The sequence below is a fragment of the Phyllobates terribilis genome, unplaced genomic scaffold (genome assembly GCF_046119375.1).
Source record: "Phyllobates terribilis strain yellow unplaced genomic scaffold, ASM4611937v1 Scaffold_1__5_contigs__length_1240528914, whole genome shotgun sequence".
Lineage (NCBI taxonomy): Eukaryota > Metazoa > Chordata > Amphibia > Anura > Dendrobatidae > Phyllobates > Phyllobates terribilis.
The window spans coordinates 584,206,536-584,350,714 of record NW_027362761.1 but is presented as its reverse complement, the minus strand read 5'-3'; the positions used below and the strand labels follow the sequence as shown (position 1 = coordinate 584,350,714).

At 48.3% G+C, this 144,179-nt stretch overlaps 2 protein-coding genes across 5 annotated transcripts; both read left to right on the top strand.

Annotated features, from left to right (window-relative positions):
* The first annotated feature begins 68,618 nt into the window (after nt 1-68,618).
* Nucleotides 68,619-109,220, top strand: RANBP3L (RAN binding protein 3 like). Of its 3 annotated transcripts, XM_073681693.1 has the most exons (15): nt 68,621-69,102; nt 88,878-88,936; nt 89,656-89,692; nt 90,545-90,622; nt 91,244-91,318; nt 92,444-92,509; nt 93,859-93,977; nt 94,650-94,741; nt 97,028-97,112; nt 97,655-97,748; nt 98,109-98,233; nt 99,090-99,210; nt 104,003-104,145; nt 104,912-105,098; nt 107,204-109,220. In XM_073681693.1, the coding sequence occupies exons 1-15, from the start codon at nt 68,883-68,885 to the stop codon at nt 107,245-107,247; spliced, it is 1,545 nt and encodes a 514-aa protein (XP_073537794.1). In that variant the 5' UTR covers nt 68,621-68,882; the 3' UTR covers nt 107,248-109,220. The 3 variants fall into 3 exon arrangements, with proteins under 3 accessions (XP_073537802.1, XP_073537794.1, XP_073537798.1); XM_073681701.1 differs by lacking the exons at nt 104,912-105,098; nt 107,204-109,220 and adding an exon at nt 100,077-100,189 and having other exon boundaries at nt 68,619-69,102; nt 104,003-104,134; XM_073681697.1 differs by lacking the exons at nt 68,621-69,102; nt 88,878-88,936 and adding an exon at nt 88,954-89,044.
* A 4,937-nt stretch (nt 109,221-114,157) lies between these two features.
* NADK2 (NAD kinase 2, mitochondrial) lies at nt 114,158-128,435 on the top strand. Of its 2 annotated transcripts, none has more exons than XM_073681686.1 (12): nt 114,158-114,540; nt 116,806-116,894; nt 117,025-117,113; nt 121,247-121,328; nt 121,548-121,631; nt 122,738-122,874; nt 123,152-123,233; nt 124,895-124,990; nt 125,364-125,419; nt 125,927-125,980; nt 126,435-126,558; nt 127,929-128,435. In XM_073681686.1, exons 1-12 carry the CDS (start codon nt 114,316-114,318, stop codon nt 128,065-128,067), a joined length of 1,257 nt encoding a protein of 418 aa, XP_073537787.1. In that variant the 5' UTR covers nt 114,158-114,315; the 3' UTR covers nt 128,068-128,435. The 2 variants fall into 2 exon arrangements, with proteins under 2 accessions (XP_073537787.1, XP_073537785.1); XM_073681684.1 differs by having other exon boundaries at nt 124,847-124,990.
* Nucleotides 128,436-144,179: the final 15,744 nt, after the last annotated feature.

Sequence of the window (144,179 nt, the reverse complement as noted above, 5' to 3'; positions counted from 1 at the left end):
AAATCATTGCTTATTTCACACAAAACTCCAAAAATGGGCCAGACAAAAGTATTGGCACCCTCAGCCTAATACTTGGTTGCACAACCTTTAGCCAAAATAACTGCGAACAACCGCTTCCGGTAACCATCAATGAGTTTCTTACAATGCTCTGCTGGAATTGTAGACCATTCTTCTTTGGCAAACTGCTCCAGGTCCCTGATATTTGAAGGGTGCCTTCTCCAAACTGCCATTTTGAGATCTCTCCACAGGTGTTCTATGGGATTCAGGTCTGGACTCATTGCTGGCCACCTTAGAAGTCTCCAGTGCTTTCTCTCAAACCATTTTATAGTGCTTTTGGAAGTGTGTTTTGGGTCATTGTCCTGCTGGAAGACCCATGACCTCTGAGGGAGACCCAGCTTTCTCACACTGGGCCCTACATTATGCTGCAAAATTTGTTGGTAGTCTTCAGACTTCATAATGCCATGCACACGGTCAAGCAGTCCAGTGCCAGAGGCAGCAAAGCAACCCCAAAGCATCCGGGAACCTCCGCCATGTTTGACTGTAGGGACCGTGTTATTTTCTTTGAATGCCTCTTTTTTTTTCCTGTACACTCTATGTTGGTGCTTTTTCCCAAAAAGCTCTACTTTTGTCTCATCTGACCAGAGAACATTCTTCCAAAACGTGTTAGGCTTTCTCAGGTAAGTTTTGGCAAACTCCAGCCTGGCATTTTCATGTCTCGGGGTAAGAAGTGGGGTCTTCCTGGGTATCCTACCATACAGTCCCTTTTCATTCAGACGTTGACGGATAGTACGGGTTGACACGGTTGTACCCTCGGACTGCAGGGCAGCTTGAACTTGTTTGGATGTTAGTCGAGGTTCTTTATCCACCATCCGCACAATCTTGCGTTGAAATCTCTCGTCAATTTTTCTTTTCCGTCCACATCTAGGGAGGTTAGCCACAGTGCCATGGGCTTTACACTTCTTGATGACACTGCGCACGGAAGACACAGGAACATTCAGGTCTTTGGAGATGGACTTGTAGCCTTGAGATTGCTCATGCTTCCTCACAATTTGGTTTCTCAAGTCCTCAGACAGTTCTTTGGTCTTCTTTCTTTTCTCCATTCTCAATGTGGTACACACAAGGACACAGGACAGAGGTTGAGTCAACTTTAATCCATGTTAACTGGCTGCAAGTGTGATTTAGTTATTGCCAACACCTGTTAGGTGGCACAGGTAAGTTACAGGTGCTGTTAATTACACGAATTAGAGAAGCATCACATGATTTTTAAAACAGTGCCAATACTTTTGGTCCACCCCCTTTTTTAGGTTTGGTGTGGAATTATATCCAACTTGGCTTTAGGACAATTCTTTTTGTGCTTTTTTCATTGAAGACAAATTAAATGAAGAGAATAATAACAAAGAATTTGTGATTGCAATCATTTTCAGGAAGAAACTGAGTATTATCTGACAGAATTGCAGGGGTGCCAATACTTTTGGCCACCACTGTAGTCCTCTATACAGAATAATGCGCCCCACATAGTCCTCCATACAGTATAATGGGCCCACATAGTCCTCCATACAGTATAATGGGGCCCACATAGTGCTCTAGACAGAATAGTGGGCCCCACATAGTCCTCATACAGTATAATGGGCCCACATAATCCTCCACACAGTATAATGGGCCCACATAGTCCTCCATACAGTATAATGGGCCCCACATAGTCCTCCATACAGTATAATGGGCCCTACATAGTCCTCCATTCAGAATAATGGCCCCACATAGTCCTTCATACAGAATAATGGCCCCACATAGTCTTCTATACAGAATAATGGCCCCACATAGTCCTCCATACAGTATAATGGACCCACATAGTCCTTCATACAGAATAATGGCCCCACATAGTCTTCTATACAGAATAATGGCCCCACATAGTCCTCCATACAGGATAATGGCCCCAAATAGTCCTTCATAGAGAATAATGGCCCCACATAGTCCTCCATACAGTTTAATGGCCCCACATAGTCCTTCATACAGAATAATGGCCCCACATAGTCATCCATACAGAATAATGGACCCCACATAGTCCTCTATACAGTATAATGGCCTCACATAGTCCTCCATACAGTATAATGGGCTCCACATAGTCCTCCATACAGTATAATGGCCCCACATAGTCCTCCATACAGTTTAATGGCCTCACATAGTCCTCCATACAGAATAATAGGCCCCACATACTCCTCCATACAGAATAAAGGGCCCCACATAGTCCTCTATACAGTATAATGGGCCCCACATGGTCCTCCATACAGAATAATGGGCCTCACATAGTCCTCCATACAGAATAATGGACCCCACATAGTCCTCTATACAGTATAATGGCCTCACATACTCCTCCATACAGTATAATGGGCCCCACATAGTCCTCTATACAGAATAATGGGCTCCACATAGTCCTCCATACAGTATAATGGCCTCACATAGTCCTCCATACAGAATAATGGGCCCCACATAGTCCTCCATACAGAATAATGGGCCCCACATAGTCCTCCATACAGTATAATTGCCTCACATAGTCCTCCATACAGTATAATGGCCCCACATAGTCCTCCATACAGTATAATTGCCTCACATAGTCCTCCATACAGTATAATGGCCCCACAATATTCTCATTGATTTAAAAAAAATACTCCCCATTCCTCGTTCCCCTACTGCTCCGGTCTCCGCAGCGATTGTTCTGAAGTTCTGCACTGCTTGGCGCGATATAGTGACGTCATCGCGTCATCTGTGCTGAGACGTCAGAGCTCAGACGCAGAGGGAGAATGATGGAGCGGACGGCTTCCTTTTCCATCAGTGCTGTCAACTTTATCGGCATCCAGGATGCAGATACAGATGAAAGTGCGATGCCGAATGGGGTGGGTGGCTCGGTGCAAGCATCGGGCCCCATAGTGGCTGCATGGCCTGTCGCCACTGAATAGCAGCCACAATCTGTTTCTCTCTTTGACACCTTACTGCTGAGCCACAAGACACTCATTGTGCCGCCGTATCGTACCCACCATGCACAGTTCCAGCAAATAATGCAGGGGAGCGAGACCCCCACAATCCTTATGGGGATGTGCAATATTCTGAACATCCTCACTGCTGTAGTTAGGACACAACATGAAAATGCCTGGAGCATGTAACTTGTCGGGGTGTTGGTCGGTGACACATACTTTGGAATTTTATGAATTCCTTTTATGCCTTGATCTAAAACTGAAAAAAGGAACGGCTGTGCAGATAGACAGCAACACAGGATATTTCTTGCAAATTGGGGGCCGCACTATTCTGACCCCCTAATGATTCAGAGCGGAGAGCGCGTACAAGTTGTGGCCAAGCAAGATGTCGTGTGAAAAGTTGCAGTTTTCTGTAGAGTTTATTAATATCGCAATTATTAATATCAATATCTTGAAGACATTTTTCCTCTTTTCTGTCATCCACAGCTAACCAATTCACATCTTACTTTTTCCTTATTCCTTATTATTAACTTTACTTTTCTGTTTACATGGGACTGCTACTAAAACCAATGGATATCCATAAAGCTTCCTGGACATTCTCTTATTTTCCAGCAGGGGAACTGGCAGTTACAAGTCCATGGATGGTGCCACACCAACTTTACCTTCTTATGATTAGGAGATAGCAGATACAGGATAGAATTGTAGCAAACCTTCAGTAGTGAGATATGTACAGGTGAGGAGATCCCCTTTAAATTTACAAAACTTTGAAAACCTCTTTTTTACACTCACGGAAAAAAGTGAACCCCTAGTGCTCAAAAATATCTAAGATAATAAACTGCGCAGATAGTCACCCTCCCCTGGTCCGGTGTTTACTCTTACTTGCTGCTTTGTCTCTGTGTTTTGACTGCAACGGTGCTATTACATCGACAGCACACATCATTGCTGCAGTCAATCACTGAGCTCATAGGCTCAAACTATCTACTTTGTCTCAAGCACTAAGCTCAGTGATTAGCTGCAGCGGTGATGTGTGCTGCTAATGTGACGCCACCGATGCTGCAGAAACACCGAGATTCAAACAGCAGGAGCGAGCCGATATAGGACTCGGGGAGGGCGAGGACCTGCTCTGATTGTTAGTTCAGGAATTCTAGAGAGTTTCGGGTCTTCTTTATGAAAACTGGAAAAACCCTTTTAATTACTAAATGACAGCAAAAGGAGCAAGTGAGCAGAGGTTGCTAGAATATTCCCAATCAACTTTTGTACTGTGACATCACTGTGTGTATTATCCCTGTACTGTGACATCACTGTGTATTATCCCTGTACTCTGACATCACTGTGTGTATTATCCCTGTACTGTGACATCACTATGTGTATTATCTCTGTACTGTGACATCACTGTGTGTATTATCTCTGTACTGTGTCATCACTGTGTTTATTATCTCTGTACTGTGACATCACTGTGTGTATTATCCCTGTACTGTGACATCACTGTGTGTATTATCTCTGTACTGTGACATCACTGTGTGTATTTTTCCTGTACTGTGACATCACTGTGTATTATCACTGTACTGTGACATCACTGAGTGTATTATCTCTGTACTGTGACATCACTGTGTATTATCCCTGTACTGTGACATCACTGTGTATTATCCCTGTACTGTGACATCCCTGTGTGTATTATCCCTGTACTGTGACATCCCTGTGTGTATTATCTCTGTACTGTGACGTCACTGTGTGTATTATCCCTGTACTGTGACATCACTGTGTTTATTATCCCTGTACTGTGACATCACTGTGTGTATTATCTCTGTACTGTGACGTCACTGTGTGTATTATCCCTGTACTGTGACATCACTGTGTGTATTATCCCTGTACTGTGACATCACTGTGTGTATTATCTCTGTACTCTGACATCACTGTGTGTATTATCCCTGTACTCTGACATCACTGTGTGTATTATCCCTGTACTCTGACATCACTGTGTGTATTATCCCTGTAATGTGACATCACTGTGTGTATTATCCCTGTTCTGTGACATCACTGTGTGTATTATCCCTGTACTGTGACATCACTGTTTATTATCTCTGTACTGTGACATCACTGTGTGTATTATCTCTGTACTGTGACATCACTGTGTATTATCCCTGTACTGTGACATCACTGTGTATTATCCCTGTACTGTGACATCACTGTGTGTATTATCCCTGTACTGTGACATCCCTGTGTGTATTATCCTTGTACTCTGACATCACTGTGTGTATTATCCCTTTACTGTGACATCACTGTGTGTATTATCCCTGTACTGTGACATCACTGTGTGTATTATCCCTGTTCTGTGACATCACTGTGTGTATTATCTCTGTACTGTGACATCACTGTGTGTATTATCTCTGTACTGTGACATCACTGTGTGTATTATCTCTGTACTGTGACATCACTGTGTATTATCCCTGTACTGTGACATCACTGTGTGTATTATCTCTGTACTGTGACGTCACTGTGTGTATTATCCCTGTACTGTGACATCACTGTGTGTATTATCCCTGTACTGTGACATCACTGTGTGTATTATCTCTGTACTCTGACATCACTGTGTGTATTATCCCTGTACTCTGACATCACTGTGTGTATTATCCCTGTACTCTGACATCACTGTGTGTATTATCCCTGTAATGTGACATCACTGTGTGTATTATCCCTGTTCTGTGACATCACTGTGTGTATTATCCCTGTACTGTGACATCACTGTTTATTATCTCTGTACTGTGACATCACTGTGTGTATTATCTCTGTACTGTGACATCACTGTGTATTATCCCTGTACTGTGACATCACTGTGTATTATCCCTGTACTGTGACATCACTGTGTGTATTATCCCTGTACTGTGACATCCCTGTGTGTATTATCCTTGTACTCTGACATCACTGTGTGTATTATCCCTTTACTGTGACATCACTGTGTGTATTATCCCTGTACTGTGACATCACTGTGTGTATTATCCCTGTTCTGTGACATCACTGTGTGTATTATCTCTGTACTGTGACATCACTGTGTGTATTATCTCTGTACTGTGACATCACTGTGTGTATTATCTCTGTACTGTGACATCACTGTGTATTATCCCTGTACTGTGACATCACTGTGTGTATTATCTCTGTACTGTGACGTCACTGTGTGTATTATCCCTGTACTGTGACATCACTGTGTGTATTATCCCTGTACTGTGACATCACTGTGTGTATTATCTCTGTACTCTGACATCACTGTGTGTATTATCCCTGTACTCTGACATCACTGTGTGTATTATCCCTGTACTCTGACATCACTGTGTGTATTATCCCTGTAATGTGACATCACTGTGTGTATTATCCCTGTTCTGTGACATCACTGTGTGTATTATCCCTGTACTGTGACATCACTGTTTATTATCTCTGTACTGTGACATCACTGTGTGTATTATCTCTGTACTGTGACATCACTGTGTATTATCCCTGTACTGTGACATCACTGTGTATTATCCCTGTACTGTGACATCACTGTGTGTATTATCCCTGTACTGTGACATCCCTGTGTGTATTATCCTTGTACTCTGACATCACTGTGTGTATTATCCCTTTACTGTGACATCACTGTGTGTATTATCCCTGTACTGTGACATCACTGTGTGTATTATCCCTGTTCTGTGACATCACTGTGTGTATTATCTCTGTACTGTGACATCACTGTGTGTATTATCTCTGTACTGTGACATCACTGTGTGTATTATCTCTGTACTGTGACATCACTGTGTATTATCCCTGTACTGTGACATCACTGTGTGTATTATCCCTGTACTCTGACAGCAGCGAGCTCACATGTCTGTGAATGGAGACGTGAGGACGTCTTATAACATTGAGATCACATTCTTCACCAATATAACATGAAATACACAGAGATTCCAGAAAGTCTTCTGTCGACAGGACTGTGAGGCGTCCAGGACACAGGAATTGGGCTACACTGCACCAGTTAGGACTGGTTTCAGTTTTACCTTTCAAGATGGCAACCTGTCAATCAAATCGAGAGCAAGTCAGCGAGAAAGCTGCGGGCTAAAATAACTGGGATTGTAGTGGAATCATTTACACATCAAACAACTTGTGCAAAGGAAAACAACCGAACCACCCGCCCTCGAGTGACCTGGCGAGAGCGTATTCTCCGCTTAACATCACTAACACCATCAGGACCAGAACCTCTTACTCTTTAGTAATATATATATATATATATATATATATATATATGTACAGACCAAAAGTTTGGACACACCTTCTAATTTAAAGATCTTTCTGTATTTTCATGACTATGAAAATTGTACATTCACACTGAAGGCATCAAAACTATGAATTAACACATGTGGAATTATATACTTAACACAAAAGTGTGAAACAACTGAAAATATGTCTTATATTCTAGGTTCTTCAAAGTAGCCACCTTTTGCTTTGATGACTGCTTTGCACACTCTTGGCATTCTCTTGATGAGCTTCAAGAGGTAGTCACCGGAAATGGTCTTCACTTCACAGGTGTGCCCTGTCAGGTTTAATAAGTGGGATTTCTTGCCTTATAAATGAGGTTGGGACCATCAGTTGTCTTGTGCAGAAGTCTGGTGGATACACAGCTGATAGTCCTACTGAATAGACTGCTAGAATTTGTATTATGGCAAGAAAAAATCAGCTAAGTAAAGAAAAACGAGTGGCCATCATTACTTTAAGAAATGAAGGTCAGTCAGTCCGAAAAATTGGGAAAACTTTAAAAGTGTCCCCAAGTGCAGTTGCAAAAACCATCAAGCGCTACAAAGAAACTGGCTCACATGAGGACCGCCCCAGGAAAGGAAGACCAAGAGTCACCTCTGCTTCTGAGGATAAGTTTATCCGAGTCACCAGCCTCAGAAATCGCAGGTTAACAGCAGCTCAGATTAGAGACCAGGTCAATGCCACACAGAGTTCTAGCAGCAGACACATCTCTTACAACTGTTAAGAGGAGACTTTGTGCAGCAGGCCTTCATGGTAAAATAGCTGCTAGGAAACCACTGCTAAGGACAGGCAACAAGCAGAAGAGACTTGTTTGGGCTAAAGAAAACGAGCAATGAACATTAGACCAGTGGAAATCTGTGCTTTGGTCTGATGAGTCCAAATTTGAGATCTTTGGTTCCAACCACCGTGTCTTTGTGCGATGCAGAAAAGGTGAACGGATGGACTCTACATGCCTGGTTCCCATCGTGAAGCATGGAGGAGGAGGTGTGATGGTGTGGGGGTGCTTTGCTAGTGACATTGTTGGGGATTTATTCAAAATTGAAGGCATACTGAACCAGCATGGCTACCACAGCATCTTGCAGCGGCATGCTATTCCATCCGGTTTGCTTTTAGTTGGACCATCATTTATTTTTCAACAGGACAATGACCCCAAACACACCTCCAGGCTATGTAAGGGCTATTTGACCAAGAGGGATAGTGATGGGGTGCTACGCCAGATGACCTGGCCTCCACAGTCACCAGATCTGAACCCAATCAAGATGGTTTGGGGTGAGCTGGACCGCAGAGTGAAGGCAAAAGGGCCAACAAGTGCTAAGCATCTCTGGGAACTCCTTCAAGATTGTTGGAAGACCATTTCCGGTGACTACCTCTTGAAGCTCATCAAGAGAATGCCAAGAGTCTGCAAAGCAGTCATCAAAGCAAAAGGTGGCTACTGTGAAGAAGCTAGAATATAAGACATATTTTCAGTTGTTTCACACTTTTTTGTTAAGTATATAATTCCACATGTGGTAATTCATAGTTTTGATGCCTTCAGTGTGAATGTACAATTTTCATAGTCATGAAAATACAGAAAAATCTTTAAATGAGAAGGTGTGTCCAAACTTTTGGTCTGTACTGTGTATATATATATATATATATATATATATATATATATTTTAGAATTTTTGCATCTGTTTTATAGATTTTTGTTTAGATATTTTTTACTTATTCAGAGTTACTTATATTTTTGTGTTTTTAAGAATCTTTTTTTTTCTTTCTTAGCTCTTAAAGGGATTATCTTGATTCATCTCTCTTTGTAATATGTTAGAATGTACAGATATAGTAGAATATTATCCTTAGAGTTAATTCTAAAAATATTGCTCCTTCAATAATAATAATCTTTTTCTTCATATAGCACCATCATATCCCGCAGCGCTTTACAATTCAGACAATTTACAGACATTATCGTTAGACCTTGGACTGTATGGGTAGGGTTCACGCCTTGGAGCACCCCACTTTAGTTTCCTTTCACTCTACTACTGTCTATTAAACCCATTTCCATCATCACCTTTCTACGTTTCTACCTCCCAACAGTCTGCATGGGAGCTGTAAACCCAAAACGGTAGTACTGTTTTTTTTATTACTTAGGACCATTTCCAAAATTCCTTCATTGTTTCTTTCAGATGCATTAAGAAATATGCAATAAAAGAGTTTCCAAACTAAATTTTGAGCAAAACTGATGCAGGGAACTCCAACATGGCCCCATTCACATGTTGCAGTTACCTAATTTGCAAGCAATTAATCCTGAGAATATGCCATCATTTTGCAAAAAAACAACCTTTTCATTTTTGGTTTGCATAAAAATAATATTCCTGGAAAACCCAGTTACCATGCGTAAAAATGGAGAAGCTGTCGCCCCCTGTGCCAGGCTTTTTCTATTCTGCATGAACGGTATGTACTTTCCATAGGTTCTATTTATTTGTACAAGGCTTGGACGCTGCTGTTGACTGCCTTGATCCGTAGTTTTTGGCACAAACCTTGTCTACTATCCAGCAAAAACTGGTCTGTTTTCGTAAGAACATACATAATATATAACTAGGTTAACTCTTGAGGACCTGGACTGTGTAGCCCTAAAGCTTGTGTCACCCATCCTGCACTTCATTTTGGTACATTAGTAAGAATAAGAATGAAAAAAAAAATAAGACTGCAGGATCTGACTACGCAGGGTTTGCTTTGTAGTCTGTTACCATGTTGACACATACAGTAGGTTGCATAAGCGCATACTTCATAAACACAGCTTTCAATGGTTTACAGCAGTCGTCTTCAACTTATGATTTCAACATAGACAGTCAGGGCATGTTGGGAGTTATGGTTTCCCAGCAGCTTTAAAGAATAACTATCGTTTTATTTATTTTTTTTCCCCATAAATTGAATAGAACATATGAAAAGAAGAAACTTTGTAATATATCTCATCAGAGAGATCTGCTTCTCCTGGACTGATCATTCAGTCTCAAAATTCTCAGTTCACTGGTAAAATGTGTCTTCAGTGAGTACAGACATTCTCATTACTGAGATAGATGACAGTTGGCACTCATAAGGTTCTATGAAGAAATGTAACTGTTGTTTCTGTGTCTGCCTCTAGCTCCTCCCCTCTGTCTATATCTGCCTCTAGCGCCTCCCTAGAATGTCTTTATGCCTCTAGCTCCTCCCTAGTGCCTCTAACTCCTCCCCTTTGTCTATATCGGCCTCTACCTCCTCCCTAGAATGTCTGTCTGCCTCTCGCTCCTTCCTAGAATGTCTGTATGCCTCTAGCTCCTCCCTAGAATGTCTGTATGCCTCTAGCTCCTCCCTCTTCCATAGAATTTTAAAAGCACCAACAGTCCACTCCTATCTCAGTAATGGGGAAATCTGTCTTCACTGAATAGAGATTTTACCCCTGAATTGAGAGTGAAATGATGTGATAATGATTTATGATTAGTGTTGAGCGAGCATGCTCGACACTGCTCGGTACTCGCCCGAGCATCTCACTACTCGGGATGTTCGGCGAGCACCGAGCATTTCCGGGTTACTCGGGCCGGAGCTCGGGTCTCCGCCCTGCATGTTTGGCGCTCTTTACAGAGCCAATGAACATGCAGGGATTGCCAGCCAGTCACTGTAATGCCACAGCCATGTTGGTTGTGGTGTTACAACTCTCCTGTTAGGTTTTTTTAGTTTGCTGGTCACATGACCAGTTTTGCCTATTTAATCCGGCTCCGCCCTCCTGGCATTGCTGGACTTCATTTGTATTTACTACTGTTGAGCTAGCTTGGTGCTCTGTTGCCGTTCTCTGTTAGTTTTGCTAGGTCTTCTGACCTCTTTACTTTTTGTTGTGTGTTTGTCTTTGACTGCTACGATTTCTGCTATGAGGTGTCCAACTTTTCCCAGTCCCTAGTTCTTGTAGGGATTCCTCCCTCACATCTATAGGTCTTCGTACAGACTAGCCGAGGACTTTAGCGGGTCTGATCGCAGGATCAGGTTCCCCGTTACATCGTAGGGATCTAGTTTAGTTCTATTGTAGGGACAGATCTCCTCTCTTTCCTTAGTCTCTGTAGCAGATCATAACAGTAAGTCCAGCCTTAAAAAAAAAAAAAAAATTCTCTAAGGAAAGACCTCCAGTTTTCCATCATGGTCTTGGTGCAAGATTTGGCTCAACGCTTGCAGGGACTCTCTCTGGAGGTGGCCAGGCTCCAACAACACGTGAGTAGCTGTTCTGGAGCGCATTTTGTGGAACCAAAGGTACGTCTGCCTGATCTATTTTTTGGCAAACAACAAGATTTTTTTTCTTTTAAAAATGCTTGTCTATTATATTTTCGTTTGAGACCCGGATCCTCTGGTGATGAATCACAGCGCATAGGGTTCATAATGTCACTTTTGCGCAAAGATCCTCAGGGATGGGCCTTCTCTCTCCAACCTAGTGATCCGTGCTTTAGATCAGTGGATAGTTTTTTTTCTGCTTTGGGTTTATTGTACGATGATCCTGATCGTGTCTTATCTGCTGAGTCTGAATTAAGACGTTTGAGGCAGGGATCAGGTAATGTGGAAAAATATTGTTCTCACTTCCGTCAGTGGTCTGCCCAGGTGGGGTGGAACGATTCAGCTTTGAAAAGCTTGTTTCTTGCAGGGCTAGGTGAAAGGGTTAAGGATTTACTGATTGCTTATCCCACACCTGGAAACTTGCAGGAGGCAATGCAATTAGCTATACGGGTGGACAGGAGACTGCGTGCAAGGGTTAATGAGAGCAAATCCTCTGCTATGTCAGCGTCGAGTCCTGAGAGGTTCAGTGCTGACAATGGTGAGCCGATGGAAATTGGGGCGATGACACCCCGCTCTCAGGAAAAAGACCGCCGACTTTCTGAAGGCTTGTGTTTCTATTGCGGAAATTCTGGTCATTTTATTAAGAGCTGTGTGTTTCGTATGAAGAAAGAAAAAAAAATGGTCAGTCATGCCCGTATTGCCTGTTTAAATTCTAAGGGAGTATTCCTATCTGCCACTACTGCTGCTCAGGATGAATTAATTGAATTTCGGGTATTTGTGGATTGTGGATCTACTCTGAATGTGATTGATGGGGGATTCTTGGAAAAACTTAGATTAGAACCTAAACCTTTGTCATCCCCTATTGCTGTGGTTTCTGTCGATGGCTCTCCCTTGAAGAGTGTTACTCACAAGGTCTGTGAATTTCCCCTCACTATTAATGGTATTCATCAAGAGAATTTGGATTTGGTGGTATTGGATAATTTGCCTTCTCCAGTAATATTGGGGTTACCCTGGTTAAAATTGCACAATCCTGTACTGGATTGGTCTACCAATGAAATTAAGTCCTGGAGCCCTAAGTGTTATGACAAGTGTTGTAACGGGCGCATTGCTGCTGTGGATAGAGGGGAATTGCCTGTACCTATTCAGGATTTTTGGAGAGTTTTTTCTGAGGAGGAGTCGCAGGTTTTGAGACTATGATTGTACCATTGAATTTGTCCCTGGCGCGACTCTTCCTAAGAGTCGTTTATTTAATCTTACTATTCCTGAAAGAAAGGCTTTGGAAGAATACATACAGACAAGCTTGGCCGCCGGTCACATTAGGCCTTCCAAGTCTCCTGTGGCTGTTGGATTTTTTTTTGTAAAAAAAAAAGATGGCGGTTTACATCCTTGTCTGGACTTTCGTGAGATTAATAAAATTACTGTACGCAATCCTTACCCACTGCCATTGATTCCTGATTTATTTAACCAGTTAGTGGGGGCCAAGTGGTTCTCTAAAATTGATCTTCGGGGAGCATACAATCTGTTGCGCATGAAGGAGGGTGATGAATGGAAGACTGCCTTTAACACTCCTGTGGGTCAGTTTGAGAATCTGGTTATGCCTTTTGGTCTCACCAATGCTCCAGCATTTTTTCAGAATCTTATTAACGACATCCTTAGACCTTTAATCGGCAAAAATGTGGTTGTGTATTTGGATGACATTCTGATTTATTCGCCTGATCTGGAGTCTCATTGGCGGAGCGTACGTGAGGTATTACAGTTATTAATGGACAATTCGCTTTTTGCTAAGCTGGAGAAATGTGAGTTCGCTGTACAGAGAATTAGTTTTTTGGGCTACATTATCTCCAGTGAAGGTTTTGAGATGGACCCGGTTAAAGTTCAAGCTGTGCAGGAATGGCCTAGGCCTATTGGTTTGAAATCGATACAGAGGTTTTTGGGTTTCGCCAATTATTACAGAAAATTCATAAAAAATTTTTCTATTATTGTCAAACCGCTGACCGATCTCACCAGGAAAGGTGCTGATGCGGTTCAGTGGTCTTCTGAGGCCATTGAAGCTTTTGTGTTTCTAAAGGAGAGGTTCACCTCTGCTCCCATCCTTATGCAGCCTGATGTGACTAAGCCGTTTTTGGTTGAGGTTGATGCTTTTTCGGTGGGGGTCGGTGCGGTGTTGTCTCAGGAAAACAAGGATGGAGTACATCCCTGTGCCTTTTTTTCAAAAAAATTTTCCGAGACTGAACTTAATTACGATGTTGGTAATCGGGAATTGCTGGCGATTAAACTCGCATTTGAACACTGGCGTCACCTCTTGGAAGGTGCTGAATTTCCCATTCAGGTTTTCACTGATCATAAAAATCTGATCTATCTTGATGCTGCCAAGCGCTTGAATGCCCGTCAGGCTAGGTGGGCACTTTTTTTCTCGCGGTTTAATTTTTCCGTTACTTACATCCCGGGTACCAAGAATGTTAAAGCGGATGCTTTGTCTCGCAGCTTTTCTCCCATGGTCGGTGTTGAGGAGGAAGAGGAGACCATTTAACAAGAAGGTGTTGTGATTGCTGCTTTGGACTCCGTTTTGGAGGATGAGATTCTTAAAGCACAGGAGAATGCCCCATCTAACACTCCCCATGGGAGGTTGTTTGTGCCTAGGACCTTTAGGAGAGATTTGTTTGTTGAGTGTCATGAGTCTCGGTTGGTAGTTCATCCAGGAATTTCTGAGACCAAGAGACTTGTGGGTCGCAGTTTTTGGTGGCCTGGATGGCAGAAGGAAGTCATTAAGTGGGTGCGCCAATGTACTGTGTGTGCTAGATCCAAGTCTTCGCATGCTCCTGCTGCGGGGTTGCTTTGCCCTCTGGAGGTTCCTAGTGCACCTTGGACACATCTGGCTATGGACTTTATTACTGACCTTCCTCCCTCTGAAGGTTTCACGGTCATCTGGGTGGTCGTGGACCGTTTTAGCAAGATGTGTCACTTGGTTCCCTTTATCAAACTGCCTTGCGCTAAGACACTCGCTGAGGCCTTTGTCAAGGAGATTGTCAGACTACATGGTGTTCCTACTGACATTGTTTCTGATAGGGGACCTCAGTTCGTGGCTCGTTTTTGGCGTGCCTTTTGTGACAGGTTGGGAGTCCATTTGTCGTTTTCATCCGGATATCATCCTGAGTCTAATGGCCAGACAGAAAGGAAGAACCAGGATGTTGAGCAGTTCTTGCGTTGTTTTGTGGCAGACAATCAAGAGGGGTGGTCTGAGTTTCTGCCACTTGCTGAATTTGCTCTTAACAACCATACATCCTCTTCTGCTGGGTGTTCGCCTTTTTTTTGTTGTTCTGGGAGACATCCGTCTTTTGGGTCATTCTCCAAATTGGTTTTGGCTGTGCCTGAGGAGGAGAGTTTTTCCGGTGATTTGGAGAGAGTTTGGACGGATGTGCGTGGTAATCTTCAGGAGACTAACAAAAAATCTAAGAGGTACTTTGATAGGAAACGGCAAGAGGTTTTGTTTGCTGTTGGTGACATGGTTTGGTTGTCCTCTAAGAATCTGCGATTGAGGATTCCTTCTAAAAAATTGGGTCCCAAGTTCGTAGGGCCCTTTAAGGTGCTTCAGATAGTTAACCAATCTGCTGTTAGGCTGGAGGTTCCTACGTCCTGGAGGATTAATCCGGTGTTTCATGTTTCTCTGTTGAAAAAAGCTGATGTGTCGGATGGTGACGCCTCTGCCACTGTTCCTCCGGTGTTGGAGGACGGGGAATATGAAATTTCCCGCATCCTTAATTCTAGACGGTATAGAGGGAGTTTGCAGTATCTCGTCGCTTGGAAGGGTTTCGGACCGGAGGATAACTCATGGGTGAGGGCGGATGATGTTTCTGCTTCCAGACTTGTCCGAGCGTTTCACAGGAGGTTTCCTGGTAAGCCTGGGCCTAGGGGATCCGGAGGATCCTCTTAGAAGAGGGGGTACTGTTACAACTCTCCTGTTAGTTTTTTTTTAGTTTGCTGGTCACATGACCAGTTTTGCCTATTTAATCCAGCTCCGCCCTCCTGGCATTGCTGGATTTCATTTGTATTTACTACTGTTGAGCTAGCTTGGTGCTCTGTTGCCGTTCTCTGTTAGTTTTGCTAGGTCTTCTGACCTCTTTACTTTTTGTTGTGTGTTTGTCTTTGACTGCTACGATTTCTGCTAGGAGGTGTCCAACTTTTCCCAGTCCCTAGTTCTTGTAGGGATTCCTCCCTCACATCTATAGGTCTTCGTACAGACTAGCCGAGGACTTTAGCGGGTCTGATCGCAGGATCAGGTTCCCCGTTACATCGTAGGGATCTAGTTTAGTTCTATTGTAGGGTCAGATCTCCTGTCTTTCCTTAGTCTCTGTAGCAGATCATAACATGTGGGCATTACAGTGATTGACTGGCCGCACAGCGTCACCTCGAGAATTTAAAACCGGGCGCCGCCATCTTGTACACAGTCGCTCCGGATCAGCCAGTGTAGGGTCAGTGCTGCTGAGCTAGGGAGAGATTTATACTGCGAAATAGTTAGTGTAGGGTCTGTAAAGCCTGCCAAATCAAACAAACAGTCCTTCTCAGGACTAATATCCATCCCAGATATCAGGCAGGCAGGCAGGCTGTATAGGAGACGCAGTGGGGTTATACCAACAAACTCTACATTACAGTCCTGTGTGCTCCTGCTGGTCAAATTGCTAGACTTATCCCCCGGTCTCAGGGGCCAGGAAGAATTTTTTTTTTTTTCATGTAAATCCTGTATTTTTTTTTTCCTCAGTCAGACTGTCCAAATACGCGTCTTATTAACCTTTTGGTATTCCCCCCCCCCCCCCCCCCCCCGCAAAAAAAAAAAATTGAGTGTGTCTGTGACTGTTCAGACACCAATATATCTGTTTAAAAGAGTCTGGTGTAGGCCAGAGAAATAGAACTGTGGTTTTCCTCTTCCACGGTTCAAATCTCCTTTTTGTTACCCTTTTGCCATTGATAGTGCGAGTGTAAGCTATTTTACTTAATTTACAATGGGCAAGGCGCGTGGCAAGGGACGTGGAACTGGACGTTCTGCTGATGGTGCGTGCAGAGGACGGGGCCGTGGCCAAGGTGAAAATGTGCCACAACCAACAGCCACATCTTCTCGCTCCCACTTCTTGACCGAATTACTAGGGAAGCACACTACAACACCAGCATTGCGAACTGATCAGTGTGAACAGGTTATTAATTGGATAGCAGATAATACTTCCAGTTACCTGGGCACTACCACCTCCGGTCTGTCTTCCACACGGTCAAGTTTTAGTAGCCGTGAGTCTCGACCGCATACTCCTCCTCACCCTGATGCTCCTTCCTCCCACCATGCCGAGTGTCGTCAGACAGCAACTGATCCCACACTTGGACACTCTGAAGAGATGTTCGCTGGTCCATTTCCATATTTGGGCCCCTCGACTGCTCAGCTTGAAGTGGTGGAAGAGGAGATCCCATGTAGCGATGCCCAAATATTTGAACAGCCACAGCCACAGGAAGTCGACGCTGGCAATTTGTCACAAGAGGTGGACGATGACGAGACACAATTGCCACGAAGTGAGGAGGAGGATCGTGGTGCGCAAGTGGAAGAGGAGGAGGTGGTGGATGATCTAGTAACTGACCCAATGTGGCAGGAGGACACGCAGAGCGAGGCCAGCAGCACACAGGGTGAGGGAGGCAGAGTACCCCAACAGGCAGGAAGAAGCAGTGTGGTGGCCGCACACAGAAGGCAGGCAATAGTTCCCCGTAACACCAACACGAGGGACGTCGCCAGTACAACCGGTAGGTCTTCCAGAGTCTGGAATTTTTTTAAAGACTCTGCTGATAACCCCAAAAAGGCCATTTGTACCACCTGCCATGCCAGCATCAGCAGGGGTGACAAAACTACCAGCCTGACCACCACCAGCATGATCAGGCACATGGCAGCAAAGCCCCCGACTTTGTGGGGCGAACCCCATGGTCCACGACAAGTGTCAGCGGGTGTCACCACTGCTTCTTCCGCTGTTGTGCATATAATAGAACCCCCTGTTGTGCATGCAAGGCAATCCCCTGTCCATACTGCATGTAAAGATGCCCCCTCCTCTCAGTCTTCACTTGTCATAGCAGTTTCTCAAGAAACAGCATCAACATCCACGTCCACGTCCCACCGCAGCGTTCAATTGTCCATATCCCAGAGCTTTGAACGAAAGCGCAAATTCGCAGCCAACGCCCCACAGGCCACAGTCCTAAATTCGCACATTTCACAACTGCTTGCGTTGGAAATGCTGCCTTTTAGACTGGTGGAGACGGAATCCTTCCGCAACCTTATGGCGGTGGCCGTCCCTCGGTACTTGGTCCCCAGCCGACACTATTTTGCCCGGTGTGCCATCCCCGCACTACACAAGCACGTGTCCCAAAACATCTGCCGTGCCCTCAACAACGCAGTTACTGGGAGAGTCCACCTGACAACGGACACGTGGACAAGTGCTTGTGGCCAGGGACGGTACATCTCCCTGACGGCACACTGGGTAAACATAGTGGAAGCCGGGACCCAGTCGGACCTTGGGACGGAACACATCCTCCCCACACCGAGGATTGCGGGCCCTATGTCAGTCAGAGTTGCCCCCACAGTGTACAGCTCCTGCGCATCATCCTCCTCCTCCTCTTCATGTTCAGCCTCCATCTCAGATATCACATCAGTAACAAGCTGGAAGCACTGCAGTACTGCCTCAGCCAAGCGGCAACAGGCTGTGCTGAAACTCATAAGCTTAGGTGATAAACCTCACACTGCTTGTGAGTTGTGGACAGCTGTGAAAGAGCAGGCAGATCTGTGGCTGAGACCGCTGAACCTACATCCAGGCATGGTCGTGTGTGACAATGGCCATAACCTGGTGGCGGCTTTGAGGCGAGGCGAGATCACACACGTACCATGCCTGGCTCATGTGCTTAACCTCGTGGTTCAGCGGTTTCTTAAATCGTACCCCGAGTTGCCAGATCTGCTCGTCAAAGTACGCTGCCTGTCAGCTCATTTTCGCAAGTCGGCTGCAGCTTCCGCCGCCCTTGCTGTGTTGCAGCACCGTTTGCAGCTTCCGGCACACCGACTGGAACTCTACCCTCCACATGTTGCAAAGGATTTGTGAGCAGAAGAGAGCAGTTGTGGAGTACCAGCTGCAACAAGGCCATCGATATTCAGGTCAGACTCCACACCTAAGGAGTGGACCTGGATGTCTGACATATGTACCATCCTGACAAACTTTGAGGAGGCCACCAAGATGGTGAGTGGCGATGACGCCATCATTAGCGTCAGCATCCCACTTGTCTTTCTTTTGCAACGTTCTCTGCAGAGAATTAAAGAGGAGGCATTGCAGCCAGAGTATGATGAGATGGATCAAGAAACTGTAGCGGGCAATTACAGACAGCCCAGCCTCATCTCATCCCAACGTGCATTGGGGGACAATGAGGGAGAGGAGGAGGAGGAGGAAGAACAGGAGCTGGTATCATGCGCTGTAGACGGTAGTACCTGTACAACTGTCATACCGTCGGTTCAGCGTGGGTGGCCTGAGGACAGGGGGGGGGAGGAGGAGGAGGAGAACATGGTCAGTCGTCATCTTGGTGAGGACACGGAAGTCTTGTCCATTACCAGTCTAGCACGCATGGCTGACTTTATGTTATGCTGCCTTAACTGTGACCTTCGCGTTGTCAAAATGTTGGGTGACAGTCATTACTGGTAGGTGACACTTTTAGACCCCCGCTACAAGGATAACTTTCACTCTCTTATTCCTGAGGTGGAGAGGTCTACAAAAATGGGGCAGTACCAGAAGGTCCTTGCTGCAGAACTGTTAAAAAAATTCCCATCTGAACACGCTAGTGGCAGAGGTCACAGTTCGTTGCCCAACCAAGGCGTACAGGCGAGAGAGATGCAACTCCAATCCAGCAGAGGCAGGGGAACACTGTCAACGTTCTGGGACAGTTTTCTGAGACCCGCCCAGCTTATTGGCCCTGAGGCGCGGGGTACTCTCACAAGGAGTGGAAAGTTTCAAAAGATGGTGAGGGAGTACCTTGCTGACCGTACCAGCGTCCTACGTGATTCCTCTGTGCCTTTTAGTTATTGGGTATCCAAGCTGGACACTTGGAATGAACTCGCTCTGTACGCCTTGGAGGTCCTGGCCTGCCCTGCCGCTAGCGTGTTATCGGAGCGTGTTTTTAGTGCCGCTGGAGGAATTATAACAGATAAGCGCACGCGCCTCTCAACTGACAATGCTGACAAGCTGACCCTTATCAAAATGAACAAAGGCTGGATTGGTCCAGACTTCTCATCACCACCAAATGACAGCAGAGTAACATAAAGTCAAATCCACTGTGTTATTTCGGGAGGTGTATTCCCATGCACCGCTTCACACCCACATATGGATATACGCTTCCTCATTTCAGCTGTATTTTGCTCCTCTCCTTATCCTCAGCCTCCACCACCACTATACCACCAGGGTGACCTTGGTCTGTGTTGCCAGCATCGCAAGTTCCTCCGTCCTAATTTTTGGCAGCTTTTGCTTGGAAGGCATAGGCAAAGACTATGGGAGACCCACTCCCCAATAATGGGAATAATGTTTTTAAGATGCTGAACTGCATGGCTCTTCCAAGGGGCATTTAAACCGTCTTGTTAAGCTACTGCAACCTCCACGTCTCTTCCAAGGGGCATTAAAACCGTCTTGTTAAGCTACTGCAACCTCCACCACTTTTCCCAGGGGCATTGATATTGTCTTTTTATTCCACTGCGACCTCCACGTCTCTTCCAAGGGGCATTAAAACCATCTTGTCAAGCTACTGCGACCTCCACCACTCTTCCAAGGGGCATTGATATTGTCTTTTTATTCCACTGCGACCTACATGTCTCTTCCAAGGGGCATTAAAACCGTCTTGTTAAGCTACTGCGACCTCCACCACTTTTCCCAGGGGCATTAAAACCATCTTGTTAAGCTACTGTGACCTCCACCACTCTTCCAAGGGGCATTGATATTGTCTTTTTATTCCACTGCGACCTCCACCACATTTTCAAGGGGCATTGATATTGTCTTTTTATTCCACTGCGACCTCCACGTCTCTTCCAAGGGGCATTAAAACCGTCTTGTTAAGCTACTGCAAGCTCCACGTCTCTTCCAAGGGGCATTAAAACCGTCTTGTTAAGCTACTGCGACCTCCACCACTTTCCTCAGGGGCATTAAAACCGTCTTGTTAAGCTACTGCAACCTCTACCATTCTTCCAAGGGGCATTAAAACCGTCTTGTTAAGCTACTGCGACTTCCACGTCTCTTCCAAGGGGCATTAAAACCGTCTTGTTAAGCTACTGCGACCTCCACCACTTTCCTCAGGGGCATTAAAACCGTCTTGTTAAGCTACTGCGACCTCCACCATTCTTCCAAGGGGCATTAAAACCGTCTTGTTAAGCTACTGCGACCTCCACCATTCTTCCAAGGGGCATTAAAACCGTCTTGTTAAGCTACTGTGACCTCCACCATTTTTCCCAGGGGCATTAAAACCGTATTGTTAAGCTACTGCGACCTCCACCACATTTTCAAGGGGCATTGATATTGTCTTTTTGTTCCACTGCGACCTCCACATCTCTTCCAAGGGGCATTGCATTTCCTCCTAATTTTAGTCAGCTTTTGCTTTTCAATGCATAGGCGAACACTAAGGGAGACCCACTCCCCAATAATGGGTAGAAGGTTTTTAGTATGCTGTAATCCACGTCTGTTTCAAGCGGCATTGCAGTTCCTCATAATTTTTGGAAAGCCTTCCATTCACTGCTTAGGCCAACAGTGCACAGGAGACCCAGTTGCTATAAATGGAAAAAACGGTTTAGTTAAGGCCCTCTGACCTCCATGTCACTTCCAAGGGGCATTGGAGTGCCTCGAAATTTTTGGTAGGCATTGCACTTACTGTATGCCCTATAACTGTGTAGCCGAACCGCTCCTTTTGTTACAGAAACATATCCTACATGACATGTGTGGTTGACTGGCCTGATATTGATGTGAATGGTCCCTGTTCCTCCTGCTCTTTCTCCTTTGCCACCACCTCATCCATCATTCATCACCTGAAGCTTTGTTTTAACAGGAGTCATAGAACTGGGATAGTAGCAGGAAAACATCCAGCAATCCTCGGAGGAGGTAGGATATGCGCCAAAACGCTGACCACCTCAGGCCTAGCCGCTACTACATACATGCGCTTGCATTCCAAGAAAACAAAGCAGATGCTAACTTCTATCATCATCATCATTCTCCTCACCTTGGCATTCTCAACTCTCCTGATGGAGAAGCCAGGGCCCACCGGAGGAGTCTGGTTCTCTGGTGGGCTCATCCAATGCTGCCCTAAAGCAGGCCAGGCTAAGAAAAGTGTGGGGGGATGTTCCAAGGAGAAATAGGGGCGGCTGGGGACCGTTTATGGACACCCGGCCGCCCCCAGGCGGCTGGGGACCGTGTGTGGACACCCGGCCGCGGGGCGGCTGGGGACCAAGTATGGACACCCGGCCGCCCCCTGGCGGCTGGGGACCGAGCGTGGACACCCGGCCGCCGAGCGGCTGGGGACTGAGTATGGATTCCTCGCTGCCGAAGCAGCTATGAGGTAGTGGCCAGCTTCAGCCTCCTCCAAACTAAGAGGCCCCATTTCAAGTGCAAGCAAGCTAGCAGTATGGTATTGCAGCCTGGGTGTGGGTGGGTGGCAGGCTGCATACTTGCGCTTGCATTGCAAGGAATGGGGGAGGTACAATTGAACACTGCCCTGGGACAAGGACTTGCACAGGGATAGTTGCAAGTCTGCATCTTCTGATGCGGCAATGATCACTTCTAATGGGCACACTTTTAGGCAGTGACCTGAGTGTCAGAGATGCTTCCAGGGGTCTTCCCCATGCTGTTCCCATGTCTTTTCAGCACTGTATGTGTAGCACCCCGAGGGCTCGGCTGCTACAGGGGTATTGCACCTCGACCCAGAGGTGTGGTATTCCACTCCCGGGTAAGGATGGAGTGTGGAACTGAGCTCAGAAAGCTGCATGCACTACATACATCCCATTTCCGGGGGACAGATCAACGGTACTCCCACTAGGTAGATGTGCAGGTACGACAGCGTCTGTCCCTGGCTGGAGTGGGAGGGGGGAGGAACATCCCAGTAGTGTAGGGGCAGATAGGGGAGGGGCTCTGGGCATAGAAGTATAATGTAGCACCCCGAGGGCTCGGCTGCTACAGGGGTATTGCACCTCGACCCAGAGGTGTGGTATTCCACTCCCGGGTAAGGATGGAGTGTGGAACTGAGCTCAGAAAGCTGCATGCACTACATACATCCCATTTCCGGGGGACAGATCAACGGTACTCCCACTAGGTAGATGTGCAGGTACCACAGCGTCTGTCCCTGGCTGGAGTGGGAGGGGGGAGGAACATCCCAGTAGTGTAGGGGCAGATAGGGGAGGGGCTCTGGGCATAGAAGTAGGAGCCCATTGGGTGCTAGTCACCTGGGCTCACACATAGAGGGAGTATATAAGGTGGGCACCATCTTGAGACAGGGAGAGTCCAGGAGAGTTCAGAAAGGAGCTCAGCCAGAGAGGGCTGACAGGGAGCTGTGGCTCCGGCTGGGCCCAGCTCCAGGGCCAGGCCTGAAGCAGAGAGAAGGAGGAAGAAAGGCCCGGAGACATAAGACCAAGAGGGAACCCCGAGATCCCACGAGTGAGCTAAAACGGGTGAAGGGTTGGCAGAAGAGGGCACCGGATCCCAAACTGACGGAGGCAAAACATCCTTAGTCAGGAACCGGAGGTCGTGGTCAAGTTTTGCCACGACCCTCACCACATTCACCAGGAAGGTACACCACGAGTAGGGTCAGGAAAGCCATAAAAGGTTTTACCATTGAGAGGCCCGAGGGAACCGGACAAAGGTGGATCCCTGGTGGGGACGGCCAGAGAGAGAGATAGGAGAGGGGAGCTCAGGACCACGCTCTGGACTTGCCTGGGGGTTGGCCGAGTCCCACACCTGGTGGACGCAGCGCGACTCGGGTGGTCACTCAAGGCCGGAGTGACCGGAGCAACACCTGTGAGTAAAAACCCTGAAACTGCATCCCACGTCTCTGTGCCTCCTTACCGCACCATCACTACCACCGTCTTCTACACTATCTGCCCTGAGGCCATACCCCTCCCGTTGGGGGTTATACCATCTACGCTGCACAATTATAACACCGGCCTCAGCGGACTGTCTTGCAGCAGCGGCCCTAAAGCTGCATTCAACGGGTGGCGTAGTCGTCCAACATCTACTGCTACTACTCAGCCACTCAGTTTGACTCCCTGGGCACGGACCGGGTCACCGCCACGAGACTACTACCCCCATCTGATCCGGATCCGGGTAAGCTCCCCCGTGCGCGCGATGCCGCGCGAAGCAGCAGGCCCAGGGGCGCGTCAACTTTGGCGTAGTCGGCAGGATCACGTGCCCGTAACCACCGGGTACTGCGTGCCTGAAGAAAAGTCTATAAGTACCGTAAGAAGAAGTCTCCCGCCAGTTCCGGAGGGTCCCCGCCATCGGACGCCATCTCGGATCATTTCCCGCCGGTTGCCCGCCATCTGCAGCCTTTTCCCGCCATCCACGGAGTTTCCCGCCACTGGGAGACGATTCCCGCCATCAGAGAAGATTTCCCGCCCTGGCAGAGCGGACGCCATTATGGGCGTGCCAGAGGGTGGCAAGAGACCACCTCCCATCGTGGGCCAGGTCCAAGAATGGCGCCAAAAGCGAAGACCGCCCCCACCATCAGAGACTGTAATGATTGAGATGTCCGTCAGCGTGGGGGGTCTGCCCCTGGGACTGACAATCACCAAGCTGCCCCGGGACCACCCTCAGTGTGGGCGGATCAAGAACAAAAGAGAGAGGATGGGTGCAGCCTGGAGGAGTCTGGGGAGGTCGCACCCGGAGATGGAGGGAGAGTCAGGCAGCACCGACCCTGTGGTCAGGAGCCTGTTGCAAGCCACCACCCCACAAGACCTGGTGGAGATCCTGGCACAGCTCCCCCGAGACCGGGAGCGTGCACAGACTGCGCTAGAGGGCCTCGCACGGAGGATGGCCCAGGTGCAGCGAGAAACGCTGACTGAATGGAGTCGGGAGATGGCCCAGCAGGCTGGAACCCGCCAGCGGAGCACGCCACCCGAGACGAGGAGTCTGACTGCCTCTGAGGATGGTGCAGGAGGAATGAAGGCCGGAGACGACGCCGTGGAAGGAGCTGAAGAGACGGAGGCAGGTAAAGGGGACGTCACTACCCCAAGCTTAGAAACCGTGAGCCTGCCCCAGCTCCCCGTCGCAGAGCCCGAAATTCCCCCTACCGTGCCCGTCGCTGCACCGCCACCGCTCCAGACTAGGCCTCAAGCAGGAGCCGCGGCCACGCCCCCTGTGACGTCACACGCCGCAACCCTGAGCGCGGCCAAGCAGGAAACGCCACCGGCCTGGTCGCAAGGCCGAGTACCCCCGGGCGCCGCTGTCTCCAAAGTGCCCTCTACCTCTATCATGCCACCGGCCTGGTCGCAAGACCTGGTGGACCCGGGCGCCGCTGCCTCTAAAGCGCCCTTCACTTTCAGGATGCCTCCGGCCTGGACGCATTGCCAAGAGCCCCCGGGCGCCGCTGCCCCCACAGCGCCCTCTACCTCCACAGTGCCACCACTGGGCGAGGATCTGTTCGCCCAGCATACTTGCCCGGATGGGCAGCCCTTTGAGTGGCCACCGGAATACATCCATCCCCGATTCCGGAAGGAAAGGCCCCTGTGTGAGCCCCTAATCCCGGCTCCGGCGCCTGTCAAGATCGTCCCGCTCCCGTTGGAGGAAGCCCAATTCGAATGGGACCCCACCGGAGAAAACCTCATTGGGTTCACCCATGAGACCCGGGCGGCCGCAGCCCGGCGAGCAGAGTGCTGCCGGCAACAGCTGGAGGTCTTCGACCGGGAACGGTGAGAGAGGCGGGTCCGCGAGGAGCGGCTGCAAGTACAGAGTGCGGAACAGAAAAGCCGGACCAGACGAAACCCCCGTGCAGCCCATGGTCCCCGCGCCACCGGGACCGTAATCAAGTTTCAACTGCAGCACGGTTGGGGTTTTATCCGGGACCACAGAACCCCCGGCGACGTCTTTGTCACCCGCAGGGACGTCGAGAGCCATCTGCCGGAGGGACACAGAGGACGTGATCTTTACCTGGGTGATGAGGTCACCTTCACCCGGCATCAATGTGCCAAAGGTCCATATGCTCTCCATGTGCACAGATTGACTGAGAAAGAGCTGCGGTTCGAGGAAGGTCAAGAGGACCCGGACGGGTCTGAAGATTACCCTCAAGAAGGAGCAGGAGGATGCCGTTATTAAAGTACGGTACAGTGAAGCTGTAAATAGTTACCCGTAAGGGTACAAGAACTGTTACCAGTAAAGTATAGTCCCCGTAGGGACCAGCAAATTGTTACCCGTGTGTCCCTATCCCTTAACAGGCTGAGGACTGTGAGCAGCCATCCCTTATTCCCACTGACCGAGGACTGAGAGCGGTCGTTCTTTCCCTCTACCTGGCCGAGGACTGAGAGCGGCCATACCCTTGTAAATAGTTGCGCTTCCTAAGGCGCCCCCTACCGGTTTTATAGGAGGATTACTGTTTTCCTCCCAGTGACTGTAGCACTTTACCTGGTCACAAGTGCACCGTGGCCAGAAGAACAAGAACATTTTATATAAAAGAGTTTTATATGAAAAAGTTTATATTGCTAGAATCTGATAATGTTTATAATGTTTTATATGTTCGTGTATGTTTTGAAAAAGTTTGTATGTTTTGGTATGTTTTATTCTTTTACAGCCCGAGGACGTGCTGTGATTTACCAGGGGGGAATGTAGCACCCCAAGGGCTCGGCTGCTACAGGGGTATTGCACCTCGACCCAGAGGTGTGGTATTCCACTCCCGGGTAAGGATGGAGTGTGGAACTGAGCTCAGAAAGCTGCATGCACTACATACATCCCATTTCCGGGGGACAGATCAACGGTACTCCCACTAGGTAGATGTGCAGGTACGACAGCGTCTGTCCCTGGCTGGAGTGGGAGGGGGGAGGAACATCCCAGTAGTGTAGGGGCAGATAGGGGAGGGGCTCTGGGCATAGAAGTAGGAGCCCATTGGGTGCTAGTCACCTGGGCTCACACATAGAGGGAGTATATAAGGTGGGCACCATCTTGAGACAGGGAGAGTCCAGGAGAGTTCAGAAAGGAGCTCAGCCAGAGAGGGCTGACAGGGAGCTGTGGCTCCGGCTGGGCCCAGCTCCAGGGCCAGGCCTGAAGCAGAGAGAAGGAGGAAGAAAGGCCCGGAGACATAAGACCAAGAGGGAACCCCGAGATCCCACGAGTGAGCTAAAACGGGTGAAGGGTTGGCAGAAGAGGGCACCGGATCCCAAACTGACGGAGGCAAAACATCCTTAGTCAGGAACCGGAGGTCGTGGTCAAGTTTTGCCACGACCCTCACCACATTCACCAGGAAGGTACACCACGAGTAGGGTCAGGAAAGCCATAAAAGGTTTTACCATTGAGAGGCCCGAGGGAACCGGACAAAGGTGGATCCCTGGTGGGGACGGCCAGAGAGAGAGATAGGAGAGGGGAGCTCAGGACCACGCTCTGGACTTGCCTGGGGGTTGGCCGAGTCCCACACCTGGTGGACGCAGCGCGACTCGGGTGGTCACTCAAGTCCGGAGTGACCGGAGCAACACCTGTGAGTAAAAACCCTGAAACTGCATCCCACGTCTCTGTGCCTCCTTACCGCACCATCACTACCACCGTCTTCTACACTATCTGCCCTGAGGCCGTACCCCTCCCGTTGGGGGTTATACCATCTACGCTGCACAATTATAACACTGGCCTCAGCGGACTGTCTTGCAGCAGCGGCCCTAAAGCTGCATTCAACGGGTGGCGTAGTCGTCCAACATCTACTGCTACTACTCAGCCACTCAGTTTGACTCCCTGGGCACGGACCGGGTCACCGCCACAAGACTACTACCCCCATCTGATTCGGATCCGGGTAAGCTCCCCCGTGCGCGCGATGCCGCGCGAAGCAGCAGGCCCAGGGGCGCGTCATATGCATGTGTCAAACAGCACATGGCCAGATAAGGTGGCAAAATGTTAAAATGACATTTCCTGGTGAATGCATTTGTTACAGTTGAAAGCAATACAAAAGTGCAAAAATGCATAAAAAATGCTACTTGTGAACATAGCCCAAGGTGTGGAGGAGTATTTTTGTTTTTGGTTATTTATTTTACCTTATACACAAGTCTTTACCCTGGAAAGGATGTTCCTTAACATATTTCACAGGAAAACCGTTTCAGTTTCGTTTTTGAACGTTTTATTGTGAGCCCATAAAAGTGGCTTAATACCTCTGACCACGTTGTTGACAGCAGTGACCTGGGAGTCAGAAATGCTTCCTGGGGCGATGCCAATGCTGTCCCCATGTCTTTTGAGCACTGTCACTATCGTTTTGGGCACTTTTTAGGCTTTCTACAGACTGCCGGGGGTGCTGCCGCAAAAATGCTCGGGTCTCCCATAGACTAACGTTGGGCTCGTTGCTCGGGTCGAGCACCCGAGTATCACGATGAGCTTGGCCCGAGCTTCGAGCACCCGAGCATTTTAGTGCTCGCTCAACACTATTTATGATCTAAAATTTAAAACAATGGTTACCCTTTAATGCCACAAGATGGAGATAGATACATCTTTCCCTATAGACATGCATGTTGGATGATCAGTGGCTGTCCAAAATACCAAACGCCGCTTATCTCACAGGAAAACTAGTGATGAGGAAAGTTAAAATCCACTCTAAAATATGGCTTGTTGCTTCAATTGGAACCCCATGATATGAAGCCGCTGTAAGTAGACAACCCCTTTAAGTAGTTAGAATTTAATTATTCGAGGTCTAGTTATGTCCACACTTAAGCACCATTTTGCATTTTTTTGTTAAAGGTCCAAAATTCTGCACTGATTCAATTATACTTTATGTTCATAGTATCAAGAGCTCCATTCTTCTGATACAGTGTTGCAAATCTTCTGCAAAGCCTTAGATATAAAGCATTTAAAGGGGTTTTCCTATCTTTATAGATGGATATTTTCAGATAGTCCTCGTAAAAAAAAGCACTTTTGTAATTTACTGCTTATTAAAATTTTCAGCTGTTCTTGAGATATTAACACTTATCTTTTGTTTACAGCTCTTTGCCTAAGAGACCGACCACCGCTGCTGTCTAGCTTGTAAGCACTGCACAGAAGCTGGCCGGAATTAGGAGATAACATTGCCCTTCAGTGATCCTGGTCGGCTTCAAAACAGCGCTTACATGATCGATAAGAAAGAGCTTGTAAGCACTGTGTGTGTTCTGTTGTCTAGCACTGGTGGTCAGTCTCCTAGGTAATGATCTGTAAGCAAAAGAAAAGCTGAAAATTTCAATTAAAAGTAAACTACTTGTATTTACAAGCTCTATCTGACAATACCAATTTATAAAAATGAGAATGACCCTTAAAATCTGGGCTGCCCCTGCAATCACCACTAGAGGGAGCTCACTGTATGCAGACCGTAGATTAACAACAGTATATTGCTGCTCCTGAGCTCCCCCTAGTGGTGACTGCAGGCAGCCCAGATTTTAAGTCTTTATCTCTAGGTCTGAGATTTAAAATGGAAAAATTAATCTCCAACCGTCTTTGCACGTGATAAATTCTGGCTGCATGCAGCGATCCTCCTCGTGTGTACATGAGTGACAGTAACTTATTTTCAGTAATTGCTACCATCATAATTGAAACCCGGCACTACAACTTTTTGTGTCGTCAGACGAGCCAAGTGCTGGCGATCAACAGGTGAGTGGAAATGTACTGAGACTTCCTCGGAGCGAGGGATAATTCATAGCTGCAGGTGGAAGTCTGCAAAAAATGTCACCCAGCTGACGAGGCGAGCACGCCCCATAAGGGTAATAATCGGAGGAATCTGCTGGTATTAGGATGATCGGAACTGCTAAAGTGTAAAAACACATGGGGGGGGGGGGCGCAGAGGTCAACGGTGCCTGGACACCAGGGAAATTGATGCACACAGTTACACTCCATTAACCACTTCCTGCCACTGCATTTTTTTTCCATTTGTTTTTTTTCTTCCTCCCCTTCTTCCAAGAGTCGTAACTTATGCTTAATTTTTTGCAGGATGAGTTGTATAGAGAAAAATAATGCAATTACACCATCTCAGGTTTTTATGGCGTTCACTGTCCTTGTTAAACCGTTGGGGTCTGCTTAGCCAAATGCACATCCATCAGGTGCCAGGAGCGAAAGGAGCTTATCATTTAGATGCTGCTGTCAATCATTGATAGAAGGTGTTTTACCATTTAGATGCTGCTGTCAATCATTGATAGTAGGTGTTTTACCATTTAGATGCCGCTGTCAATTACTGACAGTAGGTGTTTTACCATTTAGATGCTGCTGTCAATCACTGACAGTAGGTGTTTTACCATTTACATGCTGCTGTCAATCATTGATAGTAGATGTTTTATCATTTAGATGCTGCTGTCAATCACTGACAGTAGGTGTTTTACCATTTAGATGCTGCTGTCAATCACTGACAGTAGGTGTTTTACCATTTAGATGCTGCTGTCAATCATTGATAGTAGGTGTTTTACCATTTAGATGCCGCTGTCAATTACTGACAGTAGGTGTTTTACAATTTAGATGCTGCTGTCAATCACTGACAGTAGGTGTTTTACCATTTGCATGCTGCTGTCAATCATTGATAGTAGATGTTTTATCATTTAGATGCTGCTGTCAATCACTGACGGTAGGTGTTTTACCATTTAGATGCTGCTATCAATCACTGATGGTAGGTGTTTTACCATTTAGATGCTGGTGTCAATTACTGACAGTAGGTGTTTTACCATTTAGATGCTGCTGTCAATCACTGACGGTAGGTGTTTTACCATTTAGATGCTGCTATCAATCACTGACGTTAGGTATTTTACCATTTAGATGCTGCTGTCAAACACTGATGGTAGGTGTTTTACCATTTAGATGCTGCTGTCAATCACTGACAGTAGGTGTTTTACCATTTAGATGCTGCTGTCAATCACTGGCAGTAGGTGCTTTACCATTTAGATGCTCCTGTCAATCACTGATAGTATGTATTTTACCATTTAGATGCTCCTGTCAATCACTGAAAGTAGATGTTTTACCATTTAGAAGCTGCTGTCAATCATTGTTAGTGGTATTTCCTTGATGTGCACGTGCACTTGCTCCCATCAGCCCTCCGTGAAGCAATTGTGGAGGAGCCAACAAGTTAACAGAGCAGTCGGGGGAACCACTGAAGGTCGCCATCTTGGTGCTTCTGCATCTGAACTTCATCATGAAGCTATATAATTGTTGTACTGCAGTATATAGAACAAACCATCAAATGATCACAGGTTTAAGTTCCCTACAGGGTCTAAAAAATGTAAAAAGAAAAAAAAAGTAAACATTTTTAAAAATGTAAAAACAAAACATGTTCATCCAACTGGATTCCAAAAAGAAAACATGACTCATTCCCCTTTTCCCAGTAAGCAAGAAATTAGGAAAGAAAAAATAAATAAAATAATAAATAAATAAAGTCTGATCTACCATAATGTAAAAATAATTAACCAGTACGGTAAACATGGTATAGAGAAAAAAAATGCCAGAATTTCTGTATATTTTCAGCCGAAAAAATGCAGTAAAAAATGATCAAAAATTCCAGCTCAACACCCAAAAAATAAACCCTCACAACAGGACTCCATGGAAGTATAAAAAGTTACGGGTCTTAGAATATGTTGACAAAAGTTGCATTTTTTTTTCTTTTCCAAAATTATGATTTTTTTACCCACTAAGATACAAATTTGGTTTCTCTGAATTTGTACTGACCCGCAGATCAATGTCACCAGGTCATTTTACCATATAATCGATGCTGCAAAAATAAAAAACAAAATAATGTCGAAATTGCTTCTTTTTGGGGATTTGGATTTTTTTTTCCCTGTCTTTCAAGTACATCAGTGGTTGACAAAATTTATTCAATCAAAAAACTACAACTCTGTCCTGAAAAAAAACAAAAAAAAAACAGCCCTGATCCGTCAATGTCGATGGAAAATTAAAAGTTATGGCTCTTAGAGGAGGTAGAGGAAAATGGGTACAATAGAATATCGCTCGGCCCTCAAGGGGTTAATATCACCTTTTCCTTGTACCCTGCAGGTCAGTACAAATACAGCGATAACACATTTATATTGTCTATTCTGTGTTTTATTGCTTTAACCCCTTAATGATGCAGCCATTTTTTCTTTTGTTCTTCTTTTTTCTTCTCCTAACTTCCAAGAGCCATAACTTTTCTATTTCTCCGTATGAGGCTTGTTTTTTTGTAGTTTTGAATGACACCAATCATTCTACTTTATCAAGTACTGGAAAGTGGGAATAAACTCCTGCACAGAGCGGCGCACAGACCCTGACGCAGGTTGTGTCCCTCAGGTCTCCGTGCTGCACTTTTCTCTTGTGTCTTCTTGCTGCTGACGCGTCGGTCATGGAGGCTTTATGCCTTTATTCGGGGTCCAGATATTGTGGTCACATCCGTCCGTCCTGTAGAAAAGAAGAGATCGTGACTTGGGACCTCCGCACAGGAGCAGAACCGCTCCACAACCTCCGCAGGACGGACAGCGAGAAAATCTGCGCCTCATTATCTCTAGGGAAAATCCATAATAACAATAAAAGTATAAAGAAAGTATATAAGTATCTTCCAATTTCCTTCTTTTTGTCTCCTGAATCCAACATAATAGAGAGAGACAGATAGATAGATAATAAATATCTTTATTTTTATATAGCGCCATTTATTCCACAGACAACATCATCACTGTCCCCATTGGGGCTCCCAATCTAGAATTGCTATCAGTATGTCTTTGGAGTATGGGAGGAAATTCATGCAAACATGGGGAGTACACTCCTTGTAGATGTTGTCCTTGGTGGGAATTGAACCCAGGAGCCCAGTGATGCAAAGCAACAGTGCTAACCACTGATCACCGTGCTGCCCCGGATATTAGATACATAATAGATAGATACAGTTGAAATCAGAAGTTTCCATACACTCTATATAAAGACACATCTGCTTGTTTTTCTCAGTAGCTGACATGAAATCAGAATAAACCTTTCCCGTTTTAGGTCAATTAGGATTACCATCATTTTTAATATTTGCCAAATGCCAGAATAATGAGAGAGAGAGAGAATGTTTTAAGGCATTTTTATTACTTACTGAGAAGTCAAAAGTTTCCATCCATTTCATTAGTATTTGGTACCATTGCCTTTAAACTGAATGACTTGGGTGAAACGTTTGGGATCTCCTTCCACAAGCTTCTCACAATAGTTGGTGGGAATTTGGGCCGATTCCTCCTGACATAACTGGTGTAACTGATCCAGGTTTGTAGGTCGTCTTGCTCGCAGCCTTTTCAGCTTTGTTCATAAATTGTCAATAGGATTGAGATCAGGGCTTTGTGATGGCCACTCCAAAACATTGATTTTGTTATCCTTAAGCCACTTTGTTACCATTTTGGCAGTATGCTTCGGGTCATTGTCCATTTGGAAGACCCATTTCCGCCCAAGCTTTAACTTCCTGGCTGATGTCTTGAGATGTTGCTTCAGTATTGCCACATAATCTTTAAATTTTAGTTTCATCATACGACAGGACATGTCTCCAAAAATTAAGGTGTTTGTTCCTGTGTGCATTTGCAAACATTAATCTGACTTTTTTATGTTTCTTTTGGAGTAAGGGCTTCTTCCTTGTAGAGTGGCCTTTCAGCCCATGTTGATACAGTATTCATTACACTGTGGATATTGACACAATCTTACCAGCTTCTGCTATCATCTTCACAAGGTCTTTTGCTTTTGTCCTTGGGTTGATATGCACATGTCGGACCAAAGCACGTTCATCTCTGGGACACAGAATCCGTCTCCTCCCTGAGCGCTATGATGGCTGGACATTTCCATCTTCTTTGTACTTGCGTATAATTGTTTGTACAGATGAGCGAGGCACCTTCAGGTATCTTGAAATTGTACCCAAAGATGAGCCAGACTTGTGCAAGTCCACAGTTCTCTTCCTGATATCTTGGCTGATTTCTTTAGACTTTCCCCTGATGCTACACAAAGAAACAGTGTGTTTCAGGTGTGCATTAAAATACACCCACAAGTGTGTCTGTAATTAGCTCAGATGTTGCCAAAAAACCTATCAGAAGCTTCCAAACACGTGACATCATCATATGGGCAGTCCAGAATTGTTTAAAGGCATAGTAATCTCAGTGTATGTAAACTTTTGACTTTGCAGTAAGTAATAAAAATGCCTTAAAACATTCTCTCTCTCTCATTATTCTGGCATTTGGCAAATAATAAAAATCATGGTAATCCTAATTGACCTAAAACGGGAAAGGTTTATTCTGATTTCATGTCAGATATTTAAACAAGCGTGTGTGTCTTTTTATATTGTGTATCGAAACATCTGGCTTCAACTGTATATAGATGATAGATAGATAATAGACAGATAATATATAGATACATGGATAGATAATAGATGATAAATAGATAATAGATAGATGATAGATAGATAATAAATATAGATAATAGATAGATAGATGATAGATAATAGATAGATGATAGATAGATAATAGAGAAATAATAGATAGATAATATATACAGATAGATATATAGATAATAGATAGATGATAGATAGATAAGAGATAGATGATAGATAGATAGATGATAGATAACAGTCCTGTGCACCTGTTCACACTTGCTTTATTCTGTTAGGAGGTGCAGGTCATTTTTTTGTTTGTAGATAGATAATAGATACCTTGTTGTTACTCCCTCTATAATCAGTACCACCCTCTGCACCGGTCATTGCAGCCTCAGTCACTTCAGTAGCTCGACGCTGCAGTAACGGACACAACCCATGCACAGGGGTGGCGCTGTTTCTAGTAGAATGTATCTGTGCTTTTCTAATCCGGTCCGACCCCTTTAATCTAAGGATTTACCCTTTGATAAGCATTTTACTGAAATGACACCACGGCTGCTAAAATACTAAGACCCTTATAGGACCCCGTGCAATGTAAACGCCAGAGAGCTGCTGCCGGCGCCGCTCCATGAGTGACAGCTGTCTGCAGCCCCCCATATAGCGGGGTATAAATAGTGCCGCGGGCCGGGTTACAGATTTATATGTGACCTTATTTTAACTTTAACAAGGATCACTGCTGCCGGGGGCGAGCGGCGTGGTGTATGTGGCACGGGGGCACCGTCCTGCAGGACACTGAACGTGGGGAGGAGATGGACAACGTTTCTATTATTATTACTATTGCTATGGGAGAAGCAGTCATCTAACTCCCTAACGTGAAATGCAATGCTGAGGCCGGGCAGGAAGTGCTCACTTTTCCTGCAGCGCCCCCACAGGGGAAGTGAGGCATTACACAACATCCATTCACATCAATGGGACGGGACCTCCAGAGAGAGCGACGCTCTTTATAACCACTCTCCATCTGACCAAAAGATGAGGGTCCCGCACAGAGAACACCCCTACTTAGAATGCTCTAAAAGGGGGTAGGAAAATGTTTTTTTGTAAGTGGATTATAATAATATTCTTGGTGGTCTAGGGGGGCATTCAATGCTGAGATCTGTGGCAGCAGCCATCTATCACAGTGGTCAGCCAAGCCATTATCCTCCATAATCATACAGATCATACAGCATAGTATGGCCTCAGGGATAAGCGGCTGCTCACACCGCTGATCACAGCAATCATTTCTCTCCAGGGAAAATAAAGGACGGACAAATCCGGTATCTAATCCTGTCTGATCAGATCGTCTCCGGCCCGACCACTGCAGGTCCCCTCCGATAAGAACGGTGAACCCAGCAAGGCCCCCTGCTTCACCTGAATGCGGCTATGATGCCAGACCCCCTGTATACAGACCCCAAACCAGACCCCCCTGTATACAGACCCCAGACTAGATCCCCCTGTATACAGACCCCAGACCAGAGACACCCTGTATACAAACCCCAGACCAGACCCCTTGTATACAGACCCCAGTCCCACCTGTATACAGACCCCAGACTAGACCCCACTGTCTACCAACCCCCATATACAAACCCCAGACCAGACCCCCTGTATACAGACCCCAGACCAGACCCATGTACACAGACCCAAGACCACACTGTATACAGACCCCAGACCACCCTGTATACAGACAGACCCCAGGCTAGACTGCCTGTATACAGACCCTAGACCAGACCCCCTGTATACAGACCCCAGACCTCCCTGTATACAGACCCCAGACCAGACCCCTCGTGTATACAGACCCTAGACCAGACTTCCCTGTAATACAGACCCCCTTGTATACAGACCCCAGACCAGACACCTCCTGTATACAGACCCTAGACCAGACCCCACTGTATACAGACCCCAGACCAGACACCTCCTGTATACAGACCCCAGACCAGACCCCACTGTATACAGACCCCATACCAGACCATCTGTATACAGACCCCAGACCAGACACCTCCTGTATACAGACCCTAGACCAGACCCCACTGTATACAGACCCCAGACCAGACACCTCCTGTATACAAATAAATAACAACATACAAGGATTTCAGGAACATCACATCCAACTCCATTGATAATTTAATTCACAAGGAAAAGCCCTCAAAAATAAGAGAGCTTATACGACCAGAGTTATTCAGAAAAATTGATACTTTATTTAAACATTGCATATTAAAAATATTATGGTGCTGCAAAAAGAGGGCACAGCTAACTCACACATTATTCAAAAATTACATACAGATATGTCAAGGGTATATTAATCCAACATCGTTGAGATGCATACAGAATATATCAAAAATACATGATTAGCTATGGATAATATATATCCTTCAACAGCAATATGGAATCCAATTGTTATTTCTGTATATCAAATTAAAGTGAACAGTGCATAGTGCATAATGTAAAATTAACTGCCTTGTTGGACACACATATAGCCTATCAATTTATAGTGACACATTCATATGCCTATAAACCTGATATCAAGTCACTCTAACATTGGGACAATACCTGGCATTAGACCCAATATAAGGTTCTGCCTCTATCAAGATTGATCTGAATAATATCCACACCGCCACATATTGGTCAGAAGTACTTACTTGTGGAGGTAAATGTGTATCGCTCGTGCCCTCGCGCCCCACAGTATACAGACCCCAGACCAGACGCCTCATGTATACAGACCCCAGACCAGACCCCTCGTGTATACAGACCCTAGACCAGATCCCACTGTATACAGACGCCAGACCAGACTCCTCCTGTATACAAACCCCAGACCAGCCCCCCTGTATATAGACCCCAGACCAGACCCCATTGTATACAGACCCCATACCAGACCATCTGTATATAGACCCCAGAGCAGACTCCCTGTATACCGACCCCAGACCTCCATATAAACAGACCCCAGACCACACTGTATACAGCCCCCAGACCAGACCCCAGACCAGACCTTTATACAGCCCAGATCTCTCTGTATACAGACCCCAGACCAGACCTTTATACAGCCCAGATCCCTCTGTATACAGACCCCAGACCAGACCTTTATACAGCCCAGATATCTCTGTATACAGACCCCAGACCAGACCTTTATACAGCCCAGATATCTCTGTATACAGACCCCAGACCAGACCTTTATACAGCCCAGATCTCTCTGTATACAGACCCCAGACCAGACCTTTATACAGCCTAGATCCCTCTGTATACAGACCCCAGACCAGACCTTTATACAGCCCAGATCCCTCTGTATACAGACCCCAGACCAGACCTTTATACAGCCCAGATATCTCTGTATACAGACCCCAGACCAGACCTTTATACAGCCCAGATATCTCTGTATACAGACCCCAGACCAGACCTTTATACAGCCCAGATCCCTCTGTATACAGACCCCAGACCAGACCTTTATACAGCCCAGATCCCTCTGTATACAGACCCCAGACCAGACCTTTATACAGCGCAGATCCCTCTGTATACAGACCCCAGACCAGACCTTTATACAGCCCAGATCCCTCTGTATACAGACCCCAGACCAGACCTTTATACAGCCCAGGTCCCTCTGTATACAGACCCCAGACCAGACCTTTATACAGCCCAGATCTCTCTGTATACAGACCCCAGACCGGACCTTTATACAACCCAGATCTCTCTGTATACAGACCCCAGACCGGACCTTTATACAGCCCAGATCCCTCTGTATACAGACCCCAGACCAGACCTTTATACAGCCCAGATCCCTCTGTATACAGACCCCAGACCAGACCTTTATACAGCCCAGATCCCACTGTATACAGACCCCAGACCAGACCTTTATACAGCCCAGATCTCTCTGTATACAGACCCCAGACCAGACCTTTATACAGCCCAGATCCCTCTGTATACAGACCCCAGACCAGAACTTCTTTATACAGCCCAGATCTCTCTGTATACAGACCCCAGAACAGACCTTTATACAGCCTAGATCCCTCTGTATACAGACCCCAGACCAGACCTTTATACAGCCCAGATCCCTCTGTATACAGACCCCAGACCAGACCTTTATACAGCCCAGATCCCTCTGTATACAGACCCCAGACCGGACCTTTATACAGCCCAGATCCCTCTGTATACAGACCCCAGACCAGACCTTTATACAGCCCAGATCCCTCTGTATACAGACCCCAGACCAGACCTTTATACAGCCCAGATCCCACTGTATACAGACCCCAGACCAGACTTTTATACAGCCCAGATCCCTCTGTATACAGACCCCAGACCAGACCTTTATACAGCCCAGATACCTCTGTATACAGACCCCAGACCAGACCTTTATACAGCTCAGATCCCTCTGTATACAGACCCCAGACCAGACCTTTATACAGCCCAGATCCCTCTGTATACAGACCCCAGACCAGACCTTTATACAGCCCAGATGCCTCTGTATACAGACCCCAGACCAGACCTTTATACAGCCCAGATCCCTCTGTATACAGACCCCAGACCAGAACTTCTTTATACAGCCCAGATCTCTCTGTATACAGACCCCAGACCAGACCTTTATACAGCCTAGATCCCTCTGTATACAGACCCCAGACCAGACCTTTATACAGCCCAGATCTCTCTGTATACAGACCCCAGACCAGACCTTTATACAGCCCAGATCCCTCTGTATACAGACCCCAGACCGGACCTTTATACAGCCCAGATCCCTCTGTATACAGACTCCAGACCAGACCTTTATACAGCCCAGATCCCTCTGTATACAGAACCCAGACCAGACCTTTATACAGCCCAGATCCCTCTGTATACAGACCCCAGACCAGACCTTTATACAGCCCAGATCCCTCTGTATACAGACCCCAGACCAGACCTTTATACAGCCTAGATCCCTCTGTATACAGACCCCAGACCAGACCTTTATACAGCCCAGATCCCTCTGTATACAGACCCCAGACCAGACCTTTATACAGCCCAGATCTCTCTGTATACAGACCCCAGACCGGACCTTTATACAGCCCAGATCTCTCTGTATACAGACCCCAGACCAGACCTTTATACAGCCCAGATCCCTCTGTATACAGACCCCAGACCGGACCTTTATACAGCCCAGATCCCTCTGTATACAGACCCCAGTCCAGACCTTTATACAGCCCAGATCCCTCTGTATACAGACCCCAGACCAGACCTTTATACAGCCCAGATCCCTCTGTATACAGACCCCAGACAAGAACTTCTTTATACAGCCCAGATCTCTCTGTATACAGACCCCAGACCAGACCTTTATACAGCCTAGATCCCTCTGTATACAGACCCCAGACCAGACCTTTATACAGCCCAGATCTCTCTGTATACAGACCCCAGACCAGAACTTTATACAGCCCAGATCCCTCTGTATATAGACCCCAGACCGGACCTTTATACAGCCCAGATCTCTCTGTATACAGACCCCAGACCGGACCTTTATACAGCCCAGATCTCTCTGTATACAGACCCCAGACCAGACCTTTATACAGCCCAGATATCTCTGTATACAGACCCCAGACCAGACCTTTATACAGCCCAGATATCTCTGTATACAGACCCCAGACCAGACCTTTATACAGCCCAGATCTCTCTGTATACAGACCCCAGACCAGACCTTTATACAGCCTAGATCCCTCTGTATACAGACCCCAGACCAGACCTTTATACAGCCCAGATCCCTCTGTATACAGACCCCAGACCAGACCTTTATACAGCCCAGATATCTCTGTATACAGACCCCAGACCAGACCTTTATACAGCCCAGATATCTCTGTATACAGACCCCAGACCAGACCTTTATACAGCCCAGATCCCTCTGTATACAGACCCCAGACCAGACCTTTATACAGCCCAGATCCCTCTGTATACAGACCCCAGACCAGACCTTTATACAGCGCAGATCCCTCTGTATACAGACCCCAGACCAGACCTTTATACAGCCCAGATCCCTCTGTATACAGACCCCAGACCAGACCTTTATACAGCCCAGGTCCCTCTGTATACAGACCCCAGACCAGACCTTTATACAGCCCAGATCTCTCTGTATACAGACCCCAGACCGGACCTTTATACAACCCAGATCTCTCTGTATACAGACCCCAGACCGGACCTTTATACAGCCCAGATCCCTCTGTATACAGACCCCAGACCAGACCTTTATACAGCCCAGATCCCTCTGTATACAGACCCCAGACCAGACCTTTATACAGCCCAGATCCCACTGTATACAGACCCCAGACCAGACCTTTATACAGCCCAGATCTCTCTGTATACAGACCCCAGACCAGACCTTTATACAGCCCAGATCCCTCTGTATACAGACCCCAGACCAGAACTTCTTTATACAGCCCAGATCTCTCTGTATACAGACCCCAGAACAGACCTTTATACAGCCTAGATCCCTCTGTATACAGACCCCAGACCAGACCTTTATACAGCCCAGATCCCTCTGTATACAGACCCCAGACCAGACCTTTATACAGCCCAGATCCCTCTGTATACAGACCCCAGACCGGACCTTTATACAGCCCAGATCCCTCTGTATACAGACCCCAGACCAGACCTTTATACAGCCCAGATCCCTCTGTATACAGACCCCAGACCAGACCTTTATACAGCCCAGATCCCACTGTATACAGACCCCAGACCAGACTTTTATACAGCCCAGATCCCTCTGTATACAGACCCCAGACCAGACCTTTATACAGCCCAGATACCTCTGTATACAGACCCCAGACCAGACCTTTATACAGCTCAGATCCCTCTGTATACAGACCCCAGACCAGACCTTTATACAGCCCAGATCCCTCTGTATACAGACCCCAGACCAGACCTTTATACAGCCCAGATGCCTCTGTATACAGACCCCAGACCAGACCTTTATACAGCCCAGATCCCTCTGTATACAGACCCCAGACCAGAACTTCTTTATACAGCCCAGATCTCTCTGTATACAGACCCCAGACCAGACCTTTATACAGCCTAGATCCCTCTGTATACAGACCCCAGACCAGACCTTTATACAGCCCAGATCTCTCTGTATACAGACCCCAGACCAGACCTTTATACAGCCCAGATCCCTCTGTATACAGACCCCAGACCGGACCTTTATACAGCCCAGATCCCTCTGTATACAGACTCCAGACCAGACCTTTATACAGCCCAGATCCCTCTGTATACAGAACCCAGACCAGACCTTTATACAGCCCAGATCCCTCTGTATACAGACCCCAGACCAGACCTTTATACAGCCCAGATCCCTCTGTATACAGACCCCAGACCAGACCTTTATACAGCCTAGATCCCTCTGTATACAGACCCCAGACCAGACCTTTATACAGCCCAGATCCCTCTGTATACAGACCCCAGACCAGACCTTTATACAGCCCAGATCTCTCTGTATACAGACCCCAGACCGGACCTTTATACAGCCCAGATCTCTCTGTATACAGACCCCAGACCAGACCTTTATACAGCCCAGATCCCTCTGTATACAGACCCCAGACCGGACCTTTATACAGCCCAGATCCCTCTGTATACAGACCCCAGTCCAGACCTTTATACAGCCCAGATCCCTCTGTATACAGACCCCAGACCAGACCTTTATACAGCCCAGATCCCTCTGTATACAGACCCCAGACAAGAACTTCTTTATACAGCCCAGATCTCTCTGTATACAGACCCCAGACCAGACCTTTATACAGCCTAGATCCCTCTGTATACAGACCCCAGACCAGACCTTTATACAGCCCAGATCTCTCTGTATACAGACCCCAGACCAGAACTTTATACAGCCCAGATCCCTCTGTATATAGACCCCAGACCGGACCTTTATACAGCCCAGATCTCTCTGTATACAGACCCCAGACCGGACCTTTATACAGCCCAGATCCCTCTGTATACAGACCCCAGACCGGACCTTTATACAGCCCAGATCTCTCTGTATACAGACCCCAGACCGGACCTTTATACAGCCCAGATCCCTCTGTATACAGACCCCAGACCAGACCTTTATACAGCCCAGATCCCTCTGTATACAGACCCCAGACCAGACCTTTATACAGCCCAGATCCCTCTGTATACAGACCCCAGACCAGACCTTTACACAGCCCAGATCCCTCTGTATACAGACCCCAGACCAGACCTTTATACAGCCCAGATCCCTCTGTATACAGACCCCAGACCAGAACTTTATACAGCCCAGATCCCTCTGTATACAGACCCCAGACCAGACCTTTATACAGCCCAGATCCCTCTGTATACAGACCCCAGACCAGACCTTTATACAGCCCAGATCTCTCTGTATACAGACCCCAGACCGGACCTTTATACAGCCCAGATCTCTCTGTATACAGACCCCAGACCAGACCTTTATACAGCCCAGATCCCTCTGTATACAGACCCCAGACCGGACCTTTATACAGCCCAGATCCCTCTGTATACAGACCCCAGACCAGACCTTTATACAGCCCAGATCCCTCTGTATACAGACCCCAGACCAGACCTTTATACAGCCCAGATCCCTCTGTATACAGACCCCAGACAAGAACTTCTTTATACAGCCCAGATCTCTCTGTATACAGACCCCAGACCAGACCTTTATACAGCCTAGATCCCTCTGTATACAGACCCCAGACCAGACCTTTATACAGCCCAGATCTCTCTGTATACAGACCCCAGACCAGACCTTTATGCAGCCCAGATCCCTCTGTATACAGACCCCAGACCGGACCTTTATACAGCCCAGATCTCTCTGTATACAGACCCCAGACCGGACCTTTATACAGCCCAGATCCCTCTGTATACAGACCCCAGACCGGACCTTTATACAGTCCAGATCTCTCTGTATACAGACCCCAGACCGGACCTTTATACAGCCCAGATCCCTCTGTATACAGACCCCAGACCAGACCTTTATACAGCCCAGATCCCTCTGTATACAGATCCCAGACCAGACCATTATACAGCCCAGATCCCTCTGTATACAGACCCCAGACCAGACCTTTATACAGCCCAGATCCCTCTGTATACAGACCCCAGACCAGACCTTTATACAGCCTAGATCCCTCTGTATACAGACCCCAGACCAGACCTTTATACAGCCCAGATCCCTCTGTATACAGACCCCAGACCAGACCTTGATACAGCCCAGATCCCTCTGTATACAGACCACAGACCAGACCTTTATACAGCCCAGATCCCTCTGTATACAGACCCCAGACCAGAACTTTATACAGCCCAGATCCCTCTGTATACAGACCCCAGACCAGACCTTTATACAGCCCAGATCTCTCTGTATACAGACCCCAGACCAGACCTTTATACAGCCCAGATCCCTCTGTATACAGACCCCAGACCGGACCTTTATACAGCCCAGATCCCTCTGTATACAGACCCCAGACCGGACCTTTATACAGCCCAGATCTCTCTGTATACAGACCCCAGACCGGACCTTTATACAGCCCAGATCTCTCTGTATACAGACCCCAGACCAGACCTTTATACAGCCCAGATCCCTCTGTATACAGACCCCAGACCGGACCTTTATACAGCCCAGATCCCTCTGTATACAGACCCCAGACTGGACCTTTATACAGCCCAGATCTCTCTGTATACAGACCCCAGACCGGACCTTTATACAGCCCAGATCTCTCTGTATACAGACCCCAGACCGGACCTTTATACAGCCCAGATCCCTCTGTATACAGACCCCAGACCGGACCTTTATACAGCCCAGATCCCTCTGTATACAGACCCCAGACCGGACCTTTATACAGCCCAGATCTCTCTGTATACAGACCCCAGACCGGACCTTTATACAGCCCAGATCTCTCTGTATACAGACCCCAGACCAGACCTTTATACAGCCCAGATCCCTCTGTATACAGACCCCAGACCAGACCTTTATACAGCCCAGATCTCTCTGTATACAGACCCCAGACCAGACCTTTATACAGCCCAGATCTCTCTGTATACAGACCCCAGACCAGACCTTTATACAGCCCAGATCCTTCTGTATACAGACCCCAGACCAGAACTTCTTTATACAGCCCAGATCTCTCTGTATACAGACCCCAGACAAGACCTTTATACAGCCTAGATCCCTCTGTATACAGACCCCAGACCAGACCTTTATACAGCCCAGATCTCTCTGTATACAGACCCCAGACCAGACCTTTATACAGCCCAGATCCCTCTGTATACAGACTCCAGACCGGACCTTTATACAGCCCAGATCCCTCTGTATACAGACCCCAGACCAGACATTTATACAGCCCAGATCCCTCTGTATACAGACCCCAGACCAGACCTTTATACAGCCCAGATCCCTCTGTATACAGACCCCAGACCAGACCTTTATACAGCCCAGATCCCTCTGTATACAGACCCCAGACCAGACCTTTATACAGCCCAGATCCCTCTGTATACAGACCCCAGACCAGACCTTTATACAGCCCAGATCCCTCTGTATACAGACCCCAGACCAGACCTTTATACAGCCCAGATCCCTCTGTATACAGACCCCAGACCAGACCTTTATACAGCCCAGATCTCTCTGTATACAGACCCCAGACCGGACCTTTATACAGCCCAGATCTCTCTGTATACAGACCCCAGACCAGACCTTTATACAGCCCAGATCCCTCTGTATACAGACCCCAGACCGGACCTTTATACAGCCCAGATCCCTCTGTATACAGACCCCAGACCAGACCTTTATACAGCCCAGATCCCTCTGTATACAGACCCCAGACCAGACCTTTATACAGCCCAGATCCCTCTGTATACAGACCCCAGACCAGACCTTTATACAGCCTAGATCCCTCTGTATACAGACCCCAGACCAGACCTTTATACAGCCCAGATCTCTCTGTATACAGACCCCAGACCAGACCTTTATACAGCCCAGATCCCTCTGTATACAGACCCCAGACCGGACCTTTATACAGCCCAGATCTCTCTGTATACAGACCCCAGACCGGACCTTTATACAGCCCAGATCCCTCTGTATACAGACCCCAGACCGGACCTTTATACAGCCCAGATCTCTCTGTATACAGACCCCAGACCGGACCTTTATACAGCCCAGATCCCTCTGTATACAGACCCCAGACCAGACCTTTATACAGCCCAGATCCCTCTGTATACAGACCCCAGACCAGACCTTTATACAGCCCAGATCCCTCTGTATACAGACCCCAGACCAGACTTTATACAGCCCAGATCCCTCTGTATACAGACCCCAGACCAGACCTTTATACAGCCTAGATCCCTCTGTATACAGACCCCAGACCAGACCTTTATACAGCCCAGATCCCTCTGTATACAGACCCCAGACCAGACCTTTATACAGCCCAGATCCCTCTGTATACAGACCCCAGACCAGACCTTTATACAGTCCAGATCCCTCTGTATACAGACCTCAGACCAGACTTTTATACAGCCCAGATCCCTCTGTATACAGACCCCAGACCAGACCTTTATACAGCCCAGATCCCTCTGTCTACAGACCCCAGACCAGACCTTTATACAGCCCAGATCCCTCTGTATACAGACCCCAGACCAGACCTTTATACAGCCCAGATCTCTCTGTATACAGACCCCAGACCAGACCTTTATACAGCCCAGATCTCTCTGTATACAGACCCCAGACCAGACCTTTATACAGCCCAGATCCTTCTGTATACAGACCCCAGACCAGAACTTCTTTATACAGCCCAGATCTCTCTGTATACAGACCCCAGACAAGACCTTTATACAGCCTAGATCCCTCTGTATACAGACCCCAGACCAGACCTTTATACAGCCCAGATCTCTCTGTATACAGACCCCAGACCAGACCTTTATACAGCCCAGATCCCTCTGTATACAGACTCCAGACCGGACCTTTATACAGCCCAGATCCCTCTGTATACAGACCCCAGACCAGACATTTATACAGCCCAGATCCCTCTGTATACAGACCCCAGACCAGACCTTTATACAGCCCAGATCCCTCTGTATACAGACCCCAGACCAGACCTTTATACAGCCCAGATCCCTCTGTATACAGACCCCAGACCAGACCTTTATACAGCCCAGATCCCTCTGTATACAGACCCCAGACCAGACCTTTATACAGCCCAGATCCCTCTGTATACAGACCCCAGACCAGACCTTTATACAGCCCAGATCCCTCTGTATACAGACCCCAGACCAGACCTTTATACAGCCCAGATCTCTCTGTATACAGACCCCAGACCGGACCTTTATACAGCCCAGATCTCTCTGTATACAGACCCCAGACCAGACCTTTATACAGCCCAGATCCCTCTGTATACAGACCCCAGACCGGACCTTTATACAGCCCAGATCCCTCTGTATACAGACCCCAGACCAGACCTTTATACAGCCCAGATCCCTCTGTATACAGACCCCAGACCAGACCTTTATACAGCCCAGATCCCTCTGTATACAGACCCCAGACCAGACCTTTATACAGCCTAGATCCCTCTGTATACAGACCCCAGACCAGACCTTTATACAGCCCAGATCTCTCTGTATACAGACCCCAGACCAGACCTTTATACAGCCCAGATCCCTCTGTATACAGACCCCAGACCGGACCTTTATACAGCCCAGATCTCTCTGTATACAGACCCCAGACCGGACCTTTATACAGCCCAGATCCCTCTGTATACAGACCCCAGACCGGACCTTTATACAGCCCAGATCTCTCTGTATACAGACCCCAGACCGGACCTTTATACAGCCCAGATCCCTCTGTATACAGACCCCAGACCAGACCTTTATACAGCCCAGATCCCTCTGTATACAGACCCCAGACCAGACCTTTATACAGCCCAGATCCCTCTGTATACAGACCCCAGACCAGACTTTATACAGCCCAGATCCCTCTGTATACAGACCCCAGACCAGACCTTTATACAGCCTAGATCCCTCTGTATACAGACCCCAGACCAGACCTTTATACAGCCCAGATCCCTCTGTATACAGACCCCAGACCAGACCTTTATACAGCCCAGATCCCTCTGTATACAGACCCCAGACCAGACCTTTATACAGTCCAGATCCCTCTGTATACAGACCTCAGACCAGACTTTTATACAGCCCAGATCCCTCTGTATACAGACCCCAGACCAGACCTTTATACAGCCCAGATCCCTCTGTCTACAGACCCCAGACCAGACCTTTATACAGCCCAGATCCCTCTGTATACAGACCCCAGACCAGACCTTTATACAACCCAGATCCCTCTGTATACAGACCCCAGACCAGACCTTTATACAGCCCAGATCCCTCTGTATACAGACCCCAGACCAGACCTTTATACAGCCCAGATCCCTCTGTATACAGACCCCAGACCAGACCTTTATACAGCCCAGATCTCTCTGTATACAGACCCCAGACCGGACCTTTATACAGCCCAGATCTCTCTGTATACAGACCCCAGACCAGACCTTTATACAGCCCAGATCCCTCTGTATACAGACCCCAGACCGGACCTTTATACAGCCCAGATCCCTCTGTATACAGACCCCAGACCAGACCTTTATACAGCCCAGATCCCTCTGTATACAGACCCCAGACCAGACCTTTATACAGCCCAGATCCCTCTGTATACAGACCACAGACCAGAACTTCTTTATACAGCCCATATCTCTCTGTATACAGACCCCAGACCAGACCTTTATACAGCCTAGATCCCTCTGTATACAGACCCCAGACCAGACCTTTATACAGCCCAGATCTCTCTGTATACAGACCCCAGACCAGACCTTTATACAGCCCAGATCCCTCTGTATACAGACCCCAGACCGGACCTTTATACAGCCCAGATCTCTCTGTATACAGACCCCAGACCGGACCTTTATGCAGCCCAGATCCCTCTGTATACAGACCCCAGACCGGACCTTTATACAGCCCAGATCTCTCTGTACACAGACCCCAGACCGGACCTTTATACAGCCCAGATCCCTCTGTATACAGACCCCAGACCAGACCTTTATACAGCCCAGATCCCTCTGTATACAGACCCCAGACCAGACCTTTATACAGCCCAGATCTCTCTGTATACAGACCCCAGACCAGACCTTTATACCGCCCAGATCCCTCTGTATACAGACCCCAGACCAGACCTTTATACAGCCTAGATCCCTCTGTATACAGACCCCAGACCAGACCTTTATACAGCCCAGATCCCTCTGTATACAGACCCCAGACCGGACCTTTATACAGCCCAGATCCCTCTGTATACAGACCCCAGACCGGACCTTTATACAGCCCAGATCTCTCTGTATACAGACCCCAGACCGGACCTTTATACAGCCCAGATCTCTCTGTATACAGACCCCAGACCAGACCTGTATACAGCCCAGATCCCTCTGTATACAGACCCCAGACCAGACCTTTATACAGCCCAGATCTCTCTGTATACAAACCCCAGACCAGACCTTTATACAGCCCAGATCTCTCCGTATACAGACCCCAGACCAGACCTTTATACAGCCCAGATCCTTCTGTATACAGACCCCAGACCAGAACTTCTTTAAACAGCCCAGATCTCTCTGTATACAGACCCCAGACCAGACCTTTATACAGCCTAGATCCCTCTGTATACAGACCCCAGACCAGACCTTTATACAGCCCAGATCTCTCTGTATACAGACCCCAGACCAGACCTTTATACAGCCCAGATCCCTCTGTATACAGACCCCAGACCGGACCTTTATACAGCCCAGATCCCTCTGTATACAGACCCCAGACCAGACCTTTATACAGCCCAGATCCCTCTGTATACAGACCCCAGACCAGACCTTTATACAGCCCAGATCCCTCTGTATACAGACCCCAGACCGGACCTTTATACAGCCCAGGTCCCTCTGTATACAGACCCCAGACCAGACCTTTATACAGCCCAGATCCCTCTGTATACAGACCCCAGACCAGACCTTTATACAGCCCAGATCCCTCTGTATACAGACCCCAGACCAGACCTTTATACAGCCCAGATCCCTCTGTATACAGACCCCAGACCAGACCTTTATACAGCCTAGATCCCTCTGTATACAGACCCCAGACCAGAACTTTATACAGCCCAGATCCCTCTGTATACAGACCCCAGACCAGACCTTTATACAGCCCAGATCCCTCTGTATACAGACCCCAGACCAGACCTTTATACAGCCCAGATCCCTCTGTATACAGACCCCAGACCAGACCTTTATACAGCCCAGATCCCTCTGTATACAGACCCCAGACCAGACCTTTATACAGCCCAGATCCCTCTGTATACAGACCCCAGACCAGACCTTTATACAGCCCAGATCCCTCTGTATACAGACCCCAGACCAGACCTTTATACAGACCAGATCCCTCTGTATACAGACCCCAGACCAGACCTTTATACAGCCCAGATCCCTCTGTATACAGACCCCAGACCAGATCTTTATACAGCCCAGATCCCTCTGTATACAGACCCCAGACCAGACCTTTATACAGCCCAGATCTCTCTGTATACAGACCCCAGACCGGACCTTTATACAGTTCAGATCTCTCTGTATACAGACCCCAGACCAGACCTTTATACAGCCCAGATCCCTCTGTATACAGACCCCAGACCGGACCTTTATACAGCCCAGATCCCTCTGTATACAGACCCCAGACCGGACCTTTATACAGCCCAGATCCCTCTGTATACAGACCCCAGACCAGACCTTTATACAGCCCAGATCCCTCTGTATACAGACCCCAGACCAGAACTTCTTTATACAGCCCAGATCTCTCTGTATACAGACCCCAGACCAGACCTTTATACAGCCTAGATCCCTCTGTATACAGACCCCAGACCAGACCTTTATACAGCCCAGATCTCTCTGTATACAGACCCCAGACCAGACCTTTATACAGCCCAGATCCCTCTGTATACAGACCCCAGACCGGACCTTTATACAGCCCAGATCTCTCTGTATACAGACCCCAGACCGGACCTTTATACAGCCCAGATCCCTCTGTATACAGACCCCAGACCGGACCTTTATACAGCCCAGATCTCTCTGTATACAGACCCCAGACCGGACCTTTATACAGCCCAGATCCCTCTGTATACAGACCCCAGACCAGACCTTTATACAGCCCAGATCCCTCTGTATACAGACCCCAGACCAGACCTTTATACAGCCCAGATCTCTCTGTATACAGACCCCAGACCAGACCTTTATACAGCCCAGATCCCTCTGTATACAGACCCCAGACCAGACCTTTATACAGCCTAGATCCCTCTGTATACAGACCCCAGACCAGACCTTTATACAGCCCAGATCCCTCTGTATACAGACCCCAGACCAGACCTTTATACAGCCCAGATCCCTCTGTATACAGACCCCAGACCAGACCTTTATACAGCCCAGATCCCTCTGTATACAGACCCCAGACCAGAACTTTATACAGCCCAGATCCCTCTGTATACAGACCCCAGACCAGACCTTTATACAGCCCAGATCTCTCTGTATACAGACCCCAGACCAGACCTTTATACAGCCCAGATCCCTCTGTATACAGACCCCAGACCGGACCTTCATACAGCCCAGATCCCTCTGTATACAGACCCCAGACCGGACCTTTATACAGCCCAGATCTCTCTGTATACAGACCCCATACCGGACCTTTATACAACCCAGATCTCTCTGTATACAGACCCCAGACCAGACCTTTATACAGCCCAGATCTCTCTGTATACAGACCCCAGACCAGACCTTTATACAGCCCAGATCCCTCTGTATACAGACCCCAGACCGGACCTTTATACAGCCCAGATCCCTCTGTATACAGACCCCAGACCGGACCTTTATACAGCCCAGATCTCTCTGTATGCAGACCCCAGACCGGACCTTTATACAACCCAGATCTCTCTGTATACAGACCCCAGACCGGACCTTTATACAGCCCAGATCTCTCTGTATACAGACCCCAGACCAGACCTTTATACAGCCCAGATCTCTCTGTATACAGACCCCAGACCAGACCTTTATACAGCCCAGATATCTCTGTATGCAGACCCCAGACCGGACCTTTATACAGCCCAGATCCCTCTGTATACAGACTCCAGACCGGACCTTTATACATCCCAGATCTCTCTGTATACAGACCCCAGACCGGACCTTTATACAGCCCAGATCTCTCTGTATACAGACCCCAGACCAGACCTTTATACAGCCCAGATCTCTCTGTATACAGACCCCAGACCAGACCTTTATACAGCCCAGATCCCTCTGTATACAGACCCCAGACCGGACCTTTATACAGCCCAGATCCCTCTGTATACAGACCCCAGACCGGACCTTTATACAGCCCAGATCTCTCTGTATGCAGACCCCAGACCGGACCTTTATACAACCCAGATCTCTCTGTATACAGACCCCAGACCGGACCTTTATACAGCCCAGATCTCTCTGTATACAGACCCCAGACCAGACCTTTATACAGCCCAGATCTCTCTGTATACAGACCCCAGACCAGACCTTTATACAGCCCAGATATCTCTGTATGCAGACCCCAGACCGGACCTTTATACAGCCCAGATCCCTCTGTATACAGACTCCAGACCGGACCTTTATACAGCCCAGATCTCTCTGTATACAGACCCCAGACCGGACCTTTATACAGCCCAGATCCCTCTGTATACAGACCCCAGACCAGACCTTTATACAGCCCAGATCCCTCTGTATACAGACCCCAGACCAGACCTTTATACAGCCTAGATCCCTCTGTATACAGACCCCAGACCAGACCTTTATACAGCCCAGATCCCTCTGTATACAGACCCCAGACCAGACCTTTATACAGCCCAGATCTCTCTGTATACAGACCCCAGACCGGACCTTTATACAGCCCAGATCTCTCTGTATACAGACCCCAGACCAGACCTTTATACAGCCCAGATCCCTCTGTATACAGACCCCAGACCGGACCTTTATACAGCCCAGATCCCTCTGTATACAGACCCCAGACCAGACCTTTATACAGCCCAGATCCCTCTGTATACAGACCCCAGACCAGACCTTTATACAGCCCAGATCCCTCTGTATACAGACCCCAGACAAGAACTTCTTTATACAGCCCAGATCTCTCTGTATACAGACCCCAGACCAGACCTTTATACAGCCTAGATCCCTCTGTATACAGACCCCAGACCAGACCTTTATACAGCCCAGATCTCTCTGTATACAGACCCCAGACCAGACCTTTATACAGCCCAGATCCCTCTGTATACAGACCCCAGACCGGACCTTTATACAGCCCAGATCTCTCTGTATACAGACCCCAGACCGGACCTTTATACAGCCCAGATCCCTCTGTATACAGACCCCAGACCGGACCTTTATACAGCCCAGATCTCTCTGTATACAGACCCCAGACCGGACCTTTATACAGCCCAGATCCCTCTGTATACAGACCCCAGACCAGACCTTTATACAGCCCAGATCCCTCTGTATACAGACCCCAGACCAGACCTTTATACAGCCCAGATCCCTCTGTATACAGACCCCAGACCAGACCTTTACACAGCCCAGATCCCTCTGTATACAGACCCCAGACCAGACCTTTATACAGCCCAGATCCCTCTGTATACAGACCCCAGACCGGACCTTTATGCAGCCCAGATCCCTCTGTATACAGACCCCAGACCGGACCTTTATACAGCCCAGATCTCTCTGTATACAGACCCCAGACCGGACCTTTATACAGCCCAGATCCCTCTGTATACAGACCCCAGACCAGACCTTTATACAGCCCAGATCCCTCTGTATACAGACCCCAGACCAGACCTTTATACAGCCCAGATCTCTCTGTATACAGACCCCAGACCAGACCTTTATACCGCCCAGATCCCTCTGTATACAGACCCCAGACCAGACCTTTATACAGCCTAGATCCCTCTGTATACAGACCCCAGACCAGACCTTTATACAGCCCAGATCCCTCTGTATACAGACCCCAGACCGGACCTTTATACAGCCCAGATCCCTCTGTATACAGACCCCAGACCGGACCTTTATACAGCCCAGATCTCTCTGTATACAGACCCCAGACCGGACCTTTATACAGCCCAGATCTCTCTGTATACAGACCCCAGACCAGACCTGTATACAGCCCAGATCCCTCTGTATACAGACCCCAGACCAGACCTTTATACAGCCCAGATCTCTCTGTATACAAACCCCAGACCAGACCTTTATACAGCCCAGATCTCTCTGTATACAGACCCCAGACCAGACCTTTATACAGCCCAGATCCTTCTGTATACAGACCCCAGACCAGAACTTCTTTAAACAGCCCAGATCTCTCTGTATACAGACCCCAGACCAGACCTTTATACAGCCTAGATCCCTCTGTATACAGACCCCAGACCAGACCTTTATACAGCCCAGATCTCTCTGTATACAGACCCCAGACCAGACCTTTATACAGCCCAGATCCCTCTGTATACAGACCCCAGACCGGACCTTTATACAGCCCAGATCCCTCTGTATACAGACCCCAGACCAGACCTTTATACAGCCCAGATCCCTCTGTATACAGACCCCAGACCAGACCTTTATACAGCCCAGATCCCTCTGTATACAGACCCCAGACCGGACCTTTATACAGCCCAGGTCCCTCTGTATACAGACCCCAGACCAGACCTTTATACAGCCCAGATCCCTCTGTATACAGACCCCAGACCAGACCTTTATACAGCCCAGATCCCTCTGTATACAGACCCCAGACCAGACCTTTATACAGCCCAGATCCCTCTGTATACAGACCCCAGACCAGACCTTTATACAGCCTAGATCCCTCTGTATACAGACCCCAGACCAGAACTTTATACAGCCCAGATCCCTCTGTATACAGACCCCAGACCAGACCTTTATACAGCCCAGATCCCTCTGTATACAGACCCCAGACCAGACCTTTATACAGCCCAGATCCCTCTGTATACAGACCCCAGACCAGACCTTTATACAGCCCAGATCCCTCTGTATACAGACCCCAGACCAGACCTTTATACAGCCCAGATCCCTCTGTATACAGACCCCAGACCAGACCTTTATACAGCCCAGATCCCTCTGTATACAGACCCCAGACCAGACCTTTATACAGACCAGATCCCTCTGTATACAGACCCCAGACCAGACCTTTATACAGCCCAGATCCCTCTGTATACAGACCCCAGACCAGATCTTTATACAGCCCAGATCCCTCTGTATACAGACCCCAGACCAGACCTTTATACAGCCCAGATCTCTCTGTATACAGACCCCAGACCGGACCTTTATACAGTTCAGATCTCTCTGTATACAGACCCCAGACCAGACCTTTATACAGCCCAGATCCCTCTGTATACAGACCCCAGACCGGACCTTTATACAGCCCAGATCCCTCTGTATACAGACCCCAGACCAGACCTTTATACAGCCCAGATCCCTCTGTATACAGACCCCAGACCAGACCTTTATACAGCCCAGATCCCTCTGTATACAGACCCCAGACCAGAACTTCTTTATACAGCCCAGATCTCTCTGTATACAGACCCCAGACCAGACCTTTATACAGCCTAGATCCCTCTGTATACAGACCCCAGACCAGACCTTTATACAGCCCAGATAGCTCTGTATACAGACCCCAGACCAGACCTTTATACAGCCCAGATCCCTCTGTATACAGACCCCAGACCGGACCTTTATACAGCCCAGATCTCTCTGTATACAGACCCCAGACCGGACCTTTATACAGCCCAGATCCCTCTGTATACAGACCCCAGACCGGACCTTTATACAGCCCAGATCTCTCTGTATACAGACCCCAGACCGGACCTTTATACAGCCCAGATCCCTCTGTATACAGACCCCAGACCAGACCTTTATACAGCCCAGATCCCTCTGTATACAGACCCCAGACCAGACCTTTATACAGCCCAGATCTCTCTGTATACAGACCCCAGACCAGACCTTTATACAGCCCAGATCCCTCTGTATACAGACCCCAGACCAGACCTTTATACAGCCTAGATCCCTCTGTATACAGACCCCAGACCAGACCTTTATACAGCCCAGATCCCTCTGTATACAGACCCCAGACCAGACCTTTATACAGCCCAGATCCCTCTGTATACAGACCCCAGACCAGACCTTTATACAGCCCAGATCCCTCTGTATACAGACCCCAGACCAGAACTTTATACAGCCCAGATCCCTCTGTATACAGACCCCAGACCAGACCTTTATACAGCCCAGATCTCTCTGTATACAGACCCCAGACCAGACCTTTATACAGCCCAGATCCCTCTGTATACAGACCCCAGACCGGACCTTCATACAGCCCAGATCCCTCTGTATACAGACCCCAGACCGGACCTTTATACAGCCCAGATCTCTCTGTATACAGACCCCATACCGGACCTTTATACAACCCAGATCTCTCTGTATACAGACCCCAGACCAGACCTTTATACAGCCCAGATCTCTCTGTATACAGACCCCAGACCAGACCTTTATACAGCCCAGATCCCTCTGTATACAGACCCCAGACCGGACCTTTATACAGCCCAGATCCCTCTGTATACAGACCCCAGACCGGACCTTTATACAGCCCAGATCTCTCTGTATGCAGACCCCAGACCGGACCTTTATACAACCCAGATCTCTCTGTATACAGACCCCAGACCGGACCTTTATACAGCCCAGATCTCTCTGTATACAGACCCCAGACCAGACCTTTATACAGCCCAGATCTCTCTGTATACAGACCCCAGACCAGACCTTTATACAGCCCAGATATCTCTGTATGCAGACCCCAGACCGGACCTTTATACAGCCCAGATCCCTCTGTATACAGACTCCAGACCGGACCTTTATACATCCCAGATCTCTCTGTATACAGACCCCAGACCGGACCTTTATACAGCCCAGATCTCTCTGTATACAGACCCCAGACCAGACCTTTATACAGCCCAGATCTCTCTGTATACAGACCCCAGACCAGACTTTTATACAGCCCAGATCCCTCTGTATACAGACCCCAGACCGGACCTTTATACAGCCCAGATCCCTCTGTATACAGACCCCAGACCGGACCTTTATACAGCCCAGATCTCTCTGTATGCAGACCCCAGACCGGACCTTTATACAACCCAGATCTCTCTGTATACAGACCCCAGACCGGACCTTTATACAGCCCAGATCTCTCTGTATACAGACCCCAGACCAGACCTTTATACAGCCCAGATCTCTCTGTATACAGACCCCAGACCAGACCTTTATACAGCCCAGATATCTCTGTATGCAGACCCCAGACCGGACCTTTATACAGCCCAGATCCCTCTGTATACAGACTCCAGACCGGACCTTTATACAGCCCAGATCTCTCTGTATACAGACCCCAGACCGGACCTTTATACAGCCCAGATCCCTCTGTATACAGACCCCAGACCAGACCTTTATACAGCCCAGATCCCTCTGTATACAGACCCCAGACCAGACCTTTATACAGCCTAGATCTCTCTGTATACAGACCCCAGACCAGACCTTTACACAGCCCAGATCCCTCTGTATACAGACCCCAGACCAGACCTTTATACAGCCCAGATCTCTCTGTATACAGACCCCAGACCGGACCTTTATACAGCCCAGATCTCTCTGTATACAGACCCCAGACCAGACCTTTATACAGCCCAGATCCCTCTGTATACAGACCCCAGACCGGACCTTTATACAGCCCAGATCCCTCTGTATACAGACCCCAGACCAGACCTTTATACAGCCCAGATCCCTCTGTATACAGACCCCAGACCAGACCTTTATACAGCCCAGATCCCTCTGTATACAGACCCCAGACAAGAACTTCTTTATACAGCCCAGATCTCTCTGTATACAGACCCCAGACCAGACCTTTATACAGCCTAGATCCCTCTGTATACAGACCCCAGACCAGACCTTTATACAGCCCAGATCTCTCTGTATACAGACCCCAGACCAGACCTTTATACAGCCCAGATCCCTCTGTATACAGACCCCAGACCGGACCTTTATACAGCCCAGATCTCTCTGTATACAGACCCCAGACCGGACCTTTATACAGCCCAGATCCCTCTGTATACAGACCCCAGACCGGACCTTTATACAGCCCAGATCTCTCTGTATACAGACCCCAGACCGGACCTTTATACAGCCCAGATCCCTCTGTATACAGACCCCAGACCAGACCTTTATACAGCCCAGATCCCTCTGTATACAGACCCCAGACCAGACCTTTATACAGCCCAGATCCCTCTGTATACAGACCCCAGACCAGACCTTTACACAGCCCAGATCCCTCTGTATACAGACCCCAGACCAGACCTTTATACAGCCCAGATCCCTCTGTATACAGACCCCAGACCAGAACTTTATACAGCCCAGATCCCTCTGTATACAGACCCCAGACCAGACCTTTATACAGCCCAGATCCCTCTGTATACAGACCCCAGACCAGACCTTTATACAGCCCAGATCTCTCTGTATACAGACCCCAGACCGGACCTTTATACAGCCCAGATCTCTCTGTATACAGACCCCAGACCAGACCTTTATACAGCCCAGATCCCTCTGTATACAGACCCCAGACCGGACCTTTATACAGCCCAGATCCCTCTGTATACAGACCCCAGACCAGACCTTTATACAGCCCAGATCCCTCTGTATACAGACCCCAGACCAGACCTTTATACAGCCCAGATCCCTCTGTATACAGACCCCAGACAAGAACTTCTTTATACAGCCCAGATCTCTCTGTATACAGACCCCAGACCAGACCTTTATACAGCCTAGATCCCTCTGTATACAGACCCCAGACCAGACCTTTATACAGCCCAGATCTCTCTGTATACAGACCCCAGACCAGACCTTTATGCAGCCCAGATCCCTCTGTATACAGACCCCAGACCGGACCTTTATACAGCCCAGATCTCTCTGTATACAGACCCCAGACCGGACCTTTATACAGCCCAGATCCCTCTGTATACAGACCCCAGACCGGACCTTTATACAGTCCAGATCTCTCTGTATACAGACCCCAGACCGGACCTTTATACAGCCCAGATCCCTCTGTATACAGACCCCAGACCAGACCTTTATACAGCCCAGATCCCTCTGTATACAGATCCCAGACCAGACCATTATACAGCCCAGATCCCTCTGTATACAGACCCCAGACCAGACCTTTATACAGCCCAGATCCCTCTGTATACAGACCCCAGACCAGACCTTTATACAGCCTAGATCCCTCTGTATACAGACCCCAGACCAGACCTTTATACAGCCCAGATCCCTCTGTATACAGACCCCAGACCAGACCTTGATACAGCCCAGATCCCTCTGTATACAGACCACAGACCAGACCTTTATACAGCCCAGATCCCTCTGTATACAGACCCCAGACCAGAACTTTATACAGCCCAGATCCCTCTGTATACAGACCCCAGACCAGACCTTTATACAGCCCAGATCTCTCTGTATACAGACCCCAGACCAGACCTTTATACAGCCCAGATCCCTCTGTATACAGACCCCAGACCAGACCTTTATACAGCCCAGATCCCTCTGTATACAGACCCCAGACCAGACCTTTATACAGCCCAGATCCCTCTGTATACAGACCCCAGACCACACCTTTATACAGACCAGATCCCTCTGTATACAGACCCCAGACCAGACCTTTATACAGCCCAGATCCCTCTGTGTACAGACCCCAGACCAGATCTTTATACAGCCCAGATCCCTCTGTATACAGACCCCAGTCCAGACCTTTATACAGCCCAGATCTCTCTGTATACAGACCCCAGACCGGACCTTTATACAGCCCAGATCTCTCTGTATACAGACCCCAGACCAGACCTTTATACAGCCCAGATCCCTCTGTATACAGACCCCAGACCGGACCTTTATACAGCCCAGATCCCTCTGTATACAGACCCCAGACCAGACCTTTATACAGCCCAGATCCCTCTGTATACAGACCCCAGACCAGACCTTTATACAGCCCAGATCCCTCTGTATACAGACCCCAGACCAGAACTTCTTTATACAGCCCAGATCTCTCTGTATACAGACCCCAGAGCAGACCTTTATACAGCCTAGATCCCTCTGTATACAGACCCCAGACCAGACCTTTATACAGCCCAGATCTCTCTGTATACAGACCCCAGACCAGACCTTTATACAGCCCAGATCCCTCTGTATACAGACCCCAGACCGGACCTTTATACAGCCCAGATCTCTCTGTATACAGACCCCAGACCGGACCTTTATACAGCCCAGATCCCTCTGTATACAGACCCCAGACCGGACCTTTATACAGCCCAGATCTCTCTGTATACAGACCCCAGACCGGACCTTTATACAGCCCAGATCCCTCTGTATACAGACCCCAGACCAGACCTTTATACAGCCCAGATCCCTCTGTATACAGACCCCAGACCAGACCTTTATACAGCCCAGATCTCTCTGTATACAGACCCCAGACCAGACCTTTATACAGCCCAGATCCCTCTGTATACAGACCCCAGACCAGACCTTTATACAGCCTAGATCCCTCTGTATACAGACCCCAGACCAGACCTTTATACAGCCCAGATCCCTCTGTATACAGACCCCAGACCAGACCTTTATACAGCCCAGATCCCTCTGTATACAGACCCCAGACCAGACCTTTATACAGCCCAGATCCCTCTGTATACAGACCCCAGACCAGAACTTTATACAGCCCAGATCCCTCTGTATACAGACCCCAGACCAGACCTTTATACAGCCCAGATCTCTCTGTATACAGACCCCAGACCAGACCTTTATACAGCCCAGATCCCTCTGTATACAGACCCCAGACCGGACCTTTATACAGCCCAGATCCCTCTGTATACAGACCCCAGACCGGACCTTTATACAGCCCAGATCTCTCTGTATACAGACCCCATACCGGACCTTTATACAACCCAGATCTCTCTGTATACAGACCCCAGACTAGACCTTTATACAGCCCAGATCCCTCTGTATACAGACCCCAGACCGGACCTTTATACATCCCAGATCTCTCTGTATACAGACCCCAGACCGGACCTTTATACAGCCCAGATCTCTCTGTATACAGACCCCAGACCAGACCTTTATACAGCCCAGATCTCTCTGTATACAGACCCCAGACCAGACCTTTATACAGCCCAGATCCCTCTGTATACAGACCCCAGACCGGACCTTTATACAGCCCAGATCCCTCTGTATACAGACCCCAGACCGGACCTTTATACAGCCCAGATCTCTCTGTATGCAGACCCCAGACCGGACCTTTATACAACCCAGATCTCTCTGTATACAGACCCCAGACCGGACCTTTATACAGCCCAGATCTCTCTGTATACAGACCCCAGACCAGACCTTTATACAGCCCAGATCTCTCTGTATACAGACCCCAGACCAGACCTTTATACAGCCCAGATATCTCTGTATGCAGACCCCAGACCGGACCTTTATACAGCCCAGATCCCTCTGTATACAGACTCCAGACCGGACCTTTATACAGCCCAGATCTCTCTGTATACAGACCCCAGACCGGACCTTTATACAGCCCAGATCTCTCTGTATACAGACCCCAGACCAGACCTTTATACAGCCCAGATCGCTCTGTATACAGACCCCAGACCGGACCTTTATACAGCCCAGATCTCTCTGTATACAGACCCCAGACCGGACCTTTATACAGCCCAGATCTCTCTGTATACAGACCCCAGACCAGACCTTTATACAGCCCAGATCTCTCTGTATACAGACCCCAGACCAGACCTTTATACAGCCCAGATCCCTCTGTATACAGACCCCAGACCAGACCTTTATACAGCCCAGATCCCTCTGTATACAGACCCCAGACCGGACCTTTATACAGCCCAGATCTCTCTGTATACAGACCCCAGACCAGACCTTGATACAGCCCAGATCCCTCTGTATACAGACCCCAGACCAGACCTTTATACAGCCCAGATCCCTCTGTATACAGACCCCAGACCAGACCTTTATACAGCCCAGATCCCTCTGTATACAGACCCCAGACCAGACCTTTATACAGCCCAGATCTCTCTGTATACAGACCCCAGACCAGACCTTTATACAGCCCAGATCTCTCTGTATACAGACCCCAGACCAGACCTTTATACAGCCCAGATCCCTCTGTATACAGACCCCAGACCGGACCTTTATACAGCCCAGATCCCTCTGTATACAGACCCCAGACCGGACCTTTATACAGCCCAGATCTCTCTGTATACAGACCCCAGACCGGACCTTTATACAACCCAGATCTCTCTGTATACAGACCCCAGACCAGACCTTTATACAGCCCAGATCCCTCTGTATACAGACCCCAGACCGGACCTTTATACATCCCAGATCTCTCTGTATACAGACCCCAGACCGGACCTTTATACAGCCCAGATCTCTCTGTATACAGACCCCAGACCAGACCTTTATGCAGCCCAGATCTCTCTGTATACAGACCCCAGACCAGACCTTTATACAGCCCAGATCCCTCTGTATACAGACCCCAGACCGGACCTTTATACAGCCCAGATCCCTCTGTATACAGACCCCAGACCGGACCTTTATACAGCCCAGATCTCTCTGTATACAGACCCCAGACCGGACCTTTATACAACCCAGATCTCTCTGTATACAGACCCCAGACCGGACCTTTATACAGCCCAGATCCCTCTGTATACAGACCCCAGACCGGACCTTTATACATCCCAGATCTCTCTGTATACAGACCCCAGACCGGACCTTTATACAGCCCAGATCTCTCTGTATACAGACCCCAGACCAGACCTTTATACAGCCCAGATCCCTCTGTATACAGACCCCAGACCGGACCTTTATACAGCCCAGATCCCTCTGTATACAGACTCCAGACCGGACCTTTATACAGCCCAGATCTCTCTGTATACAGACCCCAGACCGGACCTTTATACAGCCCAGATCTCTCTGTATACAGACCCCAGACCAGACCTTTATACAGCCCAGATCGCTCTGTATACAGACCCCAGACCGGACCTTTATACAGCCCAGATCTGTCTGTATACAGACCCCAGACCGGACCTTTATACAGCCCAGATCTCTCTGTATACAGACCCCAGACCAGACCTTTATACAGCCCAGATCTCTCTGTATACAGACCCCAGACCAGACCTTTATACAGCCCAGATCCCTCTGTATACAGACCCCAGACCAGACCTTTATACAGCCCAGATCCCTCTGTATACAGACCCCAGACCGGACCTTTATACAGCCCAGATCTCTCTGTATACAGACCCCAGACCAGACCTTTATACAGCCCAGATCCCTCTGTATACAGACCCCAGACCAGACCTTTATACAGCTCAGATCCCTCTGTATACAGACCCCAGACCAGACCTTTATACAGCCCAGATCCCTCTGTATACAGACCCCAGACCAGACCTTTATACAGCCCAGATCTCTCTGTATACAGACCCCAGACCAGACCTTTATACAGCCTAGATCCCTCTGTATACAGACCCTAGACCGGACCTTTATACAGCCCAGATCCCTCTGTATACAGACCCCAGACCGGACCTTTATACAGCCCAGATCTCTCTGTATACAGACCCCAGACCAGACCTTTATACAGCCCAGATCTCTCTGTATACAGACCCCAGACCAGACCTTTATACAGCCCAGATCCCTCTGTATACAGACCCCAGACCAGACCTTTATACAGCCCAGATATCTCTGTATACAGACCCCAGACCAGACCTTTATACAGCCCAGATCTCTCTGTATACAGACCCCAGACCAGACCTTTATACAGCCCAGATCTCTCTGTATACAGACCCCAGACCAGACCTTTATACAGCCTAGATCCCTCTGTATACAGACCCCAGACCGGACCTTTATACAGCCCAGATCCCTCTGTATACAGACCCCCGACCGGACCTTTATACAGCCCAGATCTCTCTGTATACAGACCCCAGACCAGACCTTTATACAGCCCAGATCTCTCTGTATACAGACCCCAGACCAGACCTTTATACAGCCCAGATCCCTCTGTATACAGACCCCTGACCAGACCTTTATACAGCCCAGATCTCTCTGTATACAGACCCCAGACCAGACCTTTATACAGCCCAGATCCCTCTGTATACAGACCCCAGACCGGACCTTTATACAGCCCAGATCTCTCTGTATACAGACCCCAGACCGGACCTTTATACAACCCAGATCTCTCTGTATACAGACCCCAGACCAGACCTTTATACAGCCCAGATCTCTCTGTATACAGACCCCAGACCAGACCTTTATACAGCCCAGATCTCTCTGTATACAGACCCCAGACCAGACCTTTATACAGCCCAGATATCTCTGTATACAGACCCCAGACCAGACCTTTATACAGCCCAGATCTCTCTGTATACAGACCCCAGACCAGACCTTTATACAGCCCAGATCTCTCTGTATACAGACCCCAGACCAGACCTTTATACAGCCCAGATATCTCTGTATACAGACCCCAGACCAGACCTTTATACAGCCCAGATCTCTCTGTATACAGACCCCAGACCAGACCTTTATACAGCCCAGATCTCTCTGTATACAGACCCCAGACCAGACCTTTATACAGCCCAGATATCTCTGTATACAGACCCCAGACCAGACCTTTATACAGCCCAGATCTCTCTGTATACAGACCCCAGACCAGACCTTTATACAGCCGAGATCTCTCTGTATACAGACCCCAGACCAGACCTTTATACAGCCCAGATCTCTCTGTATACAGACCCCAGACCAGACCTTTATACAACCCAGATCCCTCTGTATACAGACCCCAGACCAGAACTTTATACAGCCCAGATCCCTCTGTATACAGACCCCAGACCAGACCTTTATACAGCCCAGATCTCTCTGTATACAGACCCCAGACCAGACCTTTATACAGCCCAGATCCCTCTGTATACAGACCCCAGACCGGACCTTTATACAGCCCAGATCCCTCTGTATACAGACCCCAGACCGGACCTTTATACAGCCCAGATCTCTCTGTATACAGACCCCATACCGGACCTTTATACAACCCAGATCTCTCTGTATACAGACCCCAGACTAGACCTTTATACAGCCCAGATCCCTCTGTATACAGACCCCAGACCGGACCTTTATACATCCCAGATCTCTCTGTATACAGACCCCAGACCGGACCTTTATACAGCCCAGATCTCTCTGTATACAGACCCCAGACCAGACCTTTATACAGCCCAGATCTCTCTGTATACAGACCCCAGACCAGACCTTTATACAGCCCAGATCCCTCTGTATACAGACCCCAGACCGGACCTTTATACAGCCCAGATCCCTCTGTATACAGACCCCAGACCGGACCTTTATACAGCCCAGATCTCTCTGTATGCAGACCCCAGACCGGACCTTTATACAACCCAGATCTCTCTGTATACAGACCCCAGACCGGACCTTTATACAGCCCAGATCTCTCTGTATACAGACCCCAGACCAGACCTTTATACAGCCCAGATCTCTCTGTATACAGACCCCAGACCAGACCTTTATACAGCCCAGATATCTCTGTATGCAGACCCCAGACCGGACCTTTATACAGCCCAGATCCCTCTGTATACAGACTCCAGACCGGACCTTTATACAGCCCAGATCTCTCTGTATACAGACCCCAGACCGGACCTTTATACAGCCCAGATCTCTCTGTATACAGACCCCAGACCAGACCTTTATACAGCCCAGATCGCTCTGTATACAGACCCCAGACCGGACCTTTATACAGCCCAGATCTCTCTGTATACAGACCCCAGACCGGACCTTTATACAGCCCAGATCTCTCTGTATACAGACCCCAGACCAGACCTTTATACAGCCCAGATCTCTCTGTATACAGACCCCAGACCAGACCTTTATACAGCCCAGATCCCTCTGTATACAGACCCCAGACCAGACCTTTATACAGCCCAGATCCCTCTGTATACAGACCCCAGACCGGACCTTTATACAGCCCAGATCTCTCTGTATACAGACCCCAGACCAGACCTTGATACAGCCCAGATCCCTCTGTATACAGACCCCAGACCAGACCTTTATACAGCCCAGATCCCTCTGTATACAGACCCCAGACCAGACCTTTATACAGCCCAGATCCCTCTGTATACAGACCCCAGACCAGACCTTTATACAGCCCAGATCTCTCTGTATACAGACCCCAGACCAGACCTTTATACAGCCCAGATCTCTCTGTATACAGACCCCAGACCAGACCTTTATACAGCCCAGATCCCTCTGTATACAGACCCCAGACCGGACCTTTATACAGCCCAGATCCCTCTGTATACAGACCCCAGACCGGACCTTTATACAGCCCAGATCTCTCTGTATACAGACCCCAGACCGGACCTTTATACAACCCAGATCTCTCTGTATACAGACCCCAGACCAGACCTTTATACAGCCCAGATCCCTCTGTATACAGACCCCAGACCGGACCTTTATACATCCCAGATCTCTCTGTATACAGACCCCAGACCGGACCTTTATACAGCCCAGATCTCTCTGTATACAGACCCCAGACCAGACCTTTATGCAGCCCAGATCTCTCTGTATACAGACCCCAGACCAGACCTTTATACAGCCCAGATCCCTCTGTATACAGACCCCAGACCGGACCTTTATACAGCCCAGATCCCTCTGTATACAGACCCCAGACCGGACCTTTATACAGCCCAGATCTCTCTGTATACAGACCCCAGACCGGACCTTTATACAACCCAGATCTCTCTGTATACAGACCCCAGACCGGACCTTTATACAGCCCAGATCCCTCTGTATACAGACCCCAGACCGGACCTTTATACATCCCAGATCTCTCTGTATACAGACCCCAGACCGGACCTTTATACAGCCCAGATCTCTCTGTATACAGACCCCAGACCAGACCTTTATACAGCCCAGATCCCTCTGTATACAGACCCCAGACCGGACCTTTATACAGCCCAGATCCCTCTGTATACAGACTCCAGACCGGACCTTTATACAGCCCAGATCTCTCTGTATACAGACCCCAGACCGGACCTTTATACAGCCCAGATCTCTCTGTATACAGACCCCAGACCAGACCTTTATACAGCCCAGATCGCTCTGTATACAGACCCCAGACCGGACCTTTATACAGCCCAGATCTGTCTGTATACAGACCCCAGACCGGACCTTTATACAGCCCAGATCTCTCTGTATACAGACCCCAGACCAGACCTTTATACAGCCCAGATCTCTCTGTATACAGACCCCAGACCAGACCTTTATACAGCCCAGATCCCTCTGTATACAGACCCCAGACCAGACCTTTATACAGCCCAGATCCCTCTGTATACAGACCCCAGACCGGACCTTTATACAGCCCAGATCTCTCTGTATACAGACCCCAGACCAGACCTTTATACAGCCCAGATCCCTCTGTATACAGACCCCAGACCAGACCTTTATACAGCCCAGATCCCTCTGTATACAGACCCCAGACCAGACCTTTATACAGCCCAGATCCCTCTGTATACAGACCCCAGACCAGACCTTTATACAGCCCAGATCTCTCTGTATACAGACCCCAGACCAGACCTTTATACAGCCTAGATCCCTCTGTATACAGACCCTAGACCGGACCTTTATACAGCCCAGATCCCTCTGTATACAGACCCCAGACCGGACCTTTATACAGCCCAGATCTCTCTGTATACAGACCCCAGACCAGACCTTTATACAGCCCAGATCTCTCTGTATACAGACCCCAGACCAGACCTTTATACAGCCCAGATCCCTCTGTATACAGACCCCAGACCAGACCTTTATACAGCCCAGATATCTCTGTATACAGACCCCAGACCAGACCTTTATACAGCCCAGATCTCTCTGTATACAGACCCCAGACCAGACCTTTATACAGCCCAGATCTCTCTGTATACAGACCCCAGACCAGACCTTTATACAGCCTAGATCCCTCTGTATACAGACCCCAGACCGGACCTTTATACAGCCCAGATCCCTCTGTATACAGACCCCCGACCGGACCTTTATACAGCCCAGATCTCTCTGTATACAGACCCCAGACCAGACCTTTATACAGCCCAGATCTCTCTGTATACAGACCCCAGACCAGACCTTTATACAGCCCAGATCCCTCTGTATACAGACCCCTGACCAGACCTTTATACAGCCCAGATCTCTCTGTATACAGACCCCAGACCAGACCTTTATACAGCCCAGATCCCTCTGTATACAGACCCCAGACCGGACCTTTATACAGCCCAGATCTCTCTGTATACAGACCCCAGACCGGACCTTTATACAACCCAGATCTCTCTGTATACAGACCCCAGACCAGACCTTTATACAGCCCAGATCTCTCTGTATACAGACCCCAGACCAGACCTTTATACAGCCCAGATCTCTCTGTATACAGACCCCAGACCAGACCTTTATACAGCCCAGATCTCTCTGTATACAGACCCCAGACCAGACCTTTATACAGCCCAGATATCTCTGTATACAGACCCCAGACCAGACCTTTATACAGCCCAGATCTCTCTGTATACAGACCCCAGACCAGACCTTTATACAGCCCAGATCTCTCTGTATACAGACCCCAGACCAGACCTTTATACAGCCCAGATATCTCTGTATACAGACCCCAGACCAGACCTTTATACAGCCCAGATCTCTCTGTATACAGACCCCAGACCAGACCTTTATACAGCCGAGATCTCTCTGTATACAGACCCCAGACCAGACCTTTATACAGCCCAGATCTCTCTGTATACAGACCCCAGACCAGACCTTTATACAACCCAGATCCCTCTGTATACAGACCCCAGACCGGACCTTTATACAGCCCAGATCTCTCTGTATACAGACCCCAGACCAGACCTTTATACAGCCCAGATCCCTCTGTATACAGACCCCAGACCAGACCTTTATACAGCCCAGATCTCTCTGTATACAGACCCCAGACCAGACCTTTATACAGCCCAGATCCCTCTGTATACAGACCCCAGACCTCCCCAGGACATGTCAGGACTTGCAAACACACTGATCAGGAAAAGTTTGATTTATTCTAAAGTAAAAACGTTTAAATCGAGTTTTGACTAAAACTGAATTTTCTTTAATACGTTCCGTACAGCCAGAATTACATGCCAGAGAACCGTACAGCGCTGCGGAGAATGTTGGTGCCAAAGATCATTATTATTATTATTATTATTATTATTATTATTTGCCTTTTTTCTGCTATTTTTTATTTTATTCTTTCCATATTTTCGGTGTTCCATATATAAATGTCACGTTTGTGGTGATGAAACGTATGAGTGGCGAACGCCAGGACAATCTGGTTGGGAAGCTGGATAGTGTGACGACATGGAGTAACCCGATAGCCTTACTGGTGGCAGGCGGGGAGGAGGGCCAGCCGCAGATCCCTGCCCACAGATCAAGACTTGCTGAGCTCCCAGCCAGCCTGACTCCAGTCACTAGATCTGCACGTCGCCTACTGGAGCTCTGACCCTACAGGGGCGAATTACTAGTGACCCGAGCAGGGGAATGAGTCAGACCGCTGCTGTGCTTTGTCCTCCTGGTGCAAGCTTGCAAGCCATCTGCTATTCTGCGTTCACCGCACCGTAGCGTCCAAAACTGCTATCGCCAACTTCAGCTCCCCCATAGGTCTGAATAGGTCGGTATGAGAAGCCAGCAAACTTCTATAATCAGCGAGAATGTTTTCTACCCAGAGATAGAGCCTAATTGCCACGACTCCAGGCGATCAGACAAGAGCGACTGGGAAAAAGTCGCCATGTGCATCATCGCCACCGGACGACGGCAGCCCGCATCTGACCGGCTGCAAGCGGGGAGCGTGAAACATGACGTGTGCCAACCGGAGAGCCAACCAGACTGTCCTAGAGGTGAGTGCGCCGTCCGTGACCTGCAGCGCCGACCTGGGATCCAGAATTGTCTGCACGAGCGCTTCACATTGATTCAGCTGAGTAATTTCTACGAATACAAAAAATTCGAAGAGTTTTCAAAGTTGTATCAAAACATTTTGACTTTTTTGTTTTTTTTGTATCAAAACATTTCGACTTTTTTGTTTTTTTATATCAAAACATTTCGACTTTTTTGTTTTTTGTATCAAAACATTTCGACTTTTTTTTTTTTATATCAAACCATTTCGACTTTTTGTTTTTTATATAGATTCATTTCGCCTTTTGTTTTTGTATCGAAATATTTTGTGCTTTTGTTTTTGCATCAAAACATTTCGACCTTTTGTTTTTTGTATACTTTTTGTTTCAAAACATTTTGAACTTTTGATACAGTATTTCAAACTATTTTTATTCAAAAAAATCATCATTCAAGTATTGCTACAATGTAGGAACGAGGGGTAGAAGGTAACAGCGGTTGCCCAATGACACGACCGATATATGAATATATTAATATTTGCATTAAATGGCAAAGTTTACGGACTTATATAAAATAATGTATACAGTTTACATCAGGAAGCACTAACTATATATTAGGCCTTGTATTGTGGAACTACAAGTCCCAGCTAATCATAACTGCATAAATAAAGTCTTTGCGCTATAAGTGACAAGTTATATATACCGCATGAATCCATTTCCATAGGCTAGAACTACAGATTCCAGCATGTCATGTCAATGTAAACAAGCATGTTTTGTTACTGGTGTGGGACTAAAAATCTCTGCATAGTTTGGGGTCATTTAAATGGGAACTCCACCTAGATATATATCCCCACTGGTGGACACAGACAGAAAAGGGCCCCTGTGCAAGAACAGTATATGGGCCCTTTGCAGACCAATAACTCCTCATAATGCACAAATCCGCCTGCATTGGAGCTAGATGTGGCCCCCTGACCTCTTGGGCCCCTGTGTGGCTGTACCAATGATAAGTCCGCCCCTCTGTGGGGCACCCCCGTACAAGAAATCTTTGAGCGCCCCTCTCCAGCAGTCTAAAAACTTTTCTGGTTGTAACAATGTATGAACTTTCCAAGAATTCTGCGTTTGGCCCTTTTAGGCCGCGGGGCCCCTGCACGGACTGCCCATCGAGTAGGTGGAAGAGTTTCTGTTCCTAGACTCCCTTTCTCCAGGAGGTGAAAGCATAAAGAAATGAAACTAGTAGAACAGGATTTAGGGGGTAACTTCAGAGCATTTCTAGCGTTGACCTATAGAAGAAGGAATGCGAGAACTTTGGTGGCATCTGAAGTATGTATCCTGGACGTGGCAGGAGGAAAGGAACGTCAGACACACTGGATTGATTTTCCCATAAACGTAGACAATAGGAAGTGTAAAAGCACAAAATCCCTTAAAGAGGCAGCGCAGGTTTTCTCCGGTTGATTCATCAGTGACATAATACTAATTGCACATCGATGTTAATGAGCTGATGAATCCGCCATAATTGCCTGTACCAGAAGTGTCATCAGGAGCCATAAGTATTAGTTCAGGGTGTTCGGGGTAATTGTTTTTTGTACCAGGGCTCAAGGGGTCCAAACTGTGTCTAAAGTGCATTTTTGGCAAATAAGAAAATCTTTCAGTCCGAAAAGGCTTCTCAAAAGTTGCATTGTCCACGTTAATACAAGAGAGCTTCTATGTTGGCCGAGGTGTAACTGTTACCCCCAGGGCCCCAATGCAAAATCTGAAGCATCATGTGCCATACTGGAGCCTCCTGATGTGCAGAGAAGCCCTGGATATCTCTCCACCTTCTGTGACTCTTCCCATATCATGGCTGTGGCTTTAGTGCAGTCAGAGCATGCATAGAAATCTGCCTCCGCTCTCTGCAGCAGCTCTGTCTTAGCTCTTTCTCAGCTCTCTGTCTTAGCTCTTTCTCAGCTCTCTATCTTAGCTCTCTGCAGCAGCTCTCTGTCTTATCTCCCTGCAGTAGCTCTCTGTCTTATCTCCCTGCAGTAGCTCTCTGTCTTATCTCCCTGCAGTAGCTCTCTGTCTTAGCTCTTTCTCAGCTCTCTGCAGCAGCTCTCTCTCGGCTCCCTGCAGCAGCTCTCTCAGCTCTCTCTTGGCTCCCTGCAGCAGCTCTCTCGGCTCCCTGCAGCAGCTCTCTCGGCTCCCTGCAGCAGCTCTCTCGGCTCCCTGCAGCAGCTCTCTCTGCTCTCTGCAGCAGCTCTCTGCTGCAGCTCTCTCAGCTCTCTGCTGCAGCTCTCTCAGCTCTCTGCTGCAGCTCTCTCAGCTCTCTGCTGCAGCTCTCTCAGCTCTCTGCAGAAGCTCTCTCAGCTCTCTCTCAGCTCTCTGCAGCAGCTCTCTCTCAGCTCTCTGCAGCAGCTCTCTGCAGCAGCTCTCTCTCAGCTCTCTGCAGCAGCTCTCTCTCAGCTCTCTGCAGCAGCTCTCTCTCAGCTCTCTGCAGCAGCTCTCCATCTTAGCCCTCTGCAGCAGCTCTCTCTCAGCTCTCTGCAGCAGCTCTCCATCTTAGCCCTCTGCAGCAGCTCTTCGCCGCCGTAGCCTGCTGCCACAGCTCTCTAACATCTCACCACAATAGCTCTCTCAGATCTGCACAATTAGCTCCATAGTATGTCTCTGCTGTAAATCTCTGCAGTAGCTCTCCACAAAAGCTTTCTGCAGCTGCTCTCTGCCACTAGTTCTTTGAAGTTGCACTCCAATGTAGCTCTCCAAAGATGCTCCCTACAGAATCTCTCTGCTCTAGTTCATAGAGGCACAAAGAAAGTGCCTGTACAGATAGGACAACTATAAGATGTAAGATTTCCTCATTAGTCCACTAGTCGTGCTAAGCGACAGCGGTGTAGCTGAGATGACCTAAGTTTTTATATTAGTTAGCTGTAGGATAAACAATCTTTCCAGACTCTGCCAGTATCCTCTGCCCTCCTGTTCCTCCAGACTCCTCTGTCCTCCTGCTCCTCCAGACTCCTCTGTCCTCCTGCTCCTCCAGACTCCTCTGTCCTCCTGCTCCTCCAGACTCCTCTGTCCTCCTGCTCCTCCAGACTCCTCTGTCCTCCTGCTCCTCCAGACTCCTCTGTCCTCCTGCTCCTCCAGACTCCTCTGTCCTCCTGCCGCTCCAGACTCCTGTGCCCTCCTGCCGCTCCAGACTCCTGTGCCCTCCTGCCGCTCCAGACTCCTGTGCCCTCCTGCCGCTCCAGACTCCTGTGCCCTCCTGCCGCTCCAGACTCCTGTGCCCTCCTGCCGCTCCAGACTCCTGTGCCCTCCTGCCGCTCCAGACTCCTGTGCCCTCCTGCCGCTCCAGACTCCTGTGCCCTCCTGCGGCTCCAGACTCCTGTGCCCTCCTGCCGCTCCAGACTCCTGTGCCCTCCTGCGGCTCCAGACTCCTGTGCCCTCCTGCCGCTCCAGACTCCTGTGCCCTCCTGCGGCTCCAGACTCCTGTGCCCTCCTGCGGCTCCAGACTCCTGTGCCCTCCTGCGGCTCCAGACTCCTGTGCCCTCCTGCGGCTCCAGACTCCTGTGCCCTCCTGCGGCTCCAGACTCCTGTGCCCTCCTGCGGCTCCAGACTCCTGTGCCCTCCTGCGGCTCCAGACTCCTGTGCCCTCCTGCGGCTCCAGACTCCTGTGCCCTCCTGCCGCTCCAGACTCCTGTGCCCTCCTGCCGCTCCAGACTCCTGTGCCCTCCTGCCGCTCCAGACTCCTGTGCCCTCCTGCCGCTCCAGACTCCTGTGCCCTCCTGCCGCTCCAGACTCCTGTGCCCTCCTGCCGCTCCAGACTCCTGTGCCCTCCTGCCGCTCCAGACTCCTGTGCCCTCCTGCCGCTCCAGACTCCTGTGCCCTCCTGCCGCTCCAGACTCCTGTGCCCTCCTGCCGCTCCAGACTCCTGTGCCCTCCTGCCGCTCCAGACTCCTGTGCCCTCCTGCCGCTCCAGACTCCTGTGCCCTCCTGCCGCTCCAGACTCCTGTGCCCTCCTGCCGCTCCAGACTCCTGTGCCCTCCTGCCGCTCCAGACTCCTGTGCCCTCCTGCCGCTCCAGACTCCTGTGCCCTCCTGCCGCTCCAGACTCCTGTGCCCTCCTGCCGCTCCAGACTCCTGTGCCCTCCTGCCGCTCCAGACTCCTGTGCCCTCCTGCCGCTCCAGACTCCTGTGCCCTCCTGCCGCTCCAGACTCCTGTGCCCTCCTGCCGCTCCAGACTCCTGTGCCCTCCTGCCGCTCCAGACTCCTGTGCCCTCCTGCCGCTCCAGACTCCTGTGCCCTCCTGCCGCTCCAGACTCCTGTGCCCTCCTGCCGCTCCAGACTCCTGTGCCCTCCTGCCGCTCCAGACTCCTGTGCCCTCCTGCCGCTCCAGACTCCTGTGCCCTCCTGCCGCTCCAGACTCCTGTGCCCTCCTGCCGCTCCAGACTCCTGTGCCCTCCTGCCGCTCCAGACTCCTGTGCCCTCCTGCCGCTCCAGACTCCTGTGCCCTCCTGCCGCTCCAGACTCCTGTGCCCTCCTGCCGCTCCAGACTCCTGTGCCCTCCTGCCGCTCCAGACTCCTGTGCCCTCCTGCCGCTCCAGACTCCTGTGCCCTCCTGCCGCTCCAGACTCCTGTGCCCTCCTGCCGCTCCAGACTCCTGTGCCCTCCTGCCGCTCCAGACTCCTGTGCCCTCCTGCCGCTCCAGACTCCTGTGCCCTCCTGCCGCTCCAGACTCCTGTGCCCTCCTGCCGCTCCAGACTCCTGTGCCCTCCTGCCGCTCCAGACTCCTGTGCCCTCCTGCCGCTCCAGACTCCTGTGCCCTCCTGCCGCTCCAGACTCCTGTGCCCTCCTGCCGCTCCAGACTCCTCTGTCCTCCTGCCGCTCCAGACTCCTGTGCCCTCCTGCCGCTCCAGACTCCTCTGTCCTCCTGCTCCTCCAGACTCCTCTGTCCTCCTGCTCCTCCAGACTCCTCTGTCCTCCTGCTCCTCCAGACTCCTCTGTCCTCCTGCTCCTCCAGACTCCTCTGTCCTCCTGCTCCTCCAGACTCCTCTGTCCTCCTGCTCCTCCAGACTCCTGTGCCCTCCTGCCGCTCCAGACTCCTGTGCCCTCCTGCCGCTCCAGACTCCTGTGCCCTCCTGCCGCTCCAGACTCCTGTGCCCTCCTGCCGCTCCAGATTCTTGTGCCCTCCTGCCGCTCCAGATTCTTGTGCCCTCCTGCGGCTCCAGACTCCTGTGCCCTCCTGCGGCTCCAGACTCCTGTGCCCTCCTGCCGCTCCAGACTCCTGTGCCCTCCTGCCGCTCCAGACTCCTGTGCCCTCCTGCCGCTCCAGATTCTTGTGCCCTCCTGCCGCTCCAGATTCTTGTGCCCTCCTGCCGCTCCAGACTCCTGTGCCCTCCTGCCGCTCCAGACTCCTGTGCCCTCCTGCCGCTCCAGACTCCTGTGCCCTCCTGCCGCTCCAGACTCCTGTGCCCTCCTGCCGCTCCAGACTCCTGTGCCCTCCTGCCGCTCCAGACTCCTGTGCCCTCCTGCCGCTCCAGACTCCTGTGCCCTCCTGCCGCTCCAGACTCCTGTGCCCTCCTGCCGCTCCAGACTCCTGTGCCCTCCTGCCGCTCCAGACTCCTGTGCCCTCCTGCCGCTCCAGACTCCTGTGCCCTCCTGCCGCTCCAGACTCCTGTGCCCTCCTGCCGCTCCAGACTCCTGTGCCCTCCTGCCGCTCCAGACTCCTGTGCCCTCCTGCCGCTCCAGACTCCTGTGCCCTCCTGCCGCTCCAGACTCCTGTGCCCTCCTGCCGCTCCAGACTCCTGTGCCCTCCTGCCGCTCCAGACTCCTGTGCCCTCCTGCCGCTCCAGACTCCTGTGCCCTCCTGCCGCTCCAGACTCCTGTGCCCTCCTGCCGCTCCAGACTCCTGTGCCCTCCTGCCGCTCCAGACTCCTGTGCCCTCCTGCCGCTCCAGACTCCTGTGCCCTCCTGCCGCTCCAGACTCCTGTGCCCTCCTGCCGCTCCAGACTCCTGTGCCCTCCTGCCGCTCCAGACTCCTGTGCCCTCCTGCCGCTCCAGACTCCTGTGCCCTCCTGCCGCTCCAGACTCCTGTGCCCTCCTGCCGCTCCAGACTCCTGTGCCCTCCTGCCGCTCCAGACTCCTGTGCCCTCCTGCCGCTCCAGACTCCTGTGCCCTCCTGCCGCTCCAGACTCCTGTGCCCTCCTGCCGCTCCAGACTCCTGTGCCCTCCTGCCGCTCCAGACTCCTGTGCCCTCCTGCCGCTCCAGACTCCTGTGCCCTCCTGCCGCTCCAGACTCCTGTGCCCTCCTGCCGCTCCAGACTCCTGTGCCCTCCTGCCGCTCCAGACTCCTGTGCCCTCCTGCCGCTCCAGACTCCTGTGCCCTCCTGCCGCTCCAGACTCCTGTGCCCTCCTGCCGCTCCAGACTCCTGTGCCCTCCTGCCGCTCCAGACTCCTGTGCCCTCCTGCCGCTCCAGACTCCTGTGCCCTCCTGCCGCTCCAGACTCCTGTGCCCTCCTGCCGCTCCAGACTCCTGTGCCCTCCTGCCGCTCCAGACTCCTGTGCCCTCCTGCCGCTCCAGACTCCTGTGCCCTCCTGCCGCTCCAGACTCCTGTGCCCTCCTGCCGCTCCAGACTCCTGTGCCCTCCTGCCGCTCCAGACTCCTCTGTCCTCCTGCCGCTCCAGACTCCTGTGCCCTCCTGCCGCTCCAGACTCCTCTGTCCTCCTGCTCCTCCAGACTCCTCTGTCCTCCTGCCCCTCCAGACTCCTCTGTCCTCCTGCTCCTCCAGACTCCTCTGTCCTCCTGCTCCTCCAGACTCCTCTGTCCTCCTGCCCCTCCAGACTCCCCGGTCCTCCTGCTCCTCCAGACTCCCCGGTCCTCCTGCCCCTCCAGACTCCCCGGTCCTCCTGCTCCTCCAGACTCCCCGGTCCTCCTGCCCCTCCAGACTCCCCGGTCCTCCTGCCCCTCCAGACTCCCCGGTCCTCCTGCTCCTCCAGACTCCCCGGTCCTCCTGCTCCTCCAGACTCCCCGGTCCTCCTGCTCCTCCAGACTCCCCGGTCCTCCTGCTCCTCCAGACTCCCCGGTCCTCCTGCTCCTCCAGACTCCTCGGTCCTTCTGCTCCTCCAGACTCCTCGGTCTTTCTGCTCCTCCAGACTCCTCGGTCTTTCTGCTCCTCCAGACTCCTCGGTCTTTCTGCTCCTCCAGACTCCTCGGTCTTTCTGCTCCTCCAGACTCCTCGGTCTTTCTGCTCCTCCAGACTCCTCGGTCTTTCTGCTCCTCCAGACTCCTCGGTCTTTCTGCTCCTCCAGACTCCTCGGTCTTTCTGCTCCTCCAGACTCCTCGGTCTTTCTGCTCCTCCAGACTCCTCGGTCTTTCTGCTCCTCCAGACTCCTCGGTCTTTCTGCTCCTCCAGACTCCTCGGTCTTTCTGCTCCTCCAGACTCCTCGGTCTTTCTGCTCCTCCAGACTCCTCTGTCCTCCTGCTCCTCCAGACTCTTCTGTCCTCCTCTTCCAGCAGACTTCTCTTGCAGTGACTTATCTCCATTCTAAGTTAAAGTATCAATCCTTGAAATTCGACATGCGGATCCTTTTCTCCGGTTACATCATCTGTTGGGGGGAGTCGGGAGGCCTCCATACATTTTTAGACTATAAGCCAAACCCGCTGATATCAGAAGGTTCAGCCGACTTTAGTCTTTTGTGTATGGAGTCGGACGCCTTTAGTGCATTAGCTCTTACCATTTCCTCTTTGCTGTCAGTGTCTTTTCAAGCCCTATATCCAATGATGGACGTCTCTTTAAGATTTATAAATTCATCCATATGATTAAATGATTGTGCTATTACAATATGTAGCTACTCTTTAAAGGGTAAGCGTACCTGAAAATTACCTTGGCATTGCCACTTATGCTTATCCACAGGCTGCAGCAGGCACTTGGGTGTTTATGGGACTCCCATAGACGTTAAATCGGATAACTATGGCGCCATCTATTCCTTATTCTTTAAATCAGGTTTTTATGTTACCTGCATTTTTACAAAAATTGTTTTTTTATTGCATATCTCGATCTTTATTACACAAAAAAAATAGTAATCTTGCAATTTTCACACTGGCCACTGGGGACTTTTTTAGATTCAAACTTCCTGTCCTTTCAGGGTGAGTTTTCAGCAGGCTCATTATCATCAGAGGCAGGATTACAATGACCTCTATACACATCTGATAACAGGATCACAATAGGAGATTTCTGATTTAGGAGATGATTTTGGCACACGCTCATTAGATAATTCAATACAAAAGTTACGGTCGGAATTTAACCATTGTTGCTAATTTACATGTGTTGTTTCCTGAAACAACAGGAAGTTAGAGTCTAAAAAATCCCCAGTGGCCGTTGTGAGAATTGCAGGATTTCCTTTTTTTTTTTTTTAAATACCGATTGTGCTATGAAAAAAATTGCTAAATAATTAAAACAAGTATATTTAACAGAAAAACCTGATATAAATAATAGGTCATTTTCTGATTATAGCTTCACTTTAATGACTCATGCACACAGCAGCTGGCGATGCATAGAGCCCCTGGGTGCTGCTGTATAGACTCTCCCATGGGTGCTGCTGTATAGACTCTCCCATGGGTGCTGCTGTATAGACTCGCCCATGGGTGCTGCTGTATAGGCTCACCCATGGGTGCTGCTGTATAGACCGTTGGGTGCAGTATGTGCTGAAATGTCCCCTTTTTCCAATTCGATCACATATAAGTCATCCAAAGAAGAATGACACATTGCCATAGAATTCGATGTATGCAGTAGAAATCTCATGCAACGCTACCCTATAGCTACGTGCAAAATTGAGCTGTGATATGAACGTATGTTGGAGCCCTAAAGGAGATGCTGGAGGTGCTCAGACCTATGAGATGACCTTGGCAGGTGTACACTAAATGATGTCATCCGGTATCATCAGGACAATGCGGCTCTGTCCAATCTTATCTCCCTCCGCAGGTGTAAAGTTGGAGGCGCCTCAGAAAACCTGCTGTAACCACTGAGAACCAGTTGTTATCACCAAGCTGCAACTGAAGGAGTTTGGTTACAGCAGCAGCTGATGGGTGACATCTGTCATACATCTCATTAACCTACATGGAATTAAATTACAAGGTCATCGGCGAGGCCTCTGATACTTTCCCTTTATATCTCTGGTTACTTTAGGTTTGTTTTCACTTACAGTTCCTCTTGAGGTTGTCTGGGGTTAGGAAAAAAAAAAAGAAAAAAGGAATTGCTCTATTGCTATTTTAAACTGGAACAGCGCCACTGTTGACTATAGGTTATGACTGGTACTGCAACTTATTCCCATTCAAGAGTCACAGTTTGTGCACTAAATGGTCCTTGGAAAAAAAGAGCAGAACATTTCCACCTAAATGGATTGGACAGTAAATAAAGAGTAAAGGGTAACTACACATTGTGGGGTCTCAGAGCTCGGACCCCCACTGATCAACAGCATTAAGAAGGGACAGTAACAAATAAAAAAAAAATATTGACTTTAGTTTCCCTCAATCTCTGCAGAAATGAGAAGAGATGAAACTTTCTTATAGACGTTACGTTTCAGTTCCTCGAGTCGCCATTTGTAAGATCTCTGCTTGCTGTCAGTGACTGAGAACCCTCTACAGAGGCAGTGACCCTGTACATATCTGCTCCTGCTCTCAGATGATACAATGTATCCAGTGTAGACAATGCTCTGAGCTAAACACATCAGCAGCAGCTGCACAGATCTCTTGTTGGATTGTTACAATGTATCCGGTGCAGACAATGCTCTGTGAGCCAAACACATCAGCAGCAGCTGCACAGATCTCTGCTGGATTGTTACAATGTATCCAGTGCAGACAATGCTCTGTGAGCTAAACACATCAGCAGCAGCTGCACAGATCTCTCTGCTGGATTGTTACAATGTATCCAGTGCAGACAATGCTCTGTGAGCGAAACATATCAGCAGCAGCTGCACAGATCTCTCTGCTGGATTGTTACAATGTATCCAGTGCAGACAATGCTCTGTGAGCTAAACACATCAGCAGCAGCTGCACAGATCTCTGCTGGATTGTTACAATGTATCCAGTGTAGACAATGCTCTGTGAGCCAAACACATCAGCAGCAGCTGCACAGATCTCTGCTGGATTGTTACAATGTATCCAGTGTAGACAATGCTCTGTGAGCGAAACACATCATCAGCAGCTGCACAGATCTCTCTGCTGGATTGTTACAATGTATCCAGTGCAGACAATGCTCTGTGAGCGAAACACATCAGCAGCAGCTGTACAGATCTCTGCTGGATTGTTACAATGTATCCAGTGCAGACAATGCTCTGTGAGCTAAACACATCAGCAGCAGCTGCACAGATCTCTGCTGGATTGTTACAATGTATCCAGTGTAGACAATGCTCTGTGAGCTAAACACATCAGCAGCAGCTGCACAGATCTCTGCTGGATTGTTACAATGTATCCAGTGCAGACAATGCTCTGTGAGCTAAACACATCAGCAGCTGCACAGATCTCTCTGCTGGATTGTTACAATGTATCCAGTGCAGACAATGCTCTGTGAGCCAAACACATCAGCAGCAGCTGCACAGATCTCTGCTGGATTGTTACAATGTATCCAGTGTAGACAATGCTCTGTGAGCTAAACACATCAGCAGCAGCTGCACAGATCTCTCTGCTGGATTGTTACAATGTATCCAGTGCAGACAATGCTCTGTGAGCTAAACACATCAGCAGCAGCTGCACAGATCTCTGCTGGATTGTTACAATGTATCCAGTGCAGACAATGCTCTGTGAGCTAAACACATCAGCAGCAGCTGCACAGATCTCTTGCTGGATTGTTACAATGTATCCAGTGTAGACAATGCTCTGTGAGCTAAACACATCAGCAGCAGCTGCACAGATCTCTGCTGGATTGTTACAATGTATCCAGTGCAGACAATGCTCTGTGAGCGAAACACATCATCAGCAGCTGCACAGATCTCTTTGCTGGATTGTTACAATGTATACAGTGCAGACAATGCTCTGTGAGCTAAACACATCAGCAGCAGCTGCACAGATCTCTGCTGGATTGTTACAATGTATCCAGTGCAGACAATGCTCTGTGAGCGAAACACATCATCAGCAGCTGCACAGATCTCTCTGCTGGATTGTTACAATGTATCCAGTGTAGACAATGCTCTGTGAGCCAAACACATCAGCAGCAGCTGCACAGATCTCTGCTGGATTGTTACAATGTATCCAGTGTAGACAATGCTCTGTGAGCCAAACACATCAGCAGCAGCTGCACAGATCTCTGCTGGATTGTTACAATGTATCCAGTGTAGACAATGCTCTGTGAGCTAAACTCAGCAGCAGCTGCACAGATCTCTGCTGGATTGTTACAATGTATCCAGTGTAGACAATGCTCTGTGAGCTAAACACATCAGCAGCAGCTGCTGCACAGATCTCTCTGCTGGATTGTTACAATGTATCCAGTGCAGACAATGCTCTGTGAGCTAAACACATCAGCAGCAGCTGCACAGATCTCTGCTGGATTGTTACAATGTATCCAGTGTAGACAATGCTCTGTGAGCTAAAGACATCAGCAGCAGCTGCACAGATCTCTGCTGGATTGTTACAATGTATCCAGTGCAGACAATGCTCTGTGAGCTAAACACATCAGCAGCTGCACAGATCTCTGCTGGTTTGTTACAATGTATCAGTCTGGAATCCAGAATGTTTACTTTGTAGACATTCCGAACTCCTTTTCCCACAAGTGTCTGAACATATCAGCTTTATGAGGGTTGGTGCATTGTTGTTTGCTTGTCTGTATAAATATTTACTTATGATTTATTTAGCTGAATGAATATTTGTTTTTTTTTGTGTGTGTTTACCCCGTTGTTTTGCATTTACCCGGGGTTATATTTGATGGAATTATCACAGGCCACCATTGTCTGGTCATCAAGGACCCAACTTATGTGACTCTCACTCACCTCTAGGGCGCAGGGTGTTGGCGACATGGACGGCCATTGACTACTGCAGACCGAGGCAGAGCTGGAAATGCTGCCCAAATGTCATATCTGTGACAGCGCCTTCCATTTATTTATTTCATTTATTTTGCTCACTTATATAGCACCATTAATCCCACAGTGCTTTACAAACATTATTACAGACATTATCAATGTCCCCAATGGGGCTCACAATCTAGATCCCCTACCAGTATGTCTTTTGGAGTGACGTTTCTATTACTGGTCTCCTGTTATGGGGCAGAGGGCTCAGACTCCATGGCTTACTGTAAAATAAATGAATAAATAAATCCATAAATAAAAAAATAAAAATCAGCTGAGAATAATATTTTTTTTTAGTGTTTCTACTTTATGGGCACTATATAGTGCTATTACTTGTGATATTTGATGGTTCTGGCAATTTGGATGCCATTGCATTACTTGGGCACTGCGTAGATCTTTTCCTCGGGTACAGTACGGTGGTATTACTTGGGCACTATCTGGCGGTATAATTTTCTGTATGGACGATGAGAGCTGTTTTGGATGCTATTTTGTTTTTGTTTTTTTGCTTGTGAAACTGGGTATTTGGAAACTCTTCTATGGTTCATGGGTGTATAAGGGTTTTTCCAAGCTAGGATCCCAGTACACCCCCTCTCCATCAGTCTCTTCTTATTTTGACAAGTCTAGAGTGTGTAGTTTGATTCTGGTGACCCCTTAAAATCATTGAGGTTTGAGCACCACCCATGTTTTGCATGGACCGCCATGTAGTGCTGTTTGGCATGGTTTTGGGTATTGCCAGGGGCGGACATATCATTGGTGCAACCTGGGGGCCCAAGACGAAATGGGGCCCATTTATACCTCCAAAGCTGGTGCAATTTTGCATTTTTAGGAGCTCTTGGGCTGCATATATTGTTCTTGCACAGGGGCCCTTTTCTGTCTGCCAATGGTACTGCCTATAGGTACTATTCAGACTTTGCACAGTATTGTTATATTTTCCCAGGTACCTCTGTGCACCATGATTCACAATGTAACTGACCACACATGGAGCAGTAGGACAATGCAGATTTGCTTTTTCCCAGGTGCTGACATGTCCTTTGCTCAGTACCAGTTTGTTGTGATCTGATCAATATGGCAACACTTTACACTCATCAGCTTTGTTCCCTTTGATGTGTCAGCGACACTGAACGCTTTTTAATTAGGAAACTGCTCTTTGCTACTTGAGAAAGTTGTAAGAATACTTTACAGGAGGACGTGTAGATAAGTAAAATGGTACCAGACGTTACCACTAATGGTTAATACCAAATCAACGATGGACCATTGGAAAATTATATTGGAAAATTTGCAATAAATTTCTTTCTTATTTCTTGCAGCCACCACTAGTAGGAGCTCTGAGCTTACTACATATTAGTATAGTCTGCACTAAGCTTCTGAGCTCCCTCTAGTGGTGGCTGCAGGAATACTATGTTTTATCATCTTTGTATAAAAAAAAAAGTACCATTGTACAAGGATAAGGCTGGTCGTGCATAAGTATAGACAGCACCATACGTAAGATTTCTGCAGAGCTGAAGCAGTAAGCACTTGTCTATTAGAAGTGTAGTTTTCCAATAGCCTTGCTCCTTACTGGTTCCAGTATTACCTATTATGGATGATGGAAAGTATAGCAAAAGCACAAAATGCATTAGTAATGCCACAAAGCAACAGCTAGAGATAATCTGCTTGTGATAACGCTTTCTTGCCTTCCTCTTGACACTGGGAATAGCTTAGAAAGAAGGGTTAATGTACTTATCAGAACTTATAACAACCAGTGCCCACATTTACATTTCACTAACTGGATTTGATAAAACAAGTGCTAATTAGATGCAGCGTTGGTAAAATGAAGTCTTAACTTATTCCAGTGCAGAGATGTAACCTCGGTTCCAAGGAGGGAATGAAAAGGTTAATAGAGTACTGTGTATCCTATTAAAGTGATATCACTAGGTTACAGCTGGCACCGATCCGGGCAGGAATACGGGTATATCAGGGGACGCTATGTGCTTGGCGGATCAACAGTCCTTCCGTGGCACACTTACTACAAGCTGATAACTTTCCCATGAGATTATATCCAAAAATAATTAACGTGAATGAGTCCGCAGAACGAGCGGCATCTCTTCTATCTGGACCCCCAGGAGAATGGGGGTCCCCAAAATAGTTGTTCAGCAAGCTGATACAACGGAGTATAGTTGTGCGTCTCTCTCTACTGAAGTCTAAGTCCCCATTCCTACGTACCACCCGTTTTTTTCCCTCCAGTGTGGTAGAAACGTTGGCACAAAACTGACTTGAGATCCCTCAGGTTTCTATGGGATTATTCCAAGCATCAATTTTTTGCACTGGACTTTACTCCCGTTAACAGCCCACACAGACATGAGAGATTCCTGCTCTCCTGTCTCCCTATAGTAGCAGCAGCATGGAGGACATTATACAGCAATACTGAACAGTGTAGCTGCGAATCCAGCAATGGGGGGAAAAAAGCATTTCAAGTGGACCCGTCACAAATCATTAGGGGATTCGTGGCAGCTCTGGGTATGCTGGAATTTAAATGTAGTTTTTTTTTCCTTTGGTCCAGAAAGAGTTAATGTTAGTCTCTTGCTGGCAGCTTTTTTGAGGCTGTCAGCTGATGTTGGTTGGAACAACTCCCACCTTCCTGTAAATAGCCACATGATCCATCAGCTGACCGTTGGTTATAGAGTTCATTCTATTGCTGACCAGCTAGGTGTATGGAGCCGCTGTAGGAGTTCTGTAACCTGGTGCTGTTATTGGAGCTTTGCTGCTGTTTATAAGTTGAGTTGTTTTTTTCTTGTTGCCAGTCCCTTGTTTGTCTTCTTAACCTGTGTTACATTACCAGTAGTGATAAGGCTAGCGTCCTTGTCGGCCAGTTCACTAGCTAGGGTAAGTTGAGGGGACAGTCAGGGATTAGGCCAGTGACGGCAGTGGGGGGGGGACCCAAATAGGGTGTTAGGGGAGCCTAGGGACAGACACAGGGAGGTGTCCCATTCCTCACTCCCTACCGCTAAGGCCTTCCTCCCCCCTATATTATCTCGCTGTATCCGTGTATTGTGCCGTCCGCTGGATATCCCCTTGTCCGTCCGTGACAGGACCTGTCACTAACTCAAAAGTGACCATTTTTTCTCTTATTTTATTCCCACCACTGCCCTGAATATTCTATTTTTTTAATTTTTTTAAATTTGCCATACGGCTCCAGAGATGTCGGCCGTTTTATCTAGCTCTAATTTTTATGCCCTTTACAAGGATGCGTGGCTCTCAGGATCCTCTAGGCTGCTCTGCATTATTACCCTATGAGCCACACCCCCTTGGTAAAGTTTATAAAAATTAGCATTAAATAAAAAGACCCATATCTGGATTAAAAAAAAAAAAAAAAAAAAAAGAGAGAAAATAACATGATACTCAGGGTAACAGCAGAATTAAGAGCAAAAACTGAACCTGGTGACAGATCCTCTTTCATAGGAAGCAGCAGCATTGAGGCTATAATACAGAAGCACTGAGCGGTGTAGCTGTGAATCCAGCTCTGATTGTTAAACACCAGCAGGCAGCTGCACCTGTGTGTCTGTGCTTCTCTCTCATTCTGATCCTTCCTCCTTCTCCTGTTGTCCTCTACACAGATTTCCGTAAATCTTGATCCCTCAGTGAACTGGCAGTCCATCTAATCTTGATTAAGCAAGAAAGATTTTTAGCAGTTTTTCACAATCATGAGTTCATGAGAGGCTTAGATGTGGAGAAAAAAATGCAGATTTTTCTGATAAGGTATATTGCAAAGTTTCCAACTTTTACTTGTACGGTTGATTTATGGAAAGTTTATTGTAAGGACAGTGGCAACTCAATGTGTAATACGAAGCCCATAGATGTCTGTATTTACATAGATTGGCTTTTCCTGCAGCAGAGTCATCTCAGTCTCCACATGTGATGGATGTGCAGATATCTGCTCTCATTTCCCTCCTGGCAGGATTCTTCTGATCGGCACTTCAGAATGAATAATTACTGTACAGGTGAAGAGCAGGTGCTCGCGGTCCTCGTCCACCCTGGGGGCTGTGCAGGATAATCCTGTGTATTCTGCTTCTCTAGAATGGAACAATATCCTTATGAAACAAATCATCTGTTTTTATGTATCTGACATCTATCTAGTCTGTTGCCTTAAAGGAAAACTCCAACTACAAACTATAGTTGTTAATTGCAATAATCACCATGTAATGTTCTAATTGTCTATTCAGAAAGGAAGACTCTAGTGCCACCTATTGGAAGTAGCAATCCTATAGTTACATGCTGTATTATACTCCAGAGCTGCACTCACTATTCTGCTGGTGCAGTCACTGTGTACATACATTACATTACTGATCGTGAGTTACATCCTGTATTATACTCCAGAGCTGCACTCACTATTCTGCTGGTGCAGTCACTGTGTACATACATTACATTACTGATCCTGAGTTACATATTTTTATGCCCCGGACGATATGCTTTATTTGCTGAAGTCGGAGTTCTGCTCTTACTGGCGGCTGCCATTCTTGTGCAGAATATTCTGTTTTCCATTGATACATTCTAACAATGTGACCGGTGGGATGTGATGACGCTTAGTCTGCACTGATTATCCGCTTGTCCGTCCTTTCCTCTGCCTCTTCCTGGCTGGTGCCGGTGGCGGGCTCCAGTGTGTGGCAGCGGGCAGCTTAGTGGGCTATTAATGCAGATTGTGTCAGCTCCTGGCAGGCTCAGGCATTGCTGTCCGGCAGCCAGTCACAGTGCCAATCATGTCCTCACTCTTGATCCTTTCCTTTGTCCCAGTAATGCGTCTGCCAAGAGCTAAAAACCAGCCGGGCCCAGCCTGATCCGGTGTTTACTGCCACCGCCCTCCCTCGTGGCCGGAGTGACGGAGGATGTTTATGTAGTAGTAATCCACATTATACACACCGTCACTATGTAACTTGTGCGCTGTCATTACAGGTCATGAAATGTTGTGGTTGGCTTTACTCTTATTTTTAACCCCTTAGAACAGGATTAGAAAAGCATGACCGCTTTCTTCCAAAAACAGCGCCCCTTCTGTACAATCGACTTGAAAGGGAACTTGTCACCTGAAAAAAAGCTGCTAACCTGCAGATAGGTTAATAGATCTCTGAACCTGCCCACTGCCTGTAGGAAATTAACTTTATTCCCCCTGGCAGCTTTCCAGTTTCAGTCACGGGGGTGGCACCGGCGGGGTTTCAGTCACCGCTCTGTGTATAGAGAGCACTGACTGACAGCAAGGTCAGCATTAGATCTGGCTGTCAGTCAGTGTCGGGGGCGTGTTTACAGCCACCGCTCTCAATACACAGGGCTACATATAGGGCTATGGTTAGACATGGGGCTTAGGGCTAGGCTTAGGGCTAGGGTTAGACTTAGGGTTAGGCTTAGGGTTAGGCTTAGGGCTAGGGTTAGGCTTAGGGTTAGGCTTATGGCTTAGGGCTAGGGTTAGGCTTAGGGCTAGGCTTAGGGCTAGGGTTAGGCTTAGGGCTAGGGTTAGGCTTATGGCAAGGGTTAGGCTTATGGCAAGGGTTAGGCTTAGGGTTAGGCTTAGGGCTAGGGTTAGGCTTATGGCAAGGGTTAGGCTTAGGGCTAGGGTTAGGCTTATGGCAAGGGTTAGGCTTTGGGCTCGGTTTAGACATCGGGCTAAGGTTAGGCTTAGGGCCAGGGTTAGACATGGGGCCAGGGCTTAGGGCTAGGGTTATGCTTAGGGCTACGGTTATGCTTAGGGCTACGGTTATGCTTAGGGCTAGGGTTATGCTTAGGGCTAGGGTTAGGCTTAGGGCCAGGGTTAGGCTTAGGGCCAGGGTTAGACATGGGGCCAGGGCTAGGGCTAGCGTTAGGCTTAGGGCTAGGGTTAGGCTTAGGGCTAGTGTTAAACATAGGGCTAGGGTTAGGCTTAGAGTTACAGTTAGGGTAATAACATTGTTACATAATTTATTTATTGTACTATTACATTTTTTATTATTTTTAAAATTCTATGTTTGGTTTCAGCAAAAAGTAGAAAAAAATAGGAGATCAAAGTACAAACTATAATGACATCAGTATTTTCCTCAAATTACAATACATGTATGTGCTTGGGAGATTAGTGGTCATTATTGGACTGATGGCAGAGACTCAGTGCTAGGGGTTCATTCGGTCGGGCACTCAAAACACTTCCTTTGCTCACACTACACTACTGGTGGGGCGTCTACTTGGATGTGGGATCTATGTGGGAGCTGTGATCTCGCCCGCTCGGATGGGAGATCTCTTGCAGGTGCACAACGTCCTTGGTTAAAGCTATGACCGGACACCGTGAAGACGTCAATCACGCTGAGGGAACGTGATTACTGCACCAGAGGCCGGACTAGTGGGGGAAATAGACTCCCTTCGGACCACTCCTGGCTAATGAGCACATCACGACCGAGAATAAAAAAAAAAAATCACCTTTAATTCTAATTTTTTTACTTGCAGAAACCTTAAAATAGAATTTGATTTGTGTCCGTTTGTTTAGATATACAGTATAACATAGCCCGGACGGTACAGCAGAGATGGGGCTTTGTGTTTTTTTTGGTGGTAATTAGGACTTTCTTCAAAGCTTTTTTTATTAGATTATTTTATTTTTTTATTTTCTATTTTTGTGTTATTATGTTATCTTTTATTATTTGTCTATTACTTTTTTCCATCTTTCTTTTTTTTCTTGTGTTTTGTCATTTTCCAGCATTTATTTTTTGATCGCTGTATGTTGGTATTATTTGAGCTCTGTAGGACGGTATTTATATTGTTCCACTCTTGCGGTGTATAACATCTTACGGTGTATTTTGGTGTCGGCACCATACAAAGTTGTGATTTAAGCAACTATATGACTGCATTAATGGCCGATGTGCGGCACTATATGGGCAGCACACTGTATGGTGGTATCATTTATACAATGTATGTGGCGGTAGTGCGAGAACCAACACAAGGTGTCATTGGTGCAAGATATGGAGGAAATGGGGTGCATTTTCCATACAGCTTGCCCCAGACAGCAACCAGCCACAGTTTTTGGAATATTTCGTGGCCGGGTAGTTCTCATCCATACCTGCATTTCCACTGGTTATTACCAGTGCATGATGGAAAATTTTCCAAGAATGCAAATCTAGAACGCATGGCCTCTCCAGACACTGAACCAGCAGGGAATGCTGAAAAGTTGTGAGCTCAGGATATTTCTTCAGTATATTTTACCCTGGTGGTTGACATTAGCAATTCTCAGCTTTTCCATTAATTTCATGTTGTACTCATCCGTACGGAACCGCTGCAGAAATCCTCCGCTGTGCAGGAGCCGCTGCAGAAATCCTCCGCTGTGCAGGAGCCGCTGCAGAAATCTTCCGCTGTGCAGGAGCCGCTGCAGAAATCTTCCGCTGTGCAGGAGCCGCTGCCGAAATCTTCCGCTGTGCAGGAGCCGCTGCCGAAATCTTCCGCTGTGCAGGAGCCGCTGCCGAAATCTTCCGCTGTGCAGGAGCCGCTGCCGAAATCCTCCGCTGTGCAGAAATGTGCTCGTCGTCTGCAGACGTATTTTTAGGACTGTGATGTAATAGTCTATTGACGTGAGGACAATTGATCAAGATAATTACTGGTTGGAGAAGACTCTGCACCTCTTTAGTGTACGTGCTGCAGATGTCGTGCCGCTATAATTACGTAAAGCTTCGTGCTGTAAACATTCATTAGATGCTCGGGACTATTTACCTTTTGCAAAAAGACTTATAATTACCCTGCGCCTGAAACGCAACATGTTCACGTAACGACGCGTCTCTTGTTTTGCAGATAAATCATCGCCCGCCCAGCCAGCGTTTCTGCACGAGAAGAAGGATCGGCCATTTAAGGTAAGCCGACAGTCGCCTAGATCCCATCCACAGTTGTGAGTTGTATTATTGTGTGGCTGTACGCGGAGACCATACAGAGTGGAGACGCACAACCTTTGTTGCATGCAGGTATGTCGTGTACCGTAATTGCGGAGATATTCTAGAAGCGATGCGCCTACGAAAATTTGATTCCGATGGAGCATGGTCTGATTTTTTTTCTTTTTTTTTTGGGTTGAGTGCATCAAAAAAAGGACTGTGCACGCATCCTTTTTGTAAGTTCAGGCACGGGAACCGAAATGTGCAAAATCGCAGCTCGGCTTTTTTACATTTTGACAACTAAGCAAAATAAACATTTACAAGAAGCATCGGCCAGAAGGATCTGACTACTCACAGTTTGTTTGTAGTCTGTAACTATGGAGATGCATAGATCTGAATGGGAGCTGCGTACACAAAAGGGCAGATTTTTAATGAAGACTTTGTAAAGTTGCTTCCTTTTTCATCTGAGATGCGTCGGCGTAATCAGAAAATCAGAAACATGGGTTTTAAAGATAAAGAAAAAGCAGTTTGACCATTTTTAGGTCACTGCTCTTAGCGCTCTCGTCACATCTGTGTTATGCTTTTTTATTTTTTGTTGTTTTTTGCAGCATGAAGGGGTGCGGTTTGGAGTGACATTTGTTAGAAAACAGATCTGTCGTGAACAGTAAATGTAGTAAGAATGTTTTTTTTGTCTTCACATATAGAGACACGCCGGAGACTTCACCGCGAATGCTGAAAATAGTAAGTCATTTATTTTTGTAGTAGACCTAAATTGTGAGCAGTGCAAACACCCTGAGACATTGACTGCTGCTCCCATCATTTATGAACAGTAGGAGACGCCTATTATCGGGCTTCGCAGCGATATCTCACGTGTTCTGCAATTTTCCCTTTTTGCAATTATGTTGTTGTGATATATAGTGCAACATTGTTACATTTTCTGGACCCAACTTTTATACTCAAGAGTTTAGCACCATTTATCTTCCATGATTGCAAAGTGGTAGAGCCCGTAAGGGTCTATGGGATAAAGTGATGATAATGCAAAGATGATCTATGGGGCCTTTATAGCTCATGCAAAGCTCCCTGGGGGAAAAAGGCATGCAAATAACGTCTTCACGGAGGAAGAGAACGAGGTCTACCTATAGGAGGTAGCAATCCTACAAGTTAAAATTGACCTTTTAAAGAGCCTTGTCCCATGAATAAACCCCAACCAGAATATGGAAAAGACCTCACATTTGTAGACAGCTGTTTCAAGGTTCTTGTCTATTCTCAGTGCAAAGTAGAAGACTGGTTGGCTCCTTTGATGGAGAGGGTCTAAGGAGTAAAGTTTTTCATAAGCAAAATGTCCCAAGTCTCCCTACTTTACTCGTTTGAGTCTTTATCGAAGACCTCGCTCTCACCCAGCCAAACAGTCTCCTACTAGGCATGGGCAACGGTTCAAGGACCCCTGAAGGAGCTGTCTGTGAACGTCTGCAAAGGTGCAATTTTTTTTTTTTCTCTGCACTGGTGAGATCCCAGAAAATGGGGTTTGTCATGGGATGAACCCTTTAGGAATTCCACAGGTATCAGACAATGTCCTCCTCTCCCGTTGTGCAGGTCTCTGTGTGCATCCTGAGAAGAGACTCCGATCGTCCTCATTCACATTCAGGCCAAGCCAGTCCTCTTATGATACAGGTACCTTCTATATATCTGTCTCTTTTCTGATTTTTTGGAGATAAGGGGCTCACAAAGTCTCTGGCAGGGGCTTATCCCCTGCGGTAAGCGTGCACGATCAGCCGATCCTAGCATGCATGTTTATGGGGCACATGGGCATGGGGCCATTAGGAATACAGCAAGCATCTCTCGGAGGCATATCTGCCTTATCTTGATAATGGCCACTGAGGTTCCAAAATCTTTCCTATTTTTCACAAAACAGCGCCACTCTGGTCTTTTGGTAGTGTCTGGTAGTGCGACTCAGAACTATTAATGTCAACAAGCTGCAATATCCGACAAATACATCCATCTGTCATAGATATATTGATATCCAACAAGTCCCACGGATAAGAGCGATGGTCAATATTTTGGAAACCTGTGGGGCATTCTGCAGCGCCACCACAGGAGAAAAGAAGCATTGCACAGTTCCAATATAAAAGAATGGGCTGTCCATATAAAGTACGGATACACCGAGTCCTTCATAGATGGACGCTCTTTGTAGTCACAGGTCAGGGTCCCGAATGATGACCCCCACCCTCTCTCTTTATTAAGTCTGAAGCAGTATTCTTACCTTTGTAATTCATGTTCTTATTCTCCATCCAGATCACAGAGTGTTGGAGAAACGTGTCCGCTCCTCCTCCTTTACTTTGCTGACGAGTTTCCCTCCCAATCAGCCCGGTGAGTGCGATGCCGTATACCCGCATCAGTGGTCTGTGCTGCGCTGTGTGCGGGGGGCACGGCTGCCGGCAGCATTATTACTCTCAGGGGGCCAAAAAAGAAATGGCGCCCTCTTATCATCATCCGCTCCATCATAGTCATAGTCCATCAAAGCCCTGGAAACTCTGGGTCTAGTGATACAATGTGTCTGGGTCTAGTGGTACAATGTGTCTGGGTCTAGTGATACAATGTGTCTGGGTCTAGTGATACAATGTGTCTGGGTCTAGTGATACAATGTGTCTGGGTCTAGTGATACAATGTGTCTGGGTCTAGTGATACAATGTGTCTGGGTCTAGTGATACAATGTGCCGATCTGGGTCTAGTGATACAATGTGTCTGGGTCTAGTGATACAATGTGCCGATCTGGGTCTAGTGATACAATGTGTCTGGGTCTAGTGATACAATGTGCCGATCTGGGTCTAGTGATACAATGTGTCTGGGTCTAATGATACAATGTGTCTGGGTCTAGTGATACAATGTGTCTGGGTCTAGTGTTACATTGTGTCTGGGTCTAGTGATACAATGTGTCTGGGTCTAGTGATACAATGTGTCTGGGTCTAGTGATACAATGTGTCTGGGTCTAGTGATACAATGTGCCGATCTGGGTCTAGTGATACAATGTGTCTGGGTCTAATGATACAATGTGTCTGGGTCTAGTGATACAATGTGTCTGGGTCTAGTGATACATTGTGTCTGGGTCTAGTGATACATTGTGTCTGGGTCTAGTGATACAATGTGTCTGGGTCTAGTGATACAATGTGTCTGGGTCTAATGATACAATGTGTCTGGGTCTAATGATGCAATGTGTCTGGGTCTAATGATGCAATGTGTCTGGGTCTAATGATACAATGTGTCTGGGTCTAGTGATACAATGTGTCTGGGTCTAGTGATACAATGTGTCTGGGTCTAGTGATACAATGTGTCTGGGTCTAATGATACAATGTGTCTGGGTCTAATGATACAATGTGTCTGGGTCTAGTGATACAATGCGCCGCTTTGGGTCTAGTGATACAATGTGTCTGATATATGTCGGTGATTATGGAGCTGCAGATGATTCCTCATCACTGTCTTGTTCTGTTATTACAGTGCTGAAGAACAATGTGTTCATGCCGGCCACACTCCTGCAGGGGCAGAGGAGCAGCGCAGATGCAGGTTTGTGCCATTATCATCAGTTCTGTTCATCCATTATTCAGGCAGAAGCTGGAGCTGAAATGACCGTTCAGCAGATCCAACTCTTCCCGCGTCCCCCACCCTCCTGATGAGGGAGTCCAGGGAGGTGACAGCGCAGGGAGACATTCGCTTCTGTCACACCCGGGTTTCTCATTTTTACCAGATTCACATTTATATTGTAAACAAAGAAAAACGATTTGTTGAAAAACTGCAGACGGATTCACCAGGGATGGATGGGTGTAGGGATGTAGGGATGTAGGGATGGATGGGTGGGTGTAGGGATGGATGGATGGATGGATGGGTGTAGGGATGGATGGATGGATGGGTGTAGGGATGGATGGATGGATGGATGGATGGATGGGTGTAGGGATGTAGGGATGGATGGATGGGTGTAGGGAGGGATGGATGGATGGGTGTAGGGATGGATGGATGGATGGGTGTAGGGATGGATGGATGGGTGGGTGTGTGGGTGGGTGTAGGGATGGATGGGTGGGTGTAGGGATGGATGGGTGGGTGTAGGGATGGATGGGTGTAGGGATGGATGGATGGATGGGTGTAGGGATGGATGGATGGGTGTAGGGATGGATGGGTGTAGGGATGGATGGGTGTAGGGATGGATGGATGGGTGTAGGGGTGGGTGGGTGTAGGGATGGGTGGGTGTAGGGGTGGGTGGGTGTAGGGATGGATGGGTGTAGGGATGGATGGATGGGTGTAGGGGTGGGTGGGTGTAGGGATGGATGGGTGTAGGGATGGATGGATGGGTGTAGGGGTGGGTGGGTGTAGGGGTGGGTGGGTGTAGGGATGGGTGGATGGGTGTAGGGATGGATGGGTGGGTTGATGTGCAGATGAATTGGTGGGTGGGGGGAGGGATAAATAGATGGATGGATGGACATACTGATAGGGATTCTAGACTGTGAGCCCCAATGGGGACAGTGTTGATAATGTTTGTAAAGTGCTGTGGAATTAATGGCGCTATATAACTGAGTAAAATAAATGGATGGATAGGTGGATGGACGGATGGATGGATGTGAGATCGATCAGTTGTTGCTGTGCTCTCTGCTGACGTGTCAGGACCATTGATCCCTCCGGACGGCCTCACCACACTTCACTCAGCACATTTCCTAATTAGCTGAGGTATGAGGCTCCGGTGCACCCTGGACTACACCTCTCACCCTCCTCTCCAGCTTCTCCCTACACTGAGCTGTGGACGCTTTTATTTCAGAGGAGACGTAGACCCGCAGGGAGTCCTCCTCCTGTCAGCCCCTCGTCCATGTGACGTCCTCTTACACTGGGTGTAACGTCCATGATAAGTAATTGTACATATTCTGCAGGAAATGTCTCCTCCTGGACGGTGATCAAACCGGCGACGCTGCCGCCTCCGCCAATAACCGTGCGCAGAGATGTGGAGCAGACAGACGCTGCCGCCGTCTCCACCACACGAGACAATAAGGTAACGTTGTGCTTCATATTCCAAGTCCTCACCATTTGTAGGATCACCGCTTGCTGCTACTCACTGTGACCTGACACAACACTTCTCACAGCTGAGGGTCTGCTACAGGAGTTTCCAGCCTAGCCAGTCCTGTGATACAAAAAAAGGGTGGGCTCCAGGTTGATACGTTTTTTCCTGCACTGATACATTGTAGCAGACTATCAGCTGATATTATTTAGCTTATAGTTGATTGCTTACAATACAATTGTAGGTTTTCAGCCATAATACAATTGTATTATGGATACAATTGTAGGTTTATGTATACAATGTAGGTTTTCAGCCATAATGTTTTCGTTCATGAACAGCAGGAAATCGATGGAGAACAGAAATTACAGAACTTTCCATCATAGAGATTTTCAGATTTGGGGGGACCCTCACCCATAAGCCAGAGCAGAGAGCAGCTCCAGAGACAATGCTGCTCTGGAGGACCTGACTCTGTAATACTTGCTTTTCCCTGTGGAGGAGCTGCAGGAAAATTGAACACGTTGCTGGGGCATCTGTAATCAGCCTATTTTTGGGTAATCAGAACAAAAATGGATTGTGCGCACCCCCTCCAACAATGAAACTCCAGATTTAAAACTCTTTCTGTAACTTTGTACAGACGTGACTACAGTTTCCTATTTATTTTGGCAGACACACGTAGATAAAAGCAACGCACCAGCGAGCAACGCTGATCAGCCGAAATCATCTCCTGGATCTGCCTGCACCTCTGGCATTGCAATAAGGTGAGACAAGCAAGAAACGTAACAAAGGTGGGGGAGGGGAGGCATCAATTACTACATTGAGTGGCAAGAAAATCAGACAAAGCGTAATGATTATCTGCCATTGATCTTTATTGATCAGGAACCGCTTTGTCCAGTCCAACCCAGGATATACCGACACATTCTCTCTACTTAGTGGATCCAGTAGGACTTCTTTGGAATCCATCAAATTCCCCGGGGTCTATGAACCCATTGGGGGAGCAGCATATGCTGAAATAGTCTTGGATACTTTACTTCCTCTCTGTTAAATCTGAGCTTCCTATGCTACTTGCTGACATATACTCGATTCTAAGTCCTTCGCCCAAAATTAGTTACAAAATTTCAAGTTTCAGCTCAACTTTTTTTAGTTAATTATTGATCAGTATTTGCAAAGTTCTGAATCTTTGTAATTTGTTGCATTACCTTATTTTGCTTCTTTCTCTCTCAAACGCAGTGCTGAAAGTGCTGTTTTTAACTTCCTGCTTCATACTCTTTTACATGCTGCTTTGAAGTGCTGCTCTATGGAGAATCCACACTCAAACGCTATTTACAAACTCTCTACCTGTCTGAGCAACACTCCCCCTGTCTGAGCCGTGGGGAAAGGGGAGCAGAGAAGCTCACAAAGGAGAGTGTTTGTAAATGGTGTTTGAGCACAGATTCTCATTAGAGCAGCAGTTCAAAGCAGCCTGTAAAAGAGTATGAAATAAGCACTTATTGAGAAAGAGAGAGACGGAAGCAAAATAAGGTAATGGATTATTACAAAAATTCATAACGTTGATTAATAATGAGAAAAACAAGTTTAGTTTCTTTTTAAGAGTCCTAGAAAACTCCAGTCATTGCCCAAAGCTGTGATTATATTATACCTCGGGGGTTAAGCCATATTAGATGGCTGTGGAGCCATTTATGGTTCGGCCGATCGTTTATCCAGCAGCCACCTCTGCTGTCTCTCCCATATACAGTGTCAGCTGTATAACAAAAGTATCGACAGACCAAAATCGGACATGCCCAATCATCAACATCTCACCCGACAATCAATTGTCCGGTGCTCCCATATACGGCCGAACCCGTTGATAACCACATGTTCGGTCAACATTAGTCTAATGTGTACGGGGGTCTCTAATCTGATGATCTGTCCCACTTTGGGCTGGTGAACGGCTGAGAAGTGGGGCTTAATCAAAATGCGTGGTTTACAGTGTCCTACTGCAGACAGGGAAGAGGGGAGAGGCTCCTGCTGCAGCCAGTTGTCTTACAGCCAGACACAGAAAGATGGTGAGGAAGACTAACATGACAGATCTCCTAGGACACACCGAGACAACTTCTTTTTAGATTTCAGAGTTTCATTTGTAATATCAGACAAAAAGGGATCCCAAGGAAGGAGAGGATGAAGGGAGGAAGGGCATGGATATAGTTTGCACATTTTGAATGTCTAGTAAGTTCCTTTTAAAGTTAGAAATATCTCTAAAGAGTGCTGTTTATCGTTGGGGGTCCACATCCTGAGACCCCCACCAATAGCTCAGCTAAGGCATAAGCATGACCGCAGTGAAGCGCAGACCCAAAGACTTTCTAGGGAGCTCGTACACCACTATGTTCATGCTGATCCATAATCTGAGAACATCTATCCCATGGTATAAGAAATCAATGGGGGGTCTCAGAACTAGGACCCTCACACAGGGCTTTTAAGGGGCTATAATATTGGTAATTGATGCTTATCAGTTTAGTTATACTTTTAAGGTGAGATAAACAATATACACGGAGCAATATAGAGAGGTGTCAGGAATTCTGTTGCCTTCTACAGTTTGACCACTAGTGGTCGCTATTGTTCACTTTAATAATTGTGCTGCAGTTTCACTCCTTACCACTGGAGGCTGCTGTTGTGTACATGTTATGATACTAATGTCACAGGGGTAACGTTTCTCCTTGTGGAGAGTGACATGTTAAGCATGTCAAGATGAGGAGACTTTTTAAGCCACAATGCTCCTCTTGGATCCTAATGTCAGGAATCCTGCTGCCTTCTACAGTTTGAACAATAGCGGCCACTAGTGGTCAAACTGTAGAAGGCAACAGAATTCCTGACAAGAGGGAGGTTTCTGCTGAAGAAAGTTGCTTCACAGCCAGATGTGTATACTGTATGTCCTCCTATTACCTAACCCTGATGAGGTCCCACTTTTTTTTCAGTTTTACTGTCCCTTTAAAGCTTTCTATATTGTAGGATTTAACGTGCGGTTTTGGCGATTATTGTATCACGATCCCCTCTTTGTTCTCTTTTTCTAGGATGCAGCCTTTCGAGCAAATGTTTATGCCGCACAAATATAACGTGGATTTTGTTTTCGGCGAGAACATGGAAAGAAGAGTCATGGTGAGCTCACGTCATGCCAAAAACGATATCTAGGAAAGCGAGACGTAACGACAAGTCCTTCCGAATGTGATGCGCTAGTATAAGTGACAGGGAAAGCAGTTTTTCTCTTGTTTTTGGCTTTTTTTTTCCTTCGCTGATTGATACAAAGTTTAATTTATGTAATTTAAATGGGCAAAATCTACTAGTCAGACCCCCTCTACGGAAGACGTGGGGGCTCCCTGATGGCCAGTGATGCCATACAAGCAAAGAATGGATGGAAATGTGGCCACCTATGTGCGCGACTCTTTCCAATCAGATCCATGGGACTTGAGCCCCTGACCAGTCCTCTTCCATCAGATTTGTATCCGGATGGGTGACAGCTAATATGGTTCCCATTGCAGTTCCCAAAATACTCCGCTAATTATACGGCCAGAAATGATGGAAGACTCTAGGACAAGGACGACTATTATTTTATCTGGTTTGCATGGGGGAGAGCCGGAAAGGAAATTGCTGTGCTGTCATTTATATCCGGGCGTAAGATAAACTGATCTCTCTATTTTCAGAGCCCCAAGAGGCCGACGGCGTCTCAGACCAACGCATCCAAGAGGGAAGTCCCATCATCTAGAGTGTGCTGTAACAGGGACTGGCCCTATCAACGTAAGCCAAGTTCTGAGCAGGACAGACGTCAATCTACAGCATTATATACAATGCTATTGTATAGTGCCTACTGATATTAGATCATGTAAATGAGTAGGAATTATATACTCTGTAGCTACGGCAGTGTGAATGCAGAGGAGCATTGCATGGCCTATAAGTCTCCTCACTCTGACATGCCAGGCCTGGCTTGTCACTCTCCACAAGGAAAAACCTTACCCCGTATATTATCCTAAAACACCATACCCCATATAAAGGGTTAATTCTCTAATATTGGTTCCACCTCTGGGATCGCCACCGCCATGGTGCTCAGTAGACGTTCACATTGCCCGTATGATTTCCTGTGACTGATCTGTTTTATAGGACGCAGGACGCAGACGAGCCTTATAGAGTCCGCCGCAGAATACACGGCCCGACCCAAACTGAAGTACGAACTGGACCGAGTGGATGTGATAACCGGAGAGGAGTCTGAGCGCAACGTGCTGCAGGTAAGTCACATATTCCTTCTGTAGATAAAACTTTATAGGTCCAAGTAATCGCTGTGTACAATATATTACATTACTGATCCTGAGTTACCTCCTGTATTATACTCCAGAGCTGCACTCACTATTCTGCTGGTGCAGTCACTGTGTACATACATTACATTACTGATCCGGAGTTACATCCTGTATTATACTCCAGAGCTGCACTCACTATTCTGCTGGTGCAGTCACTGTGTACATACATTACATTACTGATCCTGAGTTACATCCTGTATTATACTCCAGAGCTGCTCTCACTATTCTGCTGGTGCAGTCACTGTGTACATACATTACATTACTGATCCGGAGTTACATCCTGTATTATACTCCAGAGCTGCACTCACTATTCTGCTGGTTCAGTCACTGTGTACATACATTACATTACTGATCCGGAGTTACATCCTGTATTATACTCCAGAGCTGCACTCACTATTCTGCTGGTGCAGTCACTGTGTACATACATTACATTACTGATCCTGAGTTACATCCTGTATTATACTCCAGAGCTGCTCTCACTATTCTGCTGGTGCAGTCACTGTGTACATACATTACATTACTGATCCTGAGTTACATCCTGTATTATACTCCAGAGCTGCACTCACTATTCTGCTGGTGCAGTCACTGTGTACATACATTACATTACTGATCCTGAGTTACATCCTGTATTATACTCCAGAGCTGCACTCACTATTCTGCTGGTGCAGTCACTGTGTACATACATTACATTACTGATCCTGAGTTACATCCTGTATTATACTCCAGAGCTGCGCTCACTATTCTGCTGGTGGAATTACTTATTCTTTTTTTTTCTTCTTTTCTTTAGGTTAATTGTAAGCTGTTTGTGTTCGACAAGGAGAATCAGTTGTGGACAGAACGAGGACGTGGATACCTCAGACTCAATGACACGGCCAGCAATGGCAGCGGATTATTCAGATCTCGAATAGGTAGAGGATGGAACCACGCGGTGTAACCATCAGAGCCACATTCATCGTAGTGAGGGGAGAGGCTGATCTGTGTGATGGCTGGTGTACATGTACTATCACTATCACTGCAGACGGTCAGTCCTTCCTAGGGCAGGCGAACCGTCCCAGAGTCGTCCTTTTCCATACTGATCCCACTTTTATTCATTGCCTTAGGCAGCTGCCTACTTTGCCCTTTTCTCCATTGCAGGTTCATAGGTGAATCACTACTCCCATATACTACAATAAACATAGCCAGACAGCCGCAGCCATGGGCGGCCGCCTTTCTCCCTCATCAGCTCCCCGATAAAGGGGTGAAGAGACCTCCCCTTCAGCCGATACACGGGGGCCATAACATGCCACTCAGTGCACTATTAGTACTTACACATACTCGCCCCCTGGCTTTTTATTTCTCGCTGAAATGGAAAGTGCATGTGGGCATTCAGCAGATGGCTCCGTGTCCTGCAAGGGGCCGATATAGGTGGTAACTCTGGGCAGGCGATGGTGCCACCTGTCTCTTATGTGGACATACTGCATACATGAAGTTATAGTCAAAGGGGTAGAAGAGGCAACTAGTTTTGGGACTTGGCCACCACATCAAAAGTTAGACCCCCAAAAACTAACTTTGCAAACACAGAGGGTCCATTGGATCCATAAAGTTGAGCCCCGGAAGTTTCTTGCCACCAGGTTCAGCGCTGATCTCCCCATCACCTTCCCGCCGATCTCCCCATCACCTTCCCATCTTTTACTGCCTTTTTTTTTAATCATGATGATCCTACAATGGCCATCTCCGGAGCCTCCGCGATGGCCCCGCTGCTTCTTTAAATACTGTGTCGGCTTTTTCCTCCCAGTGACTTGCTGTACCCGACTTATCGAATCAGCATGGTGGGGAAGTTTGGGCACTGTGAAAGCAGAAAACTTCCGCTAGGTAGCAGAAAAAGGTGACGGCCCCCAAAAGGGAGAGGTAAAAGGCATTTTTTATCTTGGGCATCCGTGTACACCCGACATTTTATTCTATAGAGCTCCACTGTGGATTCCAGAGGGGTCAGGATTGCACAATGATGAGGGTTATAAATACTTAACATCCTGGGCGCACGGAGGACACGCGTGTAGGGGCCGAGGAGGACTCCTCCGATCTCATCACCCCTGAGGTTAATCCTACAGATCGTGTGTCTCATCAGTCTATATGGCTTTAGCTTATGACTCCCTGCGCTGCACTATGCCGTTGCTTGCAATGTGCCTTATGCGGATTACACCCACCATATCGCTGCCCTGTGCGCTTTCTGCAGCAAAATGTGCCCCCCTAGCAAAAAAGCAGGGATCGACCTTTTGGATGGTGCCCTGGTACCTTCTATTGTACGATTGGCCATATTATATGGTGCCGATACATCAGTGCCATAGAGCGCGGCTTCTATACAGCTGCGTAATATAGACTGACCGCTATATACTGCACAAATAATATACTGTCCAAAGCCCATTGCCGACCTCAAGCATCTGAGTTTCGCAGGCTGTGGACGGACCGTGATTTCTAGATCGTCCGTGGATCTCTTGAACCAAACTCAAAAATCTCAAAGGTATAATAGGTATATACGAGGCTGTTGAATTTGGGCCAGAAATCATTGTCCATAAACAGACAGTGAAACTCATATGTGTGAAGACAGCCTAAACAATAGAGCCTCACAATTCTGAAATACAGTGCTGAAATAATACCACCATATAGTGCTGAAATAATACCGCCATATAGTGCTGAAATTATATTGCTATACAGCGCTGAAATAATACTGCAATACAGCTCTGAAATAATATCGCAATACAGTGTTGAAATAATACCCTAAAATACAGTGCTGAAATTTTATTGCCATATAGTGCTGAAATACTGCAATACATTTCTGAAATAATATCGCAATACAGTGTTGAAATAATACCCTAAAATACAGTGCTGAAATAATACCGCCATACAGTGCTGAAATTTTATTGCCATATAGTGCTGAAATAATATCGCAATACAGTGTTGATATAATGCCCTACCATACAGTGCTAAAATAATACTTCAATAGAGAACTGAAATAATTCTACAATATAGTGATGAAATAATACCACCATACAGAGCTGAAATAATACCATAATACAGCACTGAAAATAATACCACCATATAGTGCTGAAATAATACTGCAATACAGCTCTGAAATATTACAATACAGTGTTGATATAATAACCTACCATACAGTGCTGAAATAATACTACCATACAGAGCTGAAATACCATAATCCACTGCTGAAATAATATCCTACCATACAGAGCTGAAATAATATTGTACAGAGCTGAAATAATACCATCATACAGTGGTGAAATAATACCATCATACAGTGGTGAAATAATACCATCATACAGAGCTGAAATAATATCCTATCATACAGAGCTGAAATAGTACCGTAATCCACTGCTGAAATAATATCCTACCATACAGAGCTGAAATAATACTATAATACAGTGCTGAAATAATACCATAATACAGAGCTGAAATAATATCCTACCATAGAGTGCTGAAATAATACCATAATACAGTGCTAAAATAATACCCCCATACAGAGCTGAAATAATACCCCCATACACAGTTGAAATAATATCCTACCATACAGAGCTGAAATAATACCATAATGCAGTGCTGAAATAATACCCCCATACAGAGCTGAAATAATACCCCCATACAGTGCTGAAATATTACTGCCATACAATGACGAAAGAAGAGCTATATACATGAAGGAAACTAGTAACCGTGCAACCAATGTCTACGTTATGTTGGCCATAAACATTAGACTAAGGCTGCCCACACCGCTGATACACGCTGATACACATATAATCTGTAGGGGCTTTTCAGACGGTGTTTGTTCAGCCGGTGCAAGGAAGAAAAGGATCGGGCATGAAGATGTTTCTCTGCCCGATCTTGGATTCGCAGTGATGACTTTCACTATTGAATGTGAATTAGATTTGAGCTAAAAGATTAGCGCTGTCCTGGTCCAGGATCTAGTCCGCTCCTACACGACAGCCGGACCGGGGCGGTCTTCACTTCTGCTGAAATGGTCCGGCTGCCGCGGAGATCCTAATATGTGTTATTCTGATTGGTAGGGGGTCATAAACTTCTGGAGGCATCTCTGGTGCCCCCTGTAAGGGAGGTGGCCGGTCCTCGAGGGCAGCTGCACGCTGATACATTTGTCCTTGTCAATCAAAACATTAAACTTAGATCAAAACATGGAAAAAGTTATTTAAAAAAAAAAACACATAAAACGAGAGGATGTAATGTATCTTTGACATCTCGGGGGGATACCTCGCTGCTCTTCCTCCCACCGGGCTCTTATCTTGGTGTCTTCCTCTCGCTCCTCCGAGTTTATTTTCCGGTGATCCCCATAGTATCAGCACTGGACACAATGTAACACCCTGATTTCTAGGATGTGACTTTTATATCTTTAAATGTTATTCTATAGAGGAGCCCATCCTTATGGGGACCCTCATAAATATTCACATACCACCACCACTGTGTCACATGCATCTGATGATTGTCAGTGAGGATCAAAGGTCACCGCATCGCCAGAAATTCCAGCACCGATGCAGATTTCTCCTCAATAATCCTGTGCGCGATTTTAGAATTTTTGCAACCAATTAACAGTAAAAATCTGACGCTCTCCGGATGTTATGAGACTACAACTAAGACGTTGGGAGTTGTAGTTTTGCACCGGCCGGAGAGCCGCAGATCACAGACCTCTGCTTTACATAAGGGTTAACAGCTTTTCTCTCTATCCCTACTGCACTGAGCCTGCACGCACTGAGCACGCACGCACTGAGCACGCACGCACTGAGCACGCACGCACTGAGCACGCACGCACTGAGCACGCACGCACGCATTGAGCACGCACGCACTGAGCCTGCACGCACTGAGCACGCACGCACTGAGCACGCACGCACGCACTGAGCATGCACGCACTGAGCACGCACGCACGCACTGAGCACGCACGCATGCATTGAGCACGCACGCACGCACTGAGCACGCACGCACTGAGCCTGCACGCACTGAGCACGCACGCACTGAGCACGCACGCACGCATTGAGCACGCACGCACTGAGCACGCACGCACTGAGCACGCACGCATTGAGCACGCACGCACTGAGCCTGCACGCACTGAGCACGCACACACGCACTGAGCACGCACGCATTGAGCACGCACGTGCACAGATAAGGTAACGCTCGCCATATTTATATATTCTCAGGACCTGTGGTCATGTCGGTCGTCCGTGGCCATCGAATCAAGAGACCTGGGAACCTCCCCGCCATTTCTTCTGATTAGTAGGGTCGTCAGGCTAGGTGCCCAGAGGGAGAGAGGTGAAGTCGCCCCGCTGCAGTCTGCCGGCCGGCTCCCTGAGCGATCGCACAGGTCGCACATAGCTAAGGCTGGCCATGGTCAGGAGTGTGTCACACCAACCCTACTAATCAGAAAAAGGCGAAGCTGATCCAATGGCCACGGACTACCGCCGTGACCACTGCAATCCATATATCAATCTCGTCTGTATGGGGAAACTTTAGGGAAACGGGCTACTAAAGTTATTAAAAACTAGCCGGCCGTCCAGCCAAGCTCGCTGGTATCTTATGTGTGTGGCTAATGACTCATGAATGTGGCTTCTGGTATGATTACTGGCTCGTTATCACATGACACATTTGTATTTCTCACTTTTTATATAAAATCTAAGCATTTCCCTTCTGGGCTGTTTTTATTTTTTGGTTTAGTGATGAGAAACCACGGGAATCTGAAACTGATCCTGAACAGTAAAATCTTTGACGAGATGATACTAGAGAGAGCGAACCGGAGAAGTGTGCGCATCACCGCCACCGACCTGACGGACAGGGGCGTGAAGATATTTCTGGTGCAGGTACGACCCCGCTATCAGAACCAGGGCTGGGCATCCTCAGCGGGACGTCATGGGCGCTAATCTTCCTATACAACTCGTATAGGGCCACACATGGGGGGCCACTGTCGGGCTGAAAAAGCCAAGTGCGGATTTACCCAGAGGTTTCCTCAATTATGGAGGCAGGGACTCGGGTGGGGAACAGTTGTGGGTGACAAAAAGATTGTGGCTACTGTAGAGATCTGCCCATGGAGCAGTTTGCCTGTCCCAATGGATACCATTCCTGGACGCTTGATGTCAAATTTTGGCAATTATGCGTTAGTGGGGTGCACAAAGTGCATCCGTGCCACTACTGAAAGGGGCGCCACTGGTCCTGATGACAAAGGCACTTGGAACTGGCATCCCTAATCTCACACCTGGTGCCCGGACCATTGGAAATGCATTGGGTAGTGATACACAGCGGATGATGGATGTGTAATAATGCTGATTCTATGACTTGGTGCTACACAACATACAAGAGATAGTCCTTAGCATCCCTCCCTAATGGTGCTAGGGGCCTCTAATACTAGTTTCGGGTGCACACAGAGTTTTTGGAGCAGAAACTGAGCAGAAGCTCTCCGAATCCTTCTCCAAATCTCCAAACTTTGCGTTTTTGCCTCGGAGTGCACAAAGCCTTCCCGGCACCGACATCAAGTCCTACTCCCGTTCTGCACGTTAGACTCTCACATATGTAATGTATCATCCTCGTCATACCTCTGCATATTATATTCTCCCACATTGTATCTCTCAGGCAGGTGTAAAGGACGCCGCTCGCCTCTACGCCGCCATTCATCACCGCCTGATCGCGCTCAGGAGCCAACGGGACGAAGAGCAGCGCGGCCCGAACCCGGATTTGGATTCGCGCATACATCCGCTAAACAGCGACAGCGAAGATGATGACGACGATGAAATGCTGCTGTTTCCCAGCAAGATCTCAGGTACGTCGACTAAATTCTGCACCGGGGTAGGAAATCGAAACATGAGAGCGATCATCACTGATCGGCAGACACTGAGGCTCAGTCCGCGCCGCACACGACCCTGACGGCGCGAGTAATCGTCACATGGTGCGCTCTCACCTGTCTCTGCCGCAGCTCCGGGGTCACACTGCACTATTTAATGGGACTTTATAGCTCTTATTTCTACAGTTGAGTTTAGTATTAGGGCAATTGGGCCGAATCTCCTAGTGTGGACCCACCAGACTGACATCACGGACCTTTTGCATGAAGCTCTGAAGTATATACTGTATTCTAGATGCCCTCCCTATATGATGCTCACATTATAATTAGTGCACACTAGATGAGGACCCTCCACTGGATACAGTCTATGGTTCCCCCTATAGGGGTATGCTTGTACAACACAGGATATAATCATAGCTTAGGGGTAATTTGATGTAATTAATTTTAGTTATGGGGGTTCTTATAAGTCATCAATATCAGATCATTGGGGGGGGGGGGCACATCTGGCGCCATCTAGTGGTGGCAAGTATAAAGAGTTGGAACAGCACAGCGCCGTACGCTATGTAGTGGCCGTTCTTGGTACTGCCGCTCAGCTCCTATGCAAGTGAATGTGATCTGTGCTGCTGTACTGAGAGCGGCCACTACTCAATGTACGGAGATATGTAGCTTCAGCTCCCTACATTGTGCACAACCGACCCCAACCAGACCTGCTTCAATGGTTTCATCAATGGGGGTGGCAGGTGTCGGACCCTCACAGATCTGATATTGATAACCTAAATCCTATTAAGTCATGGACAACTCCTTTAATACTAAATCCTACACGAACCACAAGTATATTCATACCAAAGTTACCCCCTATGATGGTCTCTATATGTCACTGTGCACAATGCGCTCCCTACATTACACTCTTTATACCCTGCACTCTCTGCCATATTGTCTACATGGTGCATTGTCTACATGGTGCATTGTCTACAGGGTGCATTGTCTACAGGGTGCATTGTCTACAGGGTGCATTGTCTACAGGGTGCATTGTCTACTGGGTGCATTGTCTACTGGGTGCATTGTCTACTGGGTGCATTGTCTACTGGGTGCATTGTCTACAGGGTGCATTGTCTACAGGGTGCATTGTCTACAGGGTGCATTGTCTACAGGGTGCATTGTCTACAGGGTGCATTGTCTACAGGGTGCATTGTCTACAGGGTGCATTGCCTACAGGGTGCATTGCCTACAGGGTGCATTGCCTACAGGGTGCATTGCCTACAGGGTGCATTGCCTACAGGGTGCATTGCCTACAGGGTGCATTGCCTACAGGGTGCATTGCCTACAGGGTGCATTGCCTACAGGGTGCATTGCCTACAGGGTGCATTGTCTATAGGGTGCATTGTCTATAGGGTGCATTGTCTATAGGGTGCATTGTCTACAGGGTGCATTGTCTACAGGGTGCATTGTCTACAGGGTGCATTGTCTACAGGGTGCATTGTCTACAGGGTGCATTGCCTACAGGGTGCATTGCCTACAGGGTGCATTGCCTACAGGGTGCATTGCCTACAGGGTGCATTGCCTACAGGGTGCATTGCCTACAGGGTGCATTGTCTACAGGGATCATTGCTTATAGGGTGCATTGTCTACTGGGTGCATTGTCTACTGGGTGCATTGTCTACTGGGTGCATTGTCTACTGGGTGCATTGTCTACAGGGTGCATTGTCTACAGGGTGCATTGTCTACAGGGTGCATTGTCTACAGGGTGCATTGTCTACAGGGTGCATTGCTTATAGGGTGCATTGCCTACAGGGTGCATTGTCTACTGGGTGCATTGTCTACTGGGTGCATGGCTTATAGGGTGCCTTGTCTACATGGTGCATTAAATATAGGGTGCATGCTCAGCATGAGACGCTCTACATTCACCATACAGCGCAGTCTGTAAGATTCAGGTACTGTCCATGCATGATACATTGCTTTACATCGTGCACGCTCCATCTGATAAAATGTATCCTGTAGACATTGTATCTGATTTTCTGTACTGGATACACTTTCTATAGATCGTGTCTGTATGACCCTATAACAAACGCCCTCTTTGTTTCTTGCAGCCCATCACCAGTGGATCCGGCGTCAGCCCGTCCTCTACTCCTGACAATCAGCCATCATTCCAAGCTTTCCTCCACCTCATATCTTCTCGCTGTAAGGACGCAATCCAGCAATGCACAGCTGGAAAAATCCACAAATCTACAAAACAAAAAATAAAATTGTGTGGACCAGGAACAGTATGAATAAACTGCGATGTCTAAGTTCGGACAAGTGGCAGAGTCCGGGGGTCCACACACCACAGGACTAGCGGACAACACATATACCTCAAGAACGACGACCCTGAATGCACCTTACTCTTTGTAACGCAGATCCTAAGAGAAGCATTCCTACTGTCAGTGGGTTTACACCCAAAATCCGATTATTTTTTTTCTTCCAAATTTTCATAGCGCGCTACTGTGATCATACATCCGCTTCAAGAATTCATCCGATGTCCGAGCGCGAATTCACGAATAGATGAAGCGAGGATTGTGCATCATATTGATGGATCGAGTTTACTTTTTATAAGTGTTGGGATTTCTTTGGTTATATAATAATATTACATTTGGCGCCATGTACTGCTCGGCCACCACCGCTGCTGGGAGACACTAAAGTGAAGCTTTACTCCAGAGCCGGATTACTAGCACTTCTCCATAATTTTTCTCTAAGGGGGTGTCCGACTTAAAAATAGTTTAAAATCAAAAAATACTAAGCGATCCTATAATTTCCTGTCCCTCCAGCTCCACCAGCCAGGACTGGAAGTGATCATGTCCCCTTCCTCAGTCACCTGGTCGTCGCTGAGGTCAGTGATTGCCTCCAGCAGTTGAGTGACTATTTAGTTATCTTCCCACCAGTCCAGGAGAGATTGTATGATCGGTGGTGCTGGAGAGGACAACCCCTTTAAATCCAGTTTCCAATATTCTAGACAAGTCTGATAATCCAGCACTGGGGCAACGATATAAGAGGATCAAAAGGAGATATGTTCCTACTAGACTTGAGAAAAGGAATATGTTGGACCCTCGTAAGTCCGATGCCACTGGACCAGAAGACTGCAAAAGTCCTCCTCAACCTGTAGCCCCCCGACATCCATACCTTGTGGTACCACCCACATAAAGTCATGGGGGCTTACCAACCAGAAGAGCTACTGGGGATGCCAGCAGGTAGTGGAGATTCTGGTCCGACGGCCACGAACTGCTGACGAAACCGTCGGACCAGGGTCCTGCAAATCTTTTTGCTCAACTCTAATTTATACTTGCAGCCATATTTCAACCAGTCCTTGGCAAAAAGCCTAGCTAGGGTTATTAATCTGAGAATTAAGAAAACTCCTTTAACGGAGTTTTTAAAACTTCCCTTGTTTGTTCCCTCCAGCTGGAATGTAGAGCCGCTACAAAGAAAGTCTGTGCCAATAATAATTTACATAAGAAATGTGTAATACTTCTTTTATCCTATGGGGGCACTGCAGGGGATTTGAACACTTGCCTTCACGGATCACTAGGGGTTCAAGCAGAGGGACCATTGGGGAACCCATTAATCAAAAAGTGGATGCTCCATAAATACCTCGTTACAGTGGGAGATCCCTACCATGAATAGTATTGGAGAATTGCTAGAAATGCAGTTCCTTAAATCTACGGTGGAGTTTCACTTTAGAGTTTTTAGGGCGAAGTGTAAACTATATATATATGTATATCTAATCTTATGTGTATTTAAAATTGTTGGATACTTATAAATATATATATTTCTATTTTATGGAAGGCTAGTGTAATACAAGATTGATAATTTAACAGGTTTGCGCTTGACATGATATTATATAACAGATATTCTGTTTACATGTGACGCTTTATGACCTCGCGGATGAAGACTGATCGCCCCTCCCCCATCCGTTCTCTATGGAGATGTATCAGGAGGCGGCGCTCGGAGCCGCAGGGATACATTGTACATCTTGTCTTTTATATAACAGTTTTAGTTACATTGTCATCACAGGAAGGAGCTGGAATGGGGGAAGGTTTACTTTATTCCGAGTCCAATAAAGTCCGGTTACATTTATGTCGTCTCCTTATTTCCTTATGTAAAAATTAAATGAGGGCAAGCGATGTGCAGAAAAGACTTAAAGCAGGTGATAATTCACAATGCAGATAGAGTACATTTCCAAATAGATCTCTAGACCTGATGAGGCTGGTGTATTCATTATGAAAATCAATGCTGATTGACAGCACCACCACCTACCTAGCCTGACTGACAGCTCCTCAGTGCCCTTCCTCTCTGCTGCTGAAACTCCACCGACACAGCCTGACAGATCCTCAGTGCCCCTCCTTCCTGCCGCTGAAACCCCACCCACCTTGCCTGATTGACAGCTCCTCTGTGCCTTTCCTCATTGCTGTTGAATCTCTGCCCCACCTTGCCTGACAGATATCTTCTCAGTGCCCCTACTTCTTGCTGCTGCTGAAACTCCACCTACCTAACCTGATTGACAGCTCCTCAGTGAACCTGCTCCCACCCACCTGGCCTTTTTGACAGTTTATTAGTCTCCCTCTTCCTTGCTGCTGCTGAAACTCCATCCACGTAGCTTGATATACAGCTCCTCATTGTCCCTCCTCCCTGCTAAGATCTCACACTGCCTAGTACATGGTGCAGCTGTCAGCCAGGCTGGGTGGGCGGAAACAGCATACACTTGGGACTCATGAGCAGGTCCAGTGCACCCAGGAAAGTGCTGAAGCCCCGAGCAGGCGGGGGGGCCCATTCTCCATCAGGCACCCCGCCGCGCTATGGGACCCATGAGCGGAGAGCGGTGCCATATAGCAGGGCTTGTTTCGGACATTTAACTTCTCCGGATTTCCAGTGCTGGATGCATCGTTCTTCATTTTTTGCCAGGGCTTGTTTCATACAACCAATGTTGAGCCGTTGTGCAATCTTGTCCAAGTAGAACCTTTCAAAGGGGTCTACTCATTTTTCTTCAGGAGCGCACTGCTCCCCTGCTTCCTTCTTGCTCAGTGACGGTGCGCTCCTGAAGACTGTCACTTCGGGCTGGTGGCATGGCTGAGCCATTGGCCCAAACTGTGCCTTTCCGATGGTGCTAGCAGAGGACATTTTGCCTCTGCAGTATCGGAGAAGTGCGGGGGTACCGAAGAGATCTGGCAAGCTTCAGAGCAGAGGTAGTAAACAGCTTGCGAGAGTCCATGACCTAACTTGAAAAACTATCCGACAATATTGAGATCTGTAATATGGTCGTGTGCATGAGGTCTCGGTATTTGATGCCACCGCGTTATAGCAGGACGGTCACATCTATAGGATAATTTTTGGGTGGAAAAACCCTCTTTATTAGGTTTTATAAACTTCAAGACGGTCAGAATATAGACGGCGAGAAAACGAGACGAGAAGGAACCATGTGCCGTAGACAGACATGGCCTTAGACGTAAATCATTCCAGCTCTCAGGTCACATGAAGAATGTGTCATCTTCATGAGTTTCTCGTAGCGTCCAAAATCAGAAAATCAAAGGAGAACTGGGGAGATCCCTTAAGGGGAAAAAATGGGGGAGGTAGTCAAAGTGGGTAAGGAAAAGGGGAGACCCAACACATTCATCTCTACTCTTCCAGAACTGCTGAAATAAAGGAGGAATCTAATGGACAGGTAGGTAGGACACCCAATTTTGCAGGCTTTGAAATTTGGGAGTCCCGTGATAAAAGAGACATTGAGTGGAATCTCCTATGTCCTCAGGACCGATCTAACAGCATGTAGAGGGCAAACGTCAGAACCTTAGTCTCCCTGTTTTGGGGGACCCTGGCTGATGCACAGACGGGTGATCTGGGTGGTGAGGTCTACATGTCGCCTACTTATAGAATATTCATGTTGATGCAACGCTGCCAAAAATGAAGAATTGGGTATCAACATGGCTTCCAATCTCCAACATTAGATAAGAAAACAAATTGGAAGAAGATGAAGGAAGGATTGTGCATGTTGGTTTTGACAATGCCTGATCCCGGCAGTGGCATATTTTAATATATGGGAAAATCATTCCATGGAAATGCCATTTAACTGCTCTGTCCGTGTGTTCAAAACGCAGGAAAGCCCTGCAGACAAGACAGAAGTTTATACATGGGTTCCAGGTCAGGACATACAGTGGGGAAAATAAGTATTTGATACACTGACGATTTTGCTAGTTTTCCCACCTACAAAGAACGGAGAGGTCTGTAATTTTTATCGTAGGTCACTTCACCTGTGAGAGACAGAATCTAAAAATAAAATCCAGAAAATCACATTGTATTATTTTTACATAATTAATTTGCATTTTATTGCATGAAATAAGTATTTGATCACCGACCAACCAGCAAGAATTCTGGCTCTCACAGACCTGTTAGTTTTTCTTGAAGAAGCCCTCCTACTTTGCACTCATTCCCTGTATTAATTGCACCTGTTTGAACTCATTACCTGTATAAAAGACACCTGTCCACACACTCAATTACACTCCAACCTCTCCACCATGCCCAAGACCAAAGAGCTGTCTAAGGACACCAGGGACAAAATTGTAGACCTGCACAAGGCTGAGAAAGGACAATAGGCAAGCAGCTTGGTGAGAAGGCAACAACTGTTGGTGCAATTATTAGAAAATGGAAGAAACAAGAAACACAAGATGACTGTCAATCTTCCTCGGTCTGGGGTTCCATGCAAGATGTCGCCTCATGGGGTAAGGATGATTCTGAGAAAGGTCAGGAATCAGCCTAGAACTACACGGGAGGACCTGGTCAATGACCTGAAGAGAGCTGGGACCACAGTCTCAAACATTACAGTGAGTAACACACTACACCGTCATAGATTAAAATCCTGCAGGACACGCAAGGTTCCCTGCTCACGCCAGCACATGTCCAGCCCCGTTTGAAGTTCACCAATGACCATCTGGATGATCCAGAGGAGGCATGGGAGAAAGTCATGTGATCAGATGAAACCAAAATAGAACTTTTTCATATCAACTCCACTCGTCGTGTTTGGAGGAAGAAGAAGGATGAGTACAACCCTAAGAACACCATCCCAACCATGAAGCATGGTGGGGAAAAAAAAAATCATACTTTTGGGGTGCTTTTCGGCAAAGGGGACAGGATGACTGCACCGTATTGAAGGAAGTATGGCTGGGGTCATGTATCCCGAGATTTTGGCCAACAACCTCCTTCCCTCAGTAAGAACATTGAAGATGGGTCGTGGCTGGGTTTTCCAACATGACAATGACCCAAAACACACAGCCAGGGCAACTAAGGAGTAGCTCCGTAAGAAGCTTTTAAAGGTCCTGGAGTGGCCTAGCCAGTCTCCAGACCTGAACCCAATATAAAATCTTTAGAGGGAGCTGAAACTCAATGTTTCCAGTGACAGCCCTGAAACCTGAAAGATCAGGAGAAGATCTGTATGGAGGAGTGGGCCAAAATCCTTTGCTGCAGTGTGTGCACACTTGGTGAAGAACTACAGAAAATGTCTGACCTCTGTAATTACAAACAAAAGTTTCTGTACCAAATATTAAAGGGAACCTGTCATGTCCTTTGTAGTATCTAAACTGCCCTCATTGCGTTGTTGATGCACTGTGCATCCCTAACACGCTTTTTTTTAATTAAAATCAGCGCTAATATCATGTGTAAAAATGCACATTGCATCACTAACAGCAATGGGGGCAGTTTAGATACTACAAAGGACAGGACAGGTTCCCTTTAAGTTCTGTTTTCTATTGCATCAAATACTTATTTAATGCAATAAAATGCAAATTATTTACGTAAAAATCATACAATGTGATTTTCTGGATTATTTTTAGATTCTGTCTCTCACAGGTGAAGTGACCTACGATAAAATTACAGACCTCTCCATTCTTTGTAGGTGGGAAAACTTGCAAAATCGTCAGTGTATCAAATACTTATTTTCCCCACTGTAGATAAGACAAATTCACACTGTGCTGCCGCCCGGCACACAAGTCCTGGATTCATCATTTGCATTTTTTTTTCCAAGTCACTTTCCTTTTATTGTCTTTTTTTTGGCCATTTTTTTTTTTTTGTGCCAAATTCTTTAAAATAAGAGGTGCGGTTCATTTTAAGAAAATGGTCTTTTGTTCTGTCTAAAACAGTTTTTGCAAATGTTCAGTGCAAAAAGTCGCCCGTTTCGAAAGATGTTCCAAAATGTAGCATACTCAGAAACACATGGGAGGCGGAGAGGGAGAGAGGGGATGGGAATCGGGAGGAGAGGGAGAAAGGGAGAGACGGGGAGAGGGAGAGAGGGGGAGACGGGGGGATGGGGAGACGGAGGAGAGGGAGAGAGGGAGAGGGAGAGAGGGGGAGAGTGAGAGGGGGAGAGGGAGAGAGGTGGGATGGGGATCGGGAGGAGAGGGGGAGACGGGGAGAGGGGGAATGGGAATCGGGAGGAGAGGGAGAAAGGGGGAGAGGCAGAGAGGGGGAGAGAGGGGGAGAGGGGGGGATGGGGAGATGAAGGAGAGGGAGAGAGGGGGAGACGGGGAGAGGGGGGATGGGGAGACGGAGGAGAGGGAGAGAGGGGGAGACGGGGAGAGGGGGGATGGGGATCGGGAGGAGAGGGAGAGACGGGGAGAGGGGTGGGACAGGAGCCGTGTTGCACCAAATTTCATCACTTTTTAAGAAGTCGCACATAAAAAATCGGTTGAAAATATCTGGAGTCACTCAGTCGCCGCTGCACTTGTCGCAAAATACTAACAATAAAAATGTCAGCTCAGGGCGCAAAAAAAAAAGCCCAAGGGAACATAAAAACCTTACGGGTGTAGGGGGACAGCGACATAATTGTTTTTTTTAACTATGATAAAAAACAAAACAAATGAAAAGTGAAGGGGAAAATGCTGCATAATCACAGCCCTGGCCAGACCGTGCACAGAGAGGCTCAGTCACCCTGGCAACCAATCCACTGTGTGCTCTGCAGGAGACATTGGTCTACAAGAAAATGGCGGCCGGCGTCCAGAGCCGGGGACAGGTTGGTGATGATTGACCTCCTCCTCCTCCTCCTCCTCCACCGCCGCCGCCGCCTCTCTGCACTCAGGAGCCGGGAGGAGCAGCCCAGCAGCGGCCGGGGCGGGTCACCTCTCTGCACCCTCCGTAATCCGGAAGTGTCCGGCCGGAGCCTGCAGCGCCCGCTGCTTTCCGGTGACCCATGAGCTCGTGCCGGGTTCTCCTGTGCGCGGGCTGCTCTGGGCGCCTCACCCGCCGGGCGCCCGTTGCTTTCCACCCGAGGCGGGTGTGCTCGCGGCCCAGTGACCCGGGCGGCGGCGGCTTCAGACCGGAGAGGGTGGCGGTGGTGACCAAGACCAGCCGCTATGAGTTCGAGCAGCAGCGGTACCGGTCCACCGGGCTGTCCGAGGACGAGCTGCGGGAGCTGGTGAGCGGGGAGCCGCAGGGGGCGCTGTGGCAGGACCACCAGGGCCAGGACAGGGGCAACCGCCGGGGCTGAGAGCAGGGTGACCATCAGGACTGAGAACGGGCGAACGCCAGGCGAATAATGGGGCGATGAGACCATAGTTCAGCGCCAAGAACGGGGCAATCGCCAGGCTGATAATGGGGTGATGAGACCATTGTGTAGCGCCAAGAATTTGGCAACCGCCAGGGCTGAGAACAAGGTGACCATCAGGACAGGGGCGGGCACCAGGGCTGAGAACAAGGTGACCATCAGGACAGGGGCGACCGCCGAGGCCAAAAGAGGGGCAGACGCCAGGGCTGAGAGCAAGGTGACCATCAGGACTGAGAACAGGGCGACCGCCGGGGCCAAGAATGGGACGACCGCTGGGCCTGAAAGAGGGGCGGCCGCCAGGGCTGAAAACGGAGCTATCGCCGGGGCTGATAATGGGGTGATCAGACCATCGTTCAGCGCTGAAAACGGGGCGATCGCCGGGGCTGATAATGGGGTAATGAGACCATCATTCAGCGCCGAAAACGGGGCGACCTCCAGGGCTGAGAACAAGGTGACCATTAGGACTGAGAACAGGGCGACCGCCGGGGCCAAGAATGGGACGACCGCTGGGCCTGAAAGAGGGGCGGCCGCCGGGGCTGATAATGGGGTGATGAGACCATCGTTCAGCGCCGACAACGGGGCGACCTCTGGGCCCATAAGAGGGGCGGGCGCCAGGGCTGAGAACAAGGTGACCATCAGGACTGAGAATGGGGTGACCGCCGGGGCCGAAAGAACGGCGGCCGCCAGGGCTGAGAACAGGGCGACCATCTTTCACGACTTGTACGGAAAAATGTCACCGGCACGTGGTTTCTTTTGTGTTGTGTTTTTTTTTTCTACCGCCGGGTCTACCTTCTAGTTTACGTGGCCCCCAGGGGCCCCTCTTTGCTTTTTTTTTCTCGGCTTCCAGGAGACACTTTTAGCTCTGTAGAGCTGATTAACGGACGATTGCCCGCCATGGTGCGCACTCACCGACCACCCAACCGCAAGGGCAATCTGCAATGTCTAGCCCCTACCCTGCAAGTGCTGTGGCCCCTCCATCGTGTCCCAGGCTCAGGGGCCCCACACACATTCATACACTTCTACAGAACTTTTCAGAAACCTTGTAACAGTTTTTTGGGATTCTGTCGCTTTATCTTTGTGCAGTGTCCAAATTCCTGCTCTGTCCGGGAGCGCTGCTCTGGAGATGCCGGGTTCTGTGCCAGGAAGGGACAGAGAAAGCAAAGTGCCCAGGACAAGTTGTACTGGTTAGATGCCCAAATAGGCAGACTGTGCCAGGGGTGGGCACGTTACTGCAGACATTAGGAGCCGCTCACACCCCTCCAGGGTTCAGGGGAATATTTTTGGAGCCAGGAAATTACAATTTCCATGGATTTGGATTGAAATCATCTCCTGTTCTCGGTGTCACTGGCTGCTGGGATCTGACCGGCCCTGTGTGACACCACTCGCTTCCCGGCAGACAGACAGTCTGGGGCCGCACAGCTCACCCCCAAATCTGCACACTCTTAAAGTGAACTTATCCTCAGGTCTCTCACTGGGAGAGGGGGATGGGAGACCGAGGAAGCTCAGCATGGTCTAAAAAGGTAGCAGCTGGCCACCCGAGAGTGTGCAGGAGGCTGCCGAATAATGCATCATACCCAGCGCTGCCTTCCTCATCCCCCTTCCCCGCCCTGTCCTCCTCTGTACCATCCTCTGCTCTGCCGGCATGCTCCCTGCTGTACTATCCTTTGGGACACCCAGTGCTGTACTATCTTCCGCTCCTCCGGTACACCCTGCGCCGCCCCGTACCCTCGCCGCTCCTCCGGTACACCCTGCGCCGCCCCGTACCCTCGCCGCCCCGTACCCTCGCCGCTCCTCCGGTGCACCCTGCGCCGCCCCGTACCCTCGCCGCTCCTCCGGCGCACCCTGCACTGTTCTCCTGGACACCAGTCCCTGCGGATGGTTTAATCTTCCTTTGGTGTCACACCGGGCGCCTGGACGTTATACTCTTCAGGATTATGTCGTGCTCATCCATGTTTAACCCCGTCATTCATGGCTCATCCCCGGCGGCTTAATAAATCTCCACTCATTTAAAGGGCCGGTTTTGAGTGTAGTTTTTTTTTTAACGTTTGCTCCTTTCTCAGTGTGCAGTGATTCCAGCTCGTCCGGTCGTCCCCTGTGATCCGTAGACTCAGTGTCACCTCCTCTTTTATTCTCCAGCTCGCCCTGAAAGGCTCCAGCTACAACGGCCTGTTACAGCGACACAACATCCACTCTGAGAACGTGGAGCACGTGGTGCAAAGCCTCAGGTCCGTGTCTCCTACCCCGAATACGCTCTGCTCTCACTACTGACTGATAGACTCTCCGACATCGACTTTTCATGTATGAGACTGCGGCTCTCGTGTGATTTTGGCCACCGCTCCTCTTTTTCTCTTTCAGGAATGAAGGCATCGACGTGAGGGTGGTGAGGAGGAGAGATTACAACGAGGAGACGGTGCGATGGGCCGACGCCGTCATCTCCGCAGGAGGTAGAGATTTATACTGCACAAACGACTCTACTGCACAATCGCTTGGTCTTAAAGGGGCACAATGTGGGCACAAGGCGTCTTCTGGGCTCCTTGGGTGCAATCGTGTGCAGATTATCTGTGTGTGGCCATGTTACCAGCCTTGGTTTGTTTGGGTTCCCATCCCACGTTGCTCTTGGAGGAGAGATAATTTGCATACCTTTCTTCCCAGGGAGCATTGTCTCTGTAGGACACCCCTGTCCCAGGCCTCTCACAACCTCCCTGATATCACAGGACAGGCCGCGTCCTCTGACCTTGTTCTGATCTGCCAAAAAACACAAAGCGGCACCAAATGCAACCGAGCGACACGCAGAGCAGCAGCATTTCACAACACAACATTTTTAGGGAACGAGCCAAGTGATCGTCCATGAGATAAGTCACCTGGCCTGACCCCACCTAGAGATGGGATCACGGCTGCACCTGCCTGATCAACGCCCTCCGCTCCCCCTACACATGCAAAACCGAAGCTTGATTATTCGAGAGCAGATCACGTGGCCACATCAGGACCTCTCGTAGGAGACAGACCATGAAATGCGTCCAGGAGACAACAATCATGGCTGACGCGTGTAACTCCGGGATTACCCACACTGGCTGCGGGAGGCGAGGGCGTCCTCTGTGGGGGAAGGGGGGGGAGCGAGGGCGTCCTCTGTGGGGGAAGGGGGGGGGGCGAGGGCGTCCTCTGTGGGGGAAGGGGGGGGGGCGAGGACGTCCTCTGTGGGGGAAGGGGGGGGGGCGAGGACGTCCTCTGTGGGGGAAGGGGGGGGGGCGAGGACGTCCTCTGTGGGGGAAGGGGGGGGGGGCGAGGACGTCCTCTGTGGGGGAAGGGGGGGGGGGCGAGGACGTCCTCTGTGGGGGAAGGGGGGGGGCGAGGACGTCCTCTGTGGGGGAAGGGGGGGGGCGAGGACGTCCTCTGTGGGGGAAGGGGGGGGGGGGCGAGGACGTCCTCTGTGGGGGAAGGGGGGGGGGGCGAGGACGTCCTCTGTGGGGGAAGGGGGGGGGCGAGGACGTCCTCTGTGGGGGAAGGGGGGGGGCGAGGACGTCCTCTGTGGGGGAAGGGGGGGGGCGAGGACGTCCTCTGTGGGGGAAGGGGGGGGCGAGGACGTCCTCTGTGGGGGAAGGGGGGGGGGCGAGGACGTCCTTTGTGGGGGAAGGGGGGGGGCGAGGACGTCCTCTGTGGGGGAAGGGGGGGGGCGAGGACGTCCTCTGTGGGGGAAGGGGGGGGGGCGAGGACGTCCTCTGTGGGGGAAGGGGGGGGCGAGGACGTCCTCTGTGGGGGAAGGGGGGGGGGCGAGGACGTCCTCTGTGGGGGAAGGGGGGGGGGCGAGGACGTCCTCTGTGGGGGAAGGGGGGGGGGCGAGGACGTCCTCTGTGGGGAAGGGGGGGGGCGAGGACGTCCTCTGTGGGGGAAGGGGGGGGGCGAGGACGTCCTCTGTGGGGGAAGGGGGGGCGAGGACGTCCTCTGTGGGGGAAGGGGGGGGCGAGGACGTCCTCTGTGGGGGAAGGGGGGGGCGAGGGCGTCCTCTGTGGGGGAAGGGGGGGCGTCCTCTGTGGGGGAAGGGGGGGGCGAGGGCGTCCTCTGTGGGGGAAGCGGGGGCGTCCTCTGTGGGGGAAGGGGGGGGAGTGAGGGCGAGGGCGTCATCGGTGGGGGAAGGGGGGGCGAGGGCGTCCTCTGTGGGGGAAGCGGGGGCGTCCTCTGTGGGGGAAGCGGGGGCGTCCTCTGGGGGAAGGGGGGGGCGAGGGCATCCTCTGTGGGGGAAGGGGGGGCGAGGGCGTCCTCTGTGGGGGAAGGGGGGGGGCGAGGGCGTCCTCTGTGGGGGAAGGGGGGGGGCGAGGGCGTCCTCTGTGGGGGAAGGGGGGGGCGAGGGCGTCCTCTGTGGGGGAAGGGGGGGCGAGGGCGTCCTCTGTGGGGGAAGCGGGGGGGCGAGGGCGTCCTCTGTGGGGGAAACGGGGGGCGCGAGGGCGTCCTCTGTGGGGGAAGGGGGGGCGCGAGGGCGTCCTCTGTGGGGGAAGCGGGGACGTCCTCTGGGGGAAGCGGGGGGCGAGGGCGTCCTCTGTGGGGGAAGGGGGGGAGTGAGGGCGTCATCTGTGGTGGAAGGGGGGGCGAGGGCGTCCTCTGTGGGGGAAGGGGGGGGCGAGGGCATCCTCTGTGGGGGAAGGGGGGGCGAGGGCGTCCTCTGTGGGGGAAGGGGGGGCGAGGGCGTCCTCTGTGGGGGAAGGGGGGGCGAGGGCGTCCTCTGTGGGGGAAGCGGGGGGCGCGAGGGCGTCCTCTGTGGGGGAAGCGGGGGGCGCGAGGGCGTCCTCTGTGGGGGAAGCGGGGGGCGCGAGGGCGTCCTCTGTGGGGGAAGCGGGGGGCGCGAGGGCGTCCTCTGTGGGGGAAGCGGGGGGCGCGAGGGCGTCCTCTGTGGGGGAAGCGGGGGGCGCGAGGGCGTCCTCTGTGGGGGAAGCGGGGGGCGCGAGGGCGTCCTCTGTGGGGGAAGCGGGGGGCGCGAGGGCGTCCTCTGTGGGGGAAGGGGGGGCGTCCTCTGTGGGGGGGGCGCGAGGGCGTCCTCTGTGGGGGGGGGCGCGAGGGCGTCCTCTGTGGGGGGGGCGCGAGGGCGTCCTCTGTGGGGAGGGCGTCCTCTGTGGGGGGGGGGCGCGAGGGCGTCCTCTGTGGGGGGGGGGCGTGAGGGCGTCCTCTGTGGGGGGGGGGCGCGAGGTCGTCCTCTGTGGGGGGGGGCGCGAGGGCGTCCTCTGTGGGGGAAGGGGGGCGCGAGGGCGTCCTCTGTGGGGGAAGGGGGGGCGCGAGGGCGTCCTCTGTGGGGGAAGGGGGGGCGCGAGGGCGTCCTCTGTGGGGGAAGGGGGGAGGCGAGGGCGTCCTCTGTGGGGGGCGAGGGCGTCCTCTGTGGGGGAAGGGGGGAGGCGAGGGCGTCCTCTGTGGGGGGCGAGGGCGTCCTCTGTGGGGGGGGGGCGTGAGGGCGTCCTCTGTGGGGGGGGGGCGTGAGGGCGTCCTCTGTGGGGGGGGAGGCGAGGGCGTCCTCTGTGGGGGGGGGCGCGAGGGCGTCCTCTGTGGGGGAAGGGGGGGCGCGAGGGCGTCCTCTGTGGGGGAAGGGGGGGCGCGAGGGCGTCCTCTGTGGGGGAAGGGGGGAGGCGAGGGCGTCCTCTGTGGGGGGCGAGGGCGTCCTCTGTGGGGGGCGAGGGCGTCCTCTGTGGGGGGCGAGGGCGTCCTCTGTGGGGGGCGAGGGCGTCCTCTGTGGGGGGCGAGGGCGTCCTCTGTGGGGGGCGAGGGCGTCCTCTGTGGGGGGCGAGGGCGTCCTCTGTGGGGGGCGAGGGCGTCCTCTGTGGGGGAAGGGGGGGGCGCGAGGGCGTCTTCTGTGGGGGAAGGGGGGGGCGCGAGGGCGTCTTCTGTGGGGGAAGGGGGGGGCGCGAGGGCGTCCTCTGTGGGGGAAGGGGGGGCGCGAGGGCGTCCTCTGTGGGGGAAGGGGGGGGCGCGAGGGCGTCCTCTGTGGGGGAAGGGGGGGGCGCGAGGGCGTCCTCTGTGGGGGAAGGGGGGGGCGCGAGGGCGTCCTCTGTGGGGGAAGGGGGGGGCGCGAGGGCGTCCTCTGTGGGGGAAGGGGGGCGAGGGCGTCCTCTGTGGGGGGAGGGGGGCGAGGGCGTCCTCTGTGGGGGGAGGGGTGGGGGGCGAGAGCATCCTCTGTGGGGGAAGGGGGGAGGCGAGGGCGTCCTCCTCTTGTGCTGCTGAAGTAAAGCCGCCTCTTCGCAGCGTCAGAAAGCGCACAGTTTACAGCCGGCCAAAACTGTCAATCTTCGGGAGGGCACCGTCCTCCCTGACAAGCACAAGCCTGGATGCAATCCTAACAAAAAGATAAGACCCCCTTTTATGTGATCACCTGTTCAGTTTCCCTGCAGCACCTCCACAGGAGAAATGTAGCATTACTTAGTGTCCATTCTTATCAATACCTTTCAGGTCCTCCAGAGTCTTGAGAGCATGATTCCCCCCTTCTATTCACTAGTGGGGTATATAAAAATGTGTTCTCTGAAATAGACCCCCCGCTTTTAGGCAGGTGGTGCTTGCGTGCTCTCCTGCTCCACAGTTCATTGTATTTTTTTTCTTTTGTTAGGGGACGGGACGATGCTCCTCGCTGCCAGTAAAGTTCTGGACAAGTCCAAGCCAGTGATCGGAGTGAACACCGATCCGGAGAGGTAACCTCAGTGCGAGGGACGTGACTGTCCGCGAGTCGCCTCCTAGAGGCTGAACGATGAGCGAGTAAAATACACCAAAAGCGAAAATGAGCAAAAACATAGAAAATGCAGTGATGGCACAGATAAAAGGAGAGACCCCCATAGATCTGAAGATTGGGTTTTGCTTTGCCTGTAGCTGTTGTTCACATTATGTCTTTTATCCCCCCCCCCCCCCCCCAGATCTGAAGGCCACCTCTGCTTACCGGTGCGGTACACTCGCTCCTTCCCCGAAGCTCTGCACAAACTTTATCGCGGTGAGTTCAGGTAATAATCTTGACAAACTCCCAACAGAGGCTTCTCTCATTTACGACATGCTGCAAAGTCCTGCTCAGAGCCAATTAACCCCTTCCCGACATCAGCCGAACATACATTGCACAGGTATATGGAGTGGGCTGAAGAGCTGTGTTACACAGCCGGCACCTGCCCGTAACAGCAGCGACCGGAGCTGAGCTCCATTCACCGCTTTAACCCCTTCAGTTATATGCCAATCTCAGTATGGTTTCAATAAAAAAAAAAGCGACTCTGCGTGCTTACATCCTAGTCTTGGGTAGGGCAGGGGCGTGATCCCGGCGGGTAGGGCAGGGGCGTGATCCCGGCGGGTAGGGCAGGGGCGTGATCCCGGCGGGTAGGGCAGGGGCGTGATCCCGGCGGGTAGGGCAAGGGCGTGATCCCGGCGGGTAGGCCAGGGGCGTGATCCCGGCGGGTAGGCCAGGGGCGTGATCCCGGCGGGTAGGGCAGGGGCGTGATCCCGGCGGGTAGGGCAGGGGCGTGATCCCGGCGGGTAGGGCAAGGGCGTGATCCCGGCGGGTAGGGCAAGGGCGTGATCCCGGCGGGTAGGCCAGGGGCGTGATCCCGGCGGGTAGGCCAGGGGCGTGATCCCGGCGGGTAGGCCAGGGGCGTGATCCCGGCGGGTAGGCCAGGGGCGTGATCCCGGCGGGTAGGCCAGGGGCGTGATCCCGGCGGGTAGGCCAGGGGCGTGATCCCGGCGGGTAGGGCTGGGGCATGTCCTGACAGGCACTTGCTTATATCAGCGTCTCCCGGTGCAGAAGACTTGTCAGAGATCCCATTTAGTCTGTGAAGGAACCGCAGCAAGGGTTCAATCTCCCTGCGGCGCCACCACAGGAGAAATTAAGTATTAAACAATGCCGCTGCTCTCCGAACTTCTAGTTGAGGGTCTTAAATAACGGACCTCCTACTTTTCACTCTTCTCACCATTTTCTAGCACTCCGCTTGCTGTCAGTTTCTTAAACACATCCAATGACTGATCACCCTTCCAGATCGGACTCTTGGGCGCTGTGCAGACTAGATCCGTTGCTTTACCTGGTCAGTTAGTATGAAGGTGACCTCAGGATTTGTCTTTTACTTTTCAGGTGGCAGTGGCGTCAGCGGATCAGACTGTTCCTGGAAGGCACCGGAATAAACCTCACACCCGTAGACCTACACGAGCAGCAGCTGAGCCTGGAGCAGCACAGCAGGGCCCATAGTGCCGGAGGTCATCCAGAGCAAAGTAAGGTGAAGAATCGGCTGTGCATGACACTGCATGTGACTGGGAACAATAAATAAAAAATAAATCAATTAAAAGAAAAAAAAAAAATTCACATCCACTTTGCATAAATCATTAAATGCATCAGATTTTCTGCTCAAAAAACAGCAGCATTTAACCGTAGGTGTGAACACGGAGTAATAGTGTAACCATCAGATCAGTGTCACATGCAGCCACCTGTACTCTGTGACTGCACAATGTCTGTTGTGGGTTTATTCACTTTCTGGTTTTTGTTTTCCAGCATCTGCGACTATTTCGGGGCCCCACCTGCTGCCCATAAGAGCATTGAATGAAGTATTTATTGGGGAGTCTCTGTCCTCCAGGTACCATCGCTGGCATGTGACTACTCAATATGTATGTTGTTCGCCCGGCTGCCATGTTTGCTGGTGACTGTTTACACCTGGCATTTTTTTTTCTCTCTTCCTTTCTGTGTTTGGGGCCTGCGCGGTCCTGTTGGATGTATCTTCTGAGCATGTTGTGCCCTCTGCTGTTCTGGACTGTGACATTGTGGCAGCCTGCACTCCGCATCCTGATGTGATGCTGTTCTCTGCGCGGCTTCAGATGCTTCACTTTATGGTCTTCCCCCAACTTAAAGGGAAAGTTCATATTCTTAACTAAAACCCCTGTTGCTTTATTCTTTACTTTGCACTTTACATCTACAGGGATGATTCCCCTCAGTCTTTATTGAGAAACTCTGAACAAATTTTCATAATTAATAAAATAAAGCTACTGTGGTCATGTTACATTCCAGGTCAAAGGAAGATTAAATCCTCCATATATAGCTAAAGTTACCAAAATAGTTCCCCATTCATTGCTCTGCCGTCATTGCTGTGCTCCTCACAGACTTCCCGCCCTGTAGCTATTGGCTGAAGCAGCTCCTCACTGGCTTCCTGCCCTGTAGCCATTGGCTGAAGCAGCTCCTCACTGGCTTCCCGCCCTGTAGCCATTGGCTGAAGCAGCTCCTCACTGGCTTCCCGCCCTGTAGCCATTGGCTGAAGCAGCTCCTCATTGGCTTCCCGCCCTTTAGCCATTGGCTGAAGCTGCTCTTCAATGGCTTCCCGCCCTGTAGCCATTGGCTGAAGCTGCTCCTAACTGGCTTCCCGCCCCGTAGCCATTGGCTGAAGCTGCTCCTCACTGGCTTCCCGCCCCGTAGCCATTGGCTGAAGCTGCTCCTCACTGGCTTCCTGCCCTGTAGCCATTGGCTGAAGCTGCTCCTCACTGGCTTCCCGCCCTGTAGCCATTGGCTGAAGCTGCTCCTCACTGGCTTCCCGCCCCGTAGCCATTGGCTGAAGCTGCTCCTCACTGGCTTCCTGCCCTGTAGCCATTGGCTGAAGCTGCTCTTCACTGGCTTCCCGCCCTCTAGCCATTGGCTGAAGCTGCTCTTCACTGGCTTCCCGCCCTGTTGCCATTGGCTGAAGCTGCTCTTCACTGTCTTGCCGCCCTGTAGCCATTGGCTGAGGCTGCATCTCACAGATTTCCTAAAGAAAGCAAAGAGCTCAGGGTATAACTGGTGTTGCATGCAAAGTTTCTGCAGTGGGCGAGCAGAGCAGGAAGTTTGTGTGATGCGACCTCAGCCAATTGCTGCACAGCAGGAAGTGATGTCAGTTGGGGGGGGCGTGGTTTGGCACATCCAGTAACATGCAGCAGCATTAGTCATTTCCTGTCTTGTAAGTCACAGCTTTCAAAATTTCGTTTCCGGGAGCCAGAGTAAAATAATTAATGATCCCGATGTGTCACATGACCCTCGTAGATGCATTTAGACATTGGAAATTTGCCTGAAGTTTCCCTTTAAATCCCCTCCTTATTCAGTTGTTGCACTGACTTTCCCGCTTCCTTCGGCTTCTCTGCCTGGCTATATTGCAATTACTCTCCATGTGACCCCTCCAATGCGAGGTTAGCCCCCCTGATACACACTTTTATGTTCTGTCTCATTTAGGGCGAACTATAAATTCTGCAAACCTCGTTTTACCTTCTCGCTTCATAGGGCGTCCTACTACGAGATCTCAGTGGATGACGGGCCCTGGGAGAAGCAGAAGAGCTCAGGACTGAACGTTTGCACTGGGACAGGATCTAAAGCCTGGTAACGTCTGGGAAGAGTACGCCGCCCCGTCACCACCAGCGATCACTGTAAACCAAGGAGGGGAACCGCCGCTTTCCTCCAATTCTGTGCACAGTCTGTCTCTAGCATCGGAGGAGAGCAGCAGTCGGTCTCTGCTTCCCCTTTAAGTCTGTGCAAGTGTTCATTACCTTCATTTCCCAAAAACCTAGAAAAGGGGGAGGAGGGAGATGCAGCTGCAGTGACAGTGAAGCGCTATGTGCAGGGAGGGGACAGACGACTGGGCGTCTGGCGAAGCTGGGTGAAAATGCTGCCACACTTGCCACTCTACATACACATCATATACAAGATGTAGTAGTCAGAGCTGTATATTCTTGTTTTTTTTTTTTTTTTTTAGGTCTTACAACATAAACAAGATGGCGCCACAGACGGTGGAAGAAATACTGCACGTTGGTGAGTGTCTTCCCTGTAGACATGGCGTCTTTATAATGTCAGTCACAGAATGTTACGCCTCAGTCCCCCCCCCCTAATGATGGCTTTACACCCCCATGGCTGTTCTCTGGTCGGGGCCCGGGGCCCTCCCCGGAGGTAAGGCTTTGTACGCAGGTCTCTTGGGTTGGTGCTGCACCCATCACTTTTTTGCATTTTGAGTGGTTCACTTGACAGCTTTATTGTATAGGCTGAGACAGGATGAACAGAGTTATCCTTTAGAGGGTGAAAGAGTTAAGTGACGGCTCTGTCGCACTGCCGCAGGTTTAGATCAGGAAGGTTAGTAGCACTATACCCAATATAATAATCTGTATACAGCCTCCTAGACTTCATCGCTTTCTCACCCTTCGTGTGGCTCATTTATCAGCTTTGCTGTATAGATTATGACAGAATGAGCGGAGTCATCTCATTATTAGAGAATACTGCCAGAGTTACATACATGACACATTTGCTTTCATTTTTTTTTTTTAGTGAAACGTTATAAGATTGTGAACCAGACTCTGGACAGCGACCTGATAGAGCGAGGTGAGTTTTCTATACAGTGCGTCTATGTAGAGATGTATACCTATATGTAAGACACAGACTGGATACTAAATAGGCTCAAAGTTTCTGCCGTAAGACCCTGATGATCAGCATTTGATGTGGAGTTCATAAAATGTTTTTCAGACACAGCGCCACACGGGTTGGTGGGTGGTGTCAGGTATTACACCTCTACTGTGGAAGAAAGCCGCCATGTTTTAATGCTGATAGTCCACACCTGTCCTTACCATGTTATAGGGCAGGAGGCGCTGACCAGTGGGCGGGCATACTCTGATTGACAGCTCTCTGCACGCTCACAGTAATATGGTAGCACCGTCCACCGGACTCATGAGCCCACAGAAAGTCACAGGTTCCCTTTAAAACGGGTGTTTTTTGGTTTCTCCTCCTATAGTATCCCATGGTAAGTAAATGTTTTTCCTTTTTTTTTTTTTTTTCGCAGTGACGAATGAATACAACGACTCTTTAATATTCAGCCCCCAGGAGCAAAGAATGTTTTTCAGTGTCCGGGAACCCATCGCAAATAGAGTTTTTTCCAGCAGTCGTCAGCGCGGTTTTACCTCAAAGTAAGTGATTCTCAGTTTGATGAGATTTGGGCTTCAATCCTTTTAATGGGGTTGTCCGAACAAAAGTATATCTTAAGAAATAGATCTTGTAAAATGAAGCAGTTCCGCAAATGCTTGTATTTAAAAATACATATATATATATAATGTGTATGCATTCCTGTGCCGAGAAATATAGAAAAAAGGCTCCTGTGCTGCTGTGTAACCCGCTGTGCCCAGCCATGTAGAGACGCTGCAGCTGATGGTCGCATATCTCCATATACAGGGAGCTCCACCTAGTGGTGGCTGCAGACAGAATCTTATCATGTATCTCTGTATACAAGGAGCTCCACCTAGTGGTGGCTGCAGACAGGATCTTATCATGTACCTCTGTATACAAGGAGCTCCCCCTAGTGGTGGCTGTAGACAGGATCTTATCATGTACCTCTGTATACAGGGAGCTCCCCCTAGTGGTGGCTGCAGACAGAATCTTATCATGTATCTCTGTATACAGGGAGCTCCTCCTAGTGGTGGCTGCAGACAGAACCTTATCATGTATCTCTATACAGGGAGCTCCCCCTAGTGGTGACTGCAGACAGAATCTTATCATGTATCTCTGTATACAGGGAGCTCCCCCTAGTGGTGACTGCAGACAGCATCTTATCATGTATCTCTGTATACAGGGAGCTCCCCCTAGTGGTGGCTGCAGACAGCATCTTATCATGTATCTCTGTATACAGGGAGCTCCCCCTAGTGGTGGCTGCAGACAGAATCTGATCATGTATTTCTGTATACAGGGAGCTCCCCCTAGTGGTGGCTGCAGACAGAATCTGATCATGTATTTCTGTATACAGGGAGCTCCCCCTAGTGGTGGCTGCAGACAGAATCTGATCATGTATTTCTGTATACAGGGAGCTCCCCCTAGTACTGGCTGCAGACAGAATCTTATCATGTATCTCTGTATACAGGGAGCTCCTCCTAGTGGTGGCTGCAGACAGAACCTTATCATGTATCTCTGTATACAGGGAGCTCCCCCTAGTGGTGGCTGCAGACAGAATCTTATCATGTATCTCTGTATACAAGGAGCTCCCCCTAATGGTGGCTGCAGACAGGATCTTATCATGTATCTCTGTATACAAGGAGCTCCCCCTAGTGGTGGCTGCAGACAGGATCTTATCATGTATCTCTGTATACAAGGAGCTCCCCCTAGTGGTGGCTGCAGACAGGATCTTATCATATATGTCTGTATACTGGGAGCTCCTCCTAGTGGTGGCTGCAGACAGAATCTTTGTACCAAAATAATCTTTATTATGGTATTTTCAAAAAGCTCCCTGAACAAAGAACCCCTCCAATAACCATCACATGTGTTAATATGTGGTGCTTTTGCTTTGCAGGGTGAGTGTGCGCTCCCGGTGTTGGGACGCTTGTATGGTGGTTGACGGCGGTACATCTTTTGAATTCAATGATGGCGCAATTGTGACTATATCCATGGACAGCGCGGACGCTCTGTGCACCGTACTTCTGGATGAGTGAAGAGCGGGGAACCTCCACCTCCAGGAATACTGCCAGAACCCCCCATAACCTCAGGACCCCCAGATAATGTGCAAGGCGGGATCAGTACAACCACAGAAGATACGACGTCTGTTACAGAGACCTGCCATCACCGCACTCAGCGACTGTTGTACATTTGTAAAAAAAAAATGATCTATTAATGTCACAAGGATGCAATTTTGATAGCTTGTCTATTCTGCACTAGGCGGTTTTTAGCTTTCATTTGATAAGATTTTTTTTTTTTTGTTTTGTCCTTTTTCTAGCAAAATTCATTGTGGAATTACGGCTGAACCAAATGTTTATTTTGGCAGCTGAGGAATTCCTGCTAAATATATAACTCAAGTCCAAAATGAATGGTCGGTGTTTTATTTTCATGGTCGTCTTCTCTTTTGTTGCATTGGTCGTAAATGAGTTTGGCGTTTGGCGGCCGTGTCACCGGCAGGATCCAGAAGAAAAGGATCATTGAGTGTTAATAGATCATACCAGTGCTCTCCATCACCAGGTCCACGTCACCAGGTCCACGTCACCGCCATCGCCTTACAGGGGTTTTCTGTGTTATTGTGAATCAGCCTTAATCTCTATATAGGAAAAGTTCTAAAACTTTCTAGTACTTTACCCCCAAGGGTGGTTTGCACGTTAATGACCAGGCCAATTTTTACAATTCTGACCACTGTCACTTTATGGGGTAATTACTCTGGAACGCTTCAACGGATCCCCCTGATTCTGAGATTGTTTTTTCGTGACATATTGTACTTCATGATTGTGGTAAAATTTCTTCCATATCACTTGCGTTTATTTGTGAAAAAAACAAAACTGAAATTTGGTGAAAATTTTGCAATTTTCAAAATTTGAATTTTTATACCCTTAAATCAGAGAGATTTGTCACACAAAATAGTTACTAAATAACATTTCCCACATGTCTACTTTACATCAACACAATTTTGGAACCAAATTTATTTTTTTTTGCTAGGAAGCTATAAGGGTTAAAAGTTGACCAGCGATTTCTCATTTTTCCAAAAAAAAAAAACAAAACCATTTTTTTAGGGACCACATCACATTTGAAGTCACTTTGAGAGGTCTTTATGACAGAAAATACCCAAAGGTGACACCATTCTAAAAAACTGCACCCCTCAAGGTGCTCAAAACCACATTCAAGATGTTTATTAACCCTTCAGGTGCTTCACAGGAATTTTTGGAATGTGGAAGAAAAAAATTAACATTTAACTTTTTTCACAAAAATGTTACTTTAGACCCATTTTTTTATTTATTTTCACAGGGGTAACAGGAAAATATGGACCCCAAAATTTGTTTTGCAATTCTTCCTGAGCACGTCAATACCCCATATGTGGGGGGATACCACTGTTTGGGCGCACGGCAGGGTTCGGAAGGGAAGGAGCGCCATTTGACTTTTTGAATGTAAAATTTGCTTGAATAATTAGCGGACGCCATGTTGCGTTTGGAGAGCCCCTGATATGCCTAAACAGTGGAAACCCCCCACAAGTGACACCATTTTGGAAACTAGACCCCTCAGGGAACTTATCTAGATGTGTGGTGAGCACCCTGAACCCCCAAGTGCTTTACATAAGTTTATAATATGGAGCCGTAAAAATAAAAAAATCAAACTTTGTCCACAAAAGTGATGTTTCAGCGCCAATTTTTTTTATTTTCACAAGGGTAAGAGGAGAAAATTGACCCCAAAAACATTTGTGCAATTTCTCCTGAGTAAGCAGATACCCCATATGTGGGGAAAATACAGTGTTTGGTCGCACAGCAGAGTTCAGAAGGGAAGGAGCACTGTGTGACTTCTTGAACGCAAAATTGTCTGGAATCGAGAGTGGATGCCATGTCGCGTTTGGAGAGCCCCTGATGTGCCTAAATAGTGGAAACCCCCCACAAGTGACCCCATTTTGGAAACTACACCCCTCAAGGATTTTATCAAGGGGTATAGTGAACATTTTGAACCCAGAGGTACAACACAGAATTTGATAACATTAGGTCATCATATTGAATAAGTTGTCATTCGTCTTGAGCACAAGTGCATCGGGTACTCAGGTATGCAACATGTATGACGGGTGCTCAAGTGAAATGCTCGAGTCCCCGCCCGCATGTCTGTTATCAGACACCCCAAAAAAAACATGCGGGGATTGCTCGTGCATGGCAGGCAATCCCCGCGAGGTTTTTTTGGCCGCGAAGCATGTGGGGCGGAGACTCGAGCACCCGATGCAAACTTAAGTAGCGAGCACTTGCGCTCAAAACTGATCGCCATCTTTTTTTCTTACTTTTGAAAAAAATCCCAAGCCCATGACAGCCCTAACCCTTGAGTTTCTTTTTTACGCCGTTCCTCGTGCGGTATAAGTGATTAGACGACTTTATTCTTCGGGTCGGTGCGATTACAGCAATGCCAGAATCATATGGGGTTTTTATGATTGACAGCTGTCACACACTAAAAGACGCTTTTTTTGTAAAATCTAGTTTTTGCATCGCCATATTTTGAGAGCTATAATTTTTCCAGATTTTGGCAGACAGTCATGTGACGGCTCGTTTTTTGCGGGATGACTTGACGTTGTTATTGGTACCATTGTTAGGCACGTAACATTTTTTGATCGCTTTCTCTTCTGATTTTTGGGAGACAGAATAAACAAAAACCAACAATTCAGGAATTGTTTTTTTTTTTCTTTTTTTATTCTGTTCCGCGTGTGGTAAAATTGATAAGGCAGCTTTATTCTTCGGGTCAGTACGCTTACAGCGGTACCACATTTATATCGTATTTCTATGTTTTGGAGCTTTTACACAATAAAAGCAATTTTATAGAAAAAAAATGTTTGCATCGCTTTATTCTGAGAGCTATAACTTTTTTATTTTTCGGCTGATGGAGCTGTATGGCGGCTTGTTTTATGCGGGACAAGATGAAGTTTTCAGCAGTATCATTTTTATTTATATTAGTCTTTTTGATCGCGTGTTATTCCATATTTTGTTTTGCAGTATGATAAAGCATTGTTTTTTGCTTCGTTTTTTATTAATTTTTTTTTTACCATGTTCACTAAAGGGGTTAACTAGTGGGATAGTTTTATAGGTCAGGCTGTTCTGGACACGGTAATACCAAATCTGTGTACTTTTATTGTTTTTTTTTCCATAATATTTATTGATGGGTACATTATATATATTTTTATTTTTGGTGTATTTTTTTTTTATATTTTTACAATTTTTTTTTTTCATTTTTAAACACTTTTTTTTTACTCTTATTCTTTGTCCCACTATGGGACTTTCACTTTTTTTATTCTGATCGCCTGTATAGCACAGGGATGGAGTATATATAGGAGCTGTGTATATATAGGAGCAGTATATAGGAGCTGTGGGCCATCATAATGTGTATAGGGGAGGTGTGGGTCCATCATACTGTATATAGGGAACTGTGGGGACATCATACTGTATATAGGGAACTGTGGGGACATCATAGACTGTGTACACAATTATTAAGCAGTGAGTATTTTGACCATATTGTTATTTTTCTGCAGCTTTTCCAGCACTGAAGTCAAGTGTAAACTTGAATGCTTATTGGATGAAACTGATCAGGTGATGTGTATTTGTGTAATGGGGGGGGTGCAGCCTCGGGATACAACACCCTTTATCAAAGTGAACAGAAGTATTAGACAACCTGTTTTCCTGTGGCCAAATGGGCCTAAAAAGAGATTTAACTGACTCTGAAAAGTCAAAACTTCTCCTGAGATTGTTAAATTACACAAAATATATCACATAAACTAGATTTTTTTTTAAGTTTTTTATTTTGAGTAACTTAACACCTCATTTGACTGCACAATGAATACTGTAAAAACATCCTCCAACCCCCTCTCACCCCCCAAAAAAAACTATTTCCGAAGATGACACACTTTTTCTCTACCGCTGTCTCAACCACGACGGTTCTGCTCACAAATGCCTTGTAATGCCACTATCATCAGTGAGTTCTCCTCTTCATCTTCACCTCCTTAAGAAATGATGATGAGGAGGAAAATCAGAAGTCTTCAGATCATTGGGGATTTTCTCATATCAGAGGAACAGTCCGGCCAAAAATCCTGCAAGATGCAAGACAAAAGAGAGTGCTGCTGAGGAGCTTGCCAGCAGGTTGTTGCAATTGACGAAGTATCACAACTTTCTATCCTGTGACATCCCCACCCTCATCATGGGCGACTTTAACATCCCCATCGATGACCCCCTCTCCCAATCTGCCTCTCATCTACTTTCTCTAACTTCTTCATTCCGTCTCTCACAGTTTACGAATTCTCCTACCCATGAAGACGGGAACACTCTGGACCTGTTTTTTTCCAGTCTCTGCTTGCTGGATGACTTTACCAACTTCCCTCTCCCGCTCTCGGACCACAACCTTCTCTCTTTCTCTGTTAAGAATTGTCTCCTCACCCGGGACACCCCCACTTACCACACTTATAGGAATACACGTACCATTAATACCCAGCAGCTTATGGACAATCTCCACACATCTTTAGCCCCCATCTCCTCCTTCTCCTGTCCAGACTTGGCATTGTCACACTACAACAATACACTGAAGAGCGCCCTAGATGAAGCAGCTCCTTCTACTTGCAGAAAGATCCGACACAGACAACGGCAGCCCTGGCACACGATGCAAACACGCTTTCTTCAACGTTGCTCGAGGTGTGCTGAGCGTCAGTGGAGAAAATCTCTTTTAGCAGAGGACTTCATCCACTATAAATTCATGCTCAAAACCTATAACTCTGCCCTTCATCTGGCCAAACAATCCTACTTCACCACCCTCATCACTTCAATGTCCAACAACCCAAAACGACTTTTCGAAACCTTAAACTCCCTCCTGAAACCTAAAGCACAGACCCCCACCACCAACCTCAGCAGTGAGGATCTGGCCACTTATTTCTTGGAAAAAATCAACCACATCCATCAGGACATCTCAGCCCAATCTCCTCAGTGCCTGGATCCCCTTCCCTACTGCACTTCAAGCTCACTAGCCATCTTTGAGCCTGTCACAGAAGAAGAGGTTACCCAGCTCCTCGCTTCTCGGCATACAACCTGCAACAGTGACCCCATTCCTTCACATCTCCTGCAGTCTCTCTCACCAGTGGTCACCACACACCTGACTAAAATATTTAACCTCTCTCTTTCTTCAGGTATCTTTCCCTCCTCATTTAAACATGCCATCATAACCCCTTTACTTAAAAAGCCATCCCTGGACCAGAACTGCGCTGCTAACTACAGACCTGTCTCTAATCTTCCCTTCATCTCTAAACTCCTGGAACGCTTGGTCCACTCCCGTCTAATCCGCTATCTCTCAGATAACTCTCTCCTCGACCCTCTACAATCTGGTTTCCGCTCCTTACACTCCACTGAAACTGCCCTCACTAAAGTCTCTAACGATCTACTAACAGCCAAATCCAAAGGTCACTGCTCCCTGCTGATCTCCTGGATCTCTCTGCAGCATTCGACACTGTGGATCACCAGCTCCTCCTCACTATGCTCCGCTCTATAGGCCTCAAGGAAACCGTTCTCTCCTGGTTCTCCTCCTACCTCTCTGACCGCTCCTTCACTGTATCTTTTGCCGGCTCCTCTTCCCCTCCTCATCCCCTTACTATCGGGGTTCCTCAGGGCTCAGTCCTAGGCCCCCTCCTCTTCTCTCTATACACTGCCCCTATTGGACAAACAATCAGCAGATTTGGGTTCCAGTATCATCTCTATGCTGACGACACCCAACTATACACTTCTTCCCCTGACATCACCCCTACCCTAATACAAAACACCAAGGATTGTTTATCTGCTGTGTCTAGCATCATGTCCTCCCTCTATCTCAAATTGAATCTCTCCAAAACTGAACTTCTTGTGTTTCCCCCCTCTAGTAACCTAACTCTACCTAACATCAAAATTACCTTGGAGGGGTCAACCATAACTCCCAAGCAGCACGCCCGCTGCCTTGGGGTCATATTCGACACTAACCTTTCCTTTACTCCCTATATCCGATCACTCACTCGCTCTTGTCATCTGCATCTTAAAAACATCTCCAGAATCCGACCTTTTCTCACTTTGGAAACTGCTAAAACTCTTACTGTCGCTCTTATTCACTCTCGTCTGGACTACTGCAACTCTCTTCTGATCGGTCTCCCTCTTACCAAAATTTCCCCTTTCCAATCTGTCCTGAATGCGGCAGCCAGGGTCGTATTTATGTCCAGCCGCTTCACCGATGCCTCCACCTTGTGCCAGTCATTACACTGGTTACCCATTCACTACAGGGTCCAATATAAACTCATTGCTCTCACCCACAAAGCTCTCTACAGTTCTGCACCACCTTATATCTCCTCTCTCATCTCAGTCTATCGTCCTACACGTGCCCTCCGTTCCACAAATGACCTAAGGCTAACATCCCCCATAATCCGAACCTCACACCTCCGTCTCCAAGACTTCTCTCGTGCTGCACCAGTTCTCTGGAATGCTCTACCCCAGACGATCCGATTGATGCCTAGCCCCGATGTCTTCAAGCGCGCTTTAAAAACCCATCTCTTTAAACAAGCCGACCACCTTAACTACTCAGTAAACTAACTTTCCCCTGTTCCCTCCTAAATACTATTCAGAATCTGCCCCCTACTGTTCATCTGTTTCTACACCCTCCATGCACACGATAACTGCACTCGGTAATTGAGTATTGCACTTTAACATACAGGCTGATGACCGGATCATACAGCTTTATATGATAATCCCGACTTATTATAATTGCCAGACCTGAAATAACAAGCACTTTCCACCTATTGTGTCCCCCCATTTCCATGTAGATTGTAAGCTTGCGAGCAGGGACCTCACTCCTGATGTAACTGTTAAACTGTCTCACCTTGTATTGAATTTATTGTTTGTACATGTCCCCGCTTAATTGTAAAGTGCTGCAGAATATGTTGGCGCTATATAAATAAAAATTATTATTATTATTATTAACTTTCAGCCCATTGCTACAAGCCAAGTATTCACCTTGGTTCAAGCCCTTTGCATCCCGTGAAATTCTGTAACTACTAAGTTACTATGTGGGCTATAGGCTCATTGCTCATAGAGTAAAGAATCTATCATCTCACTGCAAGTACAGTACTCTCTTGAACAGTAGAATCTACATCTGTGATGGATAAACCTTCTTTCCTCTAGTTAAAGAGGATGTCTCCTTTTCATCATTGCAGGCCGAGGCTTAAAAAGATCATTAGAAAGATTTCCGGACTTTCCAGTCATATACAACCCCTGGCAAAAATGATGGAATCACCGGGCTCGGAGGATGTTCATTCAGTTGTTTAATGTTGAAAAAAAGCAGATCACAGACATGGCACAAAACTAAAGTCATTTCAAATGGCAACTTTAGGGCTTTAAGAAACACTAAAAGAAATCAAGATTAAAAATGTGGTACTCAGTAAGGGTAATTTTTTTCAGACCAAGCAGAAGGAAAAAATTATGGAATCACTCAATTCTGAGGAAAAAATTATGGAATCATGAAAAACAAACACACAAAAGAACTCTCCCAATACATCACTAGTATTTTGTTGCACAACCTCTGGCTTTAATAACAGCTTGCAGTCTCTGAGGCATGGACTTAATGAGTGACAAACAGTACTCTTCATCAATCTGGCTCCAACGTTCTCTGATTGCTGTTGCCAGATCAGCTTTGCAGGTTGGAGCCTTGTCATGGACCATTTTCTTCAACTTCCACCAAAGATTTTCAATTGGATTGAGATCCGGACTATTTGCAGGCCATGACATTGACCTTATGTGTCTTCTTTCAAGGAATGTTTTCACAGTTTTTGCTCTATGGCAGGATGCATTATCATCTTGAAAAATGATGGCCTCATCCCCAAACATCCTTTCAATTGATGGGATAAGAAAACTGTCCAAAATATCAATGTAAACTTGAGCATTTATTGAAGATGTAATGACAGCCATCTCCCCAGTGCCTTTACCTGACATGCAGCCCCATATCATCAATGACTGTGGAAATTTGCATGTTCTCTTCATGCAGTCATCTTTATAAATCTCATTGGAACGGCACCAAACAAAAGTTCCAGCATCATCACCTTGCCCAATGCAGATTCGCGATTCATCACTGAATATGACTTTCATCCAGTCATCCACAGTCCACGATTGCTTTTCCTTAGTCCATTGTAACCTTGTTTTTTTCTGTTTAGGTGTTAATGATGGCTTATGTTTATCTTTTCTGTATGTAAATCCCATTTCCTTTAGGCGGTTTCTTACAGTTCGGTCACAAACATTGACTCCAGTTTCCTCCCATTCGTTCCTCATTTGTTTTGTTGTGCATTTCCTGTTTTGGAGACATATTGCTTTAAGTTTCCGGTCTTGACGCTTTGATGTCTTCCTTGGTCTACCAGTATTTTGCCTTTAACAACCTTCCCATGTTGTTTGTATTTGGTCCAGATTTTAGACACACCTGACTGTGAACAACCAACATCTTTTGCAACATTGCGTGATGATTTACCTTCTTTTAAGAGTTTGATAATCCTCTCCTTTGTTTCAATTGACATCTCTAGTGTTGGAGCCATGATTCATGTCAGTCCACTTGGTGAAACAGCTCTGCAAGGTGTGATCACTCCTTTTTAGATGCAGACTAACGAGCAGATCTAATTTGATGCAGGTGTTAGTTTTGGAAATGAAAATTTACAGGGTGATTCTATAATTTTTTCCTCAGAATTGAGTGATTCCATAATTTTTTCCCTCTGCTTGGTCTGAAAAAAATTACCCTTACTGAGTACCACATTTTTAATCTTGATTTCTTTTAGTGTTTCTTAAAGCCCTAAAGTTGCCATTTGAAATGACTTTAGTTTTGTGCCATGTCGGTGATCTGCTTTTTTTCAACAACATTAAACAACTGAATGAACATCCTCCGAGCCCGGTGATTCCATAATTTTTGCCAGGGGTTGTAGCACAGGAGCATTTCTGCTACATAGAGGTGATCTGCTCATCACCTCTATGTAGCAGAGGCGATCAGACAAGTGCGGCTTCTAGTCTCCTATAAAGACTATAGAAGCAAGTAAAAGTGAAAAAAAAAAAGTTTTTAAAAATATTTAAAAAATGTAAAAGTTTAAATCACCCCTCTTTTGCCCCTTCAAAATAAAATAATAAAAAAAAAACCTACATACACATATTTGGTATCGCCGCGTTCAGAATCGCCCGATATATCAATATGAAAAAAGAGTTAATACGATCGGTAAATGGCGTAACGAGAAAAAAATTTTAAACGCCAGAATTACGTTTTTTGGTCGCCGCAACATTGCAATAAAATGCAATAACGGGCGATCAAAACATCGGATCTACCCCAAAATGGTATCAATAAAAACTTTAGCTTGGCGCGCAAAAAATAAACCCTCACCCGGCCCCAGATCCCGAAAAATGGAGACGCTACGGGTCTTGGAAAATGGCGCTTTTTTTTTTTTTTTTTTTTTTTTTTTTTTTTTTTTTTTTTTTAGCAAACTTTGGAATTTTTTTTCACCACTTAAATAAAAAATAACCTATACATGTTTGGTGTCTACGAACTCGTAATGACCTGGAGAATAAGAATGGCAGGTCAGTTTTTGCATTCAGTGAACGTGGTAAAAAAAATTAAAAGAAAAACGTCTGTGGTATTGCACTTTTTTTTGCAATTTCACCGCACTTGGAATTTTTTTTCCCGTTTTGCCGTACACAATATGCTAAAACCAGTAATGTCGTTCAAAAGTACAACTCATCCGGCAAAAAATAAGCCCTCACCCGGCCATATTGACAAAAAAATAAAAACGCTATGGCTCTGGGAACAAGGGGAGCAAAAAACGAAAATGCAAAAACGGAAAATCCCGGGGTTGCGAAGGGGTTAAAACATGGTTGTAAGAGCAGATATGGGTCGTTACATTTACTACAATTGCGTTAAAAAAAAAAAAAACTATTTTAAATTATCACTTAATAGATGAAAATCCAGATTCTTCAAGACAATGGGCAGAATATGAGGAGGTTTCATCAGATCGAGGACACTCCCGGGATTTAATGGCATAGTATAATGGGGGGGGCGCCTTCTCACTTCTCCATCTTTCTTCCTCTTCTCCTTTATCTCCTTAGAGGTGAAACAAAAAGCTCATTGGCCCCAACACAAAATGTGCAACAGGGTCTTCACCTTCCTTGGGCATTTTATAATTCTGGCATTGTCTTCTGGGTCCAGGTGCCATAACTACCCCTGCACCACCTATAGCGAGGCGCCAAGAAATTTTTGAAAAGTGTCATCAGTCTCCGTGCACTTTGCTGTATAGACTTGGATAGGATGAGCAGAGTCATCTCATTATCTTTAGAGGAAAGGTGACTTACTGATAGTTCTATTGTAGGGCTGGAGACTAGTGTTGAGCGATACCTTCCGATATCAGGAAATATCGGATCGGATTGGATCGGACCGATACCCAAAAAGTATCGGATATCGCCGATTCCGATACCGGAAACCAATGCAAGTCAATGGGACACAAATATCGGAATGAAAATAAACCCTTTCTTTCCTTGTAGGTTAATTCTACATGAAGTAAAACAACTAAGAATAATGTAGAATGTATTACATGAAAAGCCGGCAATTCATCAGCGGCATACACCGGTACCCGACAATTTAGAACAGAAAGAATAGAGCTTCACACATAGATTAGATAGATAGAAACATGTCAGTCACATATATATGAAGTACAGTGACAGTGTTGCTTACTGTACTTGTCATTTAGTGTAAAGGATTTATTAAAAAAAATAATAGTGTTGTCATGCACCGTCTCTTTAAAAAAGCCGGCCGGCAATTCATCAGCGGTACCCGACAATTTAGAATAGAAGGAATAGAGAATCATACATAGATTAGATAGATAGAAACATGTCAGTCACATATATAAGAAGTACAGTGACTGTCAGTGACGTGCATGAGGTGAGCTGAGTTCATTGGACATGACCTCGGCTCATCTTTATGCCGTCACAGCCAGACACTGAGGAGCGCAAGCATGCCTGCACTTCTCAGTGTCTGCGGGATGACAGGCTGGATGGCAGCGTTCTGCTGCGGTCCAGCCTGTCATCTCGATGTAGCAGAGCTGAAGCTGTCGTGGGAACCATGGAAAGGTAAGGATGAGGTTGCTTTATTATTTTTCTTTTATTGAAGGAGATCGTTGGCTTCAGCTGGAATGGGCGTGATGGTAAGTATGGTTTAATTTAGAACAATAAAGAATTGTGTGTTTATTTCAATTAAAGGACTTTATTCTGGGTGTTTGTGTTTTTTTTAAATACTTTACTAGAAATTCATGGTGGTCATGTCTAATATTGGCGTGACCCCATGAATTTCGGGCTTAGGGCCAGCTGATAAAGCCAAGCTGGCCCTAACCCCTTTATTACCCAGTGAGCCACCGCACCAGGGCCCTGGATGAGTTGGGTACAGCGCCAGAAGATGGCGCTTCTATGAACGCGCCATTTTCCGGGGTGGCTGCGGACTGCAATTTGCAGTGGGGTGGGGGCAGAAAGCTTGGGTCTCCCTGCGCTGCAGATTCCAGCTCCCAGCTGCCTAGTTGTACCTGGCTGGACACAAAAACAGGGCGAAGCCCCACGTCAATTTTTTTTTAGTTATTTCATGAAATAATTTAGAAAAAAAGGGCTTCCCTATATTGTTGTATCCGCCCAGGTACAAATAGGCAGCTGGTGGTTGGGGGCAGCCCGTTCCTGCCTGCTGTACCTGACTGGACACAAAAATATGGCGAAGCCCACGTCAAAATTTTTGGGAAAAAAATAATTAAAAAATAAATAATAATTTAGGGGCTGCATCTTTATTAACCCCTCAAGTGTCATTTAGTGTTAAAATAAAGGATTTATTAAAAATAAAATTGGCGTGGGATCCCCCATAATTTTAGTCTCTAGCGGAGGTTAAGCAGACGGCTGGGGCAGATGTTTGAAGCCTGGGAAGGGGGTAATACCCACGGAGCTTCCCAGGCTACTAATATCAGCCCCCAGCTGAATACCTAGCCTTTACTAGCTATTAAAATGGGAGACACCCCCCCCCCCCCCCCCCCCAAAAAAAAAAAGACGTGGGGTCCCCCCTATTTTAATAGCTAGCAAAGGCTAGGCAGACAGCTGGGGGCTGATATTAATAGCCCAGGAAGGGTGCCATGAATATTGGCCCCCTCCCAGGCTAGAAACACCAGCCGTCAGCCGCCCCAGAAATGGCGCATCCATAGGATGCGCCAATTCTGGCACTTAGCCTCGCTCTTCCCACTGCCCTGGTGCGGTGGCAGGGGGTAATAGTGGTGGGGTTCATGTCAGCGCCAGCTGCCATGAAGCCCAGGTTAGTAATGATGGGCGTCTATAAGACACCCCCATTACTAACCTACAAAGTGTTAAAAAGAAAAAACACACTACACCCAGAAAAAAATAATTTATTTGAAATAAAACACACCATTTTATTTAATTCTTAGTTTACTAAAAATAATAGTTACCTGTCCACGTTCCTGCGCTGATCTCCCATGCACAGCTGTCACATCTGGAGATGGTGACAGCTGTGCATGGCTGCTGTAAGCTCACGCTGCCGGGAACACGTCCGCTCCCGGCAGCAGGAGCCACTGACTGAGGTCACCGGAGTGCATTCAGGCAGCGCAGCTCCGGAGACCTCCTTTACGGCACTGCTGTACCGTGGGAATTTCTCACGATACAGCAGGGCCGTAAAGGAGCTAACCGGAGCAGCGCTGCCTGAACTCCGGTGAACCCGCTTATGCAATTACGGGGCTGCTTTACGGCCCCATCATTCTAGCGGCGGCAGCGGTTCAGAGCGGTCACATTCTATGTGGCTGCTCTAAACTGGAGATCTTCGTGGGACACTCGTGGACTACTACGGAGGGGTAAGGATAAGGTTGTGGTTTATTATTTTATATTTTATTACAGGAGATCGATGGCTTCGGGGAATTAGGTGTCTAGGTGAGTATAGGTGTAGTTTTTTATTTTTTACTTTATTTTAGGTGGCGAGCGGCGGGGACAGGTAATGTATAAACTAATTTATTTTAGGTAACCACTGGCCACCAATGACATGTATTTAAAAAATAACCCCCAAAAAAAATATGGGGGCTTAAATAAAACATGTATAGGGGCAAAAATAGAAAACTATGGGGGACAAAATAACATATGGGCCAGTTTAAAGGGCAATTTAAATAGCAGGATCAGGCTGATGGGGACTACTGCTCCCATCAAGCTGATCCTGCTGGCACGAGTGGACGGGGGACAGACATAGGCCGATGGGAGTAGTAGTGTCACATTGGCCTATGTCTGCCTGCACGCACACACCCGCACACACCAATCATGACCGGTCTGATGGTCTGGGAGGTGAGGCTGACCTGTGCGGCCGTGGGAAAGTTCATGTGAGTTCATGCAATGCAGTCAAGCATGAACTCACATGAACCCTCTGAGGGCACCGCGGCTACTTCAAATGAACAGCTGATCGGCATCACCTGATACCTCAGCTGTTCATTTGAAATAACCGGCGGGAAAGCGCAGCACAGAACGGGAAAGCCGGCGGTGAAGTCTTTTCACTGCCGGCTTCCCCGCCCGGGTCCTTCGCTCCCCGCTCCTTGGTGCTGCGCTCCCCGCCCGGTCCTAACTTACGATCGGGATGGGAGGTGGCGAGGGGAGCGGAGGATCGGGGTGGGAGGCTGCGGGGAAGCAGTATGGGGCTGTGTGATTGTTTAAAAGCCGGCGGCTTTTGAACAATCAGGAGAATTCTCTCACGCTGGGATGGCATTCTGATGACAGGCTGGATCGCAGCTGAGCGCTGCCATCCAGCTTGTCATCCTTCAGAGACACTGCAGAGCGCAGGCATTATGGGAACTTCCGATTCCGGTATTCGATATTGTAAAAGTATCGGAATTAAGTATCGGAATTCCGATACCCGATATTTCAGTATCGGAATGCTCAACACTACTGGAGACCTTAATAAGGCAGGATCGCAACACTACCCACAGATAAGATTGTATGCAGCTCCCCTGTCATTCCCCGATCTTTGATGGACGGCTGTGCTCAATCACTTCCAGCAGAACCCAAACTAGATATACTAAATAAATACAGAGCACACCTTCTATCTAAATACAGAACACAGACTGGGCATCTATACAAACACGGACCCCCTCTCCCCAACCCCACAAGGTACAGCATGGCACGCAGCAGGGGCCGGGAGCAGACCTGTCAATCAAACTCTTAGAGTCCCGCCCACATCAAGCTCCTTACAACACAAACATGGTGGACATCACACCGGGAGCCGGTGCTGGATACGTCAGGATTTTATCAAGGCTTTGCGTCTGTTTTTGAACAGAACAAGAGAGTTACTAACTCAGAGTAATTTTACAAGAAAAAGGAGGAGATTAGGGATGAGCGGACCCATGAAAGTTCGGGTTATGGTACCCAACTGAACGTTAGTCCAAAGTTTAGTTTGGGTACCAGAACTATACCTGAACCCAAGTAAATACAATGGGGACCAAACTTTGGATCTGGAAAAAAAAAATCTCTCTCTACAATGAAACGGACTTCCGGGAGAAACACGTTACCGGAGTTCAGCATCGGACACTAAGTGTCCGGTACGAACCCCGAACTTTTCAGTTGGGGGTTCGCTCATCTCTAAGTGGCGATGCAGAGTATGACGACCAGGAGACACTGCTGGAACCAGGGTGTGGGGATAAGGACGGAGATGGCCGCCTCCACCGGACTGGATAATGTGCCCCACCCAGAAGGACAGAGGGTGCGGTCATCCCGGGTCCCACGCTCAAAGGGGCACACCCATAGCTTCTGCCACCCCTAACTGCATCGGCGCGCAGACACTGTTAAGCTGTGTGGTAATGCCGGGAGACACGATCCCCCTGCACTATTGTTCTCCGTTGGTGACGTAAAGACGCCAGCGCATGACTTCAGAGTCCCAGCACAGTGACATCATCACGCCCTGCTGCGACTCGGACATTCTGTGTAGGCGTTGGCGCTATGACATCAGTGCATTGGTCCCCCCCGAGCCTCGCCTGTGGACGCCTCAGGATCCTGGATTAGTTGAGTATATGATGGTTTTTATTTTTTATTAAAACCTGTGGTGCGACTATGGGGGCCTCAAAAATAATAGGGGACCCTTATACAGGACCAGAGAGGAGAGAGACCTTTTTTTCTCTAAAACTCTATATTCAAACACACACATATAAATTTAGTATATCTTAAATTATGTGTGTGAGAATATATATTTAACGTATATTATATTTAATATTTCTCAAATCTCTATAGTCACACACACAGATGTATATTTAATATACTATTTACTTTAATATATAAATTTTAATATACATACACAGTATATATATATATATATATATACACACACATATATATATATATATATATATATACACACATACACACACACCATGTATTAAATATATATATCTGTGTGTGTGAATATAGAGTTTGAGAAAAAAAATATTAAATATAATATATTAAATATATTTAATATACATTATATTTAATATATAAATATATACCCACTTAACAACCCTTGTGCTCCTCTGATTATACCCCGTTGGGCATCTTGTGTAACCGTGTAAAGAAACAGACACAAAGTTTTCTATATACAGGATTTTATTCCATGCATACAAATAACAGCTTGCTGCAAATTGGAAAAAAAGACAATTTAAAAAAAAAAAAAAAAAAAAAAAAAAAAAAAATACTCCACAAAATAAGTTAACAGCGTTAGAGATTTCTCAATAAATAGAATCCTAAAAATCCTTCACACCAGCAGGACTATTAAGGCAAAGAGAAGAACCCAAGACGACGCAGTAGACAGATCTTATCCCCCCTTTATTCGTAATGGTGTCAACCGCTAATCAATAGACTTAAGATGAACTATGTAAATATACAGAATCCCAAATATATACACCCAGGACTGAACCAAAGATAAAAAAAGAGGAGGAGGAGGAGCGCTGCGGGCAACAAAGTCGGCTTTTCTGACGGTTTTGATCGACAAGATCCCACATGGGTAATATTAGTCGGCAGAAATATAATTAGAAAGAATTCAAAACCCTTTATTATAATTG

Excerpts from the sequence above, each read along its gene's own strand:
- NADK2 (XM_073681684.1), top strand. The coding sequence starts at position 114,316 with ATGAGCTCGTGCCGGGTTCTCCTGTGCGCGGGCTGCTCTGGGCGCCTC. Across the intron at positions 121,329-121,547 it reads GTGAACACCGATCCGGAGAG|ATCTGAAGGCCACCTCTGCT; the intron begins GTAACCTCAGTG and ends CCCCCCCCCCAG. Across the intron at positions 123,234-124,846 it reads GGGGAGTCTCTGTCCTCCAG|GGCGAACTATAAATTCTGCA; the intron begins GTACCATCGCTG and ends TGTCTCATTTAG.
- RANBP3L (XM_073681693.1), top strand. The coding sequence starts at position 68,883 with ATGAGAAGCCAGCAAACTTCTATAATCAGCGAGAATGTTTTCTACCCA. Across the intron at positions 69,103-88,877 it reads CCAACCAGACTGTCCTAGAG|ATAAATCATCGCCCGCCCAG; the intron begins GTGAGTGCGCCG and ends CTTGTTTTGCAG. Across the intron at positions 97,113-97,654 it reads ACATGGAAAGAAGAGTCATG|AGCCCCAAGAGGCCGACGGC; the intron begins GTGAGCTCACGT and ends CTCTATTTTCAG.